General features: G+C 46.1%; 3 protein-coding genes across 3 annotated transcripts in view; 1 reads left to right on the top strand and 2 right to left on the bottom strand.

Moving 5' to 3' along the window:
• WEE2 (WEE2 oocyte meiosis inhibiting kinase) overlaps window positions 1-20304 on the bottom strand; it is a gene marked incomplete at both ends in the record, with an annotated part of 22670 nt that extends 2366 nt beyond the window's left edge. Inside the window, 9 exons of the mRNA XM_084230663.1 lie at window positions 2039-2209; window positions 3689-3774; window positions 3869-3976; window positions 4591-4737; window positions 10226-10347; window positions 11027-11199; window positions 12369-12420; window positions 14269-14465; window positions 19990-20304. Coding sequence (XP_084086789.1) covers window positions 2039-2209; window positions 3689-3774; window positions 3869-3976; window positions 4591-4737; window positions 10226-10347; window positions 11027-11199; window positions 12369-12420; window positions 14269-14465; window positions 19990-20304 — 1371 coding nt within the window. The remainder of the gene's footprint in view (window positions 1-2038; window positions 2210-3688; window positions 3775-3868; window positions 3977-4590; window positions 4738-10225; window positions 10348-11026; window positions 11200-12368; window positions 12421-14268; window positions 14466-19989) is intronic.
• A 9684-nt stretch (window positions 20305-29988) lies between these two features.
• DENND11 (DENN domain containing 11) lies at window positions 29989-56814 on the top strand (the record flags this gene model as incomplete). The annotated part of the gene is made up of 9 exons (XM_084230662.1): window positions 29989-30247; window positions 44157-44256; window positions 45347-45505; window positions 51560-51713; window positions 53460-53598; window positions 54591-54722; window positions 54842-54992; window positions 55566-55634; window positions 56619-56814. The coding sequence occupies 9 exons, from the start codon at window positions 29989-29991 to the stop codon at window positions 56812-56814; spliced, it is 1359 nt and encodes a 452-aa protein (XP_084086788.1).
• Window positions 56815-64130: 7316 nt separating this feature from the next.
• AGK (acylglycerol kinase) lies at window positions 64131-133712 on the bottom strand (the record flags this gene model as incomplete). Its single annotated transcript, XM_084229962.1, has 15 exons — window positions 133427-133712; window positions 105024-105063; window positions 102822-102901; window positions 98120-98195; window positions 91875-91967; window positions 88594-88626; window positions 87184-87278; window positions 83160-83229; window positions 78764-78843; window positions 76173-76230; window positions 72103-72250; window positions 71617-71714; window positions 67628-67698; window positions 65850-65934; window positions 64131-64268 (listed from the first exon to the last, which is right to left on the bottom strand). Exons 1-15 carry the CDS (start codon window positions 133525-133527, stop codon window positions 64131-64133), a joined length of 1266 nt encoding a protein of 421 aa, XP_084086088.1. The 5' UTR covers window positions 133528-133712.
• Between the last annotated feature and the right edge of the window lie 10467 nt (window positions 133713-144179).

Here is a 144179-nt window from a genome sequence, read left to right as displayed (position 1 = left end):
TAGCTAGTCAAATGCCTTAATTTTAAATGGGACAAAACTGAAGCCTGAGAGAAAAAGTGACAGTTGGGAGTTATACACAAGTTGATGGTCATCAACCATCAGCAATATGAGGAGAAAACCTTTGGAATGGGGAAAAGATTTGTAATCCACCTATCCACTAAGGGGTTAATACCCAAACTATTTGAGGAACTTATGCAACTCAACAGTAAAAACTCAAGCAACCCAGTTAAAAAATTGGCAAAGGACCTTAATAGATATTTTTTTTTTTTGAAAGAAGTCACAAAAATTCTCAACAGCTACATGAGATATTCAACATCAGTAATCACAGGGAGATATAAATCCAAGCCACAATGAGATATCACTTCACACCTGTTAGGATATTATGACCCAAAAGGCAGGAGAGAACAAATGCTAATGAGGAAGTGGACAAAGGGAGCCCCTGTGCCCTGTTGGCCAGAGTGTAAACTGGTGCTGCCACTGTTGGCAACAGTCTAGAGGGTCAGACTATCACCAGCCACTGTGGCACCAGTTCCAGCCCCCGGCTGGCCAGGGAGCAACCCCCATGGCGCAGACCTCTCCTATCTTGCCCACTGCTCCCCTCAGCAGTGTATTTCCGTAGACCTGCCTGTTCTGCTCCCCACTCTTTCTGGTGAATCCTCTCACACACACACCCACACCTCTGGTCTACACCCCAGTTCCAGTATGCATAAATAAATCTTTAAAAAAAAAGAAATAAAAAATAGAACTACCAATTGGTTCAGCAATCTCACTTTGGGTACATATCCAAAGGAAACAGAATCATCATCTCAAAGAAATATCCACATTCCTATGTTCACAGCAGCATTATCCACAGCAGCCAAGCTACAGAAATAACCTAAGTGTCTGGTGATGACTGACTGGATAAAAAAATGTAAATATCATTTAGCCTTCAAAAAGAAAGAAATCCTTCCATTTGCAACAATGCAGATGAACCCAGAGGGTGTTATGCTAAGTGAAATAACGTAGAGAGAGAAAAACAAATGCTGCATGGTATCACTTAAACTTGGAGTCTTAATATTTTTTTTAAGTTGAGTTCATAGAAACAGAGTAGAAAAGTGGTTGCTAGGGATTGGGGGTGGGGAGAAACAGGGAGAGATTGTCAAGTGTGCAAAGTTTCTGTTGTAAAATGGATAAGGTTGGAGGAGCTAATGTATAACATGGTGACTATAGTTGATAACATCCTATTGCATGGCTGAATTTGCTCAGAGAGGAACTTCAGTATTCTCACACAAAAAAAGGTAACAATGTGTTAATTAACTCAGTGGGGGTATCATTTCACAGTGGATACTTGAGTCAAATCATTATACTGTACACTCTAAATATCTTGCAATTGTCAATGATACCTCAATAAAGCCGTAAAAAGAAAAACTAGAATAACCCCTAATGTCACATCCACCAAAATCCACACCTAGTCAGCATTCCTCATGACCTGTAAAAGGGTCTGAGATTTCATACAGAATAAATTGGACAGAAGAGGAGCAAAAATAAACTGCTGTAGAGTTGGATACTATGTTTTTTTTAGGCTTTAACCTGTGGTCACCTAGAAAGAAAAAGCTTGATTTAATGAACATTTAGGCTGTTTGTGAACAATTAGGCATGTTAGTCTTTTTTCTCCAGTATCAAAAAGTTAACAAATTACAAAGTGACTTTTCCAAGTTAAGAGCAGGACCAAGACTAAAACACGTCACCCAACCCCTAATTCAGCTTTCTACTACAACATGCTCCTTTTCTACTCACAGTTAATTCAGGATACCCCTCAATGACAGTACACGTGATAGTATCTGTTACTAGTCAGTGAAATAGCTTATATGTTCATCAATAAATTCTAAATTCAATTTTTTAGTACTGCTAAGGAATTTATCTTCAGGTAGAGGATTCTAAAATTTAAGATGATTTAATTCATCATGAAATACCAATTAAACACAGCAGTTAACAGCATCATACAGGAGAGAATACACAGAACCTGTCATCTGTAATTTTCATGTCCTAGAGATCTCACCTTGAGCAGGCTATAAAATTCTTCTGAGAGCTTCTGAGGGATGTCGGGAAGGTTACCCCCTCGGATGTCATGCCAGGCAGCCCCGTTGCGGGGTAACGACTCTGCGCCAGCAGCCACTGCAATTGTTAACCCCAAAGCAAATATGTCTGCTTTGGGAAGGTGCTGGTAATTCTGCCAAACAGAAGACAGGAAGGCCAGTTAGTCTACTGAGTGGATGGGTGAGAGAGGTTCATTTGAGAGCATGTGCACACTCAACAGACACAATGGAGGTGGTTGTGGCTGCAGTTAGTGTTTTTTTCCCAGAGAGGGTGGCGCACAAATCCACCGGATGGAGCACTAACACTACTGTGCTGTGAAGAGTGTATGGCAGAATCTTGGCACCATTTTGCTCTGCCAGGCTCAGAGATACCTGCAGCAGAGGTTGATCATGCCAATAAAAGCTCATCTTTTTTTTTTCTGATTATCATGCTGGATGAGGTTATACCTTTCCTAGGTTATACCTTTCCTGATTCCAGAGGTAGATTCTGAAACCTAAGATGATTTAATTCAGTATGAAATACCACCTAGAAGGTGGCCCAAAACTAAAAGTGATTTCAGTGGCAGAGCTGCTGGTGCAGAAGACTGGTAGCATGACAAAGGTGGGCGGACCAATAAAAGCTTCCTTCCTAGTAGGGAATCCATGAACTTAAGAATTCTGAGAAATACTATAACAGTAAAAGACTTTCACAAAGAACAATGTAATACTGATTAGTGATGGATTAAGCTTGCTTTCCTCATGCTTTTTTTTTGAAAAGCTTTTCCTCTCCTATCTTTGATCTCCATTCTGAATAGGGAAAAGGACAATATACTTTTCATTTCTGATGCTGTGAATCTTCATTTGAGAGTCAGAAAGGTTTACTGGGGCCTCCCTGGTGGCGCAAGGGGTTAAGCACAGCACTAAGAAGCAATGTGCAGCCTCTACAGCATGAGTTCATCCAGGACAGCAAGGGAGCAGCACACATGGCTCAGCAAACCCTCCTGACTCGCCCACTGCTCCCCTCAGCAGTGTACTTAGGTCAATCTGCCTGTTCTGTTCCCCACTGTCTCTGGTGAATCCTCTCACCCCCTCCCCACTCCCTGCATCTCTGGCCTGTACCCCAGTTCTTGTGGCATAAATAAATCTTTAAAAAAAAAAAGAAAGAAAGATTCATGGATTATAAAAACCCTCCATCTCCATAAAAAATAATAACAGGACAAAACACAACAAAGCAAAAATGGACAATTATAAACCAGAGACATCCTGCAGGGGAGGAGGCGGGAAAGGAATCAGAGGGAGGGAGGGAGGAGCACAGGGGACTGAGGTGATGGTGCACGGGTGCCTTGGGGAAAGAAACTCTATGGGGACTACACCTGGGGGGATGGGGGAAGCAAATAATGTTTAAAAATGAACAATGTTTAAAAAAATTAATTAAAAAAATGGATAATGGGGGGGGGAAAGGAGGAAAGAGCACAAAAGTCCATGGTGATGGTCCCTGGGTGTCTTGGTGGTGGTAATGTTATGGGGACAACACCTGAGAGGAGAAATGAAACATTGTACAAAAATGAACAACAATGTAAAAACAAAAAACAAACACAAAAAACAAAAAAACCCTCCATTTCCCAGATGGGCACCTCCTGCAGAATCTCATTAGCCAGGAAGCGACTGTCTCCCTCTTCCACTTTGGGTTTGCTTATTGATGTCACGTGACCCAAGTCACCTAAGGAAAACAAAAGAGAAAATTGAATAAGCAGGGTTATCAGTATGAATTGTATGTGGCGAGAGTCTACTGGCCAGGTGTCCGACACACTCACCTATTTTATAGATCACCTTGGCAGAGAGAAACCAGTCAGCTTCATTTTCGTTCTCTTCTGGGCCTGCAGGAGAGTCGCTCGGCATCTTATGACAAATGAAGATGTTACCTGAACAAAACACAGAGTTGACGCATTGACTCTGAAGTTTTTTCACCCCAGGTTTTCTGTATTTGACATTTCAGCCTCCCTCCTTCCCTCCTCTTCTGTGTACATGTAACAACTACCCTAGTTCCTTTTCTTCCATGGAGTGTCTCACACCTCTTCTGAACAGTGTTTGATAATATCAGTGGACAGGAAACTGATTTTAGACATTTCCTCATTGTCTCAACAGGCTGGTGGCCTCAAAACAAAGAAACAAGCCAAAAGACACAAAATAGCTTGGACAGTTCCGGAGTTCACATTTATGAGAGCCAAAACCTTCCGTTGCACTCATGTGGACCAGCGCTGAATTAGGAAGAATCCAGCACTGGCCATAGCTCAATCAGGATGTGGCCAGTATATACAGTATTGGCCTCACTATTCAGGAATCTTTTCCCTCTATGTCCCCTTGGCCCAGGGATGGAAAGGTGCAAGTCTTTTAACTAAAATTTTTAAAGCAAATGAGTAAAAGCGGTTCTGCCAGTAAACAGTTATCTCTGGCACTTGGTAGACACAAACACAGAGATCCTGACAATGGGGAGAGAACTAAATGTGGTAGGAGTGGCAGTCAGGAGCCTACTGACTAGGCTTGATGTCCAGGTGCGCCAGGCCAGAGCTGTGGATGTACTTGAGCCCAAGGGAGGTCTGCAGAAGGATGTCCTTGAGTTTCAGCTCTTGGAAGTGATCGCCTGTCTTTGTGTTTTCAGATATGGCAGCCTGCAAGCTCCCACCTGGGAAAGAACAACAGCAGAGTATTCCCATGAGAGGAGAGAAAAGGTAGGACTCTTACAGATGAAACAGTAAATATTCAGTAACTTCTCAAGAATGACTTCAGTCCAACAAGTGCAGATTAACTCCATGTCAGTGTAAAGCAAAACCAATGTCTGGGCTGCTGCCCAGTTTCCTGTCAACAGGAGTGAGCTCCAATTAACATTTTAATTTGACCACATTATTAACCAGAGACCAGTTAGGCCTAGCCCAGCGGCTACCTGTTGGTGTTGATAATGAACCCCATGTCAGTGTCAAGCTCATAAAGATAGGCCATTAGTAATTTTAATGTAATCTAGGTTTAATTCCATCAAAAATATATCAGCAGGGCCTCCCTGGTGGCGCAAGGGGTTGAGACGCAGCCTATGAAGCTGGCCACAGCCACTGCAGCATGAGTTCAATCCGTGGCCAGGGAGCAACCTACATGGCGCAGCAGACCTCTGTCACGCCCGCTGCTCCCCTCAGCAATATGTTTCATCAGTCTGCCTGTTCTGTTCCCCACTCCATCTCTGATAAATCCTCTCACCACCACCACCCCCCCTCCCCGCACCTCTGGCCTATACCCCAGCTCTTGTATGCATAAAAATAAAATAAATCTTTAAAAACAGAGGAAATGAGAACATTGATGATAGCTGACCCAAGGAAAATGCAAAACCTTAGTATACACCTCAGTCCTAGTTAAACCACAGTAAGATCTTGATTCATCATGATCAATAAAAACCAAGGCTGGTCTCATCTGACCACATGATCTTGGATACCGCAATCCTAAGGCACTAGTAATAGCCATGCTTCTGAATCCTTCATCTCATTTATTAGCATTCAAATCAGAGTGTCCTGGGTCTCCCTGGCAGTTGTAAAGCCCATGGCTTCACCCTTCAAGTGGTCTCAGTATACTGAGGTCTGTGGTAATGGTGTTTTAAGGATACTTTAAAATAAGGATTTCATGTGTAAAATTGAATTTAGAGGTTGAGTTGTCAAGTTAAAGCTCAAGTGGAGAAAGGAGAAGAATCCAGCCCCTTCAGAAACACATAGAGTTAAAATTTCTTTTTTTTTATGGGAATCTTCTTAGAAAAGAATTTAGGTACTGGAGAGGCTATTAATGGGAAAGGAAGAATAAGTAAAGAGTGTGCCGGAGCTGGTTAGAAACAAAGTCACCTGGAAAGTAAGCTTGCAAAAGGAGGCTAGGAGGGGTGACGAGGGAAGGCTGCCCTGTCCACTGGACTCTCAGTTTCCTCCTAGCCTGGGTGTCCCTTTAGGACAGGGCCCATTTTGTACTCGGCTTCCCTTTTCCAAGGTCTGGCATGTAATAAACATTTTCTGAACTGAATTTCATAGAGAAAATAAAGATTGTGGCAACAGAGAAATAAAGATTGTGTCAAGAGCCCCATGAAATGTATGCAAAGAGCATACCTGGGCCTACCTTAGCATTCTTTCATAGGTCCTTTTGGATTCTAAGCAGGTATTGCTAATCCCCTAAAGAGCTTGCAAGTATTAATAAGGATAACTAGGTCTGTGCTGGGAGAACTTTTAATTGGTTAGAAACTCTAGGTAAGATTAAAGTCAGCCAAGTAACAACAGTAGGAGTTAGCATCCCTTTATGCAAAGGTATTAGAATATCCTTATTTTTCTATAGGTAAAGCCAATTGTCTGCCTCTTATAATTACTGTTCTTTATTAAGTAATGTTCATATAAAAGTATGTGTTTGTAGACACAGAAATCCTGAACGGCCTGTAAACTTCATCTCTCCTCTCCCTTGGTCACCCAAACCCTTAATGCCTCAACCCAGCAACCACCTGTGATGCCAACATTGTGCCCTAGAAGGTGGCGCCAGCCCACAGGAGCTCTTCTCAACTATCTTAATGAGATGAGCCACAGAGTTGCTCCCTAAGATAAAATGTTGATACCTAACCCATTTGGCAGAAAAAAAAAATAAACCTAAAGAAAAAGACATCTATGGTTTTTTCTAGGGAGGCGAAATAGCCAATAAAACAGAAAATGCCTTCTAGCAACAAAATATAGAAAGCAGAGCAACAATTCCACTGGATAGTCTGCTGATACTTTTGTATTCACAATCATGATTTTATGTCGCTATCTACCACACAAACACATGTCCTGCTGGTGACATGGTTCTTGTTTTTTTTTTTTTTTTTTAAGATTTATTTATGCATATAAGAACTGGGGTTGAGAGGTTTCACCAGAGAGAGTGGGGAACAGAACAGGCAGACTGACTGAAATACACTGCTGAGGGGAGCAGCAGGTGAGACAGGAGAGGTCTGATGTGCCATGTGGGTAGCTCCCTGGCTGGGGATCACACTGGTGCTGCAGTGGCTGGCAGATAGCTTGATAGTGCTGCGTCTTTAACCCTTCCGCCTCCAGGGAGGCCCAGTTCTTGTTTATTTTATGGAAAATAGAACCAATATTCACACCTCCCCACAGCAGAAGCTGCCTTCTGGGTGTTGTCTGACTCAACCTTGAGAATCACCGCTCTAGGGACTCACATTCTGTTCTGGAAGATGTCACAAGAAAACGCTGCCCTGGGGCTGAAGGGAGGGGATACTCGTCCAGTCCTGAACAGGTTCCCATCCTGGTGTTGTAGAACGAACCTACTACTGCCAACTTTCAGATTTCTGAGGCTGACCCAGAGGTGACTTCTGGGGGAGCCTGCAAGTGCAGGAGGAGGAAGAGGATTTGATGGTTTGGGCTTAGGAGGGGCAGTGAGGAAGTGAGGTGACTGCTAGATGCCACTTATGAACTAAGCCTCTAGCCATCTACTCCATAGTTCAGTTAAAGCCAGGCCTCCCTGGTGGCGCAGGGGGTTAAGTCTCAGCATTATGAAGCTATCTGCAGCCACTTTGGCACAAGTTTGATCCCCAGCCAGGGAGCTGACCCACATGGCGCAGCAGACCTCTCCTGCCTTGCTTGCTGCTCCCCTCAACAGTGTATTTCAGTCAATCTCCCTGTTCTGCTCCCCACTCTGTCTCTGGTGAATCCTCTCACCCCCACCCCCACCCTGCCCCCTGCACCTCTGGCCTGCACCCAGCTCTTGTATGCATAAAATAAATAAATCTTAAAAAAAAAATAAAGCCACACCTGCCCATGCCCAGCCTGAGGGCTATGGGAGGTGACAGGGACAGGGCTAAGGGCAGGGAAGGGCAACAAGGGGAGAGGGGCAGGCACGAGAGGAAGAGGGGGAAGGAAGGGGGTGAAGAAATGAGGCGCTGGCTACTCTGCGCCCTCACAAATGGTCTGGACGACTAATCCTTTATTCAGAGCCTCAGGACAAAATCTCAGCATAGCTTATCCATGACTACAAACAAAACAAGGCACCAGGCATGCTTTATTTTCACCATCAGTTCAGATGTAAAAGGTTCAGTGTCTGTGAATTTTGATAGCAAAGTTCCATTGTAACTAGCGAGTACTCAGTGACATCAGTGGACTGCTGTGAGGGACGGATGACGAGTCTGCACAATTCGTCCTCTAATCCAAATCCTGCGAGGGCTGATATAGGCTTACCTTACCTTACTCCTCCTATGTCCTACTACCTCAGTCTCGTGAGCCCCCCGCCCACTATCTGCTGGGTCAGACCCATCCCCAAGGGATGCGTTGTTTGCCCATGTGTACATGCTGTTCCCCTAACATGCTGTTCCCCTACTGGTATCTTCCCTCTACTCCTTCTGCAAGGTCTGATTCACGTCTTGGCTCCTTTATAGATTGTTCGGGCTACTCTGTGATTTTGAGTTCTTGAATACTGTGTCAGTTTCCAAATTGCTGCCTTTAGCACACAATACTCTGTCATTGCACAGTGAGATTAGGTGACACCCTGATGACCCTGCAGCTTGTGGGTGCTACAGCAGTGGTGGAACCCAAGTCTGCCTGACGTTAAAGCCCAGCCCTTCCACCACACGATGCTGCCTGTCGCTCACGTTCATCTTCTCTGAACGCTTTTATCCAGAATTGGGCCTTCTGACTGTGCACCAAGTGCCTCTTGTATATGTGCTCACTGTAACAGAACAAGTAGAGTAAAGCTCCTTGAAGATGTGACTTCCCTTATCTCTCGCTACACTATTTCTCACCCTGGATCTTACAGTGCCCAGTCTATGGGAGGTATTCAAATGTTGAAAAGAAATAGAAGGTGACTTGTAATAGGACCTCTCCATCTTATTCTTTTTGAAAAATTTAAATATTTACATTGTCCCCAAATCAGGTTAAAATCAGTTTCGCTTTGCATTATTGATTAAATTGAGTTACTTAATATTAGCTTTGTTAGTAGCTGAAAGTCATGGAAATAAAATCAGTGTTTTTATAGAGAGGGGGAGGGTAAAGGTAGGGAATCTCGGGTGGCAATAAGAGAGAATCAGGAAGAGAAATGTTATTTAAAGTCTCAACTTCTCAATTACAAGTATAAGGAAAGGGTCCATTTTTTCCAGAAGAGATATTAGAAAAAGGGGTTTGGGGTGAGCCTATCAGAGAAAATCCACCAGTTTCCCAGTGAGGGTGTAAAGAAACCAGCTGTGAAGAAGTAGGACAGGGTCGTGATCTGGCAGGATGCCCAGGCGGCTGTCTCCAGCCCTTCACAACCCTACCTGCTACCTCCTTGCACACATCATTGTGTATGCAATGATGATGCTTCACCACTGGTCACTATCCTCGGAAGTCAGGCTGGACATATCTGCCCAGGGCCTTCTGGTGGTTACTAACACTACTCAAAGGCAGACTGTACTCTCAGAGTCCCCCAGCACAACTGTGGTCAGTGCCGACTGTTGCTAGGTGACGGCAGGCTGCTGCTCCACGTGGTAGCCCTTTTCTATTGAACGTTGGGATGAAAAGTAACACATGTGGTATTTTTATTACCTGCTGTTATGTCACCCCTTAGCACCATTAGAGACATATGAAACCACTCTTTGGGATATAAGTAGCGAGAAAAAAGTTTCACCTGTTCTGTGTATACGTATGGTTGTGACAGACCCAGAAGAACTGATCAGGACTCACTGATCTTCAGTACCAGGACCCTGGACCTGCCTTTGGTGAGAATACAACTAAGCTCTAAGGGTAAAAGGCAACAGAAAGTATGAGCAACCCCCAAACGCAGGAATCCACTTGAAAATCAAAGTTGGCTGTATACATCTATCCCCCCTCCCTGAAATCAGAGGACAGTGGCTTACATAGCATAAAAGGGTGAGTTGCCATTCAAACCACTAGGGTGAAAGTTTTCTACGTAGTAAATAGTGATGGGAGAGTCAGCTACACACCAGCTTGAAAGAAATTTATGGTGGCATAAACCTGAAGTTCTGTTTCCATTCAACTCATCTCCCCAGCTCTCTGCTGCCAGGCAAGACTAGTTCAGACGTTTTAGGGCTCTTTCCCTCACATACACTACAAGGAGGAGGTGTAGTATATGCCAAAGCTATTTTTCCAAAGACCTAGAGATCCCTCACCAGTCTACACACTTACCATTGCAGTATTCATTCTGAATGATCATGTGGTCATCTTCTGCCCACGCGGAATAGTAGCGTACCACATGGGGGTGATGTCCAAGCACCGCGTGGGCGTAAACTTCATGCAGAGCCAGGCTCCTGGGGCAGAAAAGCATAAAGAACAATGGCTCAAGGTAATAGACATAAGAATGCTTTAAGAAGACCTGAAGCATTCCTAACAGTGGCCAAATGCTCTTGGAGCACTCACTGATTGCTTACGATTTTGTCATGTAATCTGCATAACCACTCAGTAAGACACACTGGCAAGGAAGAGTCTTCCAAAAGATCCATGCCCAGGGCCTCCCTGGTGGCGCAGGGGTTGAGCGCTGGGTTGCGAAGCTGCCCGCAGCCTCTGCAGCACCGGTTCAATCCCCAGCCACCGGGCCAGGGTCCCACATGGTGTGCAGACCTCTCCTGCCGCCCACTGCTCCCCTCAGCAGTGTATTTTGTCAGTCTGCCTGTTCTGCTCCCCGCTCTGGCTCTGATGAATTCTCTCACACTCCTGCGCTTCTGACTGTACCCAGTGGTTGTATAAATAAATAAATCTTTAAAAAAAAAAAGTGCCAAAAAAAAAGATCCATGCCCAGCCCACAGACAAGTTGGTGATAGTAGATAAGAACCTTGGTTATTCTGGCATCAAAGTCCATGATTTTTTTTTCAACATTGCATAAGAAAAAAGGAGTCTTTTTCATGCCAATGTAATTATTAAAATTATGTTGACAAGAAACAGGTTTGCAAGACCAAATTTATACTTTCAGTAGATTTCCAAGGTACTCACTCATTTGATAACCCTGCAAAAGGTTCCGTAGAGCGTTTTATTGCATAGACACATCCATCCAGCCTCTTGATGCACTTGTAGACTGTCCCAAATTGCCCGACCCCGATCTTTTCTACCTCCAAGAACTCTTTCTCATAGCGGGAAGCCATGTTGGTTTCTCGTAGGACACATCTCTGAAATATTTTAAAAGGTTAAAATAATTCTTCCTAACATGCGGTGAGCAGTAAAATGGAGGCATCTCATATGCTGAAATTTCTCTAGGTTTTCAGAAAGACATTTGAGGCAAATCCCTTGAATTCTGTCTGTGTCAACATTCATGGTAGCAAGAACCTCCCCACTTCTCGGTGTCTGTAGAACCTTCCATGTAACTCTGCACTGACACTTCTCTATTCTATACTACGACTGTTCTATGTTTTCCTGTCCAGTCATACCAGGGGACAGGTATGTTCCTAGTGGGGACACATCTATGCAACACCCAGAACTACTGTTCTCAGTGGAAAGAGTCGCTGGGATCTGGTGGGACATATGAAAAAAAAAAAAAAAAAGGTCCCCCTGAGAAATCCACAGTTCTGAGCAGAAGCTTTAAGCCTTTTAACAGATGGTCACTACCTTACCATCCTGACCTCAGATACCAAGTGAGCCAGCTCACCATCCATATCACTCTCCAGCCACCCTCCCCCTTTTACACCTGAACATCAGGCAAGGGGATGCATTCCTTTTTGTGGTATTATCACCGTCTTAATGGCAGTTTAAAGTCCCTCCAACTCCATGAATTTGTTAACTTAGCCATTCTTCTATTGACACTTACTCCTCCCCATATCTCTTGCTTTTTTCCATTACAGTTAAGACTGTAAAAACATCTCTGTAAATATTTCAGTATTATTTTTTAGGTTAGATTGTCAGATAAGGGATGCTAGATCAAAGATGCTGAACTTTGTAAAAAATAGATACTGACACATTTAAGAGCTAAACTTTTACATATAAACCTCCGATGTTATGCCATTTTTGTGTTCCACTTTTGGATTGTAAATATCTTGATTTTTTTTTCCCTCTTCACTTCTTGACTTTCCCTTCACTTCTCTACCCCAGGAGTACAGAATTTTTCCCATAATCAAAGGTAGAAGCAGTAGCCTTTAATTTAAAAATACTCATGCTAATTATTCAGTAATATACATATCAGACACCAATTGATAGAGTAATACCTAGCTAAGAATACAGACTGTTGAGAGTCCAGATAAATTCAGCTGCAAAGCACATTTGCAAATCTGCAATGTACCCATGGAGAGGAGCAGAGGGGGAAAGGAGTGATGGGGTGGCAGCTAGACCAAAGGACTGTGCTCACCTTGGCAGGCAGCCCTTGCTCTGCCCTGCCTTCCCTGGGGTCAGCTTCCTCACTGGGGGAAAAAAAAGATAGCAATGCATGAGTGGCGTTTCTTGGCCCTGTACTGTCCTAGGTTTGAGGACTGTAGCTGCTATTAAGACAGTTCCTTCCCCTTTTCAATTTTATTTGGGGACAGGGATAGACAAAAAATTTCAATGTAAGAACCTACAACATGAGAACTATCAAGCAATATCACAGACCGCACACAATTCATTATTTCAAGAGTAAAAATCTTTCCCAAAAGAGAGGCCTAAGCTGAGAGTCCAAGAACAAGTAGGGACAAGCTGAGAGAAAGGAGACCTCTGAAGTTTTAGGCCACAGATGCTGAGAACTGGAAGCACGAGCAAGCCAGCTCAGAAGGCAGGAGGATCTGGTGCTTCTCACCGCTAGGCCACCACACCACACTCCCCCGCAGCACCACAACATGCCCCCCAGCATCGCCACACACCCCCCAGGGCCACCAACCACCTCCCCCCAGCACCACCTCCCCCAGAGCCTGCTTTGTGCTAGGTTCACAGTACATTCCATGCTCCTACTCTGGCTAACATGATTCCAGGTACCTCTCAGGGAGGTGAAGGCTTGAAAAGCATCCTCTTTAGCAGATGCACTTTGAGTCTTTAAGGAGGAATTCAATTTCTAAATTAGCCAGTTATAGATTTCTCTTCTGGACAAGGACAGGGTGGTGGACGATGTTACACACATGAAAATCAATTGATGCTGGACTTTTGTGACTTAAATTTAACACTGCACCTTTTTGAGAGCCGCCGCCAGGCCTTTGGGTCTCCCAGAAGCCTGAACTATGTCGTATCCTCATCCTCCACTTCCCCTCACCACCCTTCAAGGCCATTGGTACCATAAAAAAAATTAACACTATATTCTAATACTTTACAAGGAAAAATATCCTTCAAAAGCACTAAGTGATGTTCCAAATAGGTCCCCACTTTCATGGCTAGGAATTCAAGTAAGTTGTCTTTCCCTGCTAACTTCAGTAAGAGGTAAAACTATTAGCTCTAATGATTTCCAAATCCTAAAGAGTTAAAACCAGTGGGATTCTGGGTCACAAAAGTGGACCGGAGTACTCATGCTGATGTCCCTTCTTAAGCTCCAAGAGACAGTGTTGAGGAAGCTTGGCCACAGAGCTGGCTAACACAGTCATTGACTTGGCAGAAACAACGCCACATAACACACTAACTGCTCTGCGGACTAGATTGCTGGTGGGACATTTATTTTGCTGAGTACACACAGAGCAGCGACCGGCCCATTTTAGAGGCACTTCGCTCCCACAAAAAAGCAATTAGGAGAGTCACAGTAAAGAAACAGCCCTGAGTAGTGCACGCAGTCCTTCACGAGGTGAGCTTTATTGTCCAGAGGCCTTTGGGGAAGAGAGCAGTGGCTTTCCATTCTTCAGCACCTCCGAAAGCACCACTTTTTCTCTTCGCCTATCCTGTCACCTGCAGGGAAGCCCAGAGCCTTTCTCTGTAGCTCACTACAGCCACACAAGCCGCCTCAGAAAAGCAACATACTCACTGAAATATGACCCACACCTTCCCCAACTGCAGCCTCCTATAACCTGGATGCAGTTCCATAGCCCACTCCACTTCCTAATGGAAGTCAGGGTGGCTCAGAGCCGCCTGCGCTCCCATGGGGAGGCCTCCACGCACACTCCAGGGTAGAGAGATGCCAGCAGCTCTGGACAGAGCAGATCAAACCAACACCAACCTTTCGAGAGGAGGGACTATGTCGCCTTATGCCCAATCCCACTTCAGATGCGCTCGTGTGCCTTCTCTTACTCTAGCACTCTCCCTCCCACTTGACCCCAGTAAGATCTGTCCCCAGAAGTCGCAGGCAACAGCACACGTACAGATCGCCTCGGGTTTTCCTCTTGCCACCAGATTGAAGGAAGAGTTTTCTGTAAGACTCCGGGGTGAAGGGGTTAATGTTGACCAGCGCCAAGGAGGTCATCTCATCCTGGACGGGGACAGGTGTGAGTCGTAGGTGCTTGGAGCCTTTGGGGGGAAGCTTCCCTGTGGAAGAAATCACCGACTCACTCGGCAGGCCCTGAGGGAGGACAAGAGGGGTCAAGCGTGAATGAAGGTTCGTCTCAGTGAGCTCCTCGCTATGTGAACCAGAGGGTGATATTGCAGAAGGGCGCCTGGAAGTCATCTGGTTCATCATCATAACTGGGCCTCTTATGAAAAATACAGACTCCCAGTGTCCTCTGGATTTCTATGGAATCGACACAGGAATCTGAGCTTTGGTTAAGCTCTACCTCCTTCCCCTGGGCCATTCTGATGGCCAACTGTGAAACTTGCCAATTCTAGTCCCACCTTGAGCTTCTGAAGATACAACTCAGGTAAACAAAAATAACTCTAGAAGTCCCAGTCCTGAAGTTCTCAGGATTTCTGTTTTAACTTCCCCTCCATTATCCATCCAAATATTTGCTCCGTTGCCTACCACGCAGCAGCTGTCAGGCTGGGTGCCGAGAGTGGCAGCAGAGAATCCCAGCTCTTAAGGATTGTATTTGTCAGCAGTTCATTAAGGTTTCAGAAATAGTCACTTTGTGAGAGAAAAATTTCATAGACAATCTAAACATGGAAGGCATTTCTAATGCCACTGCAGATGGAGCACCCACTGAGAAAAGGCCCATGAAGTGGGGTAAAAGAAAGTGAAAAACACTACTCTGAGCCCTTAAGATTTGGGGCTTTGCAGTGGTGATCCCCAACATGCCTCTGAGTAGAAAAATATGCAGGACTTACCACCCCACCGGGGTCCAGGAAGAGAACATGGACCAAACCCCGACCAGAGCTAAGCCAGAGGGCAGAGGTAAGAGGTCAAAGACAAAGAATTCTGAGGAGAGAGCAGAAGCCATTATGACCTAGGTGTGCGGAATACCTGTGCGTGCCCTTCAGGAGCACCGCAGAGCCTGGGGCCACAGGGATGAGGGGGCCAGATAACCCTGCAAGGAGGCTGTCACTGGAAGCAGAAGCCAGACTAATTCAGTTCACTCTATGAAATGTAATTAATTAAAGGCTGTGAGGCTGCAAGAAATAAAAATGGAACTTTTTCTATTCAAATGATGAAAGCCACAGTGAAGGCAGCTGCAGAGCACACACACGTCATCCAACATTTTCACATGAAGAAAAAGATGTCGGCTCTGGAGCAAGTATTTTTACAAGGGTTTCAGCTGTGGCTGGTAGCTCAGGGAATACCAACGGCCAGATCCAGCCACGGGTGACAAGCCCACAATTCTCTCGAAGTTAATCGTAAGGGCTGCTGAGTATTTGCTCAAAATGAGTGAAATATATATTCTTTCTCAGTTGTCACTGTGATTCACGAAGTGAATTAGAATTATGGTAAACCATAGCCTGAGGAATGTCTTTTGGTCTTATTTAATTTTTAAAGAATATTTTGAAGTAACATTGTATTATAACATTAGATACACTTGAAGTATAGGTCACTGAAAATGAGTGTGTACACACTGCAGTAAGCTCACCACTCAAAGCCCAGTTCTGGGCCTCCCTGGTGGCACAAGGGTTTAAGTCTCAGTGCTTATGAAGTTATCCTCAGTTTGATCTGCGGCCAGGGAGCAACCCACATGGTGCAGCAGACCTCTCCTGTGTTGCCTGCTGCTCCCCTCAGCAGTGTATTTCAGTCCGTCTGCCTGTTCTGCTCCCCACTCTGACTCTGGTGAATCCTCTCACCCTTCGACACCTCTGGCCTCCACCCAGCTCTTGTATGCATAAATAACCTTTTAAAAAAAAAAGCCCAGGGGCCTCCCCGGTGGCGCAGCGGTTGAGCGCTGGGTTGCGAAGCTGCCCGCGGCCTCTGCGGCACCGGTTCAATCCCTGGCTGCTCCCTGGCCACCGGAGGAGGGTCCCACATGGCGCGCAGACCTCTCCTGCCGCCCGCTGCTCCCCTCAGCAGTGTACTTCGTCAGTCTGCCTGTTCTGCTCCCTGCTCTGGCTCTGGTGAATTCTCTCACCCTCCCGCGCTTCTGACTGTACCCAGTGCATGTATAAACAAAACAAACAAACAAACCAGCAAACAAATAAATAAAGCATGCCTCTAAAAAAAAAAAAAATAAAATAAAATAAAAGCCCAGTTCTATCCTTTACAGCTGTCCCTCTCCCCACTTCCCTTTTGGTCACGACTAGTTGGTCAGAGAGTCCAAACATTTACTTTTGTTTTATATCATTCATCTGGGTTTTTCCTGTATATCACATGTGCATGAATTCATATGATGTTTATCTTTCTCCTTCAGAAACAGTTTCATCACGCTAAATATGGAAAGTAAATGCATCTCTCACATATGAATGGGGTTGGGGGGTCCTGAGGAGACAGCAGAAGCCATTCCGACCTAGGTGTGTGGAATACCTGCTGTCTCCACAGGGAGTGTGGGCACACCTCAGGGACATAAAAGAACCAGAATATTTTCAGATGAAAGGAAAGACAAGTACTCCTCTCGGGACAGACAGCACCAGAATTTCTAGCCTGGAAATGCAAAGGCCTATTTTGTGAGCTGAACTTATAAGGAAGGCTATTAATTATGTTAATATGGATTTTATGGCCAACACAGCAGAATGACGAGTAATCCTTTCGAAACTTAAAAGAACAGAGTTTGGGACAAGATTTATGAAAGGACTGTCAAAAAATGAAGCAGTGAAAATTTCTAGAAGGATGGCCAGGTTGAAAGTATGAACATGCTCCGGAGAGTTTCCAGAATAACAGCTTCATTAGGATGAGTGAAAGAGAGAGGAAACTTGGTGTCTAGCTCCGGACTTCTAGAGGGTGGCAACCTCCCTCGAAGATGGCACCGCAGTGTCTCGGGACTGGGGAAGACTGAGAGGCCCTGTTGATACAGTTAGTCCCCTGGCGCTCAAGTCCCTTCTACAACCTTCTACACGTGGTCGTCAATTGGCACCCCACACGCATAGCCACGGGGACCCCTCCACTTCCCAGGGAGCTCTTCTATCTCTAGATAATGTGCTTGGAAGTCCTTATGGTCACTTCACGTGATTTCTGTCCCCTAGCCTTGGGCCACACTGGACTCTGCCAGCCCTCCTTCCCTCTGCATCTGTGCCTCTAGCATAGCACTACCAGGTATGCATGTCCTGGACTGTGACCCCGACCTAAACACCTTCATCAGGTGTACTTCCCAGCTGCAACCCCAGCCTCCCCCAGTTCTGTTCTCTGCCTGCCCCTCAAATCCTGGCATTTCCAGGCTTCCTAACTTGGATCACTTTTCTTACTCTGGCACATAGGCTACATGAATTTATTCACCTGTGGCTTCGAAAACATCGTAAATGCTGAAGATACCCAGATGTAAATCTCTAACTTTGTTTTCCTGGGCTCCAGACCCACTTATCCTATGATTTATACAACATCTCAGCTTTCTCCAAATCCGTATATCCTCTGGTGTCACCTTATCCCGACTCAAGGTATCAGCTACTCAAACAAGAAGCTTCATGGTCCTCCTGGATCTTTGCCCTCAGCCCCTCCATCAAGTCAGTTACCAGCTTCTCAGTGTGCCCCCAGCCACAGTGGTCTTCCTTCAGGCCTTTCTCCTTTCTCGGGCACACTGAATTCTGCCCTGCCACCAGATGCCTCCGGCTGTGCTCCAGCCTCCCTAGGGAGGCCAAGATTTGTCACAAATGCCCCTGCTCAAGACGGTTTTATGGCTTTCTCCACACTTTCAGGATAGGCTCTTGGCCTAGCTCATGCTCCTGCTGTCTGCACACTCTTGCAGACCACTGTCACGCTGGCAAGTACTCAGCTTCCTCCCTGGTAACTTTTAAGATTTATTTATTTATAGAAGAACTGGGGTACAGGCCAGATGCACAGGAGGGTGAGAGGATTCACCAGAGACACAGTAGGGAACAGAACAGGCAGACTGATGAAATACACTGCTGAGGGGAGCAGCGGGCGAGCCAGGAGAGGTCTGCTGTGCCATGTGGGATTCTCGCTAGCCGGCCGGGATCAAACCCGTGCTGCAGAGGCTGCGGACAGCTTCACAGAGCGGAGCTCAACCACCTGTGCCACCAGGGAGACCCCCTCCCTGGTAAGTTGTTGGAGCCTATCCCCCTCACCTTGAGTTCTCAATACTGTCCTCACAGGCGAACTCCACCTCGATTTCAACACTGCTGTCAAATACAGCTTTCTTTGGAAAGGGTTTCCTAATATCTGGGACTTAATTCCCAATTTTTTCTCTTTGTGTTCTTCCAGCATACACGATCTGAACTTTATTGTTCCAGGTGTGTTTGTTTTATCTTCATTCATTTTGCAGACACCGTTGGAACCCTAATTGGGTGTGCCAGCAGGCCCCCGGCCAGAAGGCCACAGGCCAGACCTTCAATTCTATCTGCTTTCTGGCTGGCACACCAGGGCTTTGGAAGAGATTTAAATGTTGAAATACACATGCCGTGCTGTCTTGCCAGCATCCTTTTGCTCAGAGCCACATTCTCTAATGCCCATGTACCAAAGCCACGCCAACTTCAACGGCCCTTCCTGTGCTTCCTTCCCTTTTGTTTCTTTCCACCCTTCCCCACTGAGGAGCATCTGCCCAGACAACTCTGAACTCTCTTGAAGCCCCTGACAGCATCTATAGACAACTTTCTCTCTCCGTGCTAGACTGTCAGCTCTTTGAGGGTAAAGACTGTGTCTTATGTTCCTGGCCTGCCGTGGGTTCTCAAAACAAACGGATGTCGGATCGGTTGGTTATGGAACTATTGAAAAAGCCCCAGAGGACACCTGGGGCTATTGGTTTGTCTGCAGTTCAGACAGAGCTCAGTATTCCCTGCGCCAGGTGGTGCCCAAACTCAGCAGGTACTAAGGACACCCAGCGACAGTGCCCAGGCTGCCTGCTGACCACGGATGTTATCCCCGTGAGCTTGAGTACCTCAAGCTGAGCCGCTGAAAGCAGCGCTCAGTCCCCCCGAGCCTGCACTCCAGGGCACCCGTCTGTCAGAGGCAAGGCCTCCCCACCCTGGCTTTCCCAGTGAGAATGATACAGAGACCAAGGGCGGGCGAGGGAGAAGAGGCAGAGAAGGTGTCAACAAGTCCCGCCTTGCTCACGTGATAGAGGAGCCTGTCCTCCTCCTGACAAAGAGGGTAGAGGACTTGTTCTGAGAAGCGCAGCCACAGACAGACATGGGTGGAAGGAAGTATCAGTAAATAGTCACATAAATCTAGAGCCCTGGAAAGAAGTCAACCCTGAGATCAGGCTCCTGGCCCGTCCCTGTGGCCAGCGGGCCGCCTCCTCTTGTCCTGCCCGGCTTTGGCGTCTCCTGCACCCAGGCCGAGCGCGGGAGTCTGGTGTCCCACAGTCCCCGCACTTGACCCGGCCTGCTGCCCACACCTGTGCCCTGGGCCTGCGGGGGCGTGGCTGGCACCCAGGGCTTTCGGAAGACCCGCCAGCCAGACGTGTGAGTCTATCTGCTTTTGGGCATTTTTAACTCTTCCTCATTTTCACCCAAAATTATATACTCAGGGTATGTACTCAGGATTTCCAGCCGGTGAGGGAGTCTGTTCCAGAAGCCGAGGCGCGCAGACCTCTGCCCCAGGGCCCACCCCAGGGCGCCCTTACCTTGGGGGTGAAGGGGCTGTCGCAGGGCCGCGGCTGGTTCCGTTTGTCCGGCGGGGCAGGCGTCTCGGGACATTTGAGCGAGCCCAGCTCGGGGGTCCTAGGACCTCGCTGGGGACTCGCGGTGTCCTGCGATGTGTGGGGTTCCCCCGCGTGACTGCGGGGCGTCCAGGGAGGGGTCCGCTTTGCTTCTGGGTCCTGGAGGGCAGACCTCTCCGGGCTCTGGGCTTCCTGCTGCCCTTCGTTCTCACTGTCGTCTTCACAGCAGGAAAAGTTCAATTTCTGCCGCAGATCCTTGTTGATGCCGCTGTCATCCATGCCGGCCAGGGAGCTCCTGGACGCGGGCAGGGAGGCCCTCGAGGGGAGGCCCTAGAGCTGCGGAGGGAGGTGTGGAGGCGGGCGAGCTGGCAGCCCCGCCGCCTCAGCAGCCCTCCCGCCGCCCCGGAGCTGCAGGGAGGCGGCGATGCTGTCTCCCTTAAGTGCCTCGCCGCCGCGAGACCTCAGCTTATCCCCATTTCCATTCTGATTAAAGAAAGCCCCAGCAGCCCTCTGAGCCGCTAAATCCAATTTATGCGCAGAGCTCCTCGCTTGCCCGCAGAAGCGCCCAGAAACCGCGCGCCATCACGCAGCGGAGAGCCCGCTGGCCGCCTCGCACCGAGCGGCGCTTTAAAAATGCCCATCAGCCAACTTGGGAACAGCTCATTATTGGAAAGAAGCCGTTTCCACGCTTTACCTGCCGTTTACAAACAGCACCTTCTCCGCTCTTCCACGCCCGCCCACCCCGCGGCTAGCAGGGAGCGCGCACCGGCATCCCTGCCCGCCCGCCCCGGCACGACGCCCCCCGGGGGCCTCCCGCCCCCGCGGCCCGCACACCTGCCCTCCCGCGGGCCTCCCGCACCCCCGGGAAAGCTTCCAGGGAAGCGCCGAGGTCCAGAAAGACCCGCCGCCCGGGACGCGCATCCTGAAATTGGCATCGCTCTGCCCGCGAACGCCTCATCGGGTGAAACGCGCTTTCCCGCTGCTCGGGCATCTTCGACTCACGTCCTTCAGCTGCTCCCTGCGAGAGGCGTCCATGGGGAGGTCAGCTGCGCCGCGGGAAACGTGAAGAGCCGCCGGGATCACTGGGGAGGAGACCCTGCCCGAGGCCGGACCCGCCCGCACCCTGAGCGCCCTCGGGGCGACGCAGGAAGCGCCGGAAGCCGGGAATTATTTACATGATAAACGCGGCCCCGGGAGGGGGGCGCCGGGGAGCCAGCTCACCCCCCTTCCAGGCCCCGCGCGCCCCGGCAGGCGCCCACTTTCTCCCCGCGCGCCCGGCCCTCCCTCCTCGCTCCCGGTGCGGGCTGCGCCCTGGCTGCACCGCGATGGCAGCGCACGTGGACGCGCCCCGAGGGGACCCGCTGCCGGGAGCGCGTTTTTTTCCAGCTGGAAACCTCCTCGGGCCCGGCCTCCGCAGGCTCGGCCGTCGCCCAATCCTCCCTTTGTCCGCGCTGCCCGCCCCGCCCACCGGCCCCCCGAAGCCTCCGGCCGCGGACACGCGGCTCCTCGCCCGCCCGGGCCTCCGCTCGCCTCCCGGGGAGACCGCGGGGCCCCTGAGAACCGCCCTCCGCAGGGAGGGAGAAGCGCCTCGCCGGGGTGCTGGACCTGGGGTGCTGCTTCTTTACACCGGCGGGTCACGTGGCCAGCCCTCTGCGCAGCCCTGGTGCGGGTGGGCTTCCCCAAGCCCGGCCGAACTGCACCCCAACAGTGCGTGTAACGTGGGCCTGCGGGGGTCACCGTGCATGGCGCACCCTCCTCTCTGCCTTGCCAGACCCCCCGATTTCCAACTGCTCTGACGCCCGCCCCCCCCCTTACAGTTAAGACCTCAGTCTTCCCAGCGGTTCTCTCAGAACTGCGTCACTTTCACCTGTCGTCTCCCAGCGGATGGTTATGGCTCAGGGTTCACCGTGGGAAAGACTCCCTTGGGGCAGAGTAATGACCTTGATGGCCCCAGGGGTCCCTGGGGGGTGCACATTTTGCCTCTGGCCCACAGTCTCTGTTTGGCACTGTTTGGGGTGTCACCTTTTACTCTTTGTTGTTAACCTCTTCATATTCTGAACGTGTTGGGTAACTGGGTTAATCAGGCATTTTATGCCACGAGCCTCTGTAGCCATCACCTGTGGCCTCGGTCTCGGGTTAATGCAAAAGGTGCTTGGGAGTGTGGGCGTGGGGCGCGCGTGCCTGATTGTGGACACCTGGAGCATGCGGGGGCGTGCAATTGTAAGTGCCCACACCTGAGCCTGGAGGCTGGGCTGGAAGAGGACAGAAGAAGAGACCACAGACCAAGCCAGAAGAGAGAACGCCAGAGAGAGCCAGAGAAAGCATGGATTGGGGGCAGGGAAGCCTCTCTGGTGGTGCAGGGATCAGGTCTCAACTTAGCACGTGGTAGGTGCTCAGTAAATATTTCTAGAGGGAATCAAGTGGATGCTCTTCATTTGTCTAGTCCCCCGGTGGATAATACTGCAGAATTGCCACATTTCACGAAGCATCAAATTTTAAACTTTCAACTACAATGCAAATTTAAGGGGCCTAAAAGGGAGATATGCGTTGATTTTAAATAACTTGATTATTTTAAATACACGTTCGTAATTTCTACGTCATCTGTGACTTGATCTGGGCTCAGCATCTGTAGTGTGTCATTTATTACACTGTCAACTTGGGTCACACCGGTGAGTGCCTGCAGTCAGATGATTTGGGAGGAATGAACAGATAGGGCTGATGTTATAGCTGGTGTGATTTAATGTATAAAATAATTGGTAGAAAGCTGGGAGTCTTGATGAAATCAGGTACCCAAATGCCCTGAGTTCTGGGTCCTCTTGGGGTCTAACTGTGAGACAAGTAAGGATGTAGATTTCTTACCCAACTTCTTCATCTCCATTCATGTTCCTAATTTCATCCTATTATAGATTGTCCCACAATCTAAACTTCTCTCTGGACCACTAGTATTTGCTTTGGTTTATTTGATCATGGAGACAGGTGACCTGTTTTTACCTGGAAGGAAGACTATTACTGTAGAGAGAGTGAAGTGGCTTAGTTATATAAAGGAATTGATTCTTCTGCAGTCAGATGCAATTCCTGTATGGTTTGAATGAAAAAAATAAAAAAAGCTCACATTTAAAAAAAAATCTGACAAAAAAAATGCTTTCAGATTTCACCTGAAAAAATAATTGTCAAAGAAATAGTTGAAGATTTTTCAAAAGAAGAATGAGATTAGCTCTCCTAGTTTTAAAGTCTATAAAACTTTAAAGTGTACCTATATAATATGCATTTTATGTCTATATAATGAGTGTGGTACTAGTGTAAGAATAGGTAAGGCAGTGTTGAATATATAGATTAGTAGTGTAGTAATTGAATATTGTACTTTAAAAGGGATTATAAATGATAGGAAGTGAAAGAACTATCTAATAAGTGCATAGCAATTATTGGTTAACTACTCAATCAAAAAAGAATTTAGAGTCTACTTCATATATCAATACATTGACTCAATTAGAAAAATCAATTCATAAATAACTACATGAAAATAAAACATGCCTGTTAATCAAATTTTGGGGTAGGGAACAACCTTCTAAATGTCAGAACAACATAAGAAATCACAAAAGAGGGGCCTCCCTGGTGGTGAAAGGGGTTAAGTCTCAGCACTATGAAGCAATCCACAGCCACTGCAGCAGGAGTTTGATCCCCGGCCAGGGAGCTACCCACATGGTGCAGCAGACCTCTCCTCTCTCCCCCGCTGCTCCCCTCAGCAGGGTATTTCAGTAGATCTGCCTGTTCTGCTCCCCACTGTCTCTGGTGAATCCTCTCACCGCCCCCCCAACACATACACCTTGGCCTACACCCCAGTTCTTGTATGCATAATTAAATCTTTTTTTAAAATCACAAAAGAATTGATGTTACATTGCATAAGACTTATAACTTCTACATTTCATAAAGGAGCATGAAAACATATTTAATTGGAAGTGATATTAACACAAATCATGCCAGGCTAACAATTTACATTCTCACTGCATTGTGAACTCATGCAAATGGCTAACACGCACATAAGTACCCCAAAGTCTGAGTGAGCACAGGCATCATGGACACAGGGTCCTGAAGAGGAAGAACAGGTCACCAGCACTTACTCTGAAACCATGACTAGATTCAGTCACAAAACATTCACTTAAGACAAAATCCATTTCATCTGACAAACTAGAGAAAAAAGATTTTAAATGGCAATATCTAATTTAACAAGAGTGAAATGAAAATGATACCCTTACATGCTGTGAACTGACAATCTGGCAGTACAATCAAGAACCTTAAAAACATAGTACACTTTGACCCAGTCTTACCATCCCTGGAAGTGTGTCAAAAGTTAGCAACCTGAAGGGCTGGTTGTACTTATCTGCCTGTCACCCCTCTATATTCTATATTCCAAGTCTTGCCTATTGGCTGCCTTTCCTGCTAAGCTTTATGTCTGATGAGAAGGGATGGCTCTCTTCACATCCGCCCAGCATCTTGTACATGTAATATATGGCATATAACATAATATATGGCATATAACATAATATATGGCATATAAATAGGTGCCTCCTGTTAGCTAAGAGTGGGGGCCCTCCCTGGTGGTACAAGGTGTTAAGCGTCAGCACTATGAAGCAATCCGCAGCTACTGCAGCACAAGTTCGATCTCGGGCCAGGGAGCTGACCCACATGGCACAGCAGACCTCTCCTCTCTCGCTCGCTGCTCCCCTCAGCAGTGTATTTCAGTCAGTCTGCCTGTTCTGCTCCCCACTGTCTCTGGTGAATTCTCTGACTCCCCACCCCCACTTCTGGCCTGTACCCCAGCTCTTGTATGAATAAATAAATCTTTTTAAAAAAGAGTGAAATCAAAGTAAATACCCCCCAAAGAAAGAAAACCAAAAAGAATTTAAATATATATATATAAACAAACAAACAAACAAAAAAAACAAACCAGAGTGAAATTGACACAACAAAATAGGGAGAAAATGGTGAAGTCAATTTTCAAGCACACATGCAATGAAAACAATGAAATTATGCATATAAGACACCTCTAATAGAGTGGCAAAGTGTTCCTGTTTGTTGGATAAGGGGAAAAATAGAAAACCAGTATCCAGTATGATTTCAACATGCAAACATTGAAAAGAGATACCTCTAAATCACTATTAATGTTAAGCTATACCATGTGTTTTTACATGCCACAAAGAATAAAAAATGCCCGAGATAGGGCGTCTAATAGAATAACCCCTTACACGACTGTGGCAAATCAACCACCCACGCAGAGGGTCAGACAAGGCACCTTGCTTATCTGAACTTTGTCATTGGATGGAGATAGGCAAAACTTCTCCCTTCAATTTGAACTAAAAGCCAGTGTTCCTGCTAGTTTGCATTCTGAGCACACACCACCAGTGCGATCCAAAGAACCTCAAGCAGAGAATTTCCCTCACAGCAGTCTTTGGATGATGGTGTCTCCAGATGGTTGATAAAGGCAAATACAAATCTCCTCTGTGAGAACTGACCTCACTGGGGCCAGCGGCAATTATAAGTCGCCATAGCAATGTTAACAAGTGAAAAAATTTGCTTTTGAGTTTGCTGAAATAGGAAAGGTGGAATCTTAGTGGGGATCTCAGTGTGAGTTTATAGATCAAAAATGATGTTATATAGTGTATTTTATGGTGTATTTTATAGGCTTTACATTTTAATATTGTAGATATAGTTCTGTAATGTAGATCTATTTTACATAGCAGATTTGTATAGGGCAATGTATTTGGTGTTGAGGGAAGTAAAATAATTATATTTAAAAATTTAGATAGTGGGGCCCTAAGAGTACTCATTCAAAATATAACATCATCCCAGGTCTCTGAATTCCACTGCCTCGTCCATCCTTCTTGTCTTCACACACACCTGACCCCCACCCACCAGCTTCTAAGCACTAAATTCATTTTGTTTCCTGACCATCCTTGTCCGGGGCCGTGGCAGGCTATTGCGTAGCTTGAAATGCATGTAGTTAACAGGCAGCCAGTAAAAGATGCACACGAGACACTAGGGCCAGAGAAAGCCACACAGTCCAAGCATGCGGAACAGGCAAAGCGCAGGTGCAGCATAAGATACTTAAGGGTAGGCGGAGAGGAAATAAAGTTCCGCTTTGCAGCACATCAAGGGGTGTCAGCCTCTCATCTCATCCCCAGCCCCTCTTCTGTGCCTCTCGAGTCCCACTGGTCGGGACAGGTGGCGCCCAACGTGGGGCACGGACACGAGGGAATCGCTGAGGGACCAGTCTCCGGGTAGGCCGGCTGTGTTTTGAAGGTCGGCTGACCGTCCCATCTGGTTACCGTCACGTTTGGTCCGGTTTCTCTCCACCCCCCACCCCCCAGTGAATCATGAAGATGCAGCCTGTACACCCGCGGATCCTGATGTTGCTCTTGATGACCCTGACTATGACAGTGTCGGGGGAGATCCGCTGGGCAGTGACACGCCATCCACCGTTCCTGCTTCCTGTCCATCGATATAGTAGCGTGTTTCCCCAGATTTATGCCACAAACCTGTCCACCGGCCTTCCCTCTGTTCCTTTTGACTCCTCGGCCGCAAATGTCACCAGGGTTTGGAACTTCATGAATGCCCTCCGCTTCCAGATGATGCTGCCTCAGGCGAACTGGACTGCAGACATGCTGATACTAATTCATCGCCCTCCGCGAAAGAAGAGCTGAATTGTTCTGATGTTCCGTATCAGCTTCAATCATGCTGGAACGTGTCGCGAGGACAACTGGTGGTGATCATGAGGATCCCTGGCACACTGCTGCTGCCAGTCAACGTCAGCAACCTGGCCACAGTGGTCATCATTCGTAACAAAAGGGATGTTGGCATTACAGCGGCAGTGGTCATCTCAAATTCTGTGGCCACTGCAAATGCCATCAATACCTTGTCGTCGGAGGTCACTGCCGCATTAACTACCCAAAACGCACTCAACAATCATATTCATGCAGGGATGCTAAACCTGGATCAGCAGATAGCCTTGCTTCAAGAAGAAATTGATATGTTTATGTTGACCTCTCATATTGCACGCATGCCTACCTACCAATACTCTTGTGGTACGCCGGTTGTTTTGCATAATCATCAGCAGTTGTACAAAGCCTTAATGCTGCCCTGCGTGGCCCCTGGAGCCAGCAATTTCTTAACCTTGCAATTGGCAAAACAGGTTGTCACGATCCACTCTGCCAGGGCTAAAGTAATGCAGCCTGGAACCTTCACGTCTTGGCTCTCGAAAGCCCTGTCTTTTGCTAAGGTTTGGAGTGGTCTCGGCCTTTTGGCATCTGTGCTATTTGGCAGCCTGGCCATAGCGCAATGCCTTCTTGTCTGCTATGTGCGTCGCCGCCGCATCCTGCGCCTTGCCTCACTGCAGACGCAACGGGCCCCTGGACAGCAGGAGCCAATATGGATAAACATAGCTCTCCGTGCCCTGTGAGCCAATGATGGGTAAGAAGGCGTTGTGGGCATACCAACCTAAGACAGCGCTGCTGTGCAGACACAGCGGTTGCGATGACGGGTAAGGATGATACTGTGAACGCCTCAACCTAAGACAGGCCAGGTTCGCACATAAATAAAGAAGGGGGAGATGTCCGGGGCCGTGGCAGGCCATTGTGTAGCTTGAAATGCATATAGTTAACAGGCAGCCAGTAAAAGATGCACACGAGACACTAGGGCCAGAGAAAGCCACACAGTCCAAGCATGGGGAACAGGCAAAGCATAGGTGCAGCATCAGGTACTTAAGGGTAGGCGGAGAGGAAATAAAGTTCCTTTTTTGCAGCTTCTCATCAGGTGTGTCAGCCTCTCATCTCATCCCCAGCCCCTCTTCTGTGCCTCTCGAATCCCGCAGGTCGGGACACATCCTCTAGTGAAATCCAGAAGACACAGAAGACTGATTTGATGGCTGGGGGTAGAACCTCTTTCAGACTGTGAATATGTGTCGAGAGGGGTGTCAGCATCATTAACATTTCTGAGTGCCTACTGTGTATAAGATAACCTGTAGGAGACATGTCTGTTTTCATTTGCTTAGTTGACAAATGTGTGTTGCTTAGTTGACAAGTAAATGTTCTATTACTTGTCAGGCATGTGGCTGGTGAGCTGGAACAATATATAGTGAACACTGGAAAAGCTTGAGGGTTTGGACATTTTAGTCTTCTGTTCATATAACATATTGATTGGGATGGATTATGGATTTATTATCTGGTGTATATATACAGCTTGAGTGTATTCAACATGGGGTGCTAGGGTGGGACGGTTTCACACAAAAGATCAGGAAAAGCAAGCCTCTTGGGGGAGAAAGAGAATGTCAGAATTAAGGATTTTCCACAACCCCATCTTATATTTAGAAAAAACATTTTGATTTTTTTTTTTTTTTTGCATAGAAGAATTGGGGTGTAGGCCAGAAGTGCAGGGGGTGAGAGGATTCACCAGAGACAGAGCAGGGAGCAGAATAGGCTCTGCTGTTCTGCTAAGGGGAAATACACTGCTGAGGGGAGCAGCGGGAGAGACAGGAGAGGTCTGCTGTGCTGTGTGGGTCAGCTCCCTGGCCAGGGATCCAACTCAGGCCATAGTGGTGACAGAGCAGAGATGTAACTCCTAGCCCACCAGGGAGGCCCTAGAAATAAAATTTTGAATGCCTCATTCCTCTATGTAAAATCTGGTGCCTAAGTAACTCTTTCAGAGGAGAGTGGGAATAAGGAGTAGGGGTACGGCCTCCTTGGTGGCTCAGGCAGTTGAGCACAGTGCTGTGAAGCTTTCCACAGCCTCCACAGTGTGGGCTCGATCCTGGCCAGCCGGGGAGATACCCACATGGCACAGCAGACCTCCTGTCCCACCCGCTGCTCCCCTCAGCAGTGTGTTTCAGTCAGTCTACCTGTTCTGTTCCCTCCTCTGTCTCTGGTGGATCCTCTCACCCTCCCGCACATCTGGCCTGTACCCCGGTTCTTGTATACATGAATAAATAAATCTTTAAAAAAAAAACACGAAGAAGTAGGGCTAAGTAAACACTATACTAATAGGGAAGAACCAGGAGAGGAGAGAGACTTGTTCAAACAGCCAAGATCCAGCAGGTCCCAGCAGTGAGCTGCTCTCAAAAGGCCCCAGGGGAAATCTATGTGACTTGCTACCCAGGGGGTGTTTATAAAGATTCATATCCTACGTGTCCTCCAATAAAAATATGATGTATCCCCCTTCCCAAGGAGATAACCAGTGATTGCCCAAGGCTGCTGTTTCCAGGCCATGATCTATGATCTAACAATCAAAAATTTATTTATCCAGCCCTTTACCTTAAAGAATCCCTATTCTGCTTTCAACCTCCACGCTGTGAAGCCCTGAGTCACTGAAATGGGTGAGAGGACCCGGCGCTGGCTAGCTCACTCGGGGGCACATCAGACTGGGTTACACCCCACAACTGCTCTAGACCAAATAGCAAGCCCCCCCCAGCACCCCCACCTCCTGGAACAGCCAAGACTCCCTTCTTAGGCTCAGCTCCCGGCACGCGCAGCTCTGGCCACACATCCGGGATTATGTAACACGCATCTGTCATGGGGTATGGGACCAGCGGCTTTCAAAGTAATGGTGGCGCATAAACATTCACGGGGGGACAGATGCCCACGGAATCCTAAGCGAGAAAGCACCGCGACCCCGGCACAGGTAGACAGAGCAGGTGCTGCGCGCCGGGGGCTGCTCTCGAGCACACCCTTGCAGCCCTGTAGTCTGGAGCCCGGCGTGCAGCTCGGCGGAGCCCGCGGAGGGCGCCTCTCCCGCAGGCCCGCGGGGTCGGGGTCCCCTCGGGCAGGCCGGCGGGCGGGCGGGCGGCGGGGCCGGGCGCGGGCAGGTGCGGGCCGGGCAGAGCCCGCGCGGAGGCGCGCGGGGCGCGGGGCGAGGGGAGTTCCCGCAGCCCGCCCCTGCGCCCGCCCCTCGCCGCCCGCGGCTCCTCCTCGCTTCGCCATGGTGGAGCGGGGAGACGCGGCGCCGCTGCTGCGCTGGGCCGAGGGCCCCGCGGTCTCCCCGCCGGCCGCCCCGGAGCCGCAGGCTGGAGGCCGGGGCTGGGGCCGGGGCCGGGCGGCCGCGGAGCCGCCTGGCAGGCGGGAGCCCGAGGCGCCGGGGGCCTCCGAGGTGCTGCTGCAGCCGGGGCGCCTGCCGCTGGGCGACGTGGAGGAGGACCAGGTGGTGGCCGTGTTCGTGGTCACCTTCGACCCCCGCTCGGGTGAGAGCCGCTCCGGGGCCGGGGGCGCGGAGAGGGTCGTCCCCGGGCGCTGGGGGGGCGGGGAGGGGCCGCTGCGCGCGCACCCGCACCCACACACCTGCACCCCCACCCCGCCCGCGCGGCACCCTCGGAGCAGGGCTGAGTGCCCCCGCGGGGTCCCGGCGCGGGCCCCCCGGCTTTGTTCCCCGCTCGCCGCGACCTCGCGCCCCCCACCCCCCGCCCGCCCGCCCCCCCCCGCGCCCCCTCGCGCCCCCTCCGCGGCGTTTGCGCCCCCGGGGAGGGAGGGTTGGGTCGGGGCCGCCGCACACTGGCTTTTGTTTTCTTGGCCCGCGGGGCTGAAGGGTTTTCCCGGGGAGAGGCGGGCCGCCCCCCAGGTGAACTCCGAGGCCGCCCGGAGCTGCCTGTTCCCCGCGGGCCGCCCCCCGCCCGCTCCTCCGCCGGCGCCGAAACTTTCCGAGCCGCCAAGTTCACTTTCTCCGGCTGCGTTATTGGGAGGGTGGGGGCGGGAGCCCCGGGGCGGGAGGGGGACTGAGCCGGAGCCCGGTTGTGGGAGCCTCCTCGGGCCGGCGCTCCCGGGGTCTTTGCAGAACTGAAAGGGTTTCTCGCTCGCCCTTTAGCCCCCGGGACGCGCGCGCCCTGGGGAGGTGAGCGGCGCGGGGCTGCGGAGTGAGGGACGGGGCTGCTCGCGGGGCGCGCGGGCGGCGGGCAGGGGCGAGGGGGTGTCGCGACCCGCCCCCTGCCCTGGGCCCTGGAGGGGGGCGCGCTGCCTGCGCGGCTCTCCCGCTCTGGAGAGCCCAGGTGTGGCTTTTGTCCGGAAGGCCAAAGAAATTGCTGGAATGTGCAGCGCCTGTTAGTGAAGAAAAAGATTTTCCCCTTCCAGGAGTTCCCTTCCTGGGCCCCCAAGGAGGGGCGTAGAGCCCCCTGGTGAAGAGCTCGGTGGGTGGGTGCCCTGGAGGGAAGAGGCCCGGATCTTGAGATGGGGGTTGGGAGGTGGCAGGAGATGCGGCCGGCCGGGCAGGGTGACTTGACTTGGGTCAGGGCTGGTAAACCAGCAAGACCCAGGAAGACTTAGCCACAGGGAGTGGGGAGAGACTAGACCTTTCTGACTAGGACTTCCTCCCCGGCCCACTGCCAAAGGTTCGCAAACTTTTTTGATGGTGACCCACCCTCTGAACTTAATGTTAAATCACCACCAAGACACCCCTGTGCGCTCATGCAATAGTCCTGACCCTTCCTCCAGTGCAGTGCAACCTGGGATTTCCTATTCCTCAGAAAATCATTTTCTGCCCATCACAGCTGCTGGTTGACTCCCATATGGCTGGGACTCCCAGATACCAGTAGCTTGAAAAACACTTTCTACCCTTCCTTATTGCTGGATAAAAACCAAATACTTGGTTACTAATAATATTCCTTATGCCTCATCCGCCACAGCCCAAGAGATGCCAGCTTGATATTCCTTATGGGAAGTGTTTAAGAGCAGCTAGTAAAATGGAAGCACCAGCAGGGGCTGACAGAGCAGTGGGGGGCGATGTGGTACCCCGAAGGGGAAGGAGAGAAAAGGCACCAACCACAGGTGGAGGTGATAGAATTGAAGCCATGGCAGAGCCTGGACCCGCCTGGTGCCCGTCAGTCACAGCTGACGCAGATTTGTGTCTGTGGAGAGTGTGTGGGTGATGCACGTACTCACAAGGGTGTGAGCGTGCGGTGATTTTCAGATTCAGGTGAGTGTGGAAATAAGGCGTCACTGAGGCTTGGATACCTCCTTTCTGCAGGCTTTTTACCAAAATGGTGTTTCATCGAATTCTAATCATCACCCTGTCCTTTGCTTACACACCCAATTTGGGCATGAGCAAACAGATCAGGGATGTTTAAGGTGGAAATGTTAACTGGCCAATAAATGCCCATATCTGAATTGTCTTTCTGGCGTACCACACTGCTTGGACCTCTGCCCCCTCAGTTTTCATCATTAAATCTATCCAGGGAGGGCCTCCCCGGTGGCGCAGCGGTTGAGCCCTGGGTTGCGAAGCTGCCCACGGCCTTTGCAGCGCCGGTTCGATCCCTGGCTGCTCCCTGGCCACCGGAGGAGGGTCCCACATGGCGCGCGGACCTCTCCTGCCGCCCGCTGCTCCCCTCAGCAGAGCAGTGTGCTTCGGTCCTTCTGCCTGCTCTGCTCCCCGCTCTGGGTCTGGTGAATTCTCTCACCCTCCCGCGCTTCTGACTGTACCCAGTGCTTGTATAAATAAATAAAATAAATCTTTAAAAAAAATAATAAATCTATCCAGGGAGTGGACAGGAGAAAAGGGGGTGGGGGTAAGGGAGAATGTTTTACACTTTGGTTGCTAGTTGGCTGGTTTGTTTTGGAATGGAAGTTGTTTCCTGCCCATAAATTTGTTTCTCTCTCTGGTCATGTATCCCAGTCCAAAACAATACTTTGCATTCTTGAGAAACATTCTGATGGTATCTGTGTACGGCAGAACTACATGGTACATCTCAAAGTAGAAGATGGAATGGGTGAGTGAATGATCGAAGGTGTTCTCAGGCTCCCAGGCCTCACAGGTTAGCACCAAACCAACCTCAGAGGGTGCTGGCGCCAACTCGGTGTGATGGCGGAGGAAGCCGAGGGCTGGAGAGGCGGTTGCCCATAGAGCTCGATGCCTCAGGGGGCCAGACTTCTGTCTCCTGGGGTTTGTTCCTTGGCTCTGCCGGGCACTGCTGTGGGATCTCCGTCCACCGAGACTTGGGCTCTTCCTCAGCCCATGTGGCCAGAAGCAGTACAGTGAGTCCTGGCTGCTTTACCAAACTCAGCACATCGCAGGAAGTCGGTGCACAGGAGCGCTGCGCTGGTGTTCCCTGTCCTGGCTGTCGGTGGTCTCCCCACGCCTCCCACCTGTGTCCTCCATTTCCCCGTGGGCTCCTCCCTTCTCCCCAAGCTTTCCCTTTTGGCTTACGGCCTAGGCCATGAGTACTTGGTCTTCCTGTACGCTGTGGGTGGGAACTATTGAACTAGGCATGTGTCCAAATCTGTGTGTGTACGTGTGTGTGGATCTGGGGGTGGGTGGGGGGAGGCTGGAGGGGGAATCCCAGCTCTGGTGCATGTGTGAGGGCTGAGTGGTCTGTGCGTGAGCACGGGCACGCACACCCAGTGGTGCCAGACGGGTGTATGGGAATAAGGTCAGTTCTTCATGCGCTCAGGGACCAGTTTGGGATAGCTGGGTTGGGCCTTGGGAGGAAGAATCAGAGAAAAGGGGAGAAGCATAAAGAACGTAATTTTCATTGGCCCCGTGGTTGCAAGTCCGTGGCGGTTGGGTTTAGACTGACACGAGGACGAGAGACTCAGGACACTCTCGGGCTCGATCCCATGCACAGGCTCTCTCTGGAACACGGGTGCCTAGGACGGCAGCGCCGGCCGTCTGGGCCACAAAGCCCCTATTGAAAGCAGGCCCAGATGCTAACTGCAGGCGGGCCAGGGAGGCTGGCAGCCAGACCGTTGCTCGTCCATTGTATCCAACCCATTATTTAGGGCCTTGATTTTTTATTTTGTTCTTTGGGTTTCTAGTAAAATTTTCCTTCCTCTGCTCTTTTGTCATCCTTGGAAATCAGCCTGTTCCTTCCTTACTCCGCCCGCTCCTGCCTGAGGGGATGACAGCTGCCCGCTGTGTGAGGAGGCCCTGCAGGTGGGCATCCAAGTCACACCTGCAACGGCCTCAGTAGATGGTTTCTTTATAAGAGATGCACTTTGAGCTGCTGTAGTTTCCCCAGAGTCACCGTGTCTGGGGAAAGTTGCCACGCTGTGTGGGTTTGGACTGGGACAGCTCAGACGAGAAGGGAATGGGTGGAGGGGAGAAGAACCTGATGGGGTTTTTTAGATGTCTGTCGCCTGCCTGGGGATGAAAACCCACCTGTTCCTCCCTCAGCCTCCAGCGGGCATCCAAATTACACCTACACGCCTATTTAGTTGGTGCATCTAAATGCTGCTGTATTTGTGTCAAGTGAGTGTACTCGCGAACGCGCACAACTGATTTCTTATGGCCGTTGCATCCTCATGAAGCCCACAGAAGACAGGTGTTTGAAATCATGAAGATGGTGGGGGCAAGCTTAACCTGGAGCGCCGCCCAGGTCATCTGACTTGTGCAAATAAGAAAAGGCTTCGGCTGTGGGCGGGAAAGCGACCAGGAGGGAATGGAATGGAAAACTGGGTGCATACATTTGAGATGTAACGACAGACCTAGAATGGCCAGCTCCAAGATGGGCACGGCCAGCTCTGCTGGCCAACGGGAACACATCTCTAGATTTGTCTAGTTCCCATCAGATGTCAGCGGAACACAATTGTGGTTAATTTCATTAATAAGCTGCTGGCCAAAGCTTTCCCGGCTGTTGGTGATTCACCTCCTTGCGGTTTGCAAGGGGAAATCAGCTGGTCGCCATCTGCTGTGAGTTCTGTTTCTTCTCAGTCTGTGTTGAGGCGGGTAAGAGTGGGAATCCTAACACCTGCCAGTTAGTGCCCACTCTGTACCAGGAACTATGCTAGAGGCTCCGGACCTTGTCTCTTATTCTGCCAACCAGCTTCACTGCACCAGTGAGAAAAACAGATGCCCAGAGCTGTTAAGTCGCCCTAAATGGCATGGCAAGGGGGGCAGAGCAGAGAGGGCAACCGGCACGGCCCGTCTCTGGTGCTGGCGCCTTCCCCACGCCACTGTCCGGTGGAAAATGATACGGGGTCTGGGAAATGGAGGGTTTTTTTCCATGTAAAATTAATGCATTGGAATTCAGCCACGGAGAGGCATATGGCTGACTTGCCACCACCTGGATTCCTTTCCCCGGCTCCCTCTTCCTTTGCGTTGGCTAGTCCTCCTGAAGTGGTTCTAAGCGTGTTTAACACCCAAAGTCAGGTGACGTGGGCTGTTTACTTTTTTGCCTTTGGAGGCTGAACCAGATCATCTTTTGAAGTCTCCTCCATCTCGGGGTTCAGTGGCCCCCTACTGAGGTAATTATGTAGAGGAAGGCGGTGGTGGGGCCTAGAGCACCCCTGGATTCTTGCCTTTGTTCCTAAGACAGGATTAAATTAGGGCATAGGTACCTACTGATGGAAGAAGCTGCTGGAAAGACTTGGGGCCACGTGGGAGGCTGGGGAAATTGTACAAAGCTTCACCCTCGATGTGCTGCAGACATTACTTCAGAAATGAAGACCTCGAGAGGGTGCTCATGACTGGGGCCACACAACCCCGAGAGCGAAGGAAGAAGGAAAGTCACACATTTCCACTGCAAAGAGCTTGTTCGAGAGCATTCTTTCTGGATACCTGAGCAGTTAATGTCTGCTCTCCCTGGAGAAACAGGGACCGATGAAAGCCAAATATATCTCAGGGTATGGGCATTTCATTTAGACAGGAGTAGAGGACAGAGCCCCTGTGTGCGACAGGACAGAGCGTTGTACCGCCCGGCATAGGAGCTTACGCAGCATCAGCCCATAGCGCCAGTATGGTAGATGACGGGGTTCACATCCCTAAGTCCACAGCCAGAGTTCTGACCATCCCCAAGTCCACAGCCAGGCCCTCGGGCTACCCCCGGCTCACTGACCAACCCAGTCGTCTGTTGGTCCAAGTTCCTTAAACAGGATGTATTTATCTTTACATGACCCAGCCCTGCGCTGCCAACTTATGTCATGCCTGTATTTATGGAAAGGCTGGCGGAATGCACATGGCACAGTCGCCACACCTGCTCCCTGCGTGGGCCGGGGGACCCTTCTCAAGAGTTGTCTTTGCTGCTGGAGGCAGGCAGGGCCTGTAGGTACCTGTGATTCCCAGGGCAGGCCCAGCAGGGCGACTCTGACTACCCCTGGGATGGACCCTGCTGCTGAATTCCTCCAGGCCCCAGCGCCTGGCTGTGTTCCGGAACACAAGCTGATGATCCTTGGAACAGGGACAGAGAGTGAGCAGACTGCCCTCGGGCGGGCACTGTGCAGGGTGAGGTTTTCCTGGCATGAAATGACACTCCACCAGGATTGTGATTTTTTTTTTTGCAAAAGCACTTTCCTTTAAGTCTCTCCAAGTTTCCTATGTAAGCTGGCTTGCAGTTTTTGAGAAGTGTGATGTTTCTGTGAAAGGATGACCTCTGGCCTCGGGGCCACTCCGGTTCCCTATTTAGGTGCATTGTCTTACGATTTTTCACATCTCTGTTGTTTCAAGTATGTTCCCCAATTTGTGTGTGGAAATTTTTTAGACCTCAGCGAAGTTGAAAACTGTCATCAAAACCTCTCCATTCTTCTCTGAGCGTCCCCAATTTGTTTACCTTTTGCCACATTGGCTTCATCCTTTTGCAGTCAGTTCTGTTACCACATGACAGAGGCGCTCTTAAAATCACCAGGCTACGAAAACGAAGCAGTAAATGGCACAGGACATCCGGGAACAGAGCGGGGAGGGGCCCCACATTCCGAGACATTGGTGACACATTAAAAAAAGATAGGAAGCTGTCTGCAGCCTCTGCAGGGCAGGTTCGATTCCTAGCTGGCCAGGGAGATACCCACATGGCGCAGCAGACCTCTCCTGCCTCGCCCGCTGCCCCCCTCAGCAGTGCTTTTGGTCTGTCTGTCTGTTCTGCTCCCCACCCTGTCTCTGGTGAATCCTCTCACCCTCCCACGCCTCTGGCCTGTACCCCAGCTCTTGTCTAAAAATGAATAAATCTTAAAAAATAAATAAATAAAATAAGGCACCTCATACAAATGGCAGGGCAGGTTTATATCGCTTAAGTGGGCTGTATGGGTTTACATGGCATCAGTACTCAAAAGGCCGCACCTTGCCTTTGAAAGAAGCTGGGGTTTGCATAGGGAGCTGGTAGAGGTAGAGCTGAGTCACTGGGCAGGAAGGAGGGTGGAAGGCTGAATTCCAGGAACAGCAGCAACACCACCCGGCTCAGCCCACATTGAACAGAGGTGAACGTTTGATGAGGTGTGAGTGAGCTTGTGGGTTCCTCCATCACTCGGGATATACGCCCCATGAACCGTTCCCCCGTGAGCCTTGTGCTGGAACTCACACACTGGCAAACCTCAAATTCCCGGCAATCAGACGGTTCCCTCATTGAGCAGCTGCTTGGGAACAAACCTGGCCAGGGGGAAGGCAGGATGATGTAGAGAGACGCATTTTTCCCCAGAACTCTTTGAAAGTTAGTTGTGGGCATCCTTCGCGTTTCATGTCTACATACTTCAGTATCAATCTCATAAGAAAAAGAGCATTTCCCTACATAACCACATCATATGACTGCCCGCGGGTCATTAACCTTTTCATTCACCGGTGATCTTTTTAGAATTAATGTTTCATTTTTATTAAGGTGCAGTTGGCATATACTCATCTACCTTATTGGACGACATCATGACTTGGTAGATGTGGGTATGGCAAAGGACTGGAACTCTGGTTACCACCGTCCTCACATATTGTCAAAGATTTTTTTTCTTGTTAGAAGAATTTGTCAGATTTACTCTCAGCAGCTTTCATATACACGAAACCGTGTCATTACATAAAACCACCCTATTGTACATCACATCCCCAAGACTTGTCTTATATTGGGAAGTTTGCATACCGTTTGACTCCTTTAAATACATTTTGACAAAGATTTAGAGCAGTTTTCAGTTTTACAGAAAAACTGAGCAGAAAGTGTGGGGAGTGGGGCCTCCCTGCTGGTGCAAGGGGTTAAGATGCAACCTATGAAGCTATCCACAGCCACTGCAGCATGAGTTTGATCCCCGGCAGGGAGCTGCCCACATGGCGCAGCAGACCTCTCCTGACTGGCCCGCTGCTCCCCCCAGCAGTGTATTTCAGTCAGTCTGCCTGTTCTTTTCCCCGCTCTGTCTCTGGTGAATCCTCTCACCCTCCTCACCTCTGGCCTGTACCCCAGTTCTTATGTGCATAAATAAATAAATATTTTTTTTAAAAAAGTACAGGGAGTTCCCATGTACACCCCTATCAACTCCCCCTCTTAGCATCTTACATTAGGGTGGCGTTTCTGTTACAGTGGATGAGCCAATGTCAATACATTATTATCAGCTAATGTCCCTAGCTGATTTTAGGGTTCACTCTGTTGTGTATTCTGTGGGTCTTGAAAAATGTACAGTATTATGTAGCCATAGCCATGCATCCTGAGGAACAGTGTAACTGCCCGTTAGCGCCTCTGTGCTCCACCCACTTTACACCCTGATCTTTTTCTTGTCTCTCTAGTTGTTCCTTTTCCAGAATATCACGTGGTCACGATCATACAGTATGGGGCCTTTGCGGACTGGCTCCTTTTACTCTGTGGTGTGTCCAGTTCCACCACGGCTGGATAGTTCATTTCCTAGTCCTGAGTAATAAGTCACCATATGGCTGTCCACGGTTGGTTTATCCATTGCCAGATTAAAGGACATCTTAGCCAGTTTTAGGCAGTTTGGACTAAAGCCGTAGATATCCACGTGCAGGCTTTTATGAGGATATAAATTCAACTCATGGAGTAAATATGAAGGTGCATCACCAGACCTTATGGTAGAAGTGTGTTTAGTTTTTTAAATAACTGCTCAACTGGGGCTCCCTGGTGGCACGGGGGTGAAAGTCTCAGTGCTATCAAGCGATCACCAGCCACTATAGCACGAGTTTGATCCCTGGGCAGGGAGATACCCACACAGCGCAGCAGACCCCTCCTGACTCGCCCGCTGCTCCCCTCAGCAGTGTATTTCAATTGATCTGTCTGTTGTGCTCCCCACTCTGTCTCTGGTGAATCTTCTCACCCCCTGCACCTCTGGCCTCCACCCCAGTTCTTGTATGCATAAATAAATTTTAAAAAAACCTGCCCAACTGTCTTCCAAAGGGCTGTCTTGAGGTTGCATTCCCACCAGCCACGCCTGGGCATTCCTTGCCAGTATTTGGTGTTTTTGGAGTTTTTGATTTTGACCACTATAATATTGTGCAGTACTAGCTCATTGACATGGTGTTGGGGACCTTTTCATGTGACCATTTGTGACCTGTTTTTCTGCGTTGGTGGCGCATCTGCTCAGATTGTTTGCTCATTTTTTTTTTTTAATTGGGCTGGTTGTTGTCTTAATGTTGAGTTTTACGAGTTTTTTCATGTGTTTTGGATATGAACCCTTTATCAGATATATTTTTACAAATATTTTCTCCCAGCCTGTGGCTTGTCTTTCCACTCTCCTAATCATGTTACTGATCAGAAGCTTTTTATTTTGATGATGTCCAGCTGAGCCCTTTTCCCCTTCATGGATCATGCTTTTGGCATTATGTATAAAAACTCACTGCTAAACCCAAGATCACTTAGATTTTCTCCTGTGTTACCTTCTAGAAGTTTTACAATTTTGCATTTTATATTTAGATATACTTTCTAAATTCAGTTAATTTTTCTGAGAAGTGTGAGGTCTGTGTCTTGATTGATTGATATTTTGCATGTGGATGTCCAGCTATTCCAGCACCATCCATTGAAAAGACTTAACCTTTTCTCCATCGTCTTTCCTTTGCACTTCTGGCACAGATCAGTTGATTTTATTTGTATGAGTCTATTTCTGAGCTCTCTGTTCTGTTGCATTGATTTTTTACTGTAACCTTTTGCCAACACCATATTGTCTTTCTGCTCAGTTTTTCTGTAAAACTGAAAACTGCTCTAAATCTTTGTCAAAATGTATTTAAAGGAGTCAAACGGTATGCAAACTTCCCAATATAAGACAAGTCTTGGGGATGTGATGTACAATAGGGTGGTTTTAGGTAATGACACGGTTTCGTGTATATGAAAGCTGCTGAGAGTAAATCTGACAAATTCTTCTAACAAGAAAAAAAATCTTTGACAATATGTGAGGACGGTGGTAACCAGAGTTCCAGTCCTTTGCCATACCCACATCTACCAAGTCATGATGTCGTCCAATAAGGTGATCACTGTAGTTTTTTATACTAAGCTGTGTTAGTCTTCTAACTTTGTTTCTCTCCTTCCCTTTAAGGCCTGTTTTAGGAACTACACACCTCCCCCTGGCTGCATCCCATCGGCCGGGATTTCCCTGTGTAGCTGCACCTACTTACAGGAAGGTCCTGAGAACCATAGTCAATGTTTGGAAAGCCACCTGCCAAATTAACAATAGAAGGTTCTATTTTCTATAAGAGGGAAAGACTGGATAGTGAGGGTTCACTCGAAGCTTGTTATATACTAGCATTTCTAAACAATAAAAAAAGTCTTTTATAGTGTCAGTCCCTTGATGCTCCTTGAAAATATGTTTGTTGGCCAAATAATTCTGGAAACATTCAGCTCTGTGTGATCTCACAGATCCACAATGCAGAGCAGCATATTTAAGGCTCTGGACGTTCCACAATAATGTGTCTGTCTTTGTTTAATGTTGCAGAATTTGTCCAAAATCCCCCTTTTAAAGTTTTAGTTTTCACAGAAGCCTTATTAACAAAAGTGTTGGGCATCAGTAATGTAGGCTTCTCAGCGTGCTGTGATGCAAATGTCTATGGCAGTTCTGCTTCTAGGGATGCAGCCACAGGAGAGAGTGAGTGGTGTGCCAGAGTTTAATCAGAGAAACAACCGCAAGGAGACATGGAGGCCTTGGTTGCAGGCGTGTGATCTCACACAGTTTGGGGAGCTGGTTAGACAGTGTGTGTGAGACTGTTGTCTCACATCTGGTGGTTGCGTTTGATGCCCACTGGCTGTAAGAAGAACATAATATTGGGAAGGAGAACAAGTAGAACTCGGGAAGGTGAATGGGCCCTGGGTCATCTCTGCACCTCCAACCCGAATGGTCTTGGTTTCCTGGTGCAGCTGATGCAGCTGATGTGAGAAATAAACTCACACTTGGCTGAAGAGTCAGAGACACTTTAAGAGGATCAGGCGGAGGTGAATCCAGCATCCACATGCTGGGCTGCGGCTGTCCACCCTCACCCTCTGTGGTCAGGAGCCTGTAAATAAGCAATCTTCAGTGAGCTGCCTGATGCTGTATGCAGGCTTTCCGACATGAACACAATGTGGTCACCTCTTGACTTCTGTCTTCCCAGTCTAAGCTGAAAGCACATAAAGGAAGAAGTTCTGAGAACTCCAGTTGAGCCCCCCAGGTCCATGCATTACAAAGCCACAATGCATTCACTAGACACAGGTCCAGGGCCTGGGGCGGTTAATAGCATTGCTGTTTGTAATAGCTTCAAACTGGAAATAAGCTTGATGTGCACCTGCAGTTAAATAGATCAACTGTTAATACATGGGATGGGAATAGCAAATGAACACATGCTTGTGACATGCGTCAGCATGGATGGATCCTGTAAAAAAAATACTGAGCAAGAAGAAGACAAGAAAAAGAATACAAACCAGGATTGCATCTCTGTAAATTTCAAAAGCAGCAAAGTCGCTTTGTGATGTTAGAAGTCAAGCTAGTAATCCAGTAATAATCCTGTCAGCTGGGCAGTTTAGATTTGCGTACTTTCGATGCTTGTTCTTCAACACAAAGTTTAACTCAACTAAAGTTGTCTCGAGCAGTTAGAGACAGGCCAGTCTTGAGGAAGGAAGCTAAGTTAGAGCGGCAGAAGCCAGTGAGGAGCGGTGTGAGGGAATCGAGACAGTAGATGCTGGTTAGGTGGCTGAGGTGAGGGCACTGTGTTGACACTGGCCTTCTGCCACAGGCTGTGCTTTGCTGCCATCATGAAGGGTTAGGACCTGTACACAGAGGACCAAGCAGAGGCACTGACCTCTGGGGCTCACCTGCAGAATCAGCCACAAGGCATGCAGGAAGGATCAGGGTTCTGTAGATCTGGGGAGGAAGTTCCTAAATCCCCTAGGTGTCTTGATGCAGAAAGCCACTGGACTGTGGAGGCAGGAGACATGGGTGGATGGTAAGGGGGACATACAAGCATGTGGGGGCACTTGGTGCTCAAAACCTTACCCTTATGCCTACCCTTCCCTCTTTCAGGGTGCAGCATACTTTTTCCTGTCTTTAACCCTGACGGACACAACAGCACGCAAACCTTTCTGGTTTTTACTAACCTTATTTCTGTTGTTCATGCTTTTTATTTTAGCTCAATGATTAGTTGGTTGGATTCATGATTCTTCTCTTGGATATACACTATTGACAAGTGCCCAGGGCTATGGAATGTGGGATTAGATGAGCCTCTCTGAGGTCTGCTGTGTTAGGAGCTGGGTTGTGACTAGGTAGACCAGACATGGAGACCTCTACTGCCCCACCGAATTTGAAAACAGCACTGTCTGGAATTACTGCTGTGTTGAACATGCCTAGGAGCATAGGATTTCAAGTATCGATGAGAAGTTTGTGCTGAAGTGAAATCTCACAAGGAACTTAGTATTTTTACTTTGAAAAAATGTTGAAAAATGTTGAGAACACTCTCTCAAGCCTGCTTTTGTTCAGTTCTCTGACTTCCCCAGTCTGATGGATTGTCATTGCTCCATTATAAAATCACCCGTCATCCTCCGCCATAGCACTTGCCCTCTGGACTGCAATGGCCGCTCTCTTTGTGTATCCATATGCTGAGGTCAGGGACTATGTCTTTTTTGTTGTTGTTGAATTTTTAAAATTGAGGTAACATTGGCTTACAACACCATGTATGATTTAGGGGTGTAGGATCACATCTTTTCAGATCTGTGTTACCACACCCCCCACCAAAGTACCCATAACCCACCACCACAGTCCACTGGGCCCTCCTCGAAGCCTCCATTCTACAGCCAGGTTTCTAAAGTTTGTTTTGGTTTAGTTTTGTCTGCCCCCTTTTTGTTTTTTGGGTTTTTTTTTTTTTTTTGATTCTTTATATTCCAGATGGGAGTAAAACCATCTGTTATTTGTCTTTCTCCTTCTGACTTATTTGGCATAGCCTAATCCCCTCCAGTTCCATCCATATTGTTGCAATTGGCAAGATTCCCATCTATCTTTTTAATAGCTGAGTAGCATTCCATTATGTATTTATACCACATCGTTCTCTCTAATCCACTCATCTTTGTTGGGCTCTTAGGTTGTTTCCACCACTTGGCTATTGTAAGTAGTACTGCAGTATACAAGGCATGCAGGTTTCCCTTCAAATTAGTGGGGTTTTTGTGTATGTGTTCTTCAGGGAGATAACTAAGAGGGGAATTGTTGGATCATATGGTAAATCTATTTTTCATGTTTTGAGAATCCTCCATTTCCTTTTCCCTACACGGCATTCCCACCTGAAGTGTAAGAGGCTCCTTTTTCTCCACATCCTCGCCGACACTTCTTTCTGGTCTTTTCTGTGTGGGCCCTTCACGAAGGGACTATGTCTTACTTGGCTTTGTAGCTCCAATGTCTAGCTCAGTAGAACTCAGTCATTAATGATGAGCGAATAAGCTCCAAAATTCTGGAAACAAAGAACCTATGTGAGCCTTCAAGCAGGGAGTCATTTGGGAAGAGATGAGAAACTTAGCAGTGCCGCACAGATCAGAGAAGTAGGCAGAGAGCTAAAATAGTGTCTGTCGTGGGAGTCAAGAACAAAAAGGCAAAATTTTTGAAGGGCTATTAAATGCCACAATAGAAGTCAATGAAAATAAAAGGGATTTGTGATCTGTCCATCATTGGTGGCTGTAGAAAGAACAGGAAGCAAGATCTCAAGGGGGTAAGGAAAATACAGCATGAGAAAATGGGGGTTGAGGATAAAAAACACCCATTTGGAATTAAAGCCAGAAGAGGAAGGAGATTTGGAAGTGACTGTCAGGGCCAAAGTCCGCAGCTCCTTGGAGAATTGTTGACTTGAAGGCAGAGGTCACAGAGCCCCTGGCTGCGTGCCCGCCCTCTGCCAGTAGGGGGCGATGAGCTGAGCCGCCTGACCCGGGGTTGAGTCAGTGGCCAGTACTCAGGGGGAGGCCACCAGAGCTCAGCCCTGCCCTAGGCACTTAGCTTCAAGTGGTTTTGCACCTTTTAACGCGAGTCCTTGCTTTCCTGCAGGAAACGTGGTGGAGTGGTGCCTGCCTCAGGATGTCGACCTTGAAGGGGTTGAGTTCAAGTCTATGGCCAGTGGGTCCCATAAAGTTCAGTCTGATTTCATGTAAGTACAGGTCTTCTCTGCACACCTCCTCTCCCCACACACTTTCCCAGTGCCTTCCCCGCAGATCTGCAAGAGGTGTGTGTCAATGCCCTGACAACGTATAGGGAGGGAGTAGGAGCAAAACAAGGGGGGTGGGAATTATATGGGGACTATAACCAGGATGAAAATGCATACATTGTGCAAAAATGAAAAATGATGTGAGAAATATATAAAATTAAAAAAAATAATAATATAATATATATAGTTTGGGGCTTCTATTAACTTTCTCGCAATAGGGTTCTTCGCTTCCATTAGGTTTTCAGTGAGTTTCATGATCCAAAAAAGGGAAGAGCTGCTATGATGGCAGAGGGTCTCTCTCCGAGAAGTGATCGGACCTCACTCCAGGAATGACTGGGTTTTCAGTTTGGGCTAATTTAGATATTTATGAGCTAAAACTTCCAGTTTAGCTGGAAGTTCCAGTATTAAGGGAGGCTCATTTATAGTCCTGTGTAACCAAGGCTTGCAAGGAGGCGCTAGCAGAGAGCAGCTCAGGGTGCAGGCGTGGCCGCATTCTCCTCATTGGGCTGGAACGAGACTGATAGAGGAGTGAGAAAGGGGAAGGAAACCAGGGGGCCGCCTGGTCATGTCCTCTGTTCAACATGAGAGACTCAGGAAGGGCGGACACTGTCTACACGCCTCAACCAGAGCTGGTCCTAGTTGGGCCTGACACGAGCTCAGTTTTGGTTTTGGTTCTCCCATCAAGTCATGGGCTGTTGTGCAGGAGACAGACACCGAGGTGGGCCCAGCAGTGTGGCCAGCTTGCCAGAGACCAAGCCCCGGCCCCAGCTGGACACCCTTGGCGAGTCCACACTGTCCTAGAGCCTCTGTTGTCACCTCTGTGAGGCGCAGTGACCTGGACCAACTGTCCCTGAGGGTCCAAAAATTTGCTTGCAGGCAGCTATTTCCCCTGCAGAGCCTCGGGCATGGCTGCTTTTTTGGGCTGGGGCTGCATCTTCTCATAGGCAAAGACAAAGCACCACAAAACTGCCTGCCCCCCATTTCAAAATGTGTCCCCCACTGCCGACGTCGAGCCTGCTGTGGTCTGCTGCAGCTATTTCCGGAAGGGGCCCTTCTTCGGCCTGGCCTGCTTCGCCAACATGCCGGTGGAGAGTGAGCTGGAGCGCGGCGCGCGCATGAAGTCCGTGGGCATCCTGTCCCCGTCCTACACCCTGCTCTACCGCTACATGCACTTCCTGGAGAACCAGGTTCGGTACGTGATCGCGGCCCAGCGGGTCGGGGGCCAGTCCTCTGGGGGTGGTGGGGAGCCCAGACGGTGCCTTCCCAAGATGGTCCATGGCTACGGTGCAGGACTCGGCTGCTGGACTCTCCGAGCCCCCCACATAGTCATTCTACATGATCTCACAGGGCGGGGGGCGCTGTCGCTTTCGGTTTCTGTTAGCATTTTCATTTCATTTCATTAAGTCATTTGTCTTTAATATTGTTTCATTAAATAATGGCTGACACGCATCAGTAATTCATAATAAAATAAGCAGCAGCTCCATCCTAGCCCAGGTAGGCGCTTCTAAACTTCTTTTAAACAAGCACCTGCTATTTGGGGTAATCGGGAGGGAATTTTTACCAGAAGCCACACTATTAGATATTTCTTTTATTCTTCATTATGCAAGGAATCTAATTTCATTTCCGATTCTGAGGGGGGAAATATCTATCCTTAATCCCTGAAGCATTGTTTTAGGAAATTGTCTCTTTTTTGGTGTGTGTGTTAAAAAATGTATCATTATTCTAATTCTTACGTAACATAATTTTTCTTGATTATCATCTTTGAAAGAACATGAGCTTCATTGTTTGGGGCAGAATATGCTTATCATTTAAAAATGTATATAAAAGTATAAATGAATTTTAAAAATCTCCCAAATCCTAACAGAAATCTCCATTGTTAATATTTAGCGGCTGTCACTCTAAAATAGACGTAATTTTATAAAAGTAGGATTGAAATTTTTGAAGATTTAATTTAATCAAGCACTAGACTACCGTAATGAAATATAACACATTTAATTTTACTTGCCTATGACAGAGGAGAAGGGTAAGTGACGCTGAAGGAGTTGTCAAACTATACATGACTTTTTTTTTTTCACAATAAGATAATCATTTTGTGAACTGTTCCTCCAGCGTGAAGGAAAAGGGTCTTGAAAAGGGTTTTCTTATTTTTTTCAAGACATATTCACTGAGGCACATGAGTCTTAGTGGTTGGTGTTCTAGATTGTGTTTCAATGACAGACCGAGTCTAGTATTACCTTGAGGACATGTCTTCCCAGCTCTTCTTCCCATCGCACATACCAGTTTTTATAGATTGTGAGACTTACTGCGCTTAGTTCTGTAATCATCATCCCCACAGCTCGAGAGTCTACGATTACAGATTGACAGTCACACGTAGGGCTTGACTGGCAGGCTGCCTTCCCAAGTTCTTTATTTTTTAAAGATTTATTCATGCATACAAGAACTGGGGTACTGGCCAGAGGTGTGGGGGGTGAGAGGATTCACCAGAGACAGAGTGGGGAGCAGAACAGGCAGATGGCTGAAATCCACTGCTGAGGGGAGCAGCAGGCGAGTCAGGAGAGGTCTGCTGCACCATGTGGGTAGCTCCCTGGCTGGGGATCAAACTCGCACTGCAGTGGCTGCAGACAGCTTCATAGGTTGTGTCTTAACCCCTTGCGCCACCAGGGAGGCCCCCTTCCCCGAGTTCTTGACTTGAATTATTACCAGGTTGGTTGGATTTTGCCATCAAGCACTTTTCTTTCTCCATGGAAGTATCACTGGTCCCGTCTTCTCTGAGATCGTGTATGCTTAACTTACTTTACTCTCTTTACTTCAGATTCTAGAATCTTCCTTCCTTTAAGGATGCTATAAATGCTGCTCTGGGTGTTCTGATACTGGTTGTTTCAGAGAAGTCTCTTCAGTTTAGATACCTGCAGAGCCTTCCTCTGTGGTGTTGCTGAACTTTATTGGGGGGGGGGAGAGATGGGGAGGGATAGTTTGTCCTTTTTAATCTTCAGATAAGTCTTGTTTTTTATTTCAGGAACCTTTCCTTTTATGATAAAACATTCCGCTTTCTCATTCCATTTATTTTTCCCCAGGAGCACCAGTATGCATACACAGTTTCTCTCCATTGTCCTCCATGTTTGTCATTTTGATGGTGATTTTAATGGCTTTGTAATGCTGGAGCTGTCCCATAAATTGACCTGATTATTCCCTGTGGTTGAGCATTTAGTGTGATTTTTTTAATGGCTTCCCTACATGTTGGGACTGTGGTGAACACCAGTATGCATGTCATTTTCTGTATTTGAAATGTTTCCTCAGTTTTGCATCTCAGAAGCATTATGGAGTAAAAAAAACTGTACATTGGGATTCTGACTCTTGAAAACAATTATTCCTATTGAGAAAATTCCCTGAATAAGCAGTACATTCTCATGGTTCAAAAGCCCAAACTTAAAAGGTTGGATGCTGTAAGTTAGGTTACTAGGTAAAAGGCAAGAACAGAGGACCCAAGATACGATGATAGAAGATTCTCTGTCATGTAAGAGTCACTAGTCCCTCACAGTGATGGAATTCTGCTGAGAGGGGATGCAGCCTGCTTGTCCTGGAGGGCCGTGTACACCTTGTCTAAACCTTTCTGCTCTCTAGAATCCCCTTGTCCAGCTTCCCGTGGCTCTGGCTTTGTCCTCCAGAAGGTTCTTTATGCATTTTCTCCCATAAAGCACTTCTGAAGTGGGCATTAAGGAATTTGTGCTTCTCCGTTGAGGCTGTATGGCTTTCCAACATGTTTTCTGCTGGCATAGATTTGAGGATCTAGTGGTTTCTTTGAAGGTTGAGAAGCCTAATTCTTTCATGGGCCAGGCAGATGACAATACCAGATCCTTCCAAAGCTGAACAGGTTTCTTGTCTGTGGTTTCCAGGAAAAGTATCCACTCACAAAGATCTCATCTGGGTCTTAATTTTAAAGTCCGTATATTGTAGATTAGTTCCTGGTCTGTGTTCTTGGCCTGTCCATCTTTTCCCTCATTTTAATGACGACTATCTTGAGGTCTACTCCAAAGCTTATCATGTCTGGCCAAGAGAGCTTCATAGAGGATTTGAGAGAAACTCTTTTGTCCTACTTTAGGAGTAGAGGGGCAATTATTTGTCCAGTCCTGCAAGGTCCCAAATGATTAGAGACTCAATTTCTATTGCAGAACTCAGAACACACTGCCCTGTGTGTTCCTTCCAGTTTTGCATGCAAACTGGCCAACTCTTGCCTATTTTCACCTTACTATTAGAGGAGCCACTAAAACCAGTAAGGAGCAATCAATATTTTACTTCCAACTGCCTCCCCTAAAGTTGCTAGTTCAGATGACACAAGCCCTACCCTCCCATTTATTTTTCTTTTTGGCTACAGTATAACAAGTGTTTCCCTGCTGTCCAGACTTCAAGATCTGTTATGCCTTCCCTTGCCAGCTGCTAGGCCAGTGCTACAGTGTGGCGTTCATACTGTATCACTTCAAGGTATCATTTTTTGAGTGCAAGTCCAGTAGCTGTAACAAAGAGACCCAAACCACAGTGACTCAAACAAGACAGAAGCACAGCCGGGAGGAAGCAGTCTGGAATGGGTGGTGGTTCTGTCCCACTGGAGAATCCTTGGACCCAAGTCTCTCCGTCTTGTATCCTGATCACCCTCATCCCCATGGTAGAAATGGACTCACCATCACCAGGTCACTGTCACAGGGAAGGACACAGAATTCCCACAAATCGAATGGGTGCTTCTGCTCCCATTCCTTTGGCTGGTTCTGACTTACCAGCCACAACTGGCAGCCAGGAAGTTTGGGAAATGTCTTTAACTGGATGGCCATGTGGTCAGCCCTTAACTAAAGGAAGAAAACAGTTTTCACCCTTGGCATAAAATGAAAAACGCTTCATCCAGTTCCCACATCCATTCAGTAATCCCAGTAGTCACTGTTAGTTCCTCAGGTGTCTTTCCACAGTCAGTGTATGTGTGTGTATACAAATACAAATAAATATTTTTATTTCCTCCCTTTGCAGACAAAAAGCAGCCACATGTATACATGGTGTCTTGCATCTTGCCTTTTTCATTCAATACACATGAGAGAAAATATGCTCAGATCAGTACACAGAGTTTCTCCATTAGCGCTTCTGGTTGTTTTGCATGTCCCGCGTAGAAGAACTAGACTTTCTTTATCAAGTGTCTTATTGATAGACATTCGGTGGCTTCCAGTCTCTTGCTGCTCTGAAAATCCATGAACAATATCATTTCACACATGAGCAGGACATACGCACATTGAATTTCCAGGAATGGAATCGGTAACTCAAAGGGTGATGGATTTGTCATGATAACAGATACGGTCAAATTGCTTTCCATGGAGATTGCACCATTTTTCACACCCAGTGATGAGGCAGGCAGGCCTGTTCCCTCCAACTCAACAATAAGATTCTTGGCACTCAAATGGGTAAAATAAATAAGATTTGAATCATTTGCAGTTCCTTTTCTGAGAAATTTTGATTGGTTGCTGGCCTTTTCCTGATTTCTAGGAGTTCTTTGTATAATGAGGAGATTTGTCCTTTGTGACACAGACTGAAAATGTCTCCACTTGGTCATCTTTTGACACGGCTTATTTGTCATGCAGATGATTTTCTTCCTTGAATGCGTTGATCTTTTTATGGCTCCTAGATTTCGAGCCCTTGAAGAAGGGTTTTCCAGCGTGGTGACTGAAGAGGGCTGAAGGGACTCATAGGAAGGAGCAGAGGAAAAGAAAAAGACAGTGCGGTGAGCTCAGCCACTGCAGGCCTTCCCATGTCATGTGTCTTGGTCAGTGTCCGTAGATGACCTGGTGGTTTCTTAACGGCTACGTCCTTCTAAATAGATCTCCAGGAAGGCCTCTTTCTGCATCTCCTTTTGAAGACCAACCAACTTCTGCATCATGTCTAAAGGTCTTCCAACAATGTCAGTTTTGTTTTAATTTATGTTTGTGGTTTATTGCAGTCTTGTTTATTGCAAAGTCAACAGTCTGTTTAAATATTGAGGGTTCCCCCCGACTGTTGTTTGACATTTATCCAGGAGCTGCTGTTCTGTTCATAGCCTATATTCTTTGTTACTGCCTTCTTCTGCTCCATGGCCAGTGAGATCTTAGGCTTTCAGAGAAGCTAGCTTTTTGCCTAAGATACTGCTCTTCTAGGGAGCTTTGCTCTAGAATCTTGCCCCATGTACAGCATTTTTAATATCATCAAATGGAAAAGACAGCTGAGTAGCAAATCAACAGGCGAATCAAATGAAAAATCATTCCATTTCATACAGTGCCCTGGATAACGCCCCATTCATGTCGGACATATGGTATTAAAATACTATTCAACGATTCTTATTGTTGTTGTTGGGGTGTTTTTTTAGGGAAATTAGGTCCTCACTAAAGCACCTCTGAACTCAATCATCTTTGTCACTTAGTGATAATCAAACTTTCACCACGTATCCCAGACGAGTATCTGAAATCTCCCTTCTCAGAATCGTCTCACACCCCATGGTTACGTGGCTTTTCCGCCCACCACCTGACACCTGTCAGAAGGAGAGACAGGATCGTGATCACACACGCCCAGCGTTATCCCGAAACTGCCTCCTTGGGCAAAGTGTGAAAGGGAATGTGCAGAACTGTGACGTGAGAGCGCTGCCTCTTAGGGGGGAGCCGTTCCCAGTCGTCTTCTGCTGGTATAAAGCTGGTTTTTTCCTCTAAAGTGTAACGTGTCCCGAGGTCTCACCTGCCCCGAGTCTCCCCGACTTGCCGGCTGTCTCCCAGCCTGCTGGGTGCTGCAGGAGAGCCGGGAAGGGAGGCCCCTCATCTTCTGGGAGGGACTGAAAGGTGCCCCAGCCTGTGCCAGACACTTGTTCTGCTTCATCCATTGACTCCTCACAGTAAGACTGAGGAGGTGCGAGTATCTACACGAAGGAGAAGGAGAAGGAAGGCAGGTGGAGGAAAGTAGAGCGACCTGCCCGAGAGCTCACGTGGCGCTGACGTCGGGAGCTGGAGTCCCTCTGGAGAGGGGTTGGCGGGCCAGCGGCCAGCGGCAGTATGGACTCTGAGCAGTTTGTGAGAGAGTTTGGGCAGGCCAACGGTGCCAGCTGGGAGATTGCCTGCTTTCAGCCCTCGTCCACCCAGGGCGAGCTCAACAGGACCCTAGAGATCTTTAGGGCGCATGGGCCCTGACCCTTAGCGTCAGCCCCGCGGGCAGGCAGCCCTGCCCACTGTGCTGTGTGTTGTGTGCCGTGCAGACACCAGCTGGAGACTCCGGGACATTACTCTCATCTGGCTGCCTTCTACGAGGACAAGAAAGGGGTGCTCCACCCGGGGCCGGGGAGAGGCGGCAGCCTGCCCCCCGTCTACTGGCTGCCCTCCATCCACCGTTACATGTACCCCGAGATGAAGGTGGGTCGCCTGCTCTTTCTCTGTCCTGGGTGCTGTTCTCTGATGACTTTGTTTTTTAATGGAATAAAGAATGCACGTTTTGGACTCATGCCCAAGGCTGCTTTGGGATGTGGCCTCAGCGTTTGGGTTTTCTTAAAACAGAAGGCAGCAGTATGCTTTCTAGAAAATTCTTGCTAGAATTCTTGCTAGGCCGGCCAGTTCATGCGCACAGATGGATTTGGTTGTGTTACTGCTTCAGATAGTTTCAAGCCAGCCACTCGAAACAGAGAGGGCGAGTTGATGGCCAGGTGTGAAATTCCTGTCCCGCGATAACCTTGATAAATATTTTTACACGTTTTATTGAAGCAGGGACATTAGTCGCTGCAGCACGTGGTTCTACATCAGCATCTGTTTACGCTACATCCTGTTCACCGTGGCGAGTCTCACTCCCTCCTGATTATCTTATTGTGTATTTTTTTCCTGATGAACTTTGCTCTGTGCTAGAATATGCTTGTGTACAGTTAACGAGACACATGTACAGTTGTGTACAGTTAACGGGCAGAGCGTGAGGAGGGAACAGAGATGACTGTGAGCAGAAAGCTGAGCCCCAGTGGGGCCAGGAGTGAAAGGAGGACTCTAGAAGGCGTCCTGGAAGAGGAGTGGTCCCCGGAGCATCTGTCCCTTTGAAGGGGGGCTGTGCGCTCAGGTGCAGGGGGCTTGAGTGGCAGTGGTGCCACAGCCCATCACCCCGTCAGCTCCTCCTGTGAGTAGACATTCTGCAGCGAGCTCCAGCAGCCACAGCACCCTCCCAATGCCTTCTTTCATGCCTATTTTACAGATAAAGGCAACTGGGTTTGTAAAGGCTCCGGGACTTGCTTAAGTCCTGAGAGCCGGCTGGAGAGGGAGGGAGCCTGGGCCTAATGAGGGCCTGGTGCACAGCCAGCGCTCGCTCGGCCCCTCTGCCGCTCTTGCCGAGGGGAGAGCAGCAGGCGAGTTCAAGACCTGAGCACACACACTTGCTGGGACTGAACGTTTCCATCAGCTGTCCGGAGGGGAAAGTGGAAGGCTGAAGTGCAGAAGGGAGCAAGGGAGCCTAAAGACCAGCAGTGCGGGCAGCGATTTCGTTACCTGCTGCTGCATCACAAATCACCCCCGATATTATTCTCTTGCCGTTTCTGGGGGTCAGGAACCCAGGCTGGTCTTACGTGGGTCTCTGCTTCACGGTCTCTTGTGCCCCTGCTGGGGGTCAGCCAGGTCGGGGTCTCATGTAAAGTCTCAGGTGGGGAAGCGCCCGCCTCTGAGCTCCCCAGATGTCGGGAGGGTTGAGGTCCTTGAGGGCTGGGGGCTGGGTCGGGGGGGGGGGGGGTGCCCTGGTGCGGGCCCTGCGCACTGTGCAGTGGCCTCAGTGCCATGGTCCACCTGGAGCGCTCACGGCCTGGGCGTCACGCCTGTCTGCAGACGTGCCCTCGGCCCTCCCAGGGGTGACGAGCTCTGTGGCTTCTGACATTCAACCGGGGGTGGCTCTGAAGTGCTGGCGGGGCCCCTGGCTGGTGCCGTCAGGCTGGCAAATGGCAGAGCCGGGCCTGGATTTTCCTGGTTCTGCGCTCCTGCTGGTCGGCTGGGACACCCAGGGCTCTGCAGCCCGGAGGCTCCAGGGCTCCATGCCTGGGGGCAGCAGGGCAGGAAGGAGGGGGCGGGCCAGGACACACGGGTATTGAATCTTCTAGCAAAGGCCCCTAACCAGCCCTCCCTTCCCCTCCCTTCCAGATCACACACCCAGCGGGCTGCATGTCGCAGTTTATCAAGTTCTTCGGAGAACAGATCCTCATCCTCTGGAAATTCGCCTTACTTCGAAAGCGCATTTTGATATTTTCTCCCCCTCCCGTGGGCGTCGTGTGCTATCGAGGTAACTAGAAGCTGAACATGGGGCTCTCGCTAGGTTCCCAGAGCAGAGGCTGCTCGGGCCTTTCCACCGCGGAGCAAGCTGAGAGGCGTTGGGCCCTCGAGAGGGTCTGGGGGATTCAGCCTGGCCCCCCGCGGGCCCCCCCAGACATGGTGGGTCCGTGTTTTAGACCATGGACCCTGGGGGCCACGCAGCTGAGTGGGCTGACGTGTCGGTAGTCTGAGAGAAGCATCTGGATGGTGGGTGCCAGACGGTGGGTGCGCGATACAGCTGAGAGAGAAGCAGGAGGAGGCGGGTGCCTGCCGCGTGGAAGCGTCTGTCACGTGTGAGGCCGTCCCAGAGGAAGAGGCGCGGAGGAGGAGATGGTGGCCCCACCAGGCAGGGGACGGGGCGGGGGCACACAGCCTGTGAGGCCGTCATGACGCCGGGCAGGCCTGAGGTAGAGGCTGGAGACTGAGAAGGGCCGTGCTGCTCTCCTGCCCATGGCCTCCCTGGGGAGGGGCGTGTGGGGACGGGCCGCAGGCGGCGACAGGGAGGTGGAGCAGAGGGAGGAGCAGGCCCCGGGGGAGGCGGGGCTTTGAGAAGCGGGGAGATCACCAGCGCCCATTCTGTGAACAAGACCAAACGTGTCTCTTGCGTTTGGTAAGATGTCATTGGTAGGACCTTGAGGAGATGAGGTTCTCCCTGTTGCAGCCCTGGCGGGGGTGTCTGAGGGTGGGTTTTTCTCATGGCCTTTGGAGTCCGTGAGGCCCAAGGGAGAGAACAGGATGTGTTGTCAGCACCGAGCTCTAACCCGAGTGGCCCGGCCGCATCGCCTCCACCTCCTACCCCAGCGTCTCAGGACCCCAGGAGCTCCTGGCCCTCAGCTCCAGGACAGCGCAAGGCAGGGCCCCCGCAGCATCCTTGGGGGCTGCTGTTCTGCAGAGGCGGCCGGCGGGCTCGGGGAGGCAGGCCCGGGAGGGGCGCACCGTTCCCCACTCGCCCTTCTGCCGCAGTGTACTGCTGCTGCTGCCTGGCCAACGTGTCCCTGCCCGGCATCGGGGGCACCGTCCCCGAGTCCAAGCCGTTCTTCTACGTGAACGTGGCTGACATCGAGAGCCTGGAGGTAGAGGTGTCCTACGTGGCCTGTGAGTACGGGCCCTCCCCGCGCTGCCCTGTCCTGCCCAGCACCGCGGACAGCTCCCGGCCAGGTGGGGAGGGTCAGGTTCGTGCCTTTAGGGTCTTCCCTGGACCTTGGGCCTCACAGGCACCACGGAGAAGATCTTCGAGGAGAAGCGGGAACTGTACGACGTCTACGTGGACAACCAGAACGTGAAGACGCACCACGACCACCTGCAGCCCCTGCTGAAGCTCAACAGCGCCGACAGGGAGAAGTACCGGCGGCTCAACGAGCAGAGGTGGGGGGCGGGCCTGCGTGTGGGCGCCCGAGGCCAGCACACACTCAGATGTGGGGCGCCCCTGGGCTACTGCCCATAATGGGGCAGGCTGGGGTGGAGTGGCGGGGTCTCCCCAGTGGCATCACGCTGCCTGGAGCAGAAATGAAGGAAACCCCGTGTGGAAGCCGAGCCCCCAGCTCGCTGCCCTGCCAGGAGGCGGTGGGTGTCTGAGGGGTGCCTCTCAGTCGTGGCCTTTGGCATCTGAGGCCCAAGGAGAGAACAAGCATTAATTAAGCACCCGCGGTGGGTGCTGGCTTCGGAAGCACCATCTCCGTTAACTCTCTCCTTGGCTATCCTGAGATCAGGGGGTCACTTGGCGACAGCGCCGAGACCACGGGGTCCCTGCCGTCCCTGTTAGTGGACAGTTAGGAAGGGGTGTCACTTGCCTTGGGGTGGAAATAGCCTGGGGGTGTTGACTCGAATGTGTGTTCCTTTCCTGGCTCTTCCGCCGGGGGTCTGCTCTGGGTCACCCTTCTGGGTGGTGGCCGTGCGCGGCCCGAGAGCCTAGCCGGGCCTGTGCTCTCCTCCCCGCAGGCAGATGCTGCTGTACTCCCAGGAGGTGGAGGGGGACTACAACCCGTGCGAGGAGGACCTGTTCGTGCTGTGAGTCTGCCCAGGGCAGGGGCCAGAGCCTCGCCCAGGGGCCCCCGGGTCACCCAGGCGCTGCCAGGCCTGGCGCGGGCTCTAGCCAGCCGGCCGGAGCCGCGTGGGGTGTGCACGGGGTCCCCGAGGAGCTGGAAAGAGGCAGGGGGAGGTTTTTAAACCAGAGTGTCTTTCTGTCGGGTGTGACCCGCCCGAGCTCTGCCGGGCCTCAGGATTCAGGGGCGGCAGGTCCTGACGTAAGCGCTTCCTCCAGCCTCGCCGGCACCTCAGCCCCGATGTCACCCGCAGCAGCAGGCTGGGCCGGAGTGACCGGGCACGAGTGTGATGGGAACAGATTGGGGGGTAGGGGTGGGAGGTGCAGAGCTGCCATGAGAGCTGGTCTTGGCGGCGATGCTGGCGCTTGGCACCAAAATTTGAGCCAAGGAGCAGCACTGGACCCTGAGGAGGTGCCTGGCGGAGGCCTGGACTTGCTGTCTGTGGACGGGCCGGGCCTCAGCAGGACCCATCTGTAAATCAGTGACATTGAAGCCCTACTTTGTGCATCATGGATGATAAAAAGTGACAGAAGCAAAGGCCGAGGATGGTGGCGAGCTCTGCAGCCTCCCCCCCCCCCCCCGTGGGGCCCAGGGACTGGCACTTTCCAGCCCTTCCATCCCGGCCTCCTCACCTTCCATGGCAGCCTCTCCCTGAGGCTATTCAAATCCAGGGGGCCCCGCCCCCCTGTCTAGTCAGACCTCCCTTTGCTCCACGTTTTGCTCACCGGACGGAGCCCCCTGCGGTCCTCACTAACCTGCGGAGCGGAGCTGCGAACCACCCTTTAATTCGTACCGTTTTCTTTATTTTTAAAAAGAGAGTCTCTGAGCTTTGGCCCCCTTGGGAGCACGTGGAGGGAACAGCGTGGTTCGCGGCCACGCGGGGACGGTGCTGAGCACTGTTTTGTCTTCTCTGCCCCTTCCTTTCCTGTGTCCCGGCCTGCGAATGCAGGTTCTTCCTGGAGCAAAACAACCGGATATTTCAGACTCTGCTGGAGGTGTCGGCCAGCCAGGACAAGACCCTGACGGCGGAGCACGCGCGCGGCATGGGGCTCGACCCCCAGGGGGACCGCGGCTTCCTCCTGGACTTGCTGGAGGCCTACGGCATCGACGTCATGCTGGTCATCGACAACCCCTGCTGCACGTAGGGCCGGCGCCGGCGCCCGCGCGTTCCCCGGGCCGGAGGGCCTCGTGCTTACCAAGGCCACACGAAGGGATAATGGTTTCTACTTCCCAACAAATGTCACTTTCGCGATCTCCTTTCTTCCCTTCCTGGCGGTGAGGGGGTCGCCTTGGATCCGGGCCCTGCTGTGGCAGGACGCTGGGACCTGCTCCTTCCCACAGCTACTGCCCGGCTGGTCTTGGGGTTCTGAAAGGGGGTCCTCTCACCCCAAGGCCAGACATCGCCAGGCGCAGCCGAGCACCGGAGCCGCCGGGCGGCCTCCGCAGGGAGTCTGGCCGTGTTCAAGAGCGAGGCTCTCCTGTTTGGCCTCGGGTGTGCCTCGGCCCAAAGGCGGACGCTAGCGATGCCCTTCAGGGATTTTATCCCGGAAGTCTAGTTTGGGGATCAGATTCCTTTTCTTGTTTATCGGGGCGAATCTATGTCTTCTCTCGTCACTGGAGTCGGCCTCAAAGGGGGACCAGATGTCGCTGGCGCTCAGTACTAGCTTCTCTGAGGGTAGGGGAAGCTGCTACCCAGTGAACTGAAGATTAAAATCGTAGAGTGAATTCCGGGAACTTTCCTCCAAGTCAGGCAATGTGGCCCCGATGTAATACTCCCCTTTCTCTGAACCCCCTTCTTGTGGAATGGGTTGATGGACGCCTGAGGGCCGGCGGCGGCCCGGGACTTGCAAGCAAATCCATTGTCTCGCTGGGTCTCCTGTAAGGGCTCCCATGCCGGAGGCGTGTGGGCGTTGCCGAAGGGTGGCATTTGGGTGGCATTTGTTCTCGCCACCGTGGAGCAGGGGAGGGCCAGCAGGGCAGGGGGCAGGAGGCTGAGCAGCTTCACCTGGGTGAGCGCTGAGGGCGGTGCTCGCAGAGTCTCTAGATGGAAACAGGTTCACGGGATTTCCTCATCGCGCACGGACCCCAGCTGGTTACCTCAGAGGCCGGAGCCTGTTGAGACGGCGGGTGGCCAGTTTGGATCCGTCACAGACTTCTCCGTAGCAGAGACCACATTCCTCGGGTTGGGCTGGGGCCGCGGGTGGAGTGGATTCTGAGAGCGAGTTTGACAGTGCCTTCCCCCAGGACAGTGTCCGCGCCGAGGCTGCTTTCCTCTGAAACGGCCTGTCTGGGACGGCGCCTGCGGGCCCCTCGGTTCTCTTGGGCCGGGGTGTGTGCTGGCCCGAGGGCCGGATGCAGGTCAGGTGCGACAGCTGTTGTTGGCCAACCCCAGGAGGCCAGCGCCGTGAGCAGGGTTTAGGGCTTTCTGGCCATTGGTTAGGGTTTTGACGTGGGCTACTGGGTGGTTGGTGACAAGTGTCTTCCGCTCCACTCGCGCTGCGGGGCTCTGGAGTGACAGTAGCCCTCAGAGCGCCGGCCAGGCTCATCGTGTGCACCACAGAGAGAGGTGAATGCGTCACATGTCTTCGCTCGAGACAGGCCTCTCAGGGCTCGCTGATTTTTTCGAAAGTATTTTCAAAATCCAAGACACAAGAAGATTCATGGGTGGAAATGCAGACAGGCCTTGAGTAATCAAAGCAGCATCTTTTATGTAAATATATAAATAAGTTTGGGCATTGAAATGTATACTGTCCAACGCCTCCGTGTCTCTCCTCTGCGGGGTGGGGTCAGCCCCCATTTCAGTGCTGTGTATGTTCACGAAAGAAAAAAAATCTGTTTAGAAAATGAAGTTTTGCCGCCTTTTTTCCTTGAAAAGCAGCCAACCTTCTTGCCTCTCAAGAGGAGGGGCCTTTTCCACCTGGGTCGAGGAGGGGTCACTTTAGTGGTTTCCGAAGGGTCAAGGTCTTCTGAGCCGGGGGGCTCGGGGTCAGACACAGGGCAGGGGTAAAGGAAAGCCAGGTTTTCTGGGAGGACATAGGCGGACCCCGTGTGCGGAAGGGGGCGTCTGGCGGAAGGAGACTCTCTGCACTTCCGCCGTGGCTTTCTGAGTGGGGATGCTGGAACGCTGTTGTGGGCTCAGAAGTGCTGCTCTGAAGGCAGCTGGGTGAGAATGAATGCCCTGCTGTGAGCCACCACTGCCCACCGAGAGCCCGGGGCTGCTCCGCCACCCGCATCCACTAGGGAGGAACTCCAGGTTCCTCTTGGGGCTTGGAGTCGAGACTCAAGAGTTGCTGATGTCCAGTAAAAGGACAAGGGCTGTGAGGGTAGATGGTCTGCAGTTCTGCAGGCTGGGCAGGTGGTGTGATGAGCCTCGGGCTGTGTCTCAGCGTGCTTTCTCCGCAAGGAATCGGAACCCGGAGGGCTCCTCTCCCACGAGAAAAAGTCCAGGCCAAGTGGTTTGTTCAGAAGTAGCGTGGGCCTTTGTGCAGCACGAAACACTCGCTGGGCTGGTGCAGATCCACCCGACGAGTGTCTGCCTGGGCCTTAGGGCCCTCGGGACATTCGGATCACGGTGAGCGAGAAGGCACTCGACTCCCGCGGTCGTCATCCACTCGGCGTCTCGTCGTCGCTCGGCTTGGGACAGGAGGCTGAAGTCCTGGGCCCCGAGATAGAAATCATTCCGCACAGGCGCTTGCAGCTGTGATTCACCTGGTTTTGTTCCACATGCAATTCCAGAAGGAAATTAAGCGTAGCCCAAGGTGCAGATGACTAAACACCACACATGGAGACTCCGTGTCCCCGTGTAGCCACGGATGGCACTGTGGTTAGAAGGCGAAGGGAAAGGGAAATCACAGCTGAGGTCCTGCTTTTCATCCTGGTAGCTGTGAGGATGAACCTGCTGTTTTCTCTACACACTGAGCCAGCCCCCTTCCAACACAATAAAAAGATGAGATTATTCACCTTGAAACAGAGGCCTTTGGGGAGCCTTTTGTAAAGGACAGTGATGAATTAACCTTTCAATGGTCCTACATCAACTCCAGGAAGAGGCTGTGACCTCAGGGACCAGTTTTTGTTGTTATTGTTTTACTTAGCACGGCTAAGCGGCCCAGGGGAAGGACTGAGATGCTTTCGACCTCCCAGAACAGATCCCCCTGGCAGAGGTGAGGTGGGGAGGGGCCTGCGAACAAAATGAAAAGGCCACCGTTCAGCTTGACAATGAATTGCCTTATTGTGACGATGGTTCTAACACAGGCAGGTGAATCTGGGGACCAGCGTGTCACGTGGGGGCTTTTAGGTCCTTCTGGGTTCATTCCTCACTCGTGGGCTCAGGCCTCTTGTCTGTCCCCCACACTCAGCTACAACTGAGGGCCCGCAGGGAGGGTCCTGAACACCCACTCAGTCCCCTCGTTGCAGGAAGGCAAGGAGTTCAGCCGTCCTTTTATTCCCAGGGTGTGGAGTTTGACGATTCCACTTTCATTGCTAATATACCTCTGTTCCCAGGAGCCACTGGAATGCGACTGCCGTGGGAGAAGCTAGCTGTGACTGGTTACTGCTTACAAGAAATGGAAGTTTATTTTTATATCGCTATTTCTATGTGGTGAATTGAATATGCAGATGCTGAAGTGGAAAGAAATTCCAAAACTATAACCGTAGAAGAAACGGGCAGTCGTGTCCTTTAGAAGCAGCCGAAACCCCATCAGAGATGGTGTTTCAATGGCGCGTGGACAGGAGCCTGCGCTGTGAGGTCTGAGGGCTCTTTGGGATACGCTGGACAGTCTGAGGTAGGATGGCGGGTGCTCACAACCGTGAGTGAAACTCGGGTACATAAGGGGTGCACGCAGTAATGCTGACTGTGAGGCCTCCTACCTGGAGGGGAGCGGGAGGTGGTTTTCTAACTGGCACTTTCTTTTTTTTTTTTAATTTTTTTTTTATTTTTTAATAGAGGCATGTTTTATTTATTTATTTATTTGTTTGTTTGATGGTTTGTTTATACATGCACTGGGTACAGTCAGAAGCGCGGGAGGGTGAGAGAATTCACCAGAGCCAGAGTGGGGAGCAGAGCAGGCAGAAGGACCGAAGTACACTGCTGAGGGGAGCAGCGGGCGGCAGGAGAGGTCTGCGCGCCATGTGGGACCCTCCTCTGGTGGCCGGAGAGCAGCCGGGGATCGAACCGGCACCGCAGAGGCCGCGGGCAGCTTCGCAACCCAGCGCTCAACCGCTGCGCCACCGGGGAGGCCCTCTAACTGGCACTTTCAATGCTTTTAGGAGCGAGAGTACAGGGCAGTTGAAACCCAAGAGCAATTCCTTGTGCTGTATAGAAATGGAGAAACAAAGCCCTGCTTTTGCCTCATTACTTTACTCTAGCAGCTCAGTCTAGTATGGGCTTTTAGAGGTAAATAGGATTAAATCAGAAAAATTTATTTAATCACCATAGCCGGAGGACAGGTGTGAATTCCTTATGTTTGCTGTAGATTGCCTCTTTAGACGAGTAACAGATTGGCTTTGCTTTCTAAGGACGGTTGAGGGGTGTGGGGGTAGGGGCAGGGCATGGTAAGTTAGCCAGGATGAGCTGCAAAGTGAACAATCAGCAGGTCACCAAGTTAGCGGATTGCTAATAAATTTAATTGACCTTAAAGTGAAAAAACGATGCTGAAGGGGGCGGATCCCAGGTTTCTGAACAGAGCAGGCGATTTAGGGTAGGGAGAGAAACAAAAGTAACCTCCCGTACCCTGGGTGTGTTGGCTGAACTTTGTAAGTCTGGGCAATGAAATCTGTTCAGAAATAGTTGTAGCCTTGAGGAATGGTTAGGATCAGCTTAGCCTCCCTGTCGCCTTCACTGCCAAGCCCCCATTTTGATCCATACCCCAGCAGAAGGGTTATAGCAATAAGAACTGGAATCTATTTTGGTTCCACGTGTTTACCTCATAATATGGAAGCAGAGAGCTTGTAAGTCATACCCCGAATCCTACTGCGAGGTAGCCGTGTTCTCTGAGGCCGAAGGCATCCGTGGCTGACCCTGAAGCTGAGTCAGTGTTTCTCGAATTGACTTTGTGGCACGGTGACACCTGTGTTTCATATCTGTGTATCTAAACCAAGCTGTGTGCGCAGAGGTTGATATATTTACAGAAAATGGTTTTTACAATTAAAATGGAATTTTAACACGAATGCGTGTGCTGCGGTGCTTCACCCGGGCTCAGCACTGTGGTCGGAAGGCAGCGGGCCGAGGCTGCCCTGGCTGCAGCGTGGAGTGGGACGCGGAGAGCTGGGCCCCATCTGGATTCTCCAGGTAATGGAAACCAAAGTCGGGAACAAGCGTGCCTGCCGGACAGCAGGACAGTGCTCCGTGACAGCGCCGAGGGCACCCAAGGGAACGAAGCCCTTGGGTCACGGGGCCTGCTGTGGTCAAGGGTAACTGGAAAACGGCCTGTGCACAGCCGAGACGTATGTATATGTGTGTACACTTGCTTACACTTCATTTCATTTTTAACCTCTTGGGGAGTTATTTTTAGGCAGCCCTGAGGATAAAGCTGTACATCAGTAGCTCTGTGTCCAAAGCCTGGTCCCGCTTTCCAAGCTGCGCGACCACGTTACAGAGCCCGCTTGCTCGCGGCGGCGTGAGAGCGTGAGAGCAGGGGCAGCCGCGCGTGGGGAGCACCGGTGAGCAGGGATCACAGCCAGGCCTGCAGGTCAGACTTGGGGCGATGGACCGACAGCCACGGTGTGTCTTTATATATATTCCTGGCTTTTGGGTGAAATTAGTTTGACAAAAGGTTCATACTAAACAGAAGGGGGTGACTCGGGCCGTCCATGTTGCACAGTGAAACGTCCTTTTTATGGACAGCCTGTGGAAGGACCCCGGAAAGAAAAAGTAATAATGAAAGCGCTTTCTCGCAGGAAAATAGTTGACCCGGGGCATACTGACATTGAAAAGTGACCGAGAATCACTCAATGAACCACCACACATGGAGCGTTACCAGGGAAGGAACCAGATTCTGTGCCGGCCCAGGACGTGTTACTACAGAGCCGAGATACCGGACTCTGGGCTCACGTGGAAACTTCATTTCCTTATATCTTAGCCTCTTCTCGTGGGCGATCCTTACAGTCACCAAAAAATGACAGGTGGCCCCAGACGTGCCCAGCACAGCTGGAAGAACTCAGCGCTGAACAGGTAAGCCTGGCTCTTGCTGACCCCGACTGGCCTGTGCCGCTGCCTTCCCGTCCTGTCGCCCCTGGGGGTGCCTGGGCCGGCCCCACCTGCTAGTGGGTGAGACGCACAGGGCCCCAAACAAGGACAACGTCTACAGAAACTAACACATCAGGTAGTTCCAAGTTCTCTGCTTCCGACCAGGAGCGGAAGCTCTGGTGAGGCCGAGCTGACAGCTGCAGGCCAGTTTCTGGGCCGCGCCGAAGGACCACAAGGTGCGGGCGACAGTGACCACGGTTCTTTCTGTCCCATCTCAGCTGTAAAGGACGTGTTAATTATAGTTCAATAATGAACTCAGTTCAGAAAGTGTTATAAAGAACATTTCCATTTATATTTTTTGTTGGAAGACCGGCTGAGTGATAAAAATAGATCACAGCAGGACCACATTCTCTGCCGAAAGTGGTCTGGAAATACTCAATTTAAACTTTTCAACGACTAATTTATTTTTGTAAATGGATGATGAGCATCAAATTGTTATGTATTTAAATTACACTGAATATGTTTAAGGGAGTGATGTTAACAGTTTTATTTTAAAATACCAATATTTACATGACACCAGAAAATACATACTTTGGCAACTCTTACTTCCCTTCGAGAATTTTAGATGCGGCTTACAAGTGGGCGGGGCACATGATTTTTCCAGGACAGCCCCTGGGCAGAGCTGTGTGGACTGCGGCTTTGCTGTGTGGCCAGGTAAGGTGGAGGATCTTGGGGGGAGGGCAGGCTGCTCTGTTTTTTAAAATGCAGCTTCCTGGGCTCCAGCCCTGGATTGAGCTGTTAGGGTTGGGCCCCAAGCGATTCAGTTTAACATGCACCCACCCCAAGTAGTTCTCATGCAAACCAACATTTAGGAAGCATGGATTTTCATACAGGTTTCAGCTGCAGCTGAGGGGGAAAACATCGCACTTACGGTTTGGACGGAGGACATAAGGGGAACAGAGTCAGAGCTCAGGAGGGTAGGCAGCCCTTCCCTGCATGCGCTAGGATCGCCAGAGACCAGAACAAGCAGGAGAAGTGCTGCCGTGAGGCCTGCTCCCAGGCGCTAAGGCCTGGCCCTTTTCCATCCCCTGAGGGAGAACTCCTGGAACCAGCCTGAGGAAGTCAGCGTGGAGGAGGGAGCAGCTGCCTCAGCATGGAAGCGCATGGCAACAGCTGAGAGTGGAGGGGCAGATGGACCCACCGTGAGTGGCAGGGGCGGCCTGGTCCCCTTGTGGTCCCACTGGCGCGTAAAGGGCGCCCACTTCTCACTGCACCCGCTCACTGGGCTGGACTCTGCAGCATCTGCTCTCTCTTCCTTGGGTCACAGAAGAACTGCAGCTTCCGGGGGAGCAGCTGCACCTCCACCGGCATTGCTTCGTACTCCTCGCTGTCGATGCTGAAGGAGCCCTCGGTCCCCTGTGGAGGAGAGGGGCTCAAACCGCTGCCCGCGCTCCCGGCCTGCCCGGATGGTCTTCCCAACACACACGTCCCTGCTGGGATGGACGCGCCGCTGTGTGAATGTCCCGGATCAACCATCCGTGCACAGGTTTTCATGTTTTTCTGGCACTTGAGCAGCAAGGTGATCACTTTCAACTAGTTAAAAGACATGGGTCCCGCTGGTGCCCGGGAAGGCACACACAGTGTCACATGGCCTTCGCAGTCCTACTCTTGCTCAAGTGAACAAAAGCCAAGGGTCACACAGGCCGCCTTGTGCACGTATCCTCACGGCCATCAGCACGACACTGCGGGCCCGCGTCTGTCACTCCTGCTGGACACAGGCGTGCGACAGCCACAGGGCTTCAGAGGCCCTGGGTACTCCCTCCCCACTTAGACGGGTTGCTGTGTTCAGCTTGGCATCTTGTAATACAGAAAAATTTAGCGCCCTCCTGAAAATGCCTTCATAAAACTCTGAAGGCAGCATTCACTGTGAACATTTGCCAAAGGGAAATGGAAGTAAACAAGCGGGACTTCCTCGAACTAAGAAGCTCCTGCACGGTGACGAGAGGAGACCTCCCACCTCCAATGGCTACCAGGGAGCTGCGCAGAACACACAACCGGGAAGCAACCACCCCGCCCGAAAACGGCAGGAGCCAGGAGCGCTGAACAGACACCCGCGGGAGGCAGGCGGCCAGCAGGCACGTCATCAAGCAGGTAACCACAAATCAAAGCCACAAGGAGCTCCCGCCCCACAGCGTGAGAGAAAGGGGTGCTCTTACACTGTTGGGGGGATGTAGGCAAGCCCAGCTCTTTTGGAAAACAGCGTGGCGGTTCCTCAAAATATTACAAATAGATCTCCCACAGGCTCCAGCAACCCCGCTCTTTAGGACTTGCCCGAGAGGCAACACCGGGGGTCTGAAGGAGGACCCGCACTCCCGGCCCGGAGCAGCACTGCTTCCCCGGCAGAGCAAGGCTACAGCGCACGTGCCCGGGATGGGACGGAGCCCACGAGGGCGTGGTGTGGTTTAAGTACACAGCGGGCCACGACGCGGCTATTAAAAAGTAGATGAAGTCGTGCCAATTACAACGTGGAGGGGATTATGCCATGCAAACTAAGTCAGGAGGAGAGGCAAGTGCCAGATGGCGTCCCTCGTACTGGAATATAAAGAAACCAAAAACCAGCAAAACTAAACGGACACCAGCCACAGCAATCTGACTGCAGGACGGAGTCCCAGAGGGGAGGGACGGCGGCTGCTTTGGTGGTGTGACACGCACCTGCAGAGGCGTGACGCTGCACCCCCAAGTCACAGTGCTGTAACCAACATGACCTCAAAAATGCACGAGGGGAAATGAAAGCTCAAATGCGAACGAAACCTGAAGATGCCCCCGGCCTGAGCCCCGCCGTCTTCTGAGAAGGGAACCTGTCATCTTTCCATGTCTCCCTCTAAGCCAGGACCTGGCACAGTGCTTGGCACCTCCTCGGAGCCTGAACGAGGGTCTGTCACTAGCGAGAGGAGGGGCAAGGTGGGGGAAAGGCTGGGAAGGGGCCGCGCGGCTCACCTCGGGAATTAGCAGGGCGCACCGGCTGGCGTGGAGACACTCGGTGCCCGCGGCGTGCAGCTCCGGGTCGCTCACCTTCTTACTTCTGTGGGCACAAGGGAAAGGCGAGTTTGGAAACCAGCGCTGACGGCCGCATCAGGCTGGAGCAGCAGCAGGTTCCCCATTTTTGACGAGACTGACTAGGCGAGCACCGTGGGGTGCTATGAGTTACTTCCCCACCGTGATTCTGAGGCACTGTGGTGTTTCCCAGATGGTTTACTTGCTGTGCAAAAGTGGACAGGCAGTGACGACTGGGTGACTGTCTCTGAATTTTTCGCTGTAAATAGTTCCATAGGTACCTAGTCCTTGGGTTGTTCAATATCCAAATTTAAACATTAGAATGAAATGAAATTCCCTAGGAGACACAGTGAACTTTTGTAATGGAGTTGCTGTGGAGTGACTATTACTTGGAGACATGCTTTGACTAAATGGATGAAAACTATAGGATTTTCTAAATATATAGGCAAATGTGACAGACTTACCTAGAGTTTCTTTAAAAGATTATTCTTTAAATACAAACTAGCAATACCCCCCACCCCATGCAAAGACACCCATTATAGCTCGAGTCACGGCTGGTGCAGGACTAAATGAATTAATTCCTTTATCATTACTTGACAACAGTAATTCTTTAGTAGATGAAGCTCACCAGCCTTTCTAGAGCAGCTCCACCGGGTCTGTACAGACACCCGCAGGAGCCACTTTTTCTAGAGTTCCTTCCTGCAGGACGGAGAGGAAGCACCGCCGCTGGCAAGGACACCGTGATCTCCCAACTTCAGCAGTATGACTGAGTTTCTTGTGGATGTCCACATTATGAATGAGACTCAAATTTAGCTGGCCCGGGCACACAACGCAGTGTGCTTCCCCCGTACACGAGCTGAAGGGCGTGGCTTTTCCCTCCTGCCTTCGACTACAGATAGAGCCCGTATATAAAAGGCCAAAGAGTCCCCTACTCTGCATCTGAAGGATCTGGCCGTACCAAAGGCGAGAATCACACAAGCTAAGGAAGGACATTATGCTGCGGCGCGGGTGCAGGCGCTGCAGTTGCCACGGAGACCAGGGGCCGCAGCAGAGAGGCCGGAGCTCTCGCTGGGCGCCAGAGGGCGCTGCGGACAAAGCACAAGTGCCCAGGCTGCCGGTTGACATGGCAACATGCCGCTCAGGCTTTGAGGCCTGCGGAGGATTGCGAGCCTTCTGAACCAATCAAACTCTGGCAAGGTAAGGCTTAGCCAATCAGGGCTTGGAAGGATGCTTGCGCATCGAAAGGGGCTCGGAAAACGTCCAAGGTTTTCAATAACGTTTCAGGCTTTTAATGGACGCCTTGGGAACTGGACAAGGTGGACTGACGTGAGCACATACTGTGGAGGGCCTCACATTATACAAAGACTTTTCCCATACGACCTCATTTCAAACTCAAAAGCAATCGTGATAGAGACTATGCCATTCTATACACAACGAAAAGGCTTCAGAAATGACAGTTAAAGAATTTGTCCAAGTTGTGAGGTCAGTGACAGGATCAAGATTTGCATCCAGAATTTTGACCCTGAAGCCAAAATCCTTGTAGCATGCTGTGCTGAATGCTTTCATCGCACGGAAAGGCAGACCCTGCTCTCCACACTCTGGTCTCCATGACACCAACAGGAAGGCCAAAGGAGGCGGGACTGACCTCACAGGGTGCTCAGAAGTCAAGTGTGAGAAGAGAAAGGGCGAGAGTCATTTCCTACAAACCCCAGCCCACTCACCCGAGAGTTATAAAGTCTCCTTTGCTGACGGTGTCTGGCTCCACGCAGATGTTCATGAAGTCTTCTTTGCTCTGAAAGGGTTGGGAAGACTAAGGTTAAGGCGCTAGATTTGGGCTGAGGTGTCTGTCGTCCCCCTCGGGCCCTGGAGCCCATACTTGGAAGCTATGTTATGCAGTGCACTTGGCTACCAGTGATAATCCTGGTCATTTTCGGCCCTTTTGTTTCTGCTTTTACAGTTTAAGACCTTTGTTGAGGTATAAGCTACACACAACATTCAGCTCCATTGCTCTGAGACGCCCCTTTCCCCCACCCCTCTCTGCCCCCAGGCTTCCAGGCCCCCCTACCCCAGCAAGTCTCCAGCTTCACATTCAGCAGTGTCACAACACACCTCCTGGGTCGACTTCTTGGCATGCAGAGCCCAGGCAGTTGTGTTTCCTTAAATGCTCTGCATGCAAATTTGGTATGTAACCAGAGCTGAAGAGCAGCTATCCATTTATGTCAAAGTGATGTTTTATTTTAAACACATTCCATTCCCAACCACAGAAAGCACTGGAAGGACTGAGCTACACGGCAACCACAGACTTTGGTCCTACACATTTTCACACCACTCCTTTTTGACTCACTGTCAGGGACTAGCACACAAAACCTCTAAATAAGACGATGACACCACCTATATCCACTACCACTCAGCACTGTGCTGCCGTCCTAGCGAACATGGTTAAGATGAAAGAGTAGAAGCTGAGTATTTGAAAGGGAAAAAAACAAAACTTGCACTATTTGTAGCTGATAAGACTACATCTATAGAAAAATCAAATCCACAGATAAAATTAGTAAGAATTTAGTTAGGTTGCTGATTCACCATTAACATAAAGTCAGTTACATGCCCATCTGCTAAATCAATATAAAAAAAAAAGAAATTTCAAGATACTGTTTACAACAGCATAAAAAATTAAGGTAGCCAGCAAGAAACAGAATGTGACAGAGGAAATTATAAAAATTCATTAAAAGACATTTAAGACCTCAATAAATGAAGAGCTATGACACATTGATGTAATAGCTGATGTTGTAGAAATGTCATTTTTCTTCAAATTGATCAACAAGGTCAATGTAATCCTGATCAATATTATAACATATTTATGTGGAGCTCAATAAACATTCTAATGCTTACAGTGAAAGAGGAAGAATAACCAAGAAATGCAAAGAAGAAAAACAGGGACTTATTATAAAACACTGTTGAGACAGGCATAGTACTAGTGTAGCCAACAGAAATAGCCGTAGACACACTTCCGCGTGCACAGACACTGGACACGTGACACGGCTCTTACTGCAGATCGGGGATGGGGTGGACATTTTAGTAAAAGGTGCTTGGACAACTGCTTTCTATTTGGAAAGAGTATAAAGCTGGAGCCTTGCCTCCATCATTCACAAAATTCAATTGTAGGTGGGAGTATTTATCTTTAAAATAAAAACGGAACCAGCTGATACATGTCATTTTAACCTAGTCTTTCATTTAACAATATAGGAACATTTTTCTAGGTCAGTAAATACCGAGAGATTTTAAATTCACATATAAGGTGTATTTAATCAGTCGCCTTATCAGTTTGTTTCATGTTTTTTGTTATTAGACAGGGAACACAGCTGTACAGGAGATGCTAATTTTCAGAGTCCACACCCCAAAAGCCTCTTAGATTGTGAATATACTTTTTTTTTTAAATGAAAAATGAACATTTTGAGCTACTGCATGGTAGCTTCATTGTCTTTGAATATTGTACTGCATTTGCTTTTATTTTTATAAAGAGGTGTGGAGAAAAGCAAATGAATGTGCTGAGACGAGTGATAAGCAGCAGTGTCACCTCCTTTCATAATTGTCACAAAGATAAACAGCACTTGGCATTGTGAATGTGGCTAATCTTGAACTGCAATCACATACTCACTGAATTCAACCCATTCATTGGTTTTCAATCATCAGAGAAAAGCACAAGGTTAAAGAACATAACAAAATACTGGAAATACCTACTATCAGCTATTGGGTATAAAGAAAATGTATAATTAGAAATCTTATCTTTTTTAAATTCCTCTGGAACAGTATTTTTTTTTAAACCTTAATATATTCACTTTCACCAGTGTTTTCAGAATTCATTATATTAGAAAGTAAGGGACTGCCTACATTACGTATTCATCTGATTTCTTTAAGATAAATTCCCAGAAATATACCAAACAGGAGTATATTCAAGAGTAGGCTCATATTCTAGAAGCTTCACACATAATGCGAAGACACCATTGAGAAAGGGTGCTCGGATTTATATTCCCATCAGAGAAACAGCGACCACGAGCACACTTTTTAATATATGACAGTGTGGTAGTTACTACTTTAATTTGTATTTCTTTGATGCTGAAAGCTTTTGTTTCCTAACCTATAAAATGCAGACAAAATTTCTATCAACCTCATAATGTAGGTAGGATGAAAACAAGAGGTGAGATTCTGGAAAATCCTTAGGACAGGGCCCAGCATGCAGCTAATACTCAGCAAACATCTATCTTATTTTTCATGTTTATTTCCTTTGTGATTTCCTAGTCCTATCATTTTCCTGTTGTGTATTACTCCTTTGCTCATTTCTTACTGATTTACCCTAAGAGTTTCTTACAAAGGAAGGCTATTAACTTCTGGTCTGTCACCTAGTATGTCCCCCAATTTGTCATTAAAAATTTGCATAAGTACACAAAAATATCAACATGACTTTCGCCTCAGCTGCCAGGCTAAGAAAGGCCTGTTCCATCCAAGTTTATACTGCTAATCAGCTTTCACTCCAACGCTTAAATGGTTTCATGTATTTACATTTAACTCTTTAATCCAACTGTAATTAAACAGAAGGGAGCTATGCTATCCAAATGGTTTGCAATGGACATGCATTAATGAGAAATCACTCTGAATATTAATACTGGAATCAAGCCTCTCTCCACACGCATCTCACCACACGCATACATTCAGCTGCATGTGCCAATTTGCAGACTCAGATCCATTATGAACAGAGTACTTGTATGTGCATGAAAACTGAACGTAGCAATTAGTCCCGTTAAGGATAACCTTCCTATGGCATTCTCATTTACACGGTTTTTCCTCTGTCAGTAACTGTTTGGGCTTTCAGGCCACACGGTCTGTTGCAAGCTCCCCACCCTGCACTGCTGCCTGGACACGGCACAGGCAGTGGCTTTGCTCCCATGACGCTGTGTTTATGGATACTGACACTGAATGTCAAGGATGACAAGCTATTTTACTTTTGATTTTCTTCCAATCATTTAAAAGGGGGAAATTACTTCTTGGCATGTGGGCCACATGGAAGCAGGGGGCGACCAGTGTACCACCTGCCCAGTTCTGCTGGGTTTTTGGGGTCGTCTAGAGCAGCAGCTACAGCAGAGCCTGCGGCACACACGGTGCTAACACCGCGGCCACCAGCCACCTGGCTACCGAGCCCTTGAGATGTGGCCCCTGTGACTGAAGAAATGAGTTTTTAACGTCATTCTAATTAAACCAAAATGGCCAGGTGTAGCTAGTGGCTATGGTAGTGGACAGGGCACGTCAATAGCCCAGAGCCAAAAAAATTGTAAATATAGATACCAAAATGTAGAAGTAGATACATGTTTCTCCTGGGCAGGAAATGTTTGACATGTTAAACACAGTCACAAAAATAATGGATATTTACTCAAGTAAAGGTTCCACAATTTCTTCCTCCTGTGCCTGTTTCTAAAGCTCTTTTGCCCTTAGTTTTGAGGGCAGTGTGTGCGGCTATTCCACAGCACCCAGACCAGGCCCTGCTGCCCGCAGGCCACTGTCTCTTCTCATTGCTCTCATCCCTCAAGGGCACACTGCACCCCCCTTTCCTCTCTAACCCCACTGGGTGAAAACAAAATACTGAATTAGGAGAAAAGTGTGTAGACCACATCACTTTCCCCAGATACCCAACGCTTTTCCTATGAGAACGCTCGCTTACCGTAAGGTCAAGATGGCTGTTGCGTGTGGTGATGGACAGTTCGATGGTGGACAGTTGCATTTCCTTCCAGTCCTCCGGCCTCACCTTCTGGGAGAGGGCTGTGTGAATGAGATGCAGGTCAGTCTTGTCCAGCAACACCTCACTCTACCACGGTAGCCTCCAGCTGCTCAGCGCAGCCCCTAAGCTCGTCTGGAGACTTGGCCACCTTAGCTTTACTTCATACTCCTCAAGTAAACATAAAGAGCCAGGCTTGAAACAGAAGCTCACTGCCCGGGACAGCTACCAAGGCACCACAGTCACAGGAAGGTCCGTGACACAAAGCAGGAGCCCTTTGTCACAAGCCATATAGGCTGCCTCCTCCCCTGGGACCCCGTGCTGGTCTGACCATGCTCTGCGGGGCACAGGGACTGAATTCTGTGGTCCTTGAGGCTGCCCCTGCTCTATTAAGGCTCATGTGCGGGGCGGTCTCTGGTCCCCACTGCTCACCGTCTTGCGGCTGGGCCCAGTAGGACGCAAGCCTGCGCAGTATCCTCCTGTACAGGGAGGGCCTTGGGGAGGTCTCCGCCGTTCCACTGGGGGGTCTCTCCGTAGGTCCCGTGTACGAAATACAGGCCTGATGTGTCTGAGGCCACTCCTTTCAGTAAGACAAGAGAAAACTGGTCATGCACACATAATCCCAGATTCTGGAAGTTCCTCTCTGCCAAATTTAGTATTCCACCTATATATGCTAGAAAGCCACCAGGAACCTCTCCTCACTGGATGGAATTGTGTCTAATTTGGAGCACAGACAACTCAACTCCGCCTTTCTTGCCTCTCTAGCAAACCATGACCTTAGGGATTACAGTGCCCAACGGTCTCCCTAACATAGGACAGAAAGGACACAAAGTGGACTCATTTCACGATCCAAGTATCTCTTGTTTGCAGCCGATGACACAAAAATGGAATTGATAAAACGGCATTGATAAAACGGCATTGATAAAACGGAATTGATAAAATTGCTTCCCTGTGGACTCACATGGGGGCAGAGGCCAAAACGGTTTGGCCCAGCTTTGCAGCCCTAAGCTCTTAGTCCTGCCTCAAAGTTCACATTCTCACTCTCTCCGTCTCCATCTACTTCCTGACACCCAAGTCCAGCGTCCTGTCGAGTCACATCAACTTCACAGAAATAATTCAATCAACGCCTTGCCTCAGCCCTTGGCATCACCTCCAAACCACCATGGCTGCCCACTTCCGTGGCCACATCCTGGTCCTTACTGTTACCCAGAACTACTCAGCTGGCAAGTCTAAAACCTCGGCATGCTCCTCTCCAGCCACACCCTCCACTCTCCTACTCTTCTGGTTCTCTTGGGATGAGCCAGTCTGCTGGAGTTTCCATGGCGTGAGCTACAAGAGTGACAACGGTCACGCAAGCAACAGCTATCACACATGAGTAAGACGCCGCCCTCTTGCTCCCTCACTCCTCCCCAAGCGCAGAAAGACCACTGGGGAGCCCCTGCCCCGCTCTGGCTCTCACCGCCCTCTCTCAGAAAGTGCCTGTCAGGGCCTTGCACATCCGCTGCGGCTGCCCCGAAGGAGCCGTGTCAGTGGGTAATTTAATCCGGAGTGCTAGAAAATCGGCCTGTGACTCCATATCTAAGCTGCGTCCCTCCCTCCCGCTGCCATTTACAAAGCTCATGTTCTGATCTCCGTCTGTCTGGGTCCTATTTATTTTTATAACTTGGCTCAAACTCGGAAGAGGAAGAGAGGGGCAGTATGCTGGGAAATCCCAACCACACCAAGTTCTCATCACACTGGGAATTCCCGTCCCTGACCACCCAAGTGCCCAATCAACTCAAAAACTTTAAATCTCTCTTCATTATTCTTAGCCTTCCTGTGTCTTCACCCTTCCATCATTGTCCCCTGGAGCACCCCAAATCCAGGTCAACCTTGTCACTGGGTTTCTGTACTTCTTACTCCCGTGGAGTATTGATACAGGAGAAAAGATCCCCCAAAGGAGCGTGTCAGTGTCCCAGCCAATTCTTGGTATCGGTGCTACTTGAGACCCCTTAAACCTCCCTCCTTTCCTCTCTCTTCAACCCCCCGGGCCCTCATCGCCTCACTTCTAACTGGCCACCTTGCTTCCGACACCTCACCGAGTATCAGGACAGACTGAAGAACCTCCTGAAGTCTCACACTGGTTTTCATCTGCACCTCTCCTTTACTGCTCTCCCGACTCAAGGAAACAGGTGTCCCTTCCCCTGCTCCAAGCTCCCCCGTGCCCTCTGCCCATGCTGTCTCCTTTCGCCTCTCCCATCCTTTTTAATCCTTCTGCTTCGCATAAAGACATGACTGTCCCTCCAACGAGAAAAACAAGACACTCCGCAGACGCGCCTCCCTCACTACCTTCCCCCCCCAGTTCTATCTCCTTCCCTTCAAGGTGACGCTTCCGTGACAGCGTGGTTTCCCCTCGCTGTCGCCATCGCGCTCCCATTTATTCTTTGGCTTTCTTCAATGCAGCTTCGGTCCCTCCCCCAGGAGGCTGGCAAACCTTCAGAGGTTGCCAAATTCAATGGATGCTGCTTTCTGTCTTTGCGCTCTGATACTGCTTGAAATCTTTCTTTTCGGAATTTGCTTCCATTTTTTGCTCAGAGTCTCCTAGATTTTCTCAGCTGTTCTCAGTGTCTTCTCTGACTGTTTACGTTCCTTAGGGCCAGCCCTGGCTACCTGTTCTCACTGGTAACTTCATCAAACCCATAGTTTTAACGCCATGCGGACGCTTAAGACATTTAACTATCTCTCTGCTCAATTCCAGACCTAAGTCACAGTTGTAGCTCCACCTGTCTGTCCCAAAGGTGTATTAAACTCAGTATGTGCCCAACTGAAATTTTTATCTGTAGTCACAAATTTGATTTTACTCTAATATTATCAACATTAATAAAAGACTGTAGTTACCCAACTCTAATCCTTCAAACCAGCAATCTGGGAATCCTATACTCTCCTTCCAACTTCTGAGGGTTCTACCTCAACATCTCTTTAATCCATCCCTGTCAATACTCACTGTTATTGAGTGTACACCTCATCACTTCTCACCAGGTTACTCTAACAACCTTCTATCTGATGTCTTTGCCCGACAATTTCCCTAAAATGCCAATCTGTCCATATCATTGCCCTGACGAAGTGCTTTCATGAAGAAAGTCAGATCTGCCATATAATCTGTCCTCTCAAGCCTCCTGCCAGTCTTCAGTATTGGCCACAGTTACTGCCCATGTCCCCCCTCTGTGACTTCACACATCCTGCCCACACCCCCCCCCCCACCCGCCACTGGAATTCCCTCCATCCAGTCCTTCCTATTTCAAAATTGACAGTCAGCCAGAAATGCCTGCCCCAGGCTGGACTCTCCAGTCTTCTTATAGCTCTTGCAGATTCACTGGTATCTCCCCACCGCCCCCAACCCCCGTGCATGAGCACTCCTTGAGGGCAGGACATCTGTCTCATTGGACTTTGATTCCAGGCATACAGCCAGCTGCCACACCAGGGATATTCAGTAATTGCTGAAGAAACACTGGGGACAGCTTATTTTCTTCAGATTCCACAAATTAAAGTAAGCATTTCTTCCTAAATGCACTCACTCATTACTCTGCCAATGAAATCATTCCTTGGAACAATAGCAATAACGTATTTTACTAATAAAGTTTGTATCAGGTTTAGAAAGGACTTTGCCCTTCCCAAGCTGATTTTAATAATCATGTCTACTGACTACCTCTAGCACATTAGTGGTTTATTTTTTAGATTTAATTCTTTAATCCAACTGGAGTTTTATTTAGAGGAAGAAGGGAACTATGTTTTCCAAAGGACATATGTCGATTTTATAATTAGAAAAACACCCGATAATTTAAATAGTAACTTTTTTCACTACATTCAAATTTCATCTGCCAACTTTCAAACTGGCCAAACTGTGCTTTTACAGAAAAGATGAAGACAGCATCTAGTCCACAGAGAAGGATGACTTTTCTATTAGTATTGTCACTAATATACATCGTTCAGCTTTTCTCAATGCCACCACGTCTCAGGGTATGGTCTACGGCAGCACCCTCTGATGGGACTTCCTCTGAGGATGGAAACATTCTCTGTCTGTGCCAAGGAGGAGACTAACTGCTACCCATATTTGGCTAGCACAGTTTGAAACCTGCTACAGGATACCTGTGCCTGTATGATTTGGTATATTCAGATGCAAATCTTCATTTCCAGATGCTAATGTAGACACATTTACAAATAATTGATGATATGGAGGTCATTCTGTTCAAGGTGTGTCTGAAAAGAGGCAGTGAATGAAAGTGGAATATTAAAGAGAAAATGGGTTTGGAATGGAGAATGAGTTGGCAGATGAAGGTGTCTGTTTATCAAAACAGCATGCATGATTTCTACATTTATATAAATAAATTTGCCCCATTTTAGTACTGAAGCTAATCACATACACCTGTAGCAAGGAATTACAAAAATAAAAATCCAAATACACATATCAGCAAGTAAAAGCAAAATAAGATTGAGCAAATTTCTACATTGTACATTGTATTTACCTTAAGAGTGCTGAAAAAGTGAGCTGCTTTGGTTTTTAGAGGCCCAAGATACCAGTATCTGAGAAAGATCAAGATAAAAATCTAATTAGAATATTAAAAGAACTATTGACTTGATAGAGACCATTCAGGACAGACACAGGTTAGAATTACACTTCTACTATGAGGTTTCTGTAAGCTTTTAATCTGCATTTCAATGCCATGTCAAACAGTCCATAATTAGCTATACCTGGGATAGATCCTTGCAATTTACAAGAGATATATAATCACTCTCCTTGAATCTCTAAATTCACAAGTGCCACTATAATATATACTCCCAACCAGAGAATATAGTTGAGTATACATTCAGAAGCGCAATGAGTAGGAAACGACAAAGCCACAATGAGATGCAGATGCTGGGTGATTCGATGTGATACGCAAAAGCTGAATGCCTGAACCCTGCACATCAAGTTCTTGCCACACACAAACATACAATTACAATTTGTGAATGAGCATAATTTCACATTACTCATGTTATGCAGCTTTAAAATGGAAAATGTTAAATCTGGGAGTGAAGAGAGTCTACTTCATATGGCTAAATACATAAAAGCTACTAATAAGAGATGTCTAGTTGGAATGAGAAAAGAGGCATAGATTCTCCTCTTAAAGCTTACCTGTCACCCACCATCCCATCTTTTTTTTTCCCCCCACCATCCCATCTTAACTGCGCCTTATGTGAAACTAATCAGTATGCACTTACTTAGAACTTACTATGCACAGGGAGGGAATAGAAGAAATAGGGAGTATAAAGTTCCTACCTTCAAGGGCTGATAATTTGAGGAAATAAGGTCCAGTAAGGTCACAGAGAACAACAAATGACTCTCTACTGATGACAGAGTAAAAATGGAACACTCTTTACTGGTTGGGGGAGGCAAGAAGGGACCGGAAGTCACCGAAGCCTAAAATCCTGGAGCAGCCACTCCCTGGAGCAGTAGGGAGCGGGCACAAGAACAAAGGAAGGACAGAGCTTGAATGAAGGTTGGGGTCAGATCCATGGAGGAGGGAAGGAAACCATTCTAGGCAAGAGGAGCAGCACATGTATGGAAACACAGTTAAGGAGTTAAGGGCCAGAGCAAAGGCCTAGAGGTCAAGATACAACCGTAGGCACGTGATGGTTACGTCAGGCCTTGAATGCCGGAACAAGGAGTTCAGCTTTATCTCAACAAGGATTGCAGAACTGTGATGTTCCTTCCCAATGAGGGCCTGGATCAATTAATTATTAATTATTAACAGTTTGCTTCTTTTCCTGGTTTGCTATATAGACAAACATGCCAATTATTTCTAAATTAGTCATAGTTCCCCCTTCATCTCTCCAATAGCAAATCATCAATAGTAACACACAGAGCAACTCAGAGAGTAGTGTTAGTGGAAATATTAGATAACGACAACCAAAAATTTCAAATTCATTGTTCAAAAGTCAATCAAACTATGGGCAAGTGTGTGAGATAGTCCTGAGCCTGTATTTATGCTTAATTGTTGGTTAACACATTTGGACAAGCAGCTTGTTCTCACCAGCCTCTCAGGGAAAACAAAGCAAGTCCTCTCAGTGAACTACTAGAATCTGAGCTTACAGACGAAACGCAAGGGGACTTGTGGAATCAAGATAATCATAACTGTAGTGATACTTACAAATAAAAGATGTGAAATAGTAAAGAACTCTGTGTAATATAACAGTCAAAGTTCTCTCTTGACAGGGTACTGTCAGGTACCTCATTAACAGGAATAACAGAGATGAACAAGTGAGAGACATTTCTGTAAAGATGTGTGGCAGGAAGTCTGAAGTGAAAGAGGGGTTTCTTGATAAAAGCTGTGTGTAAAACCAATTGCATCACTTAAACTATACTAAAATTATAAGCCCTAAGTCTTAAGGAAGGTGAAGGAAAAGCAACACCCACAGACACAAAGTGAATTTTACTTGGTGTTTCCTTCAGAGGAAGCCCCTGCCTATGCCCCTTCTCCACATCAAACAGAGCTTGGCATCCCCTCCCCCACCCCAAGTCAATACTTTGATTTTACACAGTGAACGCTTCAAAAATAAGTTCGTTTCCATGAGAAGTTAGTGGGGTCCTTCAGTTACCTCCTCAACAGCTGGTTTCTCCCATCTTGCAACAGGGCCAGATCTGCCCTCCTTTCTTCTCTGAGCTGAGGTCTCTCAAGCAGCTCTAAGGGGGTGGGGTATCTTCTTACCAGCCTTGTGAACACTCCATAAGACCGAGACCCTGCCTCTTGCTGAGTACCCACTAAGCAGGCTGCAGGGTGACTCCAATTTGAGACCCCTTCCAGTCTAGCTGGAACCTAACCCCTGCTCAAACACCGTGACTACACACAAGATGGACTCCTCCATAACTACCACCAAGCCAGTATGGAGGTGACCAGAGGTTCCCTCAACCTTCGTGCATGTAAGACAGAAACTTCTCCCTCCATTATTCATACATCCTTCAACCTCTAGGCCCACGGTGTGCCTTATGAGAAGATCTCTGTAGACAAACCTCAAAGACAGGGACAGATACGATTTAAAAAAGAAATCATCACACATCAACAGAGTAATCCTTTACTTGCTAACTGTGACGCCAGCATCTCTGAAGGATCCCCACCGAAGACCCGTCATTGCAAACACAGGTTGTTCCTTTTCACCCTGGAAATTAAATGCATTCAATTTAAATTAATGATTATAATAACTTTGAATTCTCTAGATAAGTTCCCCACAACTGTTCATTTCCTACTTTTACATAGTTAATTTCTTAAATTTTTAAACAAGTACTGAGTGAAAGTGCTTGAATATGCTGCATTGTGAGATGGAAGTAATGTTCCTATGTCAAGTCTCACGAATCTGCTGGTAAGGGACTTATTATTGTACTTCAGACTCTAAATCAGGAGTATTGAACTGCTGGTTCTCATCTGACAAATAGTTGCATCAGCCAGGATGTTCTCCCCAGTTCAAGGCAAAGGTCATTTAGCCTGCATTCTCTGTAGAGGGCCAAGAGTTCTCAGCAAGATCAGGAGCCTGGCACTCAAGAATGTTTCACCTGAATATCTTAAAATACAGTCAGGCATTTATCCTAATAAGTCAGAATAAAATGATTCACATTTAGTCCAGTGCTTTCTGGCCACATACTGCGTCTGAAAATCAGTGAGTTTTTAATGAATTAAACGATCTACAAACAACACAAAAGTTTGTTCTCCATGATGGACCATTCTCCAAGTACAAATATATGCGCCAGGATTCTGAAAAGGGCTTTCTCTGTAGCTCAGAATTGCAGCTTCAGCCCAAGAGCACCCCCACTTTCTCAAGAAAGCTGCCATATGCCAAATACTACTCCATGGAACCTGGGTGTGGATCCAGCTGGATCCCCTCCATGCATCACTGTATCTAGTACGAGCAGATCAGGAGCTGGAGAGAAGCCCCAAGTTGTTGACCTAGAATGCGCATGCTAAGGCTTCTCCTCAGGAAAGGGGGCTTCCCCGCAATTCCAATTCTATCCCTCCCCTCCTCCCTTTCCCAGTAGATCCAGAGCAAGTGAGGGGTTTCGAGGAGAATCACACACTGGAGAGGGGCAGCTGACAAGTACAGACACGGCCGCTCCCTCCTTGGCTGCGTGTCTGCTCAAGCACTAGCTGAGCTTCTCTGGACCTGCTGCACACGGAAAAGGGAACTTCGAGAATGTAGAGCGGGAGCCAACAGCGAGGCCCCTCACACTGGCACTGTGGATGTGCCAGACGCAGACAGTCCCAACCTACTGCCACGGGATCGAGCATAATGCAGCAGTCAACATAAGGCAGCAGGATCAAGAAGAGAGACTTGTCAGGTGTTATGTCATCAGTCCAGAGCCAGCAGGACTGTGTGAAGGGGGGAGGGGTCCAAAGAAGAGGGATGATCAGGAAACATGGATTTAAATGTTAAGAACGTAGACTGGAGAAGGCTGGGGAGAGAGGTGGCGGCAAAGAGAAGAAAGGAGAGAACCAGGGGCATTCTGGCCCAAGGGAGAAGAGCAACACCAAGTTGGCTGTATCTACAGAAGCATCTTCCCCAGAGTTCCATAAAATCTTAATAGGCTTCATATCTGATAACGATAGAAGATTCCATGGTGAATTAAGTTGGGAGACACCAAAATTATTTGATTTGAAGGATGTTTACCGCAATCCTTTTTTTTAAATATTTATTTATTCAAGCATTGGTACAGTCAGAAGCGTGGGAGGGTAAGAGAATGCACCAGAGCCAGAGCAGGGAGCAGAACAGGCAGATTGACAAAGTACAATTTGAGGGGAGCAGCGGGTGGCAGGAGAGGTCTGCCTGCCATGTGGGACCCTCACCCAGCGGCCGGGGAAAAACTGGCACTGCAGAGGCTGTGGGCAGCTTTGCAACCCAGCGCTTAACCACTGTGCCACCGGGGAGGCCCTACCGCAATCCTTCTTAAGAGTCTAACATGATAATATACATTATAATTTTTATAGATTTTATATGCACATTATAAATTTCCCAAAGCAGAAATATACAGCTTCCTGAGTGGCTAACTCCCTTCTCTAGGAGACATCTTGCACGACTATATTCCCTGGGAAATGCTGCTAAAGCACGCTGTGTAAGCAAGAAGTGCCGAGATAAGCACACGGACCTCCTGACTACTGCTCTGAGACTGTTCCCTTTCTTCATGGGGGGGGGGGGGAGCTTATTTGAGGAACATTCCGTCATGATTAACCGAAAAGTTCTGTAACCTCAAGGCTCTACTCGTTAGGGTGCCATCACTTAACAAGGGCCAGGAATGGTTTTGGATGACAGGAAATGAGCAGCCGTGGCATAATGTATGTGAACAAATCTAGAGAAGCCAACTAACAGCCAGATGGGCACAGAGCCCTCAGGATTCAGAAAAGATGATGGAGGGACTGGTCTCTGGCCGGGCACAGCAACCCTCGGGACCGCAGCAAGGGCAGAAGGCCAGAGCAGCAGCCCTCAGATCAAGGACCACTGTGTCTGGGCAGGCAGACTGTGAGATGGGCCTGATGGGTCAGTCAACAAAAACAAAAACAGAAGGGCAGGTGCACAGCCAGCGCGTAACAGCCAAAGCAGTCTGCTACCCAATTACAGACTGCCCCGGCAAGAGGAAAGGGCAACTGTCTGCAGAGGAAAATAACTGCGAGAGCTGGCTGAACACAAGCTTAAGGAACAGCAAAAAAAGAAAAACAATTCCCGTCAACTCGATAGCTTCCTAATCTAAGAATTTTAGGGATTTTAGATGAAGCAATATAAGCAAACTTTATCTAAGAGGATGATCTGTGCCAAGCTGTCAATGGCAAGAAGCCGAGTAATTAGCCAGGAATGACAGATAGAGCAGAGGGAGACACCCCAACTCCACCACCTCTCCTGTTTTTGTCACATCTTGTTCTGGGTTGTCAGAGTCTAAAAGTGTCCAAGTGGAAAAGCAAAAAGAAAGAACCAGAAATAACTCTCTTCGGCAGTAATTTTAAAGTCAAGTTCTAGGCATTCCAGTTATCTATATGGGAAAGAATGTCCTTTAAAAAAAAAAAATCATGGGATAGAGCCAAGAGTGAGACCAGTGAAATGGAAAAAGCAATGGATACAAGGAGGGAAATCTTCATATCCAGCATAACTAGCCACGTGATGAGATGACTTGACTTTTCCCCTGTCAAATGAAGATACCAGTACACATCTTGCCTCACTGAGCTGGAAGTCTGAGATGGGAAAGCACATTTAAGAGTGAAAAAGCTAAATATAAAGCATTGTTATAGTTTCCAAGGATGACTTCCTTTCTCTTTGGAGAATCTTTTGTTACACATTCAATTGGATCTGGGTTTGTTTTTCTGAAGAGGAGAAATCTGGTATTAGGTTTCATCTATAGTACTTTCCCCCCCATTCTGTAAGCAATTTCTAGAAATAAGGAAAAAAGAGAAAACAAATTCAACTTAGCTGGGAGCCTCAGAAATTACAGCAGAGGTGGCTGTACTATGTTTTCTAGGAATTGATTTTAAAAGTTTTTTGCTCCCTCGGCTGTGTCATCAATATACAGAGCCTCTGGTAAATTTGATACCGGCTTCATCAGTGCACAAGATCAGAGTATTTGAAAGAAAAAGACAAAGGAGAAAAGAGATGTTTAAATACAAGCAGAGTCAAGAATTTCCAGCTAAATTCTAATTTCTCTGGAATGTATTACTTCTAACATATACATAAGAAGCACTAAATCACTCATTTCTTAGGAACTATATTCTAATTTACATCATTTGCTAATAGCAATACTTAAAAATAATATCCTATAGATGATTCTCTGGAGTGCTTTCACTTGGCTAGAATTTTTTTCAGCATAGCCCTTTCATTTTGTGAGAATGATTTAGCTTTATTATATGCTGAAGAATCAACTGCAATTTAAATCACTTTTATCATGACTAATGAGGTCGGTCCAGATCGCTGCATGAAGAAGAAACAGGTGCAGCTTGTGGCTCCATCAAATATGAATACGCCCACAGCAAAGGCCATGCAACTAACAGTACAGGTAGGGGCTGAAGGTTGGAAACAGGACACGATGTGGAACGTTCTTTCAAGGTATCAGGATATCAAATGAATGCAAAATCTTGGGAGTACACCATGAATGTAGCTGGTACATTTTAAGGTCAAACTTGAGCATATCATCACTTAGCTTTGTGGTTCAGTCTTAGGGATCCACCCTCTAAGGGGCAGAGGGAGGGCTTTAGATGATGAAGGAATAACTGCTTAGCGATTATCAAAGTGAGAATATTTTTTTCCCTAGGAATTAAATTCTTTTTTGAGAAAGGATTCTCATCAAGAATCCAGAATAGCTATTGGGTCTTCTCGCCTGCCAAATTTTTATTTTGGAAAAAAGTCAAGCCAAAACATTTTTAAATGTCTAAGGAGCATTATTGATGGTTATTACCTAGATTCACCACTCCGTAAATTTTTTTCAAACTCTGAAGAAAAGACTTTACCTTGATCCGCAAGACATCAAGTGGAACTGTCTCTCCTTTCACAATGGCAAGTGTGGCGTCTGTAATGTGTCTGAAAGATAAGAAGGAAACAGTCACGTGTGAAAAATAAGCAGCACCTCCCCCCACCACACCCATGCACATTGACACACACACACACACACACTCCCCCCACCCACCCACATTCTCTCTCACACACACACACCCCATTCCTGCCCAGAGCACTAACAGTTGGATGAGGAAAGACATATTCCTTCCAAATACTGCAAGAGAGCAGGCCAGAGTGTAAAAGGGTTACTGATACAAACACAATGGAAGATTCTAAAAGCAGTTCAAAGGGAAGGCTTTGTCAGAGTTTATACAAGCACAGTCCTTTATCCACTCAATGTTTAGTGACTCTCTACAGGGACCTGACTCTTATGACTGGATTGATGACACTTTAGTAATAGGACAACATTCATTCGCTATAAGAAATTCAAGTACTTCAAAAAACAAAATTTCTTTTTTACTCCAACAACCTGAAGAGTAACTAAAAGACAGGATTTGCTGGTGTTGTCTTAGCAAAACATAATTCAGGACCCAAGACATAATTCTTATTCCTCAGGATTACTTAGAGGCTGTAGATTGTTCCTGTCTACAGCAGAAGAGCATTTCCTGCCGACACCCATTCAGAGTGTGCGAACCTGCCAGGCCAAGCAGCTCTGGTGTCCACACTAATGCGACCCAGTGTCAGGTGACACAAATATACAGCAGTTAACCAAAGAAATACTGAATCAACATGTGGCTAGAAAATAAGATAACTGCTCTCCGAGAAGAACGAACAAGACTGATACTCAAAGTACCAAAGTGAGTGAATTTAATGGCAGGGTACAAGAGTCTGTAGGTGATTAGAGGGAAGCATGAGAAAGAAAAACCTCAGAAGGTCCATATCAGTGTGACCCAAAGTGAGGAGAGACTAACAGCGCCTCCCAGTGCTCACTGACACAGGCAGAATTACCCAAGTTGGAAAGAATTAGTTAGCTAATTTAACTTCTTTTTTAAAATCATATTTTTGAGACATAACTTACACACACTAAATGTCATCCTTGTAGGCATATATTCTATGAATGTTGGCAGATGCCTTAGTTAGTTGTGACCACATGACCTAACCTTAACTATGACCATTTATAACACCCAAAAAGTTCCTCCATGGCCTTTCCTGCATAATTCACCACTCCCAACTGTACTTTAATTTCAACTGTACTTTAACTTCAACTCAAACCAGCGCAGTTTCTCCCCCAATATGGCCTTACTAATCTAATCCACTATGTACATTTCTGGTTAATAATGTGAACTGGGGAAAAACTCACCTTTCCATAAGAAGTGACTAGATTACCTATAAAATGTGTTTTTTTGTTTTTTTTTTTTTTTTTTTTTTTTTTTTGTGGGACCCTCGCCAGCGGCCCAGGGAACGAATCAGCGCTGCAGAGGCTGCGGGCAGCCTCGCAGCCCAGTGCTCAACCGCTGTGCCACCAGGGGAGGCCCAAATGTTCTTTGTTTTTTTTAAACATAATTTTCTAGGTGAAATAACAACAGCATAGAGGGTCACCTCTTTTGTTTATGTGTATTGCAATTAGAATCTAGAATCAGTACTGTCTAGTCTACTTGTTATTTACCATTTCCCATCCTAAATGAATTTCAGGAAACATACAGTCTTCAACATATCAAGTGGTTCACTAGGCATAATTACACATTTACCTAACTAGTCCTCCTTTTAGTTTTCTAACAATCTTCAAGTTAAGTCCTATTACTGCACATTCGGTAAGCATGGGTATGGAAACAGACTCAGATTAAATTCCTAGAGAACTGAGCCAGCACGTGGCCACACAAAATCTGGCTTCAGGTCTTACTGCAAAGGTGAATTCTCTTCAGCTGGTGAGGCTGATGTGGATGTACCAAATGGATATCCACAGATCCCAAAGGGCAACTCACACCTGACATGTGGCTCTATGGGCCTCCCACCAGTGTGATCAGACTTATTAAAAGGACACCCTAGCTCAACAATCAGGGCCATTGACTCTGGTGTTTCTAACAAAGTTAGGCACAATCTAAGAGCCTTTAAAATCCCAACACATTAACTCAAATGCTTAGATTACAACATTCTGGGAACCCTGGTTAGCAAGTTGAAGCATAAGAATGCCTGTTTTACTTTCTTATAGGTCTGTATCAACATGTCTTTTATCTCATTTTTCTCCCTCCAATACAGAAGTGATGGAGTCCTGATTGGGGAAGCAGGTAGCAGTTTTTAAGATGAGATTCAAGTGAGGGCACCATCACAGGTTTAATTCTGAAGGAAGCTACTAGAAACCAAAGACACCACACTTGCGAGCAGGACCTAGCACACAGAAGAGGTTTAGGAAGTGACCTTTAAAAAAAGATGCAACTGAAAAGTCATTTCATATATATATATATATATTTTAATTGCTTGACAGAAGACAGTTAAAAAGCAACCTAAATTTATCTTTCTTCAAAAAGCTCTAAATAAAGCAGCACTATAGCATGGAACAGCTATTTTTTAGGCTTATTTCCCTACAATATTCCAAATTCAAGATTCTTTTCTTCTGTAGTAATTATGGTACAACAAATCTTGACAGTGCAAAAAGCAAAGTTTTGTTCTTTTAAATAGTCTTAGGCATCTGCCATGTAAGGTCTACAAACTTCTGAAGCCAGAGCAGACTTAATTACCTAAGAGCCCTGGGGCATGTTTGTAAATTAAGTTTTATAAATCTTTAAATTATAAATAGAAGCAGCAACAACATGAGTTTAACTACAGGAGGAAATCAGCTCCGAAAGGACTGAAGACTACCTGAGACCTTGAGCATTGCCACACTGCATGTAAATTGGCTTTGGATAGGCAGGGGACTTGGAGAATCCTCTCTCCCTGGATCACCAACATATTCAGAAGTGTTAACAAAGTAGTTCAAATAATCTACACTGACATGAGAGAAAAGTCCATAACCAAGTAACCATGTCTTGACCAGACAGGTTTTATCTCAGACAAACAAAAAAGTTTGAGTAAGTCATTGTCAAATCTATTGCTTTCAGAAAATTCTAAACTAGGATAAAAATATATGGCAAATGAAATGCTCTGTCTGTGAAGCTTCTGGGTGATTGGTGAAGAGCTAAACACTCCCCAGGAGATTCAGGCTTGAAATATGAGAGTTATTTTAATAAAGCCCTGACATATGTCTATGAATATACCTGGTGTTTGACATATGGATCAAGGCTTTTTATAAAAAATATATAAAATTGTTCAAGGACATACCTTGACTTAATTACAAACTCAGCCCCATCAAAACCCAAAACAGAAAAAAAATCCAAACAGAAAATGATGTTCTTAAAACAATTTGCTCAAGTTTATATTGTTAATCACTGCTAAAGCCGGGACTCAAATTCAAGATCCCCATCTTCTGAAAACTAGAGTTTGGCTTACCTCATGCTTTCAAGAGAAAAGAACGATAATTTTCCTGACCCCTGAACACATTTCATTTTCAACAAAGACCTGGCTAGACTTTCAGCAATCCAGACTGCCTCCCACTTTAGGCATCTCCCCAAAGGATGTGACTATAGCTCGTTTTAGCCACTCATAATATCAAGATAATGAAACCCAGGCTATGGGCTCAGGTCTTCACAAGGGACTTGCTATTTGTCGTCACGTACACCTGAAGCAAACAACCACCAGAGCAGATCTGTCCTCATTAGAGAATCTAACAACACAGGAACAGTTTGGAGCGGGGATGCTGTCTTCATTGCTGACAAAAGAGCATCTCCATGCCTACCTGGGGGACTCCCCACGTTAGATCACAGAGCCCCACAGCCCAAAGGGGAGATTTTCTAATGAACTGAAAGCTTGAACTCTGATCGGGGTCCACCCTGTAAGGATGTGAAGCTTGAAGTTATCAAAACTCAAAAAGAAAACGACAGCCATTCGTGACCTTTCCACGCCCAGGCTCCCCCCTAGCGGTCCCACTCCACATCGACCACCTACTGGACTTTGTTTCCACTTTCGGCAAAGAGGGTGTGACTCAAACTACTGGTCTGGCCCAGTGGGATAAATCCAATGGGAATCTTACTGAAGGTAGCCTGGGGGAAGAAAAGAAAAAAGCTTTACTTTCGTGGTCAGAAAATCAGGCTGAACAGAGAGGCACAGAAGTGTCTACTATGAAAAGTAGCTCACCCGCATCCCTGTCTCCCTCCCTTTGCAGATCCCTCAAATAGTCATCTGATAATACTGAGAGCAGTTTCTAGAACAGCAGTCCAGGAAAAAACAGGACTTTGAGTTTGGAAGAAAATTTGAGTACTCACCAGCAGGAACTAGTTAAAAGAAATTTGGTTAAGAAAACGAGGGTCTTCAAGATGTTCCATAAATGCACTAATGTGACAGGGACTGTATTATGCTGTCACACTATTTGAAAAAATTGTGTACACCATTCAACTAAAACTGTCTAATGTTTGTACAGTGACTAATGACAGGGGGAGTGTTCTATAAACTATCTCAGGTGCAAATAAGGCAAAGAGAGTAAGAAGTTCAAGTAGTAGCAGGAGGTAATGACTTAGCAGTGCTTTAATTAAATGCTACAAATAAACAGACATTTGAGCACCATCTATTACCATCTTTTTTTCTCGTTATTTATAAAACATTTTAGGCTATCACAGAAAAGTATAAAACACTGTCACAAACACCCACCTACCCAAAAAGTCATATTAACAAATGTTACATGTTGCCATATTATCTAGCTGCCTACAATTTTTTTTAATATACGTAGAAATAAATAAATTTAAGAACTTTTTAGCAGAGTGACTGAACCAGGCAAAAAAATTAAAAAAAAACAAAAAAAAAAAAACAAACTAAAAATGGTAAGATACAATTGAATTCCCTTCTCACTCTTCTTCCAGAGAAAACCATCGTCCTGAGATTGGTGAGACTCCATTCATATTATTGTTCTTTAATTACAGATTTTAGGTATTCATTATCAGTGTATCTTATGAATTTTAAAACTTTGTAGACATGCACAACATATTTTGGCAAGTTTTTTACTCAGTATTTTCTAGATTTAAACCTGTAGATAACTGTAAATCTAGTACATTGATTTCCACAGTTGCATGGATTTTAATATTTAATATGTACCCCAATTTATTAATGGAGGAATTCTTTGAAGACAAGATTCTATTAGAAAATCTTATATTTTAAGCAACTCTTAATAAAAGTCATTAGATGCTCTCAGGTAACCAAGGGTTATAAAAGTGCCCTCTGACCCAGGCGGCAGACTTTTATTTTGCAGAAGCACAGCTTGTGCTTTAAAAATGGAAAATGGAGAGAAGCAGTGAAAGAAGGAAGAGAGGTAAAAAGAACAGAAAATCAAAAGCTAAAATCCAATCACTTTTTTTTAAAGCTCACCTCATCTGCTCTTCGAAGAACTCCAGTAATAACCTACAAATGTTAAAAGAAAAAGTTATACACAACATGTATCTCCTTTATCATGAAAGAACTGGATTCAACTGTCATGCCACACAAACTTTTTCCTATTTTCTAGCCAGAATCTGTATCAGAAGATGCACTGCCTCCTAAACACCTATTAGCCTTCAACAGAACCAGAGCTGAGATAAGATTTCATTGTTGATTTAGGATCAATAGCACAGTAAGAGTTAAGATAAAATAATGATAAGACATCCACATTATATTGGCAAAATTATGTTTTATTTCACCAATGTGATGCACATATTAATTACACACAAAAACTTAGTTCACTATTACAGTTTAACTAGTTTAACTTACTACAGACAGCACGTACAGGGAAAAAACATTTTCTTTTTGACACTAAGAACCTAGTCTCTTTCTTTTCAGACCTGAGATTGAATCATGACTGCAGTTAATATGTCACTATTCTGAGAATAGGAGGCCTCATTACCTCCATTCTTTGCACGTCTTCAGTCACACGTTATATCTTACTGTCACCAAAACGAGATAAATCTGTCAGATTGAAGGAGGATCAGGGAGACACACTGAAGATAAAAGCAACGGGGGACATTTTTACCAGCACTATCATGCCACTTCATGAAGGTTATGTTTCAGATTAATTTAAAAAGAGTAGTAACAGTTGATTTCAGTGAAAATCAATAAATTATATCTCAAAAATAAAAGATCAATTGTAAATACTAAGTCAGGCAAGCACACAGAATTCTGAGTATAAAATATGCACACCCCAACAAATACACCCGTCAGGAAAAGGGTGTGTGTGGAGATGCTGAACAGAAATGGTGAGTTAAAGATAAAAGGACACTTCTCAATGAGACAGATGTCCTCAGTTTATAAGTGAGAAAGCTGACTTGCCATTAAGTGACGGAACTCACATGGCTACACCTGGGTGAACAGAGATCTAGTTCCTGGTGCTACTTGCAACTATTTGTACTTAAAATACAAGGAAATAAGCATCCAGGACATATTAAGCCCACTGATTTAAACAACACCTTTTTTAAGACCGACACACAGGAGAAGGGGTAAGGCTGTTGATACAGCACAGCAGCATAGATTGGATATTTAAAGAGATTTAGTGGGAAGAAATGAACTCAAAATTTTTAATGTTCAGTTCTGGTAAAAACAAGTTTCCATCCATTTTTTGCACAAATGACAAAATGAATCAGCTTGAAACAATGGCCATTCTCAAGCTTTCTGCTACACCTTTGTTGGCTATCTTTCAGAACTGAGCACTGAGTGAGTATTGTTATATGCACATTTTAATTAATTTTGGGGAATAAATAAAATCTATGCTATTTCTGTAACACCTAGGACATTTATAAAATAGAAAGCTGTCTATCAAAATACATTTTTCACTGGAAAAATGGATCTATATAAAGTGAAAATTAGCTGGCAGATTTCAGGGTAGGCCAGCCCATGGCAAGTATATTTGCCCTTATTCCCCCAGAAGGAATATGAATTAAGATTTTTAAAATATTTTTAATTGAGATTGCTATACTGACATTTGTTTCTCATTCCACATCATCTTCAGCCAGGTTCTATTCACTTGCAGTTCTCTGAATAACTGCTGGGAGCTTGGTCAGAAGCATCTGGAACACTGGTGGGGGGAATGTGCGGCAGTGACTGTCCACACACAGGGCTGCACTGTGAGAGTCTGCACCTTTTAGGTTCACCTGGTGCAGGTAACCCCTCCCCAGGCTGTGCTTCTTCCAGGAAAGATTCCTGAACAACTTCACCTTCTTTAAGGGCAGGTAACTTAGAAGGTCCAGCTCTCTCCTCAATAAGCTTTTCTGCCTTTGCTCTCGAAGCTTTATTCTTGAAGTCAGGGTCACTTGGTCTCTTGCGGGGTCGGGCAGCAAAAGGCCCATGGTCTAGAACCTCAGAGCTGCTGACCACTCAGACCTGATCCCATTAGCAGAGGTTTGTACTCAGTGTTTCTTGGTAGTGAAAGCAAAGACAAAGGGGATGATAGCCCCTGTATTAAAATATATTTTGAACTTGAATTTTTTACAGAATTTGTTTTTTATTTTTAAAATGTAATACACATCTTGTAAAACCTGAAAAATACCTGAAGGAAAAATACTTTTCCATAATCGTAGCATGCAGGATATTATCATTAGTCAGTTAAGTTTTGCTTAGTATATTTCCCTCCAATCCTTTTTTATCAGTGTATATTTTTATATGACTGGGATTATGCCAAATAGACAATGTGTATCTTTCTTAAAAACATTTTGTGAAGTACAGGCTGATGGCAATCTTCTCCCTTCATCTCCGACACCTCACTGACTTTCAGGATTAATTGGGGCTGTCTCCAGGTCTACATCAGTCTTTGTTGGCATGCTATCAATATTCTTCACACTTCATTAAAAAGTCACAAAAACAATTACAAGATCATTAGCACAGCTTTTTAAAAAGCAGCTCACTAAGGCTCACATAATTGCTAAGTCAAACAGTGCTGTCTTCTGGACAGTGCTGTCTTCTGCTTGCTCCTGATCCCTGAACACTAATGAGACCAGCGGCGGCAGCAGAGGGTGAGCAGGAAAGAGGTTCGGAATGAATCACGGCACACAAGATGGAGTGATGGAGGGGTCAGAGGGCACCCACCATGGGGGGGTTTCTAGTACCCAGTGAAAGTCCTAGGCTGCTGTGTGGTAAAGGAGCACTTCCAGGACAAGATACTGTCGTCAATGGGCCTAAGGCAGCACTGGACATGGATTTTCAAAAAGGCCGATGCATACGCCTGAACACACAGGCTTCTTCCTCGAGGCACTACGAGGAGGTAACATCACACTTGATGGAGATGTGAGAACAGAAGAATGCCTTTAAAGGGAATCTCTAGGTTTATTTCATAAGGAATAGTCCTCATAATTGAAACTACAATTCCGTAACAAACAGGCTACCTCATAAGTCCTCATAATATAAAGAAGTTTATCAGACTCATCACCATTTGTCTGATTTGATTTTATCAAACTTAAACCTGCTAAAGCGAAATTTTATGTGCTGGGAATAAAGTTTAGACAAAGCAATGACACACAGCATGCACTTGAAAAAAATCAATGCTACCCTTATTTCAGAGAGTAGCAACCCTAAAAGAATGGATTAAACGAAAATAATTTCCTTAAATTAGAACCACTTTGTGCTCTAAGATCTAATTCCCACTTTCCTCACCTTCGACATGGTTTCAAACTGAAAAATGGCCATACCTCCTGCAGGGTCCCGTCTCCCCCAGCCACGATGATCATGTCAGTGCTTTCCATCAGCTCCAGGAGCTTCTTGGCTTGGCCCTCATAATCTGTCTGAAATACAATGAAGGTTTTGGTAAATTTATCATCCTTGAGTCACAAGGTCAAAGGTTGAAAAACATGGGCTCTTTTCTCTAAAGTTTGACACTGACTCTTTTCTAAAATTCTTAATAACTGATAGGCGTGAAAAACTAAAGTAATGATGTAATTAATTTTATACTTTTGCATCTGGAGGAACCTCAGAAACCACCTAGTGAGCTGCTTGCTTTAAAAGTAACACTTCTTGTGACTTTAGCCATCAAAAAGTAAAAGCGATTTGCCTGTTGTACAGTAAACTAGTCAAAGGACTCCTTCCCAGTCCAGTGCATGCTCTATTACAGCCTTTACCAGTGCTTTTCCTTGGAGTCAAGTGCACATGCGAATACAGACACGCAGAAGTGATGAAGAGAACACAGATTTGAGAGCCCAGGCAACCTCGATTAAATCCCACTGTGCTGCTTTTCAGCTGAGTGGCCTTAAACTTTTGGAATCTTAATTTCCTTATCAATGAAATTTTTTGCATTGGGGAAGGGGTCATCATAACTTCCTGTAATACTGCTGCAAAGTAGTGCATAGAACAACTAGCAAGGTTAATTACTCTTAACTGGAACTGTACTAAATAAATGGAAGTTTTTTTGTTTTGCTTTAACTGTCCAGGAAGAAATACAGCTATGACCCAAAGCAGTTATAAACAGTTTACCTAAGCCTTCCCATTTTTACTGAGAAAATTTCCTATCAGATACACATGTATATTTAAACCATCTAAGCCACAGCCTTTAAAATCAAATGTTAAAATTTAATGGGCATATAGAAAGAAAAAGAAAAATACCAGATGGTCTCACTCATAGTAGGAATTTAGAAAACCTAAATAAGGGACCAGGAAAGAGTAATTATAATAAAGTAAAAATCAAAATCATCAAGCAACTATAAGCCAGAGACACACTACGGGGGCGGAGTCGGGGGGGTGGTGAGGGGGGAGGGGAGGAGGGATTACGGTCAAAACAAGGGGGGGTGGGAATTGTATGGGGACTATAACCAAGATGAAAATGCATACATTGTGCAAAAGTGAAAAATGACGTAAAAATATATAAAATAAAAATATAAAAAATAAAATGTAAAAGTAAAATAAATAAATAAAATTTAATGGGCATAATGCACTCACACTAAGATAGGGAAACATGTCTCCGATTGAGGGTTTAGCACACCCACTAATTGGCAAAAATTAAAGATCTGGATTTCTGATGGGCCAAAGCACACAGAGGGAAAAAAAAGGAAGTCTCTAAGCTAACACCAGTTAGTTTCATTCTAAAAACAAAAAGTTCTGGCTTTATAGTTGTACATTTGCAAATATTTCATTTTTAAAAAAAGCATATTAATCTTGATTAAAAGGATGGAGTGTAAGCACCCCAAAGTAGAACAAGGGTTCACTGAGAACAAGGCATTCCAGACTATCCTCTTCTCTGACATTACTAGATCAGCAGCTCTAGAAAACCAGACAGGAGAGCTGCTCCTCAGCAAGACAGTTGGCAAGCTACAAGGCGGAAACAATACACCAGAACAAAATGAGGAGAGCTACTGCAGCTGAGTAATACCTATCTCAAAACGAGATGATGGGTGGGGAGACATCAACCAAGATGTAGATTCCTGGGGACATTTCCTTTGGACTCGCCCTGTCCCAACCCAACACTTGATCAACATTGGAGATGTTGGTAATTTACTGAATATGTAAATGCTACAAGTCGATGACTTGCATTTCCTCACTCCTGTAACCTCATCCTTCATCACTGTCTCCCCTGTGCTCCAGCCACACTGGCCTCCTTTTGTTCCTCCAACATGCCATGGACATTCCTGTCAGAGCCTCAGAACGGGCAGTTTGCTAGGCCTGCATTCTCTCCCTCCTGCATCTGCAAGATGCTCTCCTCAAAGGGAGGGCTCGAAGGAAGGGATGATCCAATGGCGAACAGGGGCTGCTTAGCGCAGTGAAACTGTTCTGTGTTATACTGCAATGGTGGATTCATGTCAGATTTGAAACCATGCCTCTTACGAAGATACTGGGAATAGTTCATATGGAGAAGCCTGGAGGGCGAATTATGGGCACACTCTTTATGTGCTCCAAGGACTATCTCACAGAGAAAGACGATGTTATTTCACATGACCTCACGGAACAGAAGCGGGACCTGCTTCAGCGATTCTTGATCCACCTGCATGTTAGAATTGCCTGGGGTTTTTTTTTTTTTTTTTTTTTAATGTAAACATGGATGCTTAGACTCCACTCCATGTCAGTTACAACTAATATTCAGCCAGAACTGAGAACCAAGGACTAATGTGTAAAAACTCTGGTAAATGAATTCCCTAGCAACAACGTGCTAATAGTGTTGTCCTGAGATAAAATAAGCGGTCCTAGAGACTAGCAGATTTCAGGTTAAGCGGGAAGCAGAGTTCTAGTTAGAAAACACATGCTTTAGAGTCAACAAAGCTGCATTTTAGATCCCAGCACTGTCACTATTATTTGTGTAACTGGGCAGGTTTCTAGATGCTTGAGTCCTCAATTTTCTTATTCATCAAGCAAACACTTCACTGGGCTTCATGTGATTTTAATAAAATCATATACACAAAGTGTGACAATTTCATTTCCAGGATGATGGTAGTCTAGGTGCGCTGCCACAGAGTTAAAACTACAGGGTGAAATATGAAAAGCATCTCTGACACATCGATATGTTAGAAGGAAGTAAAGAATATGACGCCATACAACAGAGAAGGAATACCATGCCAAAATGTGCACCCAAACAGTAAGTGCTTTGAGGACACCCGGTGCACCAGGTGAATCTGAGCTCTGATTTTTAAGACATCACCAATCTCAGGAGTGGAGACAAATTCCCGACTTGCTCAGGGTTGACTAGTATGCTGGGAGAGCCACATGCACCTTAAGGCTGAGAAACTACACACTCAGTTTGAAGTGGAATAAAAATAAAGCTGAACTATCCTGACTCCCTTCTTTATCCCAAAGGACTGTGAGGAGTATTTTCTGTTTTGAAATCTGTTGCAGAAAGAAAGGTGTATAATTCTTCCCTGAGAATTCATTACTTTGAGCTGGTCCTGACACAGGTAAATAACCCAAACTCACACTGCCTGATAATTTGAAAGTTAGGAATTTAATTCAAAGAATTCCTTTCTTGCATTATGCACTGAGAAAGAAAAACCTTTCTGTGGTATTTCTGCTAAAATATATAGCCTAACTACAAAACTAGCACACAAAAACCTAATGCGTTACTTGTGTTTCTGTAAGCAAATAATGAACTAGTAGAAAGAGAAGTCAGGGAAACTATTCCATTTACAACCTCATCAACAAGAATTACATACCACAAAAAAATTTAAGCAATGATGTGAAAGACCTGTCTACTAAAACTATAAGACTGTTGAAAAAAAAAAAAAAAACTGCAAAGAAATGAAATTATATTCCATGCTCAAGGACTAGAAGAATTAACATTGTTAAAATGTCTATGTTATCTATAGCAATAGCCAGATTCAAGGTAATCCCTGTCAAAATCCCAATGGCATTCTTCACTGAAATGGAAAAAAGATCACTGAATTTTATTTGGAATTATAAAATATACAAATAATATAAGCAATTCTGAGAAAAAAGAACAAAAATAAAGGTATCACATTCCCCAACTTCTAATGATACTACAAAATGATAGTAATCAAAACAGTATGGTATTGGAATAAAAACAAACATACACATCAACAGAAGATAATATAGAGCCCAGAAATAAAACCATACATTTGTGGACAATTAATTTACACCAAAGGAGTAAAAAGTACAAAATGGAGCAAGGAAGGTCTCTTCAATAAATGGTGCTGGGAAAACCGGACAGTCACAAGCGAAAGAATGAAACTAGATCACTAACATCACATATAACAAAGAACTCAAAATGGGCTAAAGACTTGAATGTAAACCATAAAATACACAGAGGAAAAACACAGATAAGTTCAGTACTGACCTCAGGGATTCACTGGGGACTCAATTGTAATGGCAAAGAAAACAAAAGCAAACAGCAACAAATGGGACCACCTTAAACTAAAGAGCTTCAGCAGGAAGAAACCATCTCCAAAATGAAAATACATTCTATTAAATACATTTTCATCTGACAAGGGGTTAAAATCCAAAAAAATATAAAGGACTCACACAACTCACCAACAAAAATCCCCTTAACAACCCGCCAAAAAATGGGTGGAGGACTCATCCTCTTTTCCAAAGTTTTTTTTTTTATTTTTTATTTTTATTTTTTTTAGTAGCTGCTTCTTTTCTTTGCAGACCCCCTACAGAACTAGTGCCCCTGCAGGGTACCAGTCCTACTTTGGGGACAGTGGATCTGCTTTCCGTTTGGGTTCCCCAGTCAGGATTGGCAGTGCCCCAAGGGGGCCACTTGCCTCCAGCTCTTCTGAGTCCCTCCTCTGACAGTGGTCTGGGACTCCCTATTCCTCAGAAGCCCCTAGAAGACTTCTCAGCCTCCCTCTCCCATTTTCTCCAAAGAAGACATATAGATGTCCAACAGACATGACAAGATGTCCAGCATTTCATATTAGGAAAACGCAAATAAAAACAATATCCCCTCACCCCTGAGAATGGCTATTACCCAAAAGACAAGAAACAACACGTGTTGGCAGGCATGTGGGGGAAAGGACCGTTTCATGCTGTTGGTGGGAATGTAAATTGGTGCAGTCATTAGGAAAGCAATATTGAGGTTCCTCAACACTTAAAAACAGAAACGCCATGAAAGCCAGCTATCTTACTCATGGGAGTTTGCCCCAAGAATACAAACACACTAATTCAAAGAGAGATCCGCACCTCCATGCTCACTGCAGCATCATTCACATTTGTAAGAGTGGGAACCAACCTAAGTGCCCAGCAACAGCTGACGAGGTAAAGCCAAGGGGTGTATGCGCACAACGGAATACCATTCGACTATATAAAAAGATGAAATTGTGCCATTTGCAACAACCTAGATGGACCTAGAGGGTGAAAATTCATAGGATAAAGATCCAAGTTAAAATATCAGAAAAGAACAGCAGGAAAAAATTCAAAGAAAACAAGAGACAGAGATTAATGAAACAAATATAAATGAGAAGAAAGTCAAAAAATGGTTGCTGGCAAAGATTAACAAGTTTCTGATAAGATTATGGAGAGAAAAAAAAGAGAGGGCACAAAGAAACAATATAAAGATACTTAATATTACAGATTTTAAAACTTAAAAAGAGGATAGTATTAATTCAAGACGAAATACAACTAAGTACTTTTAGAGCCAATAAAGAAATTGAGTCAGAAAAAAAAACAATTTTCCCTGAAAGCTAGTCGCAGGCCTAGACAGCTTTACTTGTCAGTTCAATCAAACATTCAAGGAAGAAGTGATATCTGCCTCACTCTAGGCTCTCTCACACGCACATTCTGCAATACACACGACAGCTATGAAAATGTTAAGTGCATCCCACACGTCCTTCCGTCTACGGAGGCAGACAACAGGAGTCTGAGTCTCAGACAAGGTGCAGAGGAAAGCTCAAAACCACACAGTAAACTGAACTAAATAAACTTAATTTCTATGATTTAATACAAGTGTGTATTATTACAGCTAGGGAAACCAGTCTTACAAACATAATAGTGTTTTCACCAAATGCACACACCTACGCAAACACCATATGTGTTACTTAAAAGCCAATAAATCCTCTGAAATAGCACAATTTTTCTTAGTTTCATACCCTGCTTAACTAAATCTCATAAATTCTAAAACCTGACTTAAAATTCCTTACCAGACACAATTCTGCACCAGTGAAAAAATGTTAAACTGCCTGTGGAAATTAAGTACTCAAACTTGAAGGGTTTTATTTTTCTAGGAAAAGCATTCTTAAAGTTACAACCACTTTCATCTTTCAAGAAGCAATAATTTCACATGCCCTCTTCAGTTCCTGCTTCCATCTAGTCCTACTCCAAAAATGAAAAGCTAACAATACTCTGAAAATCCAAAACTGCTTTTATTAATTATAAGTACAGGGACACAGCAGTGATTTCTTGTTCCTGTCTTCTTAAGCGAAAAGTGATTTTGCTAAGATGCCAAGAGAACGTGTTACAAGGACCAGGAGGTGGGTAAAGTCAGCGCTCCCGCTGTGCTCACCTTCACCACAGTCACATCCATGCCAGATAAGTGCAGAATCGGGGCCGCATTTTTTTCAAAGAGAGTCCGGGCTTTGCTGCAGACAAAACAAAGGGGAAAAAAAATGAAATATCTTGACATGAGTTCTCAAGAGAAGAAGAAAAAACTCAACATCTTCTCTAGAGTAGAACAAGAAACAGACTGAAGCACAGGTTTCCTTATTTGTTTAAGGACAGGAAGTTCAATGAGTAATGAGTGTCTATGGATAGCAACATACTCTTTTGCCCTGAGGTGTCCAATATACTATTTACTACAGTGAGTTCTTGTCTGTCTAGAATGCTTTGCTGAGGAAGAATGGACGCTAGATGCAGCATCACTCAAACAGTCCTTATTCATTCAACAACTATTTATTGAGCACCTACTATGTGCTAGAGATAGGCACTATAACACATCAAACAGACAAAAATACTAGCAACCTAAAGATAACCGTATTAAGTGCTCGTGGCACTTACCTAATAGTCCAGTGGTGAGAGGGCAGGTATTAACCATAACATAGCCCATAAGATCTGAGGGAACAGATTAAACCAAAGAGAACATAGCTTCATTATAATTTAGTGGACAGAACCTTTGAGGGGAAAAGGCATCATTTTAAACAAATACTGGAGATATCACTAGAGAAGAATTTCTATAGACAGAGCAAAATTCTTTTCCATGAAGGCAGAACTTTGGTGAGGAAAGGAAAAAGTAATAATCTAACAGAGCTACAAAATCATCAGCAGTTTCCCTAAATTCTCAGGCCCAGTCCTGGGCTGCCCTCTGACTACACACATGAGGAATTTTCACTTTGCATGATGATTAGTGATTTGCAAGACAGTCTTCAAGACTAGACTAGAAACCTTGCCAAAACAGACACCAAAACTGTACTGATCCTTGAATCCCTTCCTCACACCCCACACCCCCACCAGTGCAGCCTCCAAGTCAAATACACATTAAACATGTCAATCAGTTGAACAGCCTTCTATCCAAACACTTTCAACCATCACAGAAGGGGAAAACAAAAATGAAACCAAACTAGCAAGTTCAAAACAATCAATGTCTAACTTTTATGTCCACATTTATTCTATTCACTTCTCTTTCTAAAGATTTTTTTTTTAACCAAAGACTTGCATCCTTTGACTTAAAAATATTTTATGCTAGAAAGAGGTACAAAGGTAGGTAATGAGAAGCATGTATAATTATGCATGCACAGACCAAATTCAACATTCTTTAAGCCAAAACAACCACAAATAGAAGACAGAATACAAAACATTTCTTATTATTAATTAAAACTGAAACTGAGAAGCCTGGACAAATTTTCACAAGGACAATTCAAAAGAATATCTCAAGCCTAGGGCCCTCTTGAGCATGAAATAAGCAAATTAAACAAATATCCCCTCTCTTTTCTATGGCCCTGAATGTTTACTGGGATGAACACGAAATGCTAAGTGGAAATTATTCCTCTAGTTTGTAGAGACTGGTGCTTAACCCAACAACAAAGAGTTGAGTTAGTGATTGTGAACATTTCTTCATCCTGGGTTTCTTTCATTAGCAAATTGATAAGAACGGATTATTTGGAAGTAGTTCAGATCTATGTCTGAGAAGCAAAACTCTAGAAAAGTCTCAATATGCTATATTTATTAATCATTTATAATGAAGTTGTGAGCTCTTCTGAATTAGTTTAAGAAATAACATTTGAAGATCTGGCCTTTATTCATATCTTTATGTGATGCCAGGGGTATAGAAAATCTCTAAATGTAAGTGAAGACATTTTTTCTCCTTCTAATGTTGCATACAAAATAGAAAAACCAGTGCTACCGGATAGAAATGCATTATTTATTATATAATTAAGGGTGAGATAGCACCTGAGCTAAATGAAAACTTTATATACTTGTAGCAATTTCCATCTTCACAAACACACACAAAATAATTACTCTTTAATGTATTATTTAACATTAAACACAGTTATCTTATTTCTTAAAGCCCTTGTGTAGTTTTATACTATACTATATAATCAAATAGATGTATGATAAATCATGAATTATGTATTGTGCAGAGCCAAGATGACTAAAATAGTGCAATTAAACAGTGAAAACTTTTTTTTTTTTTTTTAAATGAGGAATTTCCTAGAAGCCTCCAGGGATCCACCTTGCTAAATAGGACAATGACTTTAGAGAAAACTTTGCTTAGCTTCACCTTTAAATAAAGGTATTATTTAGGTTTCTAAACAGGAACTCACCTTTAAAAATGCAAATACATTTACATGCAAAAACATAACAAAACCTGAAACTGCTCTAAAGAAAAAAGTTCATCAGTTTTTTTAAAAATGTAACTATTTCTTAAGTAAGAAGTCATAATGACTGATAATAGTTTAAACAAACTGCCAGGGAACGCAGGCTGCTCAGCCACTGGGTATGGCAGACAGAGGCCCAGCGCAGCCACAGTCTCGTGGGCAGGAGGGGCACAGCGGCTGGGGGAGGGCAGGGAGTGCTGTGAACAGCCCTTCAGGTCAGTAACAGCAGCAGCTAATTTCTTCTGTCAAGCGCTTACTATGAAATGGTAATACGTCATAGGCATCCCTCATTTACTCTTAAAGGCGCTTATTTTATATGGTAATTTTATTAAGTCTATGCTACTACTTTCCCCATTTTACAGATGAGTAAGTAACCTGAGGATGTAAGTTAAATAGCTCCTGCAGAATCACAGAGCAAAGCAGTACACAGACCAGGCCCCTCAAACTGAGTTCTCTCCGCCGCTCCTGCCATGGCCATCGCCGACCGCTTGGTCATCTTGGATATCTCCACTGTGCTGGAGCAGGACCTGTTCATTTTTGGGTATTGTTTGATATTGACAGTAAGCCAGCATAATCAATAGGCATTGTAAGCTGCATGTTTGAGGAATACACAGGCCTCTCACAAAGCCAGGCCAACGTGATCAGGCAGAGCAACGAAGCCAATTTAGACAACCGGTAGGTAAATAGAGTAAATCCTCATTTAACGTCAGCAAACAGTTCTTGGAAGCTGTACTTCAAGCAAAACAACCTAAAATGACACTGGGTCCTTCAATACTGTCATTTTATTCAACTTCAGCTGGGATTCTTTTTTTTTCCTCAACATTAAAGGGAAATGATGTTATTTAAGGTTACTGAGGACCCGCTGCATCTTAAACTGCCAATTAAAAAGAAATATGGGGCCTCCCCGGGTGGCGCAGCGGTTGAGCGCAGGTTGAGCGCTGGGCTGCGAAGCTGCCGGCAGCCTCTGCAGCACAGGTTCTATCCCCGGCCGCCGGCGAGGGTCCCGCATACCGCGCAGACCTCTCCTGCCGTCTGCTGCTCCCCTCAGCAGTGTATTTCAGTCCTTCTGCCCGTTCTGTTCCCAGCTCTGGCTCTGGTGAATTCTCTCACCCTCCCACGCTTCTGACTGTACCCACTGCTTGTACAAAGCAATCAATCAATCAATAAATAAATCTTAAAAAATAATAAAATAAAACCACACACACACACACACACAAAAAAAAAAAAAAAAGAAAAAGAAAAAGAAAAAGAAATATGGAGTGGCAAGTGCTCTATCTGTGAAGTCACTCTCACGCCTCCCAGCAACTGGGGAGAGACGTGGAGGTCTGAGGCCCTTGCGTCACTCCAGGCAGCACCAACCTCATCGCTCAGCAGCTGGTCTCAACTGTTCTGTTGCTGCTCCTCTCCTCAGCTTCATGTCTTTTGATTTAGATCTTACAAAGTCCAATCCAATACATATTTATTAATTTACTATTTGTTTTATTATTGGTCACTTAATTTACTATTCATTAATTTTCTCATGGTCAGAAAAGAATTGTTGACTTCCCACTATTTTAAAAAACAATTTTAAATTTTGAATAATTTCTTCTACAAGATATCAAGGCTTTTTCATTCGCCTCTACAACTGAGTAAGGGCCGCACCTAATGTGGGGAGAAATATATTTTTGCCCATGGTAATTTTTTTCTTTTTAATTTTTTAGAGCACTTTTAACTTTCCGGTAAAAATGAACAGTGTAGGGTTCCCACATACGCTTGCCCTGCAACACACAGCCTGCCCCACTTTCAGCATTTCCTCCCCACCCCCAACGCGGCACATTCATTATAATAAACGGACTTTGTCAACCAAATTCCCCAGTGCTCATCACACCTTCCTTCATGGCATCCTTCCAGGCCGGCCAGGCCTGTTGACGGACTCACCCCGGCACAGAAGGACACAAACAGTCCCTCTGGTTTCTAGGCCTCTGCCCCATGGAGGAGTGAGTGTCAGTTCTCCCTCTGCCGAACTCTAAGCTCTAACTGAAGGGTGCCTGCCCTTGGAGAGGGTGCTTATGATTCCCAGGCCCACCACACTCTGATAGCTCTGTCTGTCCAGTCACAGGAACTGTCCAATAATCCACTTCACAACACAGGAGTGGCTCCCAAGGGGCTACTGTCATGAAGGTGAGACTGACTTGACAGTGCTAACAACGGGCAACGATCATTCATCTTCACTCAGATAAGCCTGCTGAGCACCCGTGCTGCCTTACTGACTGCTGCTTCTACGTCACCAGTGACTCATTGCAGGAGTGCTGCACCTAGTTCTTCCAATTGCACACACTCCAATGGGCTGCCTGATAGCCTATGATTGCCGCCTTAGAGAAAGCTGAGCACAGAGCAAACCACAGACTCAACTACCCTTTGCAAGCCGCAGGGTTGAGGAAGACGGTTGCCTTCTTCACTTGTGCATTGGGAGGAATGAGCTGATTGCCAAACACCTAAAAGAGAAAAAAGAAAAGCTTTAAGCAAATGTCTTCTTCACTCAGTGATCACATAGATTCTTGCATTCCAAAAGAATTTACACAAATATGGCATTTACTCTGGGTAAAACCAAAAAATTTTCTTTCATGGTTTCTTATTGATAAAACACAACAAAAGTGTACAACAAAAGTGTACCACAAAAGTGTACCACTGTTTCATGATGATGAGCTGAATTTTACATTGGAACTAAAACATCCTGCTTTGACTATTAAAGGTAATAACTTTTCTTTCTTTATAAGGTAAGACCAGGTTTATTATAAACATACAACCAGTAACGGTTATAGACAGTTTATTAGGAAGGAGTCTAATTCACTTATCTTTGGTTTTCAGACTATAATCTCTTTCTCCTTGCATTACCAACCAATCTCCTTATCTCTACACATGCAAAGGAAATCGGAAAACATTTTGCTGGATTAAGCTGGTTGGGTCGTGTTACCCTGGAGGTGACTCACTTCGCCACACTTTTTTTTTTTTGGGATACTTTCACATCTGGAGATCTTCATTTCTCTAAAATCTTGCATCTAGACACTTATACCTGGGCCTTTCAGACATGTAGCTCTTTAGCTTTTTCCCTCTCCCTCAATTCAACAACATCGAAGTCCAGTCTGTCCCCACAGCACCCAATTCGAGGGATGCTGATGCCCAAGATTCAGGGGTCTAAAGAAAACAATGCCTGCTTGCAAAAGTCTTCAGCTGAGATGCCCCACATGGAGACTGGACAGCTCTGATTCTTCCACCAGTCCCAAAGTAAACACTGCCCTCCACTTGTGGAGAGAACAGCACAGCGAAGATCAAAGATTAGGTCCTGATTGGCAAATAGAAGAGCAGAACTGTGTTCTTTCAGATACGCAGCTGTGTGTGCTCAGTGATAGATTTCAGAGACAAAGTACCTTAGCCTCCAATGAAGAAAGAATTTTCCAACATCCTGAACTTCAGTTACAAACAAGTTAAGAGCTGGCTCCAGAACCAGAGACCAAAATGCAAGAGGTGGCAGAAAAAGAGCTGGCCAAAGAAGGGCAACAGTGAGACACAGCTCTTGGCACCTACAGAACACCCCAGTCTCTACTCCTACCACTAGGGTGCCTGGCGAACACTCTGGAAAGCCCTCAATATGCAGTAACTAGACCTGGAATAACCCAACTTTGAGCAACCAGAATGAAAGCAAGCAATCCTGGGGCAATGAGGCATGGAGCAACTGGGCCTGGAAGAATCAGACCTGAACAGTCAGTTCCACAACTCTGGAGAGGAATCCCTGCAGCCCCTGATCCGGTTCTAAAAATATTCTCCTGTCTGATTTGGAGATCACCTTAGAAACTACTGAGGAAAGACATAACATAATAGAGCAGACTGCAAAGTATTTTGGTACCCAGCAAATTATGGGTTTATTCCCAGTGACTCCAAGATATAGTCTGGAGACGTGTGAAGACGGGCATCCTACCCAGTCTCAACTTGAGCAGTGGCTGCGTTACTTCTCCTGGGACTTTTCCCAGAAAAATTTAACTTGGAATTAAGAGCCAACATGTGGTCTTAAGCTTGAAAGGACTTACAATTCAGTTGTAACTAATATAGTCAGATATTTGAATATCTAAGTACAACATCATGAGGCCAGGAGAACAACGCACCTGGATAAATAAGCTGTGCTAGAGAGCAGGGCTTTGAAAATATGAGTCAACAGTTTTAAGAAGATTTGACTTTGAGAGGTAACACCTGTTCTGAACTGATATCCTCAGGGGTTATTTGGATCAGGAAAGATTCAAGGTTTAGACCGATATTCAAGGACAAGCGCAGACATGAATAAATTCTCAGAGCTCCAGCCAGTCCAGTACGTGGTCTTAGACTAATCCAGAAGTAAACAAGTCTGAAGGGGTGGGCATTTAAATTGCTCCTCGGCAGATGGTTAACTTCTTCCAGTTCTATTCAGAGTTGGCTCTTGGTCTGATTCAGCTCCTGATAGTGGAAGCAAAATATTTAGGCAAAGTGCACTGATGCCAGGCATGTGCAAGTCCCCCGGAACAGCTGGAGTTCCCTGCACGACAGAGATAAAGCAGGTTTTAATTTTATCACATTAAATGGCATTACCTGAGCTTCTTGGCAGGCTGCTCTCCTTAGGAGGTTATCACTATCAAAGAAAACAAAGAGAATGAACATTAGTTTTAAGAAGCAGGTTAAATTCCAAAAATAAAAAAATACCCTATAATATACCCAAAAGAAAATTTCTTAAAGATCTGTAACAAATCATGGGGATGTCTGAAAAACACTGCCTGAGAATGAAATCCTATGCTAAGTATTTTTATGTTACAATAGGAAGTATAAAGCCCTCTCCCACCTCTAAGAGGTCCACATTCTAATACTCTTAGAACCTCAGAATTTTAACTTTACTTGGCAAAAGGAATTCTACAGATGTGGTTATGTTTAGGATCTTGACAGAAGAGGATTATTCTGGATTATGCAAGCGTGTCCAATCTAACCACAAGGGTCCTTAAAAGCAAAGAAACTTGTCCAACTGTAGATGGAACTATGAAATAATGGCTGGATGAGTGGGTAAATTGGGTAAAAGGGGTCAACTGTACATGATGGATAGAAACTAGACTTTAGAAAACAAACACAAAGATATTGATATCTGTACACCTGAAACCTAGATTATGTTACCAAAATTATTTTAATAAAAATAAGCAAAAAGAATGGTTACAGATACAACCTTGCTGGCTTTGAAGATGGAAGGAGGGCATACAGGGAAAGTGGGAACCCTCTAGTATCCAGAAAGGCAAAAAAAATGCCCCATTAGAGCTTCTAGAAGAAATGCACCCTTGCTGACATCTTGTTGGAGCCCAAATAGACTTATGCCCCGCAAAACTGTGAAATAATAAACTTGTGTTGTGTTAAACCACTAAGTTTATGATGACTTGTTAAGGTAGCAAAAGAAAACTAATGCAGAGTCTGTTTTTCTTATCCAACAGAAAATACTCTGACAAACTTATTTGTTAGAAATAAATTTCATGTTTAGTTGCTTCTGCTTTTATCTCAATCTCGTATTTTTTTATGTCACTGTGAGGCACTCAGTTATATCAGAAATGGACAATTTGGACATTAGGTAAAAGTTTGGCTTGCAAAAAAAAAAACAATATATCAAATATGTTCATCTATTTAACAAAGGTTTCTAAAATGTGTTTATGCCACTGATGCCATCAGAGATATTAAAATGGCCAACTCCCCCCTGGGGTCTCAGTACCTTCTTAGAAGAGTCACTTCTAATACATGTTACCTGCACTAAGACAGACAATAACCCAGATAACCACAGCTAAAAAAAGCAGTACACAAAAAGCAGCTCTCCTGCTTGCCTGGGACTATGCAGGTACCTCTCTCTTTCTTCTTTTCCTAATAGACCTGTCCTTTTAAAATGCAAAAAAGAAAGAAAGGGAAGAAAGAGAAGAAAGGAAAAAAAGGAAGAAAGGAAGGAAGAAAGAAAGAAAGAGAGAAAAGAAAAGAAAACTAGTACCCAGAAAAGATAAGCTATAAACTTCCAGGAATGGAAGACAGGGTTGTTTCACTTAAATTCTTTTCTACATCTTTTTCAGAACCTTGAAAAGACTTTGAATTTTACCTTTTTACAGTAATTCAAATCTAATTTTGATACTTAAAGTTGAATTACAAAAAATTAAAATAAAGGGCCTCCCCTGTGGCGCAGCGGTTGAGCGCCGGGTTGCGAAGCTGCCTGCAACCTCTGCAGCACCAGTTTGATCCCCGGATGCACCCCGGCCACCGGAGAAGGGTCCCACATGGCACGCAGACCTTTCCTGCCGCCCGCTGCTCCCCTCAGCAGTGTACTTCAGTCCTTCTGCCTGCTCTGCTCCCCGCTCTGGCTCTGGTGAATTCTCTCACCCTCCCGTGCTTCTGACTGTGCCCAGCGCTTGTATAAATAAATAAATAAACAAACAAACAAACAAACAAATAAATAAATAAATCTTTAAAAAATTAAAATAAACCTTTTGCTTTTGCCATAGCTACAACAAAAGGCTGCTCAATGATTTTTCTTTCATAGCCAGGCTTGAGAACATCCCACTAGATTTCAGAGCGCGGTCAGCTTCAGTGAGAAACCACCATATAAAGTTATGGATGCCGCCCACTGAAACCTAAGAACCACGCTGCATTAGAACCGATGCAGCAGTACCTCAAAAGTGGGAATCCAACCAAGGCTGTAGGGAGATCAGTCCTCACTTATTTGAGTGACTCTGCTCCACTGCTACCCTGTGGCAAAGGGGACTTGTGCAAGCATTTCTTCTGCAGACCCCAGCTTCACAACTAGTCATGTTTTGCTCTTCTTCCTACTGGCTATCCGGCAGCTGCTCTCAGTCATTCCATTCATCAACAAACATGACATATGTACACCTACACTCGCACCCAAAGATCAAGCAAATTAGGGTACTAATAAAATATTTCAAATAACGAACACACAGATAACCCCTTGACACCTCATGTTCATGACATTCTATACAGTGAGAAGGTAAATACTGAAGCCTCAGTAGTTGCTGAATCACAAAACAACACTTGAAGTCACCTAAGCACTGCTGCCGACACCCTGGAGAGGGCTCACCCAGCTGGCTGCCACACTACATTCTCATAACACCAACTGTGGGCTATTTACACACCCATGATCCCATCCATCCTCATAAGTTAACAGTTAAGAAGGAAAGTGAGATTATTCAACAGGCAATCACATTGCGATCGGACATACAAGTTCCATAAAAGGGCATATAACATGGGTCTCCAACCTAGTCTTGAGGGAATCAGAGACCTTACACAGGAAGTAACATTGACATTGAGCTCTATGGGAGAAATAAAAAGTTGTGAGGCAAAAATAGTTTTGATTTCACTAATATGTGGAATATAAAGAAACAAAGCAAAGTAATAGGCAAATCAAACCAAAACCAACCCTTGGACTGCAGAAATGAGATGGGGGGAGCAAAGAGAAGGAGGGGGCCCAGTGGACTGTGGTGGCGGGTTACTGGCAAGTTGGTGGTGGGCACCATATGGTAACATACATTTGATGTGAAACTGTACTCCTAAACATACAGTGTTGCAAACCAACATTACCTCAATTTATAAAAGAAAAGCCATGCAAGGATTTTAAGCCAACTGATGACATAAGCAGATTTACACTAAAGGATCATCCTGGCTCAATGTAAAGATGGCAGCGTTGAAAGCGAAGGCCGAGCCTGGGACACCAGGGAGGGTTCTCAAGGAATGCAGGTCAGCAATGATGATGTCTGGAGCTGGGAGCACCACGGTGGGGAAGGAGAAGGCAGATTCAACAGGTATTGTGGAGGTAAACTTAAGGGTTGGCTCATGGGAACTAGAGGGAGAGTCAAAGGCAGCTGCCACACTTCTGCTTGAGCCATTTGGTGGAAGGTGGTGTTGTTCAGAGGTGAACTGCAGCAGGAGGCACAGATCAGGGTGTAGTAGTTCAGTTGTGAACTGTCAATCTGAGAGTGTGGCAACAGTCAGGGTGGAGGTGTCCAGAGGACAGTGGGTAATATGTGTCTGGAATTCCAGGCACAGATCTGAACTAAACATATACTTGGTATACTGTATTTTGGGGCAGTTGACAGAGACACTGAATGAATCTCAAGTAAATTGAAAGTCAAAGGAAAAATGTGGTGGATAATGGAGGAAAAAGGTTAAGCACCATTCTCCTTACCTTCGTTCCCTTGAAGAAAGTCATGCTATTTCTAAAAGCACAATGAACATTACCTTCCAAGGATTTCAACATTTTATTCCCTCCCCCTTTAAAAAAAAAACAGAAGGTCCAACATAAAACCACACACCCTCACCCCGCCATCCACATAACTGCTTTCTTCCTTGGTTATAACTATCCTGAAGGCACGGATCCTTCGCTTCTTCTCTTCCACAGTACACGGCACACTTGCAGACAAAAGGTGCTCAGTAAGTAACTGCTTAATAAATAAGTGGCAATGTCTGAGTAGGAGAGCTGGACTCCTGTGCTCAGAACAGCCTGGATGGTTCTCCAGTGTCATCACCACCCCAGTGCAGGAGCGAGAATCACGGCAGTGCAGCCTGAGAGGCGATGACAACCTCCAGCAGTCACAGGAACTGAGAGTCAGTCCAGCAGTCACAGAACTTCTCTAGATGAAGCAGATACAAAGGGGTGTGTGTATGGCTACTAACAGAACCAGTACCCTCTAAAAAGGCTAAGAGGACTTCCCTTTGGTACTTCAGGAAGCACCCTGAAACTGCTCTGGTCATCAGAAAAATTCCAGATTGCTACTGGGTCAAGAATCTGCAGGTGAAGCAAAAGCCCTGTGGCCAAAATAAACAAACTGCACATAAAAACCCATGTTATTTCCACTACATCATGCAGTCTCCTGAGAAAATGGAAGCTAAACACAATTTAAGAGGTGCTACAAAATGTAGTCAAATCAAAAAGGGTCCCAGAAGACTGCTCAGCACTAAAATGCAGGTTCTTTGACAGAAGAAATTAGAAGCTGGGTTAGAAAATGAAAAAAAACCTGCTGATGTCACTCTGCCTGTGGCTCTAAGAACATTAACATGCCCACTGCCATGGAAATGGGTACTCTCAACTTATTCTAAGCCATACATGTTTTATTTATTACTTCAGTAATAAGTACTTTACTTCTGCAAAATAAGATAACTTGTTACACCTTTACATGGAGAGAAAAATCACATGATCCATCCTATTTTCCCCCAAAAAAGATTTTCTACCACAGTCTAGAGGCAAATTATACAGCAGTTTCTACCACCAGCTTCTCCCTTGGTGCATGCAAACAGTTTCTGCTTTTCACAAAACAGATTCCAAGTTTATATGTTTATAACAACTGCTCCAACTTACCCAAGCTTCCTAAAATAATTAATCATCATGTCGCTAGTGGCAGTAGCCACCTACTACCCGTGATCAGCAGGCACGCCATGGAAAGGAAGCAAAGGCAATGATGAATGTGAGAAGCGATTCTCCTGTTCAGAGGGGGACAGCTTTTTCCAGTTACACATCATCTCTGCCCATCTCTGACTCTGCCCCATGGCCTACTCCCACCCAAACAGACAGGGCTGCTGAGCCTAGGTCCATCGGGGGAAATGCTGGACATCTCTTCCCAAAAGTAACAGAACCAACCAAGAGGCGAAGGAGTCTTCTAAGGAATAATGTCTGTTTGAATGAAGAACATTCATCAGATAGGAAAAAACAGGTAACATGATAGTTTGGAAATGAACAGAACAATGAAAACATCAATGATTTTTAAAAGGGTTTTGGGGCATTCTGGTCTGGTCTTTCATTCAGCCAAAGGATGGCTAATTCCCCAGGCTTTCCCATGAAACGCTACCCACTACTTAAGAAATTTATATCTGCTTACCTCTTCTGAGAACAATGAGATGAAGAACTCCCTGAATGTCATGCAAGCATAAAGGGGAAGAAAAAGTCCTGTTGACAGCGTAATGAGTGGTGGCTGTCTCCACTTCAATGCCCCTTAGAGGCACGTAAAAGAGGAGAGAAAATAAGGAGCCACACAGGTCATCTCTGGCATGAAAATCCTATCATCCCTGTTGGATGGTGAAAAGTTTAGCAAAACAAAAACAATGTTAACAAAGCCCACCATCAAATGTAAAGGCCTGGGCCTGGCACTGGGCACTGCTTCCTTCTAGACTAGTGAAAAATATTCCAAAAGTGGCAAATGATACCTCTGAGTGGATTTCTGTAGTTGGTGGTGTAAATATAATAACGCAAGGGTTAACACTTTTAATGATCATATAAGCCCAGAGCATATTCTCAAGGCTGTATTTGCTACAAAAAGGAGGGAGGGAGGGAGCATGCAAAGACATCAGCACAAAGGAGTAACTCAGCACTGCGGGAGGAATCTAGTGAACAGTTCTGCGGGGAACCAGCCAGCACAGAGTATCTGATGTCTCAGTCAAGTCAATCCCCCCAGCAAGCCTAGACAGAAAGGCGCTTCACCTACTCCTCACCCAAGATGTGCGATTCACCCCAGACTATCAAGTTACTCTCTCTTTGGCCATGGGCTTCCTGTCTATTCACAGCAATTCTCAAGTCCACAAGCCCTATTGTTAGTATCTTCATAAATTTCTCTGTCCAAGTATAAAAGCCTACTGCAGTCAGGCAAATAAAAAGTCTCGATCAAAGATAACCAAGCTCGTTTCATTTCCTGACCATTTAAAACTTAAAGTTTGAAGAGTCTTTAGAAATAATCTAGGTCAATGTTTTCAGCTGCCCCTCAGCCCCCTGCCCCCACATGCCATGCCACTGACACCCCATTAGTAACAAAGGTCGTCACAGCCGTGGTTCTCAAGGCGCACACACATGTACACATCCCTCCCCCCCTACTCAGTTCCTACCTTGGGTCTCTAGGCCCCAGGAGATTCTGGCATATTCACTTAAGCTGGGCACTCTTCAACGGTGCCCTCAGCTTTGAGCTCCTAGAAACTACTTTGAGAAAATGCCCAGGGTGGGGATCTACCCACCAGTAGAGAGAAGGTACTGAAAGACTCGGCACTAAAACCTAAGGCCCTGATTCTGAACACAGCATTTCCCCCCAGCCTGCTCTTCTTCTCGTCTAACACACTCCCAAATGACAAAATGCAATCAAACAGCTCTGCCCACTGTGTAACCATTTACGCATCCCCGCAGTTCACGATTTATCACAACAGTGCCAGACTTTTCTCTGTTCTGCAAGTTGGCTTAGAAAAAAGCCCACCTAAATCTATCCAGAACACTTATTAGGCAGCCAAAGCCTTACTCTCTGCCCTCGATGGCAGGCCTCCCCCTGCAGTAACAGCTACCGATGGCAGTGGAGCCCCAGCTGGTGCTTATTCTTCCACTCCGATACAGAAAGCCCAAGACACAGCCTTGCCATCTTATTTCCAGGCCTTTTCAGTCTATACCCTCACCAGCCGGTCCCATGGCACCAGCCACTATGTGAACACTGCCAGCACCTTCTAATGTCTCGGGTTTTCTCCACGTAATTTGTGCCCCCTCCGCCCCCACCCCACCCCGACTCAGAGTAAGAAACGCCTGCATGAAAAGCGGCATTCCTTGAGGGGTCCTCTTACACAACTAAGCTCATCATTTTGGTCTGTAGAACTTTTATCAAGCAGAGAGATGGCTTCTGTAGTTTATTCCCGCATTACTGACCAAGAGAAACTGAAGCAGAGGAACGTACACCTTCATCACTTGCTTGTCCTCTCAGGAGATGGAAACTCTAGCTTCACCCTCTCAGTCTAGCCTCAGCTTTCATAAGCTACCACCATCCGTCCTACTGCGCCACCCCGACGTCCACCGGGCTGAGTGTGCCAGCAGAGTTCCGCGGGGCCTCTGGTGGGTGGCCGTGTGGATCCTGAGGTCCTGACCACACAGCCACAGTCAGGCCTCAGCTGCCCCCACCGACCATTCTGCAATGAGTTCTACACCTAGCAAATTCTCCCAAGTATCCGACTGACATTCTTTCATTCTCCTTTACTTTTTCCACCCCTGCATTTTCCCATTTATTCATTTCCACCCACTGCCCCAAGTTACACATTCTACGCCACATACTTTTCTCTCACTCCATGACATTAACTTTACAAGGCAACCAAAATACTACTACTTTGTCTTCTGTGATCATAATAAATTTGCCTGCACTATTATGATCAAGTACAAACCGAGTGTCAATCATATACGAGGCACATGAATCCATATATGTAGAAAAAGACTAAGAAAGATTACAGAGAGGCTATCCAAGAAAAAAGCGTAAGAAGGCATCTATCACCCTCCTACCCAATAGGCTGGCCTCTAAACAGTGTACATAGGTGATATTTACTTTGGGCTCCAGGATACAGGGCAGAACTGGACAACTTCTAACCTATAATCTCATAAATTAGTGGCCTGAATTGTCAGCATTTGTGCTGCTCCGTGACACGAGCTACTTGAGATGTCAGTTACCATGTAAAGAGGAGTTAATTTTAGCATCAACCATCAACATTCTTGCTGCAGTTCTTGGAGCAGCTAAAACCACTGATATAAATACCCTTAAAAATCATGTAAAGTCAACAAAATATAACTTGATTATTCCTTCGGCCCTCCCATCTCAGCCCCCTCCTCCACTGCCAGAAAACAATGGGAAAGAAAAATGTATTTTTTTAAAAAAGAATCTGTTTTCTAAATAATCTGACAAAGTGAGTGTAAAGGAAAGGGAACATAATTAAACTTCATTGCACTTTAAAAAAAAAAGTTTCCCTATTCCCTATCAAATCTGGGCTGACAGGCATGTTATTTAATTGCCCATAAATGAGGTTCTTTAAATAGCACCTATTAATATCCCAAATTTCAGCATCAGCTTGTGCAGGGAGAAGGGGAGAGAGAGAGAGACATGAAATTTGAAATGGCTGAAAAGCTAAACAAACCCCTCAACTCTCTAGCTCAGCTGACTGAGGCAGGCCCCACCCCACTGGCTGCAGAGTCAGACACTAACTTGAACCCATGTCAAGGTAGGACATCTGCTTTGTCAGAGACTCCAGAGCTGCTAAAAAACGAAGTATCAGACATCACTGAAGCCAGAATCTGTGCCAAAAGAAAAGGCTCAGGTCTAGTCAAGTGTGTCTCATGTATAATTTACCCTGGACCTAACACATTTCCCCCTGAACATCCTGTCAGGCTCTCAAACTCAACATTATCTAAAAGGGAAAATAATACCTCCTCAAACCCGTTCTCCCTGGCGACTTCCTCTTTTTGTCACCAATTATCCTAGTCTTGAAGCCAAAAAGACTTCTCCTTTCATCTCCTTCAGCCAAACACCTGGCCAGCCATCTAGTCCTAAATGTCTAGCATTCCTGGAGGGGTAACACAGTACCCCATATGGCTACGTACCATTTCATTTAATCCTACAGCTAACCTGCTAAACAGATTTCACTATGCCCCACCTTCCTAAGGAAACAGGCAAAGGTTAGTGAAGTAACCTGATAAAGTTCACATGACCAGTAGTAGTGAGAGCAAACCAGACAGCAGCCTACCTATCCATGCTCAGGTGTTACTCCCATGGCACAACCTCGTGTCTACATTCACATCACTGTGAACCCTGATCAATCTTAACATCACCCAAAGCAGGCCAGTTGGACACCATGTATTTTCTTTTTTTTTTTTTTTTTTTTTTTTTTTAATAAATTTTATTGTTATATTCCCCATACAATTGCAGCCCCCCATTCTGACCCCAATCCCTCCCCTCCCGCCCCCGCCCCCCTAAAAGTGTCTCTGGTTCATAGTTTTTTGTTGATTTTGATTTTCACTTTCTTATAGTTATTCATTTTCCTGGTCCATTATTTAAGTTTTCTAGATTCCTGCTATGAGTGAGACCATCCGGTATTTTTCTTTTTCTTTTTGGCTTATTTCGCTGAGCATGATCCCTTCCAGCACCATCCATGTTGCAGCAAATTGCATGTGTTTATCTTTTTTGAATGCTGAGTAATATTCCATGGTATATATGTACCACATCTTCTTGATCCAGTCATCTATTTTTGGGCATTTGGGTTGTTTCCAAAGCTTAGCTATTGTAAACAGTGCTGCTATAAACATAGGGGTGCAGGTGTTCTTTGGAATTGATGTTTCTGTGTCCTTTGGGTACATACCTAGGAGTGGAATTGCTGGGTCATATGGAAGCTCTATGTTTAGTAGGTCCAGAAATCTCCACACAGCTTTCCACAGTGGTTGGACCAGTTTGCACTCCCACCAACAGTGCAGAAGAGTTCCTTTTTCTCCACACCCTCGCCAACATTTGTTGTTGCTAGTTTTTTTAATATGTGCCATTCTCACTGGTGTAAGATGGTATCTCATGGTAGTTTTGATTTGCATTTCCCTGATGACAAGTGATGTTGAACATTTTTTCATATGCCTGTTGGCCATTTGCATTTCCTCTTCAGAGAAGTTTCTTTTAAGCTCTTCTGCCCATTTTTTGACTGGATTATTTTCTTTGTTGTTGTTGAGTCTCATCAGCTCTTTGCAGATTTTTGTGATCAGTCCTTTATCATTAGTGTTGGGTGCAAAAATGTTCTCCCAGTTGGTGGGGTTTCTCTTTGTTTTTGTTATTGTCTCTTTTGCTGTGCAAAAGCTCTTTAATTTGATATAGTCCCAGCTGTTTATCTTTGCCTTCACTATCACTGCTTTGGGTGATGTGTCTGTAAAGATGTCTTTGATGTGCAAATCACGTAGTGTTTTGCCTATATTTCCTTCTATATATTTTATGGTTTCAGGTCTTATGTCTAGTTCTTTAATCCATTTTGAGTTGATTTTTGTGTATGGTGTGAGGTGGTGGTCAAGCTTCATTCTTTTGCATGTAGCGACCCAGTTTTCCCAGCACCATTTATTGAACAAACTTTCTTTGCTCCAATGCATAGTCTTTGCTCCTTTGTCAAAGATTAGTTGACCATAAATCTGTGGGTTTATTTCTGGATTTTCTATTCGATTCCATTGGTCTGTATGTCTGTTCTTGTTCCAATACCATGCAGTTTTGATGATTATGGCTTTGTAGTATAGTTTGAAGTCTGGGAGTCTGATGCCTCCATTCCCTTCTTTTTTTTTCAGGAGAGCTTTGGCTATTCGGGGTTTTTTGTGATTCCATATGAATTTCATCAATAATTGTTCTATTTCTTTGAAGAATGACATTGAAATTTTGATTGGAATAGCATTGAATCTGTATATTGCTTTTGGAAGGATGGCCATTTTAATAATGTTTATTCTTCCAATCCATGAGCAGGGGATGTCTCTCCATTTCTTTGTGTCTTCTTCTATTTCTTTTAACAGTGTTTTATAGTTTTCTTTGTATAGGTCCTTTACCTCTTTTGTTAGATTTATTCCCAAATATTTGATTTTTTTTGTTTCAATAACAAAAGGGATGGTCTTTTTGATTTCTTCTTCTTCAGATTTATTGTTTGTGTATAGGAAGGCTACTGACTTTTGCGTGTTGATTTTGTATCCTGCCACTTTACTGAACTGATTGATGAGTTGAATTAGCTTTTCTGTGGAGTTTTTGGGGTTCTCCATGTATAATATCATATCGTCTGCAAATAGTGATAGTTTGACTTCTTCTTTTCCTATTTGGATTCCTTGGATGTCTTTCTCTTGTCTTATTGCCCTGGCTAGGACTTCCAGTATTATATTGAAAAGCAATGGTGAGAGTGGACATCCTTGTCTTGTTCCAGATCTTAATGGAATTGCTTTCAGCTTTTCACCATTGAGAATGATACTGGCTGTTGGCTTGTCATAGATGGCCTTTATGATGTTGAGGTATGTTCCTTGTATCCCAAGAACTTCAAGGGCTTTTATCATGAATGGGTGTTGTACTTTGTCGAAAGCTTTCTCAGCATCTATTGATATTATCATATGGTTTTTATATTTCTTTTTGTTGATGTGTTGGATAACGTTGATTGATTTTCGGATGTTAAACCATCCTTGTGCCCCTGGAATGAATCCAACTTGGTCGTGGTGAATTATCTTATGGATACATTGTTGGATTCTGATAGCTAAAATTTTATTGAGGATTTTTGCATCAGTGTTCATTAGGGAGATTGGCCTGTAGTTTTCCTTTTTTGTGTTGTCCTTGTTCGGTTTTGGTATTAGTGTAATGTTGGCTTCATAGAACGTGTTTGGTATTGTCCCTTCCTTCTCAATTTTTTGGAAGAGTTTGTGAAGGATAGGCACTAATTCGTCTCTGAATGTTTGGTAGAATTCATTTGTAAATCCATCAGGTCCTGGGCTTTTGTTTTTGGGGAGGTTTTTGATTACCATTTCAATTTCGCTAATTGTAATTGGTCTGTTTAGGTGTTCTATTTCTTCTTTATCTAGCTTTGGGTGATTGTAGAGTTGTAGGAATTTGTCCATCTCCTCTAGATTGTTAAACTTGTTTCCATATAACTGTTCATAGTAGTTACTGATTATTCTTTTGATTTCTGCTGTGGACACCATGTATTTTCTGATGTGATACCTAAGAATTCTACAACATGCTATGAAGCTTTCTGCCAAAAATTAAGCCAGGTTGAACTACGCCTCCAGAGCAGTGCTCCTCAAACTTGAACGTGCAACCAAGCCCCTGGGGATGCCATTAGAATGTAGATCCTGGCTCAGAGGGTCTGGAAGTGGCCTGAAAAATCTGCATTTCTAGCCAGCTTCCAGGAGAGCCTGTGCTCCCAGCCCACAGCCCACACTCTGCATAGCAAAGCTTGAGAATCTGGACTAATCACCAGTTCACAAGACACAGGACGGATGAACAAATGAACAACTCATGGCCCAGAATGAAGGAGTGAGGCACTTGTTCAGGTGCAAAATTCAAAGATGTGCCAAAAAAAGCAGCAGCAGATAAATATTTTAATATATTTAAAAAATTCAAAATGAATGCAAAACCTATGAACTCATTATCACAGTTTTAAATAAAGACCAAGTTGGTACTATGGGTGCTTCCTTTCGCCTCCTGCTCCAGTGCAGCCTGACACAGCGCTGAACACTACGAGGAAGTCATTTGTCAAATCTAGTGTGGAAAATCCTGCAGGGCAAATGCAGGCCTGCCGGGTTTGAAAAGACATACATACTGTAGTTTATGAGCCTTCAGAGACAGACACCAAATATGTGTAAGACTAGTGTGATATTGATTTGAACAAACCATAACAGCAGAATTTGAGGGGAATAAGAAATAAAGCCTGGATATTAGAAGACATAAAAGATTTTTGTTAGGTTCATAAAAATGGCATGAAGTTTTTTTTTAAATACTTATTAAAGATGGCAGTGAAGTATTTAGATAAAACTGAGGTGTAATATCTGGGATTTGTTTTAAAATATTCAAGGAAAAAAGGTGTTGAGATGAAATTACTAAAATGTTGGTATTTGTTGAAGCTGTGTGATGGTACGTGAGGGTTCTTCACAAGATTCAAATTTTGATATATTTAAATTTTCCATAATAAAGAAAAAAAAGAATCCACGACTTCCTTTGGCATCCCTAACGTGTACTTTGCACTATCCAGCATGACCTAGCGCAGAGCATCTCAGACATCTTAGTAACAGCAGCTGTATTCTTTTTAACATGTGCCGGGAGCTGTGATTATCACCTTTGTGAGTCACAATAAAGTTGTAAGATAGTGTATGGATAATAAATGAACTAAGCTTGAACACTTGCACAATGTTACACAACTAGCTGGTGGCAAAGGCAGGCACAGACCCAGACCCAAGTGACTGGGAAACCCAGATTTGAACGTGGTAACATCGATTTTACACCACGTGGGGAATATGGCACAAGACAGCCTTACTTAGGCTGCCCCAACTTTGAACAGAAAAGGGGAGGGAGGCACCTACATGAAGCAATAAAGCAAAAGGTTCTCATAAAAGGACTGGAGTTCATGAACCATGGCAAAGAAAAGCCTGGAAGCTCTTCTTGACCTTGACTGTCACCTTGAAAATGGACTCCTAGACACCAGGAAAGAGGAAAGGGAGGAGCTCTAGACTTTGTCCATTAAGACTGAAGAGTCAGTGATGTGATGAGTTTAGGAGGGAGGATTTTTGTTTCCTCAAGTCTGCCTCTCACTTGGTTCTTCATCTTTTACATCACTCTGCTTTGAGATGATTTCTCAAATGCCCTGGAATCTTGCAGGAACTCAATATACTAAAACTGAACCACTGGAGATTATGGTTGCAACAGGTATCTGAATTACATAGACCTTGTATGTAAATTATGATCAACTTGTTAGGGTCACCTGACCTCTTGAGTTCTGCTGCAAAGGACACCAGGTACATTGTGTGGGGCTCAGCATTCATGCAAACAATTGGTTAGGACACCTCTTTTCTCTTGGAAAGCTAACGGTCTGAAAAGGGACCCCAGCACAACAGTTTCAGCAAAAGCTTCAGATCAGTTATATATTTCCATAAGGACTTAATGGTTAAGACAGCTGGTGGGCTGGGTCAGCCAAGAAGATAGCTTTTAACAAGGTGTCAGATGTCAGATTTAGAGGCGCAAATTTCATGAACGTGGCAAAGAAAGCCACCATTTCAGAGCGCCAGTTCACTCAGAGTAGTGCAGGAATTAAGATTCTTGCATTAGAGAGGAAGACCCCAAATAGTAAAGATCTGCCCTTGCAAGCTTTTAGCCCGAGTCAATGAATTACGTCAGTCCCTATATTGTGACAAAGCCAAATCACTGCATCTGGTTAAATGAGGGGCAGAGGGAGGAAATGTTTTGCTTTATGTGTCTTGTTTACCCCACACTGCCCTGCAAGGTGTGTAACCATGGAGATGGACTAAAGTATAACATTTAGTTTCTGTCATCAAAAAATACCACCTCAGTTTAGGGTTCATTTCTCTTTTGCTACCTAAGACACAGGAGCCCCTTTGTAAGATCAGGATGAGCACTGCCTGACTTTGAATTGCGGCTCTGCTACTTACTAGCAGTGTGACCTTGGGTAAATTAACTCAGTTTCTTCATCTGCACAGGGCCATTAATCTCAAGAGATTAATAATCACCTCTTAAAGTTATTAGGAAGATAAAATGAGTTAATGAACATCAAGAGCTGGCAGTCGTGTCGGCACAGGGCGAGCACTGATCGCCAGCCGTTATTATCATTATTACTGAGTTTGCAATAAAACTGAATGACACCAAACACACCCCTCAGGCCTACCCATACCCATTTATTTTCACCTCTTCTGAGCTGTTGTTTTTGATCACAGAACTCGAAAGGTGGGCTCCCACCCTGCGAAGCCAGTGTATGGTCATCACCTTTAACACTCGTGCGTTCAGAGCAAAGCAAGGCCAACATTAATAAAAAACCTACGGAACAGGGCCTGGGACCATCACTGCATGATCACATTTGCTTCGCAAGTTTAATGTTAAGGGATTCATGGTGTTCACAGGATTTTAAAATTACTAAGATACCAGGATTTGGCTAAGGCGAGAGGCAAGATGCTCCACAGAAATAAAGAGGGCATCCTGGGGCCCAGGCCAAGGCAGGTGCAGAATGGGCGCAGCAGCACCAGCAGAGTACACTGAGAACCAGGAGCCCGAAGTGAGCAGGAGCAGAGCCCACCGAGTGGCTGACAGGGAGAGCAAGCTGAGAAGACGTGCCAGGCTCACTGGCCAGAATCACCAGAGGGAGGGCAGAGCGAGGACAAGCAAGCACAAGGTCCCCAGTGACAGCTCCAATCAGAGACGATGGCTCGGACATGCCTGCTGGCTATAACTGCTTGTGCCCGGCCTCTTTGATGGTTATGTTGTCAATCTTTACACTATACTTTTCCAAACTGTCTTGTTACACACGGAAGGTGAAATAAATAAAGGCTCCACTCGTATCAGACCATCTGGCAGATCCTCATCTTCCTTCCCCACTGGCTGCCTCTCGAATCACTCGTCACCCAATTACTAGCAGAACATCGTTATAATTCCCCAAGTACTAAGTATTTATTATATTCCCGTACTCACAAAATTAGCATTCACTGAAACCTTACATCTCTCTGGCATGGTGCTAGGAGTTTTACAGTCATCTCCCTTAATCCTTCAATGACTCAATGAGGTACTGCTCTTTCCCTTTTACAGAGGACCCTAAGGCCTAGGAACCAAGGTCACAATGCCAGGAAGTGTCAGTTCTGACTCCAGGGACAACTTATATACTACGCAGCTTCCTTTTTTATGCTGCTTTTTATTAGCAGATTCTTTGCTACTAAAAGGGCAGGACTGAGCGAGAGACTATTGCAGGTAACTGCTGACATGATGAACTGAACAACGTGGAACATAACCTTCCCCAGGGAACCCAGAAAGCTTGGAAAGAGCAGCTGAAGAGGAATGAGCAATACTTAAATTCACTTTACTTTCAGCAAACAGGGTCATTTCTGTCTCTTCAATTGCTTTTACCGAGTCCTGAGAGCAGACCCTGCTGCTCCTTCAACCACTGTGACCTGCTGTGGGGACGGATACAGAGGGGAAATGCCACTGGGTCTTTTTCTTTAAACTTAGGAGAAGGGAGAGAAGTTCCCAATGGAGAAGAAAACGTATAAATACAGTAACAATGGAGCAAAACTGGCAATTAAAAGTGTCAAAAGACAAATTAAAGCAACTACTAAAAAAGGACAGAGAGAAAAATAGATTATTTACTGTTATTGTCATATGAAGTCTATATCAAGAGATACCATTTTCCTTTCAAAGGAAAAAAGTCAAATACATATAAAACAATTTACTTTTTAAAAATGAGAAACAAATTATGTTTACTAGCCTTACAAATCAAAAACAAGGAACTTAAAATTCTAATACGCTGCTCAGCAATAAAAAGGAATGAACCAAGGATAAATATAACAACATAGATGGACCTCAAAGCCATTACACTGAGAGACTTACCAAAAAAGAAAGTATATTACATGATTCCATTTATAGAAAGTTCTAGAACTGAAAATGAATCTATGGCAGGGGGAAAAAAATCACTACAACGGTTTCCTCAGGCAGTGGGGGATAGGGATTGGCTATGAAAGGAGGCAAACATTGGGAATGATGGCAGAAGTCTCTTTCTTGCTAGGAATCTCATTTCTACAGGGGTATGCACCTGACAGAGTTCAGGGAATGTATATTTAAGATTTGTTTATTTCACTGTCAATTTTATGACAAAGCAGCAACAACAAAAACACCCATAAGGAAATGTTGCTCTCTACTAATAGACATGGTTAGCATCTAGGTGGAGGCAGGCTGATGTCTACAAGTTACTTTGAAATGCATCAAAAAGGAAGATTACAAGAGAGATGGACAGATGGACAGATATGTAATAAACCAACACAGTAAAATCTAGAGTTCAGGTGGCAGAAAGACAGGTATCTATTGTAATATTCTTTCAACTTTGCATATGTCTGAGAATTCATAGAACTTAGCAAAAATACACTCACCTACAATTACAACCAGGTGGCCAAAAGGGGAGAAAAATGGAAATGTGAAAAGGAAAGAATATTGAGTCAAGGGGGAATGTTAGAAGTGGAACAAAAACATAAGCATCAACAGAGAACAAAGAGCACAGACAAGAAGGGGACTTTGGGGTGAGTGGCTTGGTCCTAGGGCGATGTGTTCAGCTGTCACCCCCAACTCTACTAAATGCTAATAAATGTGCTGGCTAGCTGTCTAATAAAGGAGCTTTATTTCATCTGAGCAGCTGAAAACACAATGGGAACATAACATCAGCACAGTTCTAGAAAAGTTATATAAAAGGCACTTGGAAGGTAATGTCCTTAATAAATACAGCGCAATTTACATACTGAAGTGAGCACAGGTCTTCACAGTTGTCACCAGCAAAGAAGCATGTGGGGTTTAGAGCATGATCAATGGCCCACATTCCAGTTTCAGCAACAAGTAAAGTAGCCAGATGACTGATGGCAAGTTACTAACTTCTCGGAGCCTTAATTTCTATGATAGCAATATCACCTCCTTTCTCACCAGGCTGTTCCGAAGATTAAGTGAGACCATATACGTGGAAACGAGTCGAGCACCAGGAATGAGCAGTTACCAAATACATGCCGTTTTTCTTTCCTCTTATGCTAAAAATGCCACCACTATTTCACATAGCTCTGTGGCATTTTCTAAGTGCCCGTCCAGGTGAAGAAGAGTAAAAGTCCTCCAGGTGGAGGGAAGAACACCTGCAAAGCAGAGGGAAAACAGAAAGCAGAGCTTCTTCCCAGATGACTGCAACAGAGGTTGAGTTCAAGCGTTAAGGAGGGAGCACGACGCAGAGGACACAGGGGCAGGATTGTGAAGTGCCTTTGATGCCAGGTCAGGAACCACATCTGTTCCCTCCAAGGTGCTGGAGCGCCACTCACAGGCGGTTAGCGGAAGAACAACATGACGGAGTTCTTGGCGCTGTGGCCTGAAGCCATCTGCAGTATTCACACAGGATGCGGGGAGAGGACATGGAGTGACAAGACTACCAACTCCAGGTTCTCTATATCACACCTTGAAAAAAAATCACTAGTGTGATCAGGATTACCTAAGAAGCGCGCAGAATGGGAATAGAACCAGGGCATGAGGACATTTAAGTGTGGAGGAGAGCATGTCACTTTACTTATCTTTATCAGATAAGTAAAACAGGAAGAAGATCAAATGAGACAGATACAGATTGAACCGTATCCATTAACATAACAACTAAGAGGCTAGTAATGACCTGTCAAGAGCAGGGTGAACCAAAGGACGAGAGAGAAACCAAACCTTACCAGACTTGCCTACAATGGAGGTAGAGCTGGCAACTGTGAGGTGTGCTGTCAAGAAGCTGGAAGTGGAAGGTGAGGGGCAACAAATAAAGGGGAATGCAGAGTTGAGAGAGGACTTGAGCAGTTTGACATGTGACAAGTAACAGGCACAAACAGCAGGGAGAGAAGGAGCAAGGACAGGAGAAAGGACACCCAATGAGAACAGGGAAGCAGGAGAGGGAAGCAGGGCGTCTGCAGGTTTGGGGGTGCTGGCCATGGACAAGTAGGCAACCTCGAGCGCTGACAGACAGGACACGAATGTGGGTTTAGGGACAATCGCCTGATGTGATTTTTCTCTGCAAAGTAGGAGTTAAGATCATCTAAGGAGGAGTATGGAGAAGCACAGCAAGAAACTGAGGAAATTCATAAATATTTCAAAATAAAGTTGCAGGAAGCTGAAGACGGATGTGACTGTGGATTGAGTGTATAGTTTTCTCTGGGAGGAATCAACAACCTGGGTTTGCAAATTCAGAAGTAGCCAGTCGAGAGCGCTAGGGTTTCGTCCTGAGTACCTTCACCATTGGTTTACTCTTCCCTAAATAAATATGCCAAGTACCTTTTATGTGCTGGGCCTAGAGGACAGCACAGAGTTTAGAGTATGATGATATGAAAAGACAGAACAAAAAATTAAAATAGTAATAAGCACTATACAGAAGTTCGTAGTAGTACTGAGAAAAACCAGGAAGACTGCCTACCCCAGAGGGTGGAACAGGGAAGAACTAACACCTGAGACCTGGAGCCACGGTAGTCGGCTGCGAAAGAGAATGGGAATGTTCCAGAAATGAACAACAAGCGCAAGGTCCTCCAAGGAGTCCTTGAACAGAAAGGACATGTCAGTTTGGATGGCCTGAAGATCCATCTGCTGAGGTATAGTGTGGAAGACATTACCATTTGGGGCTAGGTCATGTACAGTTAGTAAGAATTTTGGACTTGAGTCTAAAAGCAATAGCAACCTATGCTCTTCAAAGATCATTCTGGTAACTGTGTGCACAACAGATCAGGAACAGGCATGAGTAGATGCAGGGAAAACAGTCGCTAGGAGTTCAAGCCAGAAAGGATGGAGAAAAGTAGCAACAAAGAGGACAAAAGAAATCAAGTAATTGACAGATTTAGAGGAAGCAAAATCCCTCCATGTATAGCGTAAATGGGGGGAATGAGGCAAAGGGCGAATGGAGGATGGCGTTCAAATTTTTGTTAGGAAATCAGATGGACGGAGACTGGTACCAACCACTGAGAACAGATTTGGCAGTAAAGCTTTGAATTTTACTTTTAGTCTGATGAGTTTGAGGCACTTGTCAAGCATCCACATAGACACATAAGTGAGCAGCTGGATACATACGTAGTCCTGGAGCTCAAAGACATCTTCATGGAAACACAAACTTGGGGTTTGTCTACCTACAGCTAGAAACCAAAGCCGTTATGTGTGGAGGAGATCACGCAGGTTGAGGGCATAAGGATTAGGGCAGAGGCCTAGGGAGCTACTGCTAATAGATGAGAAAAACAGTGAAAAAGGAGGAAAAATGAATATCTGGGAGTCAGAAGCTAAAGAAAAAGCTGTTTCAAGGAGGTGTTCAGCAAGGTGCTAGCAGAGTGAAGGCTCCAGGCTCACCTCCTCCACTCACAACTAGACTGCAGTAAACAAAAATCTCTGTGGCAAAAACAGATGACCGCAGCGCAGAGGAGCCAAGGTTCAGCTGCAAGGGATAGGAAAAACAGTAAGTAGACTGTAACGAAACCAGAGCAGTACTACCCACAATAGGGAGGGCAGCGCTGGGCAGAGCCCCGTACAGTTGCTGAGGCACCTGGCAACATCACAGACTCCTGAGGTGGCAATGGATGATGGGGTATGCAGCTGGCACCCATGATGGAAACTGCAAGGGTCGGGTGCAGGGTAAGGATTACTGGCTCAAGCCTGAGGCTCTCAATATAGACTAGTTAGAGCCTGAATTGGTAAGGCGAGAACCCAGAGCACCTGTGTCTCCTCACAGGGGAGCTGCTGCTTGAAAGTGACGCCAGAAGATTGTAAACACCTGCCACCCCCCCACCCCACCCCCACACACACAGACCCAGGGCTAAAACCAAAATAAGAAAGGAACATCTGAACAAATTAGAGCTCAAGCACCTGTCAGTAAGAGGAGCAGAGGAGCAAACACCCCAGGATACAGTGCTGGAAAAGAGAATCTAACTTCTACACTGTAACCCCACAACTAGCACCAACCCTGCCCAGCACTGCAGCTAATGTTGAAAAAGAGCCCAGAGTGGAAGCAGATGTGAGACCATAAAAGACTAACAACGAAGAGCTCACAGAGGACTCACCGTGGGTTCTACCACACAACTCTGGTGCTCACAGCGCCAGAAGCTTGAATTCCTGTGTGTACCAGAGGTGATCCTTCAGCGCATCACTGCACCAGTGTTGTTTATAGCTGCTACCTTGCTGACAGCAGTCAGCTGGGTGCAAAGACCACAGTCTGAGGGCTTATGCATCAAAAATGAGGAGACAGAAGAATGTATCACAAATGCCGGAGCAAAAAAAATCCCTGAGAAGAGTCTTAATTCAGCAGAACTGAGAACAATCAAAGAGGAATTCAAGGAAACAGATCTAACAAAGCTTATGGAACTTAGGGGAAAAAACAAAAACACACAGAGGATATAAAACAGCAACAGAATAAAGATAAGGAAAATATGTGGCAGCTACAGTTAAAAACAGAAAAAACCCCAGTACAGCTGAATTAAAAATACAATTGTGGACCTCAAGAGCAGACAGAAGCAATGGAGAGAACTAATGAACCCGAAAACACAATGTTGGGGAACACACAGAACGATGCAGAGGAAAAAACAATTTTTTAATGACAAAGTGTAAGAGCCCTTTAGGATAACTTAAAGAGAAATAACACCCACATCATAAGCATCCCAGAAGACAAAGTTATAGAAAATTTATTTTAAGAAATAATTGCTGAAAGTCACCTCAACCCAGGAAACAAGCCAGGCATTGTTCTATAAGAGGCCCAAAGAGTTTCAAACAAATAAGAAAAAAAAACAAGAAGTCAAAGAAGATATTAAAAAATACCATGAGACAAATGAAAATGATACAAGCTACCGGAGTCTAGGGGATACGACACAAGTGGGCCTAAAGGGGAAGATACTGGAATACAGCCCACATTAAGAAGAAAATCCCCAATAAACAATCTGATACTACATCTACAGCAACTTGAAAAAGAGGAAAAAAGAAGAACCAAAGTTAGGAGGAAGGAAATAATAAGAGTGGAAATAAACACTCGAAAAGACAATAACCCCACCCCCACCCCCCAAAAAAACCTCAAAGAAATTAAGTTGGCTCTTATAAATAAGATGAAATATACAAACCTCTAGCTATGCTAACGAAAAACAATAAAATCATAAACCCAAGAAGGGAAATCACCACAGATAGCACAGAAATACAAAGGATCATGTGAGATTACTATGAACAATTATATGCCAATAAATTTGATAATCTTGAAGAAACAGTCAAGTTTCTAGATCAATACAGCCTACCAAGACTAACCCAGATGAGTTGAACAAACTGATTACAAGCATGGAAATTAAATCTTCCAAAAACACAAAAGTGTAGAACCAGGCCACTTTACAAATGAATTTTATCAAACCATTAAAGAGAACTGAGGCCCATCTTGGTTAAATTGTTTTAAAAATAGACACAATTGACGAATGTTGAAAAAAAAAATCAATGAAATAACTAGCAAATCAAATTCAACAGTATATCACAAGGATAATACACCATGGTCAAGTGGGATTTATCCCAGGGATGTAAAGAGAGTTAAATATACCTAAATCAATGAACTACATCACATCGACAAAAGATAAAAACCATATATCAACAGATGCAGAGAAAGAATTTGGTAAGGTTCAGTACCCATTTATAATAAATACCCTAAACAAGATGGGAACAGAAAGAACCTACCGCAATAGGGTAAAGGCCATATGTTAACAAATCAACAGCGTAATGGTGAGAAACCATTAAGATCAGGAACAAGACAAGGATGTCTGTTATCACCATTTTTCTTTAACTTAGTATTTAGAGGTTGTGATCAGAGCTATCAGGGTGAAAAAAAGGAAATAAAGGGAATCTAATTTGGAAAAATAGTGGCACTATTGCTATTCGCAGATAATATGATACCACATATAGAAAATCCTAAGGACTCCACTAAAAAAATTATTAGAAACAATAGATGAATATAGCAAAGTAGCATGTTACAAAATCAACTACAAAAATTCATAACCTTGTGTTGTGTTGAGGGGGAGTGGGGTGGAGTAAAAAAAAAATACAGATAACAACAAGGAGAAAAAGAAAACAATTCCATTTATAATTGCTTCAAAAAAGAATTAAATTACTCCTATTTAACCAAAGGAGATAAAAGGCCTATCTATACAATGAGAACTATAAGATGGTATTAGAGGGCTTGGTGAGCAACAAAGTAAGACGCAAGGCCAGCTCAAGGATGGGGAAAACCAAATAATCAACATAACTATCCTGCCTAAAATGTTATATAAATTTAATGCAATCCCCAAAAATACCAGCAATATTTTTCAATGAAATTGGACAAAATATTGAAATTTATATGTAACCACAAAAGACCTCAATTTGCAAAAGCAACCCTAATAAAAAAAGGAGAGAAAGGAAGTATTACATTACTGGACCTCCAACTTTACTCTATAGGAACAGTACTGAAAACAATATGGTATTGGCACAAAAACAGATACATGGATCAATGGAATAGAATCAAAGTCCCAGAGCTAAGACCACATGCACACCACTACCTAATTTATACTAATGCAGCTATAACCATAAAAGGGGAAAAGGACAGTTTCTCTCATCAATGATGCCAGGGAAAAAAGCCACACAGAGAACAATGACGCCAGATCACTGACTAAACCCAAACACAAAAATAAAGTCTAAATGAATTAAAGATTTAAGTACAAGACCGGCAACAATAAAGTACATGGCAATATATTCCATAACACCAACAATAAATACATTTTTTGGTGACTCAACCCCTAAGCAAGGGAAATAAAAATAAAAAACAATTGGGATCGGGCCTCCCCGGTGGCGCAGCGGTTGAGCGCTGGGTTGCGAAGCTGCCCGCGGCCTCTGCGGCGCCGGTTCGATCCCCGGCTGCTCCCCGGCCACCGGAGGAGGGTCCCACATGGTGTACAGACCTCTCCTGCCGCCCGCTGCTCCCCTCAGCAGTGTACTTCGGTCCTTCTGCCTGCTCTGCTCCCCGCTCTGGCTCTGGTGAATTCTCTCACCCTCCCGCACTTCTGAGTGTACCCAGTGCATGTATAAACAAAAACAAACAAACCAACCAGCAAACAAATAAAGCATGCCTCTATAAAAAAAAAAAAAAAAACAATTGGGATCACCTCTAAAGTTTCTATACAGAGAAAGAAAACACAATTAAAAAGGCACCCTAATGTATGGGAGAAAACATGTACCCAATGTAACTGATGAAGGATTGGTATCCAAGACATAAAAAATTCATACAATTTAACTATAAAAAATAAACAACCCAATTAATAAATGGATAACAGGTAATGAAAAGACAATTCACCAAGAAGGCTATCCAGAAGGGCAATAGGCATATGGAGAAATGTTCACTGTCACTTGCAAGAAGAGATGCCCCTTAAAACCCACAATGGGAGACAGTCTCATGCCCATAAGGATGGGGCAGACTAAAGCCTCCAGCAAGTGCTGCAGAGACGCAGAGAAAAAAAAAGGAGACCCGTCACACGGGTGCAACTACTGCGGGAAGCATTTGGATTTACCTTAAACTAAAAATGGAAATACTGTATGACCCAGAAATCCCCTTCTCGAGCATACAAAGAACATGAAAACAGTGACACAGAAACCCAAGTTTAGCATTGCTCACGGCAGCACTGTTTACAATAGCTAGGACGCAGAAGCAGCCTAGATGTCCATCAACAAACAATCACGAAGACGTTGTATGCTCACACCACAGTACTACGTAACTACAGGAAAGGATGTAATGCAGTCATTGTCAACAAAATGGAGGGCATTGGGAGAATTATGTATTGTAAAGCCCATCAGAACAATAAAAACACACTGGACATTTACACAGCAGACAATTCAGTAACGTAAAACATGTAAAAAAAAAAAAAAAACCAACTAGTGGACATCAATAAACACTGTGAGGGCTCTGAGGTTAGAGAAACGCGAACGTGGTTGGCCACTATCAAAAAACCACAAAATAACAAACTCTGGTGAGGATGTGGAGAAAGCCCCCCCGCCCCACCCCCAGCACCACTGTTAGTTGGTGTAGCCACTATGAAAAACACTATGGAGGTTTCACAAAAAACTGAGCCATCTGATCCAGCAAGCCCACATCTGGGAATACACCCCAGAAACAGGATCTTGAAGACATATCTGCACACCTAAGTTCATCAGAGTAGCATTATTCACAATAGCCAGCGGTGGGAGGAACAGATAAAAAGTAAATGCAGTATATGCTTTTCAATATAATACTGGAAGTTCTAGCCAGAGCAGTAAGACAAGAGAAAGACATCCAAGGAATCCAAATAGGAAAAGAAGAAGTCAAATCACTATTTGCAGATGATATGATAATATACATAGAGAACCCCAAAAACTCCACAGAAAAACTAATTCAACTCGTCAATCAGTTCAGTAAAGTGGCAGGATACAAAATCAACACACAAAAGTCAGTAGCCTTCCTATACACAAACAATAAATCTGAAGAAGAAGAAATCAAAAAAACCATCCCTTTTATTATTGAAACAAAAAAAATCAAATATTTGGGAATAAATTAACAAAAGAGGTAAAGGACCTATACAAAGAAAACTATAAAACACTGTTAAAAGAAATAGAAGAAGACACAAAGAAATGGAAAGACATCCCCTGCTCATGGATTGGAAGAATAAACATTATTAAAATGGCCATCCTACCAAAAGCAATATACAGATTCAATGCTATTCCAATCAAAATTTCAATGTCATTCTTCAAAGAAATAGAACAATTATTGATGAAATTCATATGGAATCACAAAAAACCCCGAATTGCCAAAGATCTCCTGGAAAAAAAAAAAAAAAAAAAAGAAGGGAATGGAGGCATCAGACTCCCAGACTTCAAACTATACTACAAAGCCATAATCATCAAAACTGCATGGTATTGGAACAAGAACAGACATACAGACCAATGGAATCGAATAGAAAATCCAGAAATAAACCCACAGATTTATGGTCAACTAATCTTTGACAAAGGAGCAAAGACTATGCATTGGAGCAAAGAAAGTTTGTTCAATAAATGGTGCTGGGAAAACTGGGTTGCTACATGCAAAAGAATGAAGCTTGACCACTACCTCACACCATACACAAAAATCAACTCAAAATGGATTAAAGAACTAGACATAAGACCTGAAACCATAAAATATATAGAAGGAAATATAGGCGAAACACTACGTGATTTGCACATCAAAGACATCTTTACAGATACATCACCCAAAGCAGTGATAGTGAAGGCAAAGATAAACAGCTGGGACTACATCAAATTAAAGAGCTTCTGTACAGCAAAAGAGACAATAACAAAAACAAAGAGAAACCCCACCAACTGGGAGAACATTTTTGCACCCAACACTAATGATAAAGGACTGATCACAAAAATCTGCAAAGAGCTGATGAGACTCAACAACAACAAAGAAAATAACCCAGTCAAAAAATGGGCAGAAGAGCTAAAAAGAAACTTCTCTGAAGAGGAAATACAAATGGCCAACAGGCATATGAAAAAATGTTCAACATCACTTGTAATCAGGGAAATGCAAATCAAAACTACCATGAGATACCATCTTACACCAGTGAGAATGGCACATATTAAAAAAACTAGCAACAACAAATGTTGGCGAGGTTGTGGAGAAAAAGGAACTCTCCTGCACTGTTGGTGGGAGTGCAAACTGGTCCAACCACTATGGAGAGCTGTGTGGAGATTTCTGGACCTACTAAACATAGAGCTTCCATAGGATCCAGCAATTCCACTCTTAGGTATTTACCCAAAGGACACAGAAACATCCATTCCAAAGAGCACCTGCACCCCTATGTTTATAGCAGCACTATTTACAATAGCTAAGCTTTGGAAACAGCCCAAATGCCCAAAAATAGATGACTGGATCAAGAAGATGTGGTACATATACACCATGGAATATTACGCAGCATTCAAAAAAGATAAACACATGCAATTTGCAGCAACATGGATGGCGCTGGAAGGGATCATGCTCAGCGAAATAAGCCAGAAAGAAAAAGAAAAATACCGGATGGTTTCACTCATAGCAGGAATCTAGAAAACTTAAATAAGAGACCAGGAAAATGAATAACTATAAGAAAGTGAAAATCAAAATCAACAAAAAACTATGAACCAGAGACGCTTTTTGGGGGGTGGGGGGCGGGAGGGGAGGGATTGGGGTCAGAATGGGGGGTTGCAATTGTATGGGGAATATAAAAATAAAATTTATTATAAATAAATAAATAAATCTCATATAATACAAAAAAAAAAAAAGTAAATGCAGTATAAAGATATATGGAACACTACTCAGCCTTGAAAAGGAAATCCTGCCTTACATAACCACACAGGGGGACCTGGAGGACACACTGAGGAAAATAAGCCAGTCACAAAAGACAAATAGTACAGGATCCACTTCTACATGGTATCTAAAGTAGTCGCGTTTATACACAGTGGAACGTGGTTGTTAGGGGATTGGAGGGGTAGAGGATGGGGGGAAATAAGCTGTTTGGAGGGTAGAGAGTTTGTTTGGCAAGATGTAAAAGTTGTAGATGTCTGCTGCACACAATGTGAATATAAAACACTACTGTCTGCATACTTAATGGTTAAGGTGGTAAATTTGAGGTTATGTTTTTAACAATTAAAAAAGTAAAGGCTACGTAGTCGCAGAGTCAGCAGGAGATGGGGGCTTACATGGTGAGCCAGTAACCTTGAATGTGGAGAGACAGTAAAACGAGATCGCCGGACCGCCAGGACGTTCCGGTTCAAGTTGGTTCAGATCCAGCTCTGAAGGAGGTCTCCAACAGGCCTTTTTTGAAGCCTCAAGACTACACTGGCAAGAACTTATTATAGTACCTCCACAGACAGCCCAAACAGGAGACACGGTTATTTCCCTCAAATCTTCACCCCTCCAGCATAAGTAGATCTACTCCAGCATAAATAGATCAAGGAGGAAAAGCCAAAAGCATATGCTTCATATTCCATTTGTTCAAATATTTCCTCTGTCCTTTTTTATGTGTTACAAATTTTAAGCTTCTTAGATCTTTTCTGAATACGGCAGCTAATGGAGTTCAAGTGCTTGCTCCCTCTTTCTACAACTGTAAAAACTAGACACCATGTGGCATAAAATTGCAGGACCCTGGTGAGCTGGGACTGTTGCAAAGGCCTCACCATGTACCTCTTTGCAGTTGGAGATTCTGCACCCACCTGATGCCTCTTCTCTGTCACTGAAGACACCTGGGCTTCAGAGCGCGCTGTCTGTACTTAGATGTAGACGTTTACACCCAAAACACTGCAATCTGATTGGCTCTCTTAATAAATTGTACAATTTGTACAGAAAACCCATTTACTGACATCTTAAGACCACGTGAAACCAGAAGCGGAGCCCTGCCTCCGCGTCCTCTCCCTCCGGATCTGAAGGTGAATAAAAACCACGACGCCACCATTTTCTTTTTTCAAACAAAAGGTTTGTTTGAAAAGTTCTCATTTAAATTAGCTTAGGCTAATGGGAGAGAGATCTGGAGTCACGGGGTGGAAGGAGCAAGCTCAGGGGATGTCCAGCAATGGTCAAGACCAAGGGACTGCGGTAAGAAACTAAGGAATAAAGCCCGAGGGTGATCGTCGACTTCCAGTCCCTGTCCCCAGTTAACCTAGGAGGGGACTTTTCCCTCTCAAGGCCTCCCTTTCTTCACCTTTCAATCTCACGACCCTCCTCTACACCCGCTGAAAGGTGAGTGTCAGTAGCTCTGCAGAGAGCCAGTTTTCCAAAACTGGTTACAAGAAGCCCTTCTCTGCTTCTGGTTCAACATTCTCTTTTACAACAGTGTTTACAGAGTCAAGCACAGCCGGGCAGGATTTAACCTTTGACGCTTTGGGGCAGTTTTGGTGGCGGTGAAGGCAGGATGGGGTGTGGCAGGGCTGCCAGGGGCTTACCAGTGCTTCTCATAGAGCCAGCGGCCTCCCCATGTCAGCAGGCAGATCCCGGCTGTAGTTTTCTTCCAGTGATTTCGAAGTGTCTTAAAGACCACAGTCATCTTCTCCTAGGGATCTGACGGGCTAGCAGAGGCAGAAAAAGGAAAATGTAATCCTCCAAAGAAAGCATGTAACCCCTCGCACTGCCTTCCACGCTTCCACAGATGTTCCAGGCTCACTCCTCTCCTTTCCTTCTTTCCCCTCGAACAGAGACCATCCCCAGGAAACTCCATTAAGAGGAAGAGCATGTGGCTGTGTAAAAGCTCAACTTCCTGAGCAAAGGCTTGTAAATGACAAAGATCTATCATGAACGTGATCAAATGAACCTATGAAATTAACGATTTGCTTTGATCATGTTCCCCCCCAAGGGAAGCACATTAGCACCTCACTAAAAAGCCAAAGTGACAACATATCCTTAACCTGTTTTCTTCACAGCATTTATTTGATGATCCTTATTTTACTCCAGGCTAGTGGAGATAAAATTCCTACAGCACATTTCACAGCACAAAAGCATCGCCAAACTTCTATATACAAATAAAAAACAGTTCTAGCATGAAGCATTTTCCAATCCACTCGTTCCTGTTCAGGGCACAAGATGGGCAGGGCACCACCATGCGCAGGACCCCTTCTACTGAGGGGCGCATCGCACACCCCACACTCATGCCAACTGGGATAACTGAGACGCACCAATGTATCTCATGTATCTTTCAGATATGGACAGCAGCACCCCCCCCCCCAGAAAATCCACCCAGACATGGGGAGAACATGCAACCCCACACAGATGTGGCCCCAACTGGAACTGATATTTTCTTCTCATCAACATTATAAGGACAGGACGTTGAACTGAACACTATTCAAGTACCTGCACCGGTCTGAGCAAGAATCCTGCTAAGTTAGTTTGGCAAAAATCCCAGCCCACAGTTCCTGACCACCTGGATATCTTATCGCCCTGGGCAGCCGTCAGCAAGAATTCTGTAGAATAGTCTTAACAAGCAACTCCCTCATCCCAGATGTCTCCTCTTTGTAAGTTTCCATTCTACCCCCCACCCCGCTCCTTGGCTATAACCCCCACTGTTATCTTTGGAAGTCGAAGGTGAGTCCAATCTCCCTCCCCACCGCAAGACGCCCTGTGCAGGTTTGTATGTACATCAAGAGGCTTCTCCCTACCTGGAGTAAAGTCTGCCTGACCACTCTTTTTCTTTCTTTTAAAGATTTATTTATTTATTTAAGTACACAAGAGCTGGGGTACAGGCCAGAAGCATGAGGGGTGAGAGGATTCACCAGAGACAGAGTGGGGAACAGAGCAGGCAGACTGAAGTACACAGCTGAGGGGAGCAGCGGGGAGACAGGAGAGGTCTGCTGTGCCATGTGGGCTGCTCCCTGTCAGGCCGGGGATCGAACTCATGCTACAATGGCTGCAGACAGCTCCATAGGTTGCGTCTTAACCCCTTGTGCCACCAGGGAGGCTCCTGCCTGACCATGCTTTAGTAAGTGTCGCTAAGTAATTTTTTAAATCCACTATTGGCTAAAATTCCTCTCAAGGCAAGAAACATCTCTATCGCCAGCAGCAATGAAGCTAGTGCCAGGAAAGCCACCTTCCTGGGTATCTGGGAGACCATCCAAGCTAATACATGAAGAAACCCAAAGGCCCATCTGATAACTGAACACCTCCCCATGTGACCGAACCGTCCTCATTCGCTCGACAAGCCTTTAATAAACACCTAACAGCTGGGTGTTAGGCAAGAAAGAACAAGTCTCTAGATCTCCAGAGCACACAACTGGTAAATCCACAACAGCAATACAATGACACAATTTATGATTGCAGTACAGGGTGGGGAGGATGAGGGGTCAGCTGTGTCTGAGACCTCACAAGGATGGACCTAATAGGCTGCAGGTGATCAGTGGAGCGTGGTCTGTCAGGTCTTCCAGGAGGCGGGACCTTATGCTGAAGGGTAAGAGTTACACAAGAAGGTGCTAACGAGACTAATGGGCACAAAGGCATAAACAAGATGTGTTTGGGGAAATAATAGGCAGTTAGTCGGGAATGAATAAACATGGGAGAGTATCTAGAACAACACCTCTCAAGCCCTACTGTGAAACGGTTTAAAACGTAGATTCCTGGGCATCACCCACCCAGAGGTCCTGAGTTGTTCCTGCTAGGCTATCATCAGGCTCTTGAGGGCAGCGCCCACCCGCCGCCCCCCGCCCCCCTCCCCCACACACACACTTTTGAGAAACAGTGGTTTGGAGATAAAGGATAGAGAAGGTTTGGAAAAGTCAGCAAGGATCTTGAATCCATACTAAGTACTCTGGAATATTATGTTGAAGATGACAAAAAAAAAAAAACCTTTCGAAGGAATTTAACTGAGTGACATATCATATTTGAACTGTAGAAAGATCACTTTGTAGCTGGATGCAAAATGGACTGGAAGCTGGGCTTAAAGCTACAGAGAGTCAAAGGGAAGTTGTTACCACAATGTCTAGGCACCTGAAGGAAAGAAAGCAGACATACAGGGTGGCTTTGGGAGATCTTTAGAAAGTGGGAATTTGGCAGCCACTTGGCAATTGATTGGGAGGTGGGAGGAGGAACCAAGCCAGGTTTCTCCTTGGGCAACTGACTGGATAATGACTTCAACCATTTCATCTGGAGCAGCAGGTTCGTGGAGAAAAGCAGCCTGCGCCTTTTTAGAGATAATGAGTCTGAAAAGCTGTGGGGCATCCAAGTGGTAATGACCAATGAGTATCTCGATTTAGCAGTTCGAAACCCGGGGAACTTGGGTAGAAGCTAAAGATTTGGGGCTCCTTGGTGTGAGGGCATGTTTGAGAGCAGACAAAACCATCCAAGACAAACGTAGAAAGCGAAGGATGTCCGTAAGAAGCTACAGCACAGCTGAGAGGGGACAAGTCTGCCTTAGGCCACCCCTGAACTTCCTCTGACAAACGAAGGACCCGTGAATTATAAAAGTGGGACCAACCAGGCAACCCAGTGCAGAGCCAGGAGCACTAACGAGCCCAGGGGTTCTGGGCCGAGTCTAGCCTTTCACTTTGTCACCTGCTGGTAGTGAGAGTCAGTCACATCATGTAGTCCGTCCCCTAGTCAGAAAAAACGAGGCTGCACCACGAGCTCGGAGTCACTCGCGAGGCTGCAAAGCTCACATCCGAGAGGGGCGGGAACGCACCGCCGGAGTTTTTCTGTTATTGAAGTTGTCATCACACTCGGCCGACAAGGGAATTCCCACCCCGGCTCGGTAAATGTTACAAGTTCAAATTAATATCGCTCATGTCAAAAGCAGGGTCGTCTGTTCTTCAAAGAACTCCCCAATTTCCCTTTGTGCAGGGCGGGGGCTTCTCCCGCAGCTGGGGCCCCAGGGCTCGGCCAACAATGAATTAGCAGCCGGCGAGCACCTGGAAGGAAGGAGGCGTCCACGCAGCTGCCCGGCAAGACTCGCCCCAACTTGCAAGGGGGGACGCTGCAGCCGGGGTCAGGCCGGGGGTCGGGCCGGGGGTCAGGCCGGGCCCGCAAGGCAGGGGCAGCCCCGGCAGTTGACCGGGCCGCGGGCCCCCCAGGCCCGCGCGGAGCCCGCCCGCGCCCCGCTCCCGCCCTCCGGCCGCGCCCCGCCCGCCCCGCGGGCCCCCGCAGCGGGTCCCCGCGGCCTCCGCCCGCGCCCGCGCCCCCGGTCCGCGCCCAGCCCCGGCGGGGCCGCACTCACCCGCCGGTGCCGCGCCGCCCGGCCTTCCGGTGTGCGCCCGAGAGGCTCCCGCGCCTTTACGGGAAACCGCGGCGCCGCCCTCGGGTTCCGCCTTCGGGTTCCGCCCGCGGGTTCCGCCCGCCCCGGGAGGGCGTCTCGGCTGCCTGCGCTTTTATTTTCATTCACTCGTTCGTTCATTCACTCATCTTATCATCCATTCATCCAGCGCTCAGCAGTATTTTATGGAAATCCTACCAAGGCAAACCGTGCAGCTCCTGACACTGAACTGGGAAATAAATGAACAGGGCAATTCAGATTTTTTTTTTTTAAGATTGATTTATTTATGCATACAAGAGCTGGGGTACAGGCCAGAGATGCGGGGGGTGAGAGGACCCCAGAGACAGCAGGGAACAGAACAAGCAGACGGACTGAAATACGCTGCTGAGGGGAGCAGCGGGGAGACAGGAGAGGTCTGCCGCGCCATGTGGGTAGCTCCCTGGCTGGGCGGGGATTGAACTCGTGCTGCAGAGGCTGTGGATTGCTTCATAGTGCGGTGCTTAACCCCTTGCTCCACCAGGGAGGCCCAATTCTGATAAATTTCAAGGAAGAAAATGGCCCGGGTGATATAATGGGAGTGGGGTGGTGGGGGAGGTGTACTTTCAATTAGCAGTCCCAATTAGGGCTCTCTGAGTAAGGGGCAATTAATCTGACACCCGAAGGCCAGAAGGTGCAGGTCAAGTAAAGATCCAGGGGCAGAGCCTGGGGAGGAACAGGCAGTGCAAAGGGCTAAAGCCTGAGGCAGGTGCCTGGGGAGGGGGAGGCACTCAGAAGGAAGTGGTGGCGCTGGATTGGAGAGGTGGACAAGACAGGCAGGTGCTAAGGAGCTCACACCTTATACCAAGAGGGATGAGGATTCAATCATGGTGGCGTGGAGGGGGTTATGGTTTGGGTTACATATTAAACATCACTCTGATCTCAATACAACGAATGGATTATAGAGCGCGAGAGAAGCTACAGAGAAGCTAAGGCCAGTACTGACCACCGGACAGCAATTCTAATTCCCTGAACTCCTCCCACCAGCCTCTGCCCCGCAGTAGGTGTAGGGCCGCCAACCCAAGTTTCTTTCTTCTGTCCATCCATCATTCAGTCAACCAACATTTGTTAGCGTGTTGCACACCTCGGAGGCACTGGGCTGCACTCAGTCCCCCTCATAGCTCTTATCCTCATGGAGCTTGCAATCTAGCTTCCCCATTTACTACATAAAGATGTGCATCCTTCCTACTGCCCCTCCTATGAGTGGTTTCAGAAGAACGAAAATGGTGTTACAGGGCAGCAAAGCAGACTCTGGGCAAGTTTCTAACACTCCCTGAGCCATGCTGCAGAGCAGTCTGAACCTTCTAACCCTTTCTCCGGAGCCTCTACCTTGGGGACTGAGAAGATCATCATAAAAAAAATCTCTCCTAGATATAAGTATGGTATTGAAGTTACGAAAAGTTATTTTCAACTCTTCTAACATTTGTGTTTGAAAGCAAGTTGCTGTGCAGCTGGCCTGCAGGCTAGAAACATCTGGAACTTGATGCTGGTTGGTCCTATGAGCAGGCTAAGCCTCAGGCTTCAGCACAACAGCAGTTCCTTTAAAAATGAGACAAGTTCAGCTTGGATGAAACGTCCATAATTTTCCAAGCAGTAAATCTAGAACAAAGGTTTTTGTTAAACTTCCATATAAACATACAGCTTTTGTTGTTGCTGTTTAGGGATGTTATTATCCTGGATTATACTGACAAGGAGTTCTGCCATCTTGCTGGGACAGCAGCACCACATGTGATGTGAGTTTGGGCACATGAAATGTGCTTGTGCTCCAGAGGACAGCAGTGGAGGAGGCAGGCCGTGTGTCCATGCACATGCTCACATGGCCTCCTGGCAGTGGCCAGAGGCGAGCATCTGTGCTCTGTGACTTATTGGCTCAGTTGAGTGAGAGCATCGCACTGCTTGGGCTGAGGATGTGCACGTGGTACACCCTTCACCTTGCCACTGAGCCAGCCCTGCGGGGCAGCAGAGTTCAGCAGCTAAGCACCACCTCTGGAATGAGCTAGCTGGACTGCAATTCCAGCCTCGCACAAACTAGTTGAGGGAGTTGAGAAAGACATTTCATGTCATCGTGTCTCAATTTTTATAATGATGATGATAATGACTATGTACCTCATTGGCTTGTTGGGAGGATTGACTCCATGTGTGTAAAGCATTTAGGAACGTACAGAGATCACAGCTAATATTCAATAAATATTCATTTTCGTCATTTTTACAGCAGCCACTGCCTAAAACTCAAACACCTACCAGCTAACCAGACAATTCCCGGGATCCCATAGGTACCTTGGGAAAAAGAATATGTAATTGGCAAAACTGGCATCAGCTCTCAGAGTAGCCACGGGAGGTTTGGGGGCAGGGTAGGCCCTGGTGAATGGAATGCTGGTTGACCAGGGAGGGAACTAGGGGTCCTGACTTCCCCAGTCCACCCTCTGGGGGTATTGAAGACAGTGATTCTTCATAAAAGAGGCCTGAACCTTAACTCATGGAGGCTGATGCAAAGGACTGGGGGGGAGTGGGGAAGGGAGCTCCATTTACCCTATTAGAACTGAGGTGACAGCAAATGACTCTCCCGAAGCTTCATGAAGAGGGCATGAGAATCGCACCTGAACTTGATTAGAGTTGGAGCCAAGTTCTGTCAGATTAGGCATCACAAGGCAGGTGCCAGAACACCCAGGAAGAAGGGGGTCACCACCAGCAGCATCCCCCCAGGAGAGAGGCACAATGAGGACAGTCTTTTTGACCAGACAATTATAAACCTGCAGGGGAGGAGGCAGGAGAGGGATCAGAGGGAGGGAGGGAGGAGCCCAGGGGACTGGGGTGATGGTGCACAGGTGCATTGGTGAACGAAACTCTATGGGGACTACACCTGGGGGGGAGCAAATATTGTTTAAAAGTTATCAATGATGTTAAATAAATAAATGAATAAAACTGAAAAGATAACATTTAGATGCAAAATGGAAAACAGGTGCAGGAAGGAGCCTGTTGACATAATGGTACCCTTAATCTTTTATTATTCCTAAAATCATTCTCCAACTATTTTCCTGGACTCTGGACCTAAATCTTGCTTGTTTTCTATAGATTCATTATTAATAAAACTGGGGGAAAGGTACAGAAAAACTGATACGATGCTCATATCACCATGGAAGCCTTGAATGTAACATCTCATGAGATCCATTTATGGGGATTGGTGTTCCCCACCAAAACTTCTATCATATAAAGTTAGATACACATTCTCTTTTTTAAATTTTTAAAAAAGATTTATTTATTTATGCATACAAGAGCTGGGGTACAGGCCAGAGGCATGGATGGTGAGAGGATTCACCAGAGCCAGAGCTGGGAAGCAGAACAGGCAGACTGACTCAAATACACTGCTGAGGGGAGCAGCGGGCAAGACAGGAGAGGTCTGCCTCGCCATGTGGGTTTCTCTCTGGCAGGCTGGGGATCGAACACTTCCTGCAAAGGCTGCAGATTACTTCATAGTGTGGTGCTTAACCCCTGGCACCACAAGGGAGGCCCTAGATACACATTCTTTAAACATTAATTTCAGTTTATTTATTTATTTTGTGCTTACAGATATGTCTTTAGGCTACTTAGTTTCCCCTCAGAAGAAATATGAAATGGTGTTCCTGTGATATTAATGTTTAAAATCCCACCCTTATTGTGACCTTTAATATCCACTGCATCTTTTCCTGCCAGATTGGAAACATGTAAATGAGGCCTTTCCAGAAACCAGCAGGTTCCTAGGAGACAGAATATCTTCCACATTAAAACATGGGATCCTATAAGAACTCTGCAGTACCCAATGTCACCTATTATCTAGAGGGGTCTTGCCTTTTTCCTGAACGTGGCCCCTCTGATTGTGTCTCCTTGTCTCTCTTTGTCACCTACTCCTCCTGATGACAGCTGGACCCTGGCTGGCACTTTCCAGGTGCCTGTTAACACAAGATTGAAACAGGACAAAGGCAGAGTCCTTGTTGATTGCATCTATATTATCTAACAAACCCAGTTTGCCAGAGTAATCCAAACTCTACCTATTCTGGAACTCCAAGGCCTCTCCCATTATCAACATCACTCATCTGAATTTGCTTTTTCTTTTTCAACAATTGACACGTATCATCATCTAAAGTCCATAATTTACTTTAGGGTCGCTCTTGGTGGTGTCTAAACCCAGTCTATGGGTTTAGATAAAGTATAATGACATACCTATCCATTATTATAGTATCAAATAGGGTAATTTCACTGCCCTAAAAATCTTCTGTGCTCTATTTGTCTCTTATCCATCTTAGCTCTGCCAAACACTGATTTTTTTCATTGTCTTCCCTTTCACCTTTTCCAGAATGTCATATAATTAAAATGATAGCATATATAGCTTTCTCAGATTGCCTTTTTTTTTTTACTGTGATGTACATTATTTTCCTTTTCTCTAAAGAACTTCTGTGCATTACAGATCCCCTGGAAACAAATGCCTTAATTTTTGTTTGTGCAAGAAAACCTTTATTTCTCTTTTTGAGGGTTCATTTTGCAGAGTGCAGAATTTTAGGTTGGTGACTTTTTTCTCTCCACACTAGATATCTCACTTCATTCTATTCCTGCTTGTGTGGTTCTGAGAAGTTGGATATAATTCTCATCTTTGTTCCTCTATAATTTTTTTTTCCCTCTGACTTCAGGACGTTTTCTTTGCTTGATGTTCTGTGATTGGAAGATGTTATACAGTCTTTCTTGTCTTGTCCTGTTCTGCATTTATCACAACTGATGTTGTCCAGCATCCTGGATCTTTGTTTTGATTTCTGACATTAATATGAGAAAATTTCAGTCATTATTGTTTCACAAAGTTCTTCTGTTCCTCTCTCTCCTCCATCTGGTGTTCCCATTAGCTATATAACCCTTTGTTGTGGTCCCGCAGTCCTCGGAGATCCTGTTCTGTTTTCTTTCAGTCTTTGCAGATTCTCTTGACATCTCCTGCTCAGATTCTTCCCTCAGCTGTGACTTGTCTATTTGTGTGTCCATCAGAAGTGTCTTCATTTCTGCTGCAGTGCTTTTTTTTTTCTCTCTCTAGCATTTCTTTTTGTTCCTTTTGATTTCCCTTTCTCTGCTGGCATTGCCCACCTCTTCCTGCATGCTGTTTGCTTTGTCCACTAGACTCCTTAGCATCTTCATCACAATTGGTTTAAATTCCTGGTCTGATAATTCCAACGTCTCAGCTGTATCTGGCTCCAGTGCTTCCTCTGTCTCTTTGAATTGTGGTAACTGGTTTTAGTTTTTGTTTTTGCATTCTGCTATGTCTTGTAATTGTTTCTGGATAGGTGGACTTGCTATTCCAGGTGAAAGGACTTGAGGTAAACAGGCCATTAGGAACGGGGTCGCAGGTGCGGGAGAGTAGTGTTCTCTAGTCCTACAATTCGGTCTCCATCTTGAAGTGAGCCTGAGCCTCTGGACTGTGACCTTCACGAATATTTCTTAGGTTTTTCCTCCCTCTTTAGGTTGAGCAGCCTGGCTGACAGGGTGGAACGGGTGCTTTCTTTCTCATGGGAAGCAAGAGCAGGCTGGAGTTGGCAATATCCCTTTCCCGGGCCCCTGAGCTTTGATAACACCCCAATAGGTTAGCCTCAGGTGCAACAGTTTCCCCAGAGGGCAGGCTTGGTTAAGGAGACCGAGTGCTGGCTCCCATCCTCTTCCCTGACCAGAAGCCTGAGTGCCTTTTCCAACAATATTTACTGTGCAAATCTAGCCCAGGTCATAGAAGTAGATCTCACAAGATGCCAGGGTCCTCTTATCCCTGGAGCCCCCTGAGGTTTTAATTCTCAGAGTTGTCTGCACAGCCATCCAACAATTTGCCAATTACAGTTCAGTTTTTGCTAAGCCAGCCGGTTCCCACTTGTGCATCAGGCAGTCTCCGGTTTCCCCTCTCGCTCCTGTTGTGCAAAGAGCTGTGTGACCTAAGTCCTCCCACCTAAGGCCAAGCACCCACTGTGCTTTGCGTGGCTCCCCCTTCTTCCTCTCTTTGAGAAACCTAAGACAGCATCATCCCTTCTCTCCAGGAACTGCTCCCTCCACTGTCTTTCCTTCTCAACATATCAACCCACTCAAAACTTGCCCGAGTCAACATAGAAACAGACCCAAACTTACCCCTTCTTGACCTTGCGTTCCAGCTACTATTTAAAAATCAATTGCACTAACATAATTTACATGTAATAAAAATACACTCACTTTAAGTATATAGATTGGTGACTTGTGATAAGTGTATACATTCTGGTATGCAAATGAGTATAGGTATATCCCGAAGGATGATGTATTATTTAAATTTGGAATAAAACTTAGACTACTTGACTCTGAGCCCGATGCAGTCAAGTGGTGGGACAGAAATATTACTCGGCTTCAAGACATAAAATCCAGGTTCAGTTGACACCACTACTTGTTCTGTCACTAGGGTGCTTATTTTAATACACTGAGCCACATGCTCTTAAAGAAAATGCAGGTTTGAAGAATCCATTGTGAAATGCATTTGTTAGATTTAAAATATTACTTACAGAGGGCCTCCCTGGTGGCATAGGGGATAAGTCTCAGCGCTGTCATGCCTATGACCTGAGTTCGATCCCCGGCCAAGGAGCTACCCACCTGGCGCAGAAGACCTCTCCTATCTTGCCTGCTGCTCCCCTCAGCAGTGTATTTCAGAAGATCTGCCTGTTCTGCTCCCCATTATGTCTCTGGTGAATCCTCTTACCTACCTCACCTCTACCCTACACCCCGGTTCTTCTATGCAAAAAAAATTTTTTTTAAATATTATTTACAGAGACTGATCTAAAATTGTGTAACAGATAAAGGGATATGAGTTGACATTATACATAAGATATTTAATTTATAGAACAAATTGAATGAACTGCCATCTACATTGTGGAACTGGGGACAGACTAACTCAGGCCTTTGGGAGAACAATTTGT

Source organism: Talpa europaea (assembly GCF_964194135.1).
Source record: "Talpa europaea genome assembly, chromosome: 3".
Classification (NCBI taxonomy): domain Eukaryota; kingdom Metazoa; phylum Chordata; class Mammalia; order Eulipotyphla; family Talpidae; genus Talpa; species Talpa europaea.
The sequence above is the reverse complement of the archived record's forward strand: the minus strand, read 5'-3'. Positions and strand labels throughout refer to the sequence as shown.